Source organism: Salvelinus namaycush, chromosome 1 (genome assembly GCF_016432855.1).
Source record: "Salvelinus namaycush isolate Seneca chromosome 1, SaNama_1.0, whole genome shotgun sequence".
Taxonomy (NCBI): Eukaryota; Metazoa; Chordata; class Actinopteri; order Salmoniformes; family Salmonidae; genus Salvelinus; species Salvelinus namaycush.
In genome coordinates, this window is record NC_052307.1 from 57,597,504 (window position 1) to 57,741,682 (window position 144,179).

The 144,179-nt window shown below is 42.6% G+C and overlaps 1 protein-coding gene across 1 annotated transcript; it reads right to left on the reverse strand.

Moving 5' to 3' along the window:
* Positions 1 to 37,862: 37,862 nt before the first annotated feature.
* Positions 37,863 to 116,490, reverse strand: LOC120055959 (cadherin-8-like). Its single transcript, XM_039004039.1, has 11 exons — positions 116,236 to 116,490; positions 84,727 to 85,021; positions 70,494 to 70,613; positions 63,428 to 63,595; positions 63,038 to 63,225; positions 59,497 to 59,744; positions 44,960 to 45,096; positions 42,921 to 43,042; positions 42,181 to 42,298; positions 38,470 to 38,721; positions 37,863 to 38,350 (listed from the first exon to the last, which is right to left on the reverse strand). The coding sequence occupies exons 1-11, from the start codon at positions 116,488 to 116,490 to the stop codon at positions 37,863 to 37,865; spliced, it is 2,391 nt and encodes a 796-aa protein (XP_038859967.1).
* Between the last annotated feature and the right edge of the window lie 27,689 nt (positions 116,491 to 144,179).

Below are 144,179 nucleotides of genomic sequence, written 5' to 3' on the forward strand. Positions count from 1 at the left end.
CAAATAATGTGGCAAACACATCACTGAGTACCACTCTTAATATTTTCAAGCGTGGTGGAGGCTGCATCATGTTATGGATATGCTTGTCATCGGCAAGGACTAGGAAGTTTTTGATGATGAAAATAAACGGAATAGAGCTAAGCACACGCAAAATCCTAGAATAACCTGGTTCAGTCTGCTTTCCAACAAACACTGGGAGACCAATTCACCTTTCAGCAGGACAATAACCTAAATCACAAGGCCAAATATACACTGGAGTTGCTTACCAAGATGACATTGAATGTTCCTGAGTGGCCTAATTTCAGCTTTGACTTAAATCAGTTTGAAAATCTATTGTAAGACTTGAAAATGGCTGTCAACAACCAATTTGACAGAGCTGTGAAGAATAAAAAAATATATAATGTGCAAATATTGTACAATCCAGGAGTACAAAGCTGTAATCACAGCTGTAATCGCTTCCAAAGGTGATTCTAACATGTATGTAACTCTGGGGTTTGAACATCTATCTAATCAAGATATATTAGTGCTTTATTTTTCAAACTTTACGTTTTTTTTTGAAGTTTTCTTTCACTTAGACATTACAGAGTATTTTGTGTAGATTGTTGACAAAAAAAAAAATTACAATCAAATCCATTTTATTTGCACTTAGTAACACAGCAAATGTGGACAAAGTCAAGGGGTGTCAATACTTTCGAAGACACGGTATGTGCTTTTTACAGTGAGCTCTGTATTCCAGCACTTTGGATTTGAAATTATATAATGACTATGAGGTTAAAGAACAGAACAGACTGTCAGACTGTCAGAATTAATGTGGGGGTATTTTCATCCATTTCGGCTGAACCGCTTAGAAATTACAGCACTTCTTGTACATAGTCCCCAAATTTTAAGGGAAAAAAAGTATTTGAACAAATTCACTTATGAGGAATAGAAAACAAGCTAAATATTTGGTCCCATATTCATAGCATGCAATGACTACATCAACATTGTATACATTTTTGAGATGCATTTTCTGTTTGTTTTGGTTGTGTTTCAGATTTGTGCCCAATATAAATTAACGGTAGATAATGTATTGTGTCATTTCAGAGTCACTTTTATTGTCAATAATAATATGTTTTCAAACACTTCTACATGAATGTGGATGCTACCATGATTACGGATAATCCCGAATTAATCGTGAATAATGATGAGTGAGAAAGTTACAGATGCAGATGCACAAAAATGTTATTGTAATGGTGAGAGGTTAGCATGTCTTGGGGGTATGATATTTGTGCATCTGTAACTTTTCACTCATTATTCACGATTCATTCAGGATTATCAGTAATGGTCCCCCAAAATGGGAGGACTGTGTACAAAAAGTGCTGTAATTTCTAAACGGTTTACCGATATGGATGAAAACACCCTTTAAATTAAAGCTGACAGTCCGCACTTCAATTGTATCATTTCAAATCCAAAGTGATGGAGTACAGAGGCAAAACAACAACAAAAATTGTCACTGTCCCAATACTTTTTAAACTCACTGTACTGTATATCCGGAACACTCTATCACCGTACTTAGACTAGTGTCCCTAGTGTTACCTGGAATCCAATAAAAATGACATAATTCCGTGTCAATTGTGCATGATCTTTCTAGAGATAAAATTATTTAAGGTACAATGCAAAGAGAGTGTAGGATTCAATTGATGGAGTTGGATCAATGTCTCAATTTAATCACGGATGGTGTGAGGCATCTTATCTTCGTCAAGTTGTTAAAAAATAGTGATAGCAAGATGAACTAAGTTCTGTAAATAGAAAGTAGTTAAATGTTCTGTGGTTTGGGCCACGGACCCACCCTCAGTCATTTAAGGGGCTCTTGAACTGGAGTAAGTGCTGCGGTAGAAGGGCTCTGACCAGACACTATTGATTTCCAGCATACTGCTCTTGTAAAGTGGTCGAGCTATATATCTGACTTGCAGCAAGAACTGAGACTGCTTGCTTTATATCTCTCCCCATCTCTTGTGGATTCGATCAGTTCGTAGTTTTGTTAAGAACATTCCAATGTTTGAGCTAATGAGCTCTCCTTACCAATGACGATTTGGAATACGCTTCTTCCAATGTTCCCCATTATCCCAATTGTTATATACAGGATATACAATGAGTGTATAAAACATTAAGAACACCTTCCTAATATTGAGTTGCCCCCCCCCCCCTGTTTTACCCTCAGAAATGAGGCATGGACTCTACAAAGTGTCGAAAGAGTTTCTCAGGGACGCTGGCCCATGTTGACACAAATGCTTCCCACAGTTGTGTCAAGTTGGCTGGATGTCCTTTGGGTGGTGGACCATTCTTGATACACACGGGAAAATGTTGAGTGTGAAAAACCCAGCAGCGTTGCAGTTCTTGACACATTCAAACCGGTGCACCTGGCACCTACTACCATACCCCGTTCAAAGGCACTTAAGTAATTTGTCTTGCCCATTCACATTCTGAATGTCACACATACACAATCCATGTCTCAATTGTCTCAAGGATAAAAATAATTTTTTAACATGTCTCCTCCCCTTCATCTACATGGATTCAAGTCGATTTAACAAGTGACAATTTAACAGTCTATGTCATGGAAAGAGTAGGTGTTCCTAATGTTTTGTACACTCAGTGTGTGTTTAAACTGTACCAGTCAAAAGTTTGGACACGCCTACTCATTACAGGGGTTTTCTTTATTTTTACTATTTTCTACATTGTAGAATGATAGTGAAGACATCAAAACAATGAAATAACACATATGGAATCATGAGTAACCAAAAAAGTGTAAAACAAATCAAAATGTTTTTTATATTTGAGATTCTTCAAAGTAGCCACCCTTTGCCTTGATGACAGCTTTGCACACTCTTCGCATTTTCTCAACCAGCTTCATGAGGTAGTCACCTGGAATGCATTTCAATTAACAGGTGTGGCTTGTTAAAAGTTAATTTGTAGAATTTCTTTCCATCTTAATGCGTTTGAGCCAATCAGTTGTGTTGTGGCAAGGTAGGGGTGGTATACAGAAGATAGCCCTATTTGGTAAAAGACCAAGTCCATATTATGGCAAGAACAGCTCAAATAAGCAAAGAGAAACGACAGTCCATCATTACTTTAAGACATGAAGGTCAGTCAATCCGGAAAATGTCAAGAGTTTCTGCAATTGCAGTCACAAAAACCATCAAGGGCTATGATAAATGAGGACCACCACAGGAAAGGAAGACCCAGAGTTACCTCTGCTGCAGAGGATACGTTCATTAGAGTTACCTGCAGTGGTGGAAAAAGTACTTAATTGTTACTAAATACCTAACTAATCACACAGAATTACATATACACAGAATGAATCATACCTTGATTACAAATTATATCATAAAGGAAAACGCCCCTAGCGGACGGAACAGATATGACAGCTGGTTACACACAGAAAAGGGGGTTGGGTTTGAGTGAAAGAGCAGGAAGACTGAAGAACAAAGGGAGAAGTGATGTCTCTATTGGGCCGTAGGCAGCTACTCTATCGTAAATACAGAATCTTATGCATTCTAAATTACCACCCAATTGGAAAAGGAAAATGCAATAAATATTCACTCTGAGCTGCGCTTCAATAGGTTGGTGGTAGATGGAAGGCTGTGTTGCCCAACAGAGTTCTTTGTCCTTTGAAGAGTGTCTCTGGTGGTGAACGGGAAACGTTGTAGTGTCGTCGTTGTGTGGTAGACGGGATACTCTGTCTGTCCTCTCCTAGCCCACGTTTACAGCGGCCGCTGCTAACTCAACGGCTAGGAGGTATCACTTCTGTAGCGAATAAGAGTTCAAAGTTCATACCATTCACAACCAAAGCTCACGCTGAGGTTGGCTTTGTTCTGTAGTTATTATCTGAATCCTTCTGACATCGGACCGTCGTCCTAATGTCCCCGGAACAGGAGGTTACATTTTCATCAAGGGCTTATATAGTGGAGGGAGAGAAGGGTGTGCTTCATAGTTTATAACCCATGTCTCTTCACAGGGGCCACTGATTGAGCAGAGCTCTAATCTTATGAAAACCCAATTCTCTCATTTAATCTTTAATCTTTTCACAAATAGTTTCATTTAAATTGCATTTAAAATTGCACAACAATTCCATGTGACTCTGATAACTATAATGTGTAGACTTTTCCAGATACAGTTTATGTTGTCCTGTCATCAGTCATAATGTCTCAGATGATAACCGAACTGACATCATATTCATTAAGTACCAACGCATATTTTCAACTGGTTCTATTACCGAAATATGGTTCCTTTCCCTCCACTTGTTTGATGTTCCCAGACTCTCTATGTTTAACAAAGGCTATTCAAGAGTCCCTCAGTCGAGTCAAGAGAGAGGGAAGGGAGAAAGGTATTTATGGGGGGGGTCATAAACCTTACCCACAGGCCAACGTCATGACACATGGGTAGGATGGTCATCCGAATCATGGTTAGTTAGGCTGCTGGGGTGAAAGAGGAGTGATTACGATAGAAGAAACCAAGTCTAGATTTAACCTTATCCTGAAGCTTTGATATTTGCTAAGAGAAGGACAGTGCACCGTGTAGCCATACTCAAAAGTACTTGTATGAGGTGACTACCTCAAGCTCTAAACCCTCAGATGTAGTAATCACACCAGTGGGGAGAGGGGCATTCTTCTTACCAAACCACATGACTTTTGTTTTGGAGGTGTTCAGAACAAGGTTAAGGGCAGAGAAAGCTTGTTGGACACTAAGAAATCTTTGTTGTAGAGAGTTTAACACAAAATCTGGGAAAGGGCCAGCTGAGTATACGACTGCATCATCTGCATATAAATGGATGAGAGAGCTTCCTACTGCCTGAGCTATGTTGTTGAAATTGAGAAGAGCGTGGGGCCTAGGATCGAGCCTTGGGGTACTCCTTTGGTGACAGGCAGTGGCTGGGACAGCAGATGTTCTGACTTTATATACTGCACTCTGTGAGAGAGGTAGTTAGCAAACCAGGCCAAAGACCCCTTAGAGACACCAATACTCCTTAGCCGGCCCACAAGAATGGAATGGGGTACCGTATCAAAAGCTTTGGCCAAGTCAATAAAAATAGCAGCACAACATTGCTTAGAATCCAGGGCAATGGTGACATCTTTTAGGACCTTTAAGGTTGCAGTAACACATCCATAACCTGAGCGGAAACCAGATTGCATACCATAGAGAATATTATAGACATCAGGAAAGCCAGTCAGTTGATTATCAACACATTTTCCAACACAGTAAGGATCTGCTTGATCTCCCTCTTTAACCTGTTTGGGCTGCAGGGGCAGTATTGAGTAGCCAGATAAAAGGTGCCCATTTCAAACGGCCTCGTACTCAATTCTTGCTCGTACAATATGCATATTATTATTACTATTGGATAGAAAACACTCTCTAGTTTCTAAAACCGTTTGAATTATATCTGTGAGTCAAACAGAACTCATTTGGCACAAACTTCCTGACCAGGAAGTGGAAAGTCTGAAATCGAGGCTCTGTTCTACTTCCTGCCTATAAATGGGCATGATACGTATTAGTATACATGCATTTCATAGACCTTCCCCTGGATGTCAAGAGGCGGTGAGAGAAGAAATTGAGTGTTTATCTTGGTCTGAAGTGGAATACAAGCTCTTTGTATGACATGTCCCCCATTTCCTGTTTGCTGGAGAGCGCGAGGAGGTACCTGGATTTGCCTTCTGTTTAGCTGCCGTTATAGGCGACTACTATCTCCGGCTTTGATTTTATTTGATACATGTGACCATATCATCGTAAAGTATGTTTTTTCAATATAGTTTAATCAGATTATTGAAATTTTTTCGGGAGTTTTGCCGTGTTCCGTTCTCTGACTTTGTTGACGATGGAGAGATTCGCGCCACTTGGCTAGTGTGCTTGCTAAATCGAGAGGGAAAGTGGCCGTTCTAAATCCAAACAATGATTGTTCTTGACAAAGGACACCTTGTACAACATTCTGATGGAAGATCAGCAAAAGTAGGAAACATTTTATGATGCTATTTCATATATCTGTCGTACATGTGAACTAGTCGTCGGCGCCCAACTTTTGGGTACTCTAGCTATACCGAAGCTGGATGTCGTAATGAAGTTATTTTTTAGAATTCTAACACTGCGATTTCATTAAGAACTAATGGATCTATCATTTCCTATACAACATGTATTTTTTAGTTATGTTTATGAATAGCTATTTGGTCAGAATATGTGTGTCAGAAAAAGTGTCAGAAAAATATCCGGACGTTGTGGAAAAACTAGCTACGATAGCACAATGTATAACCACTGATTTCAGCTCTAAATATGCACATTTTCGAACATAACATAAGTGTATGTATAACCTGATGTTATAGGACTGTCATCTGATGAAGAATATCAAGGTTAGTCAAAAATTATATATCTTTTACTGGTTTGTTACGATCGCTAACTTTTACTGCTGGGAAATGGCTTGTGTTTCTGGCTATTGTGGTAAGCTAATATAACGCTATATTGTGTTTTCGCTGTAAAACACTTAAGAAATCGGAAATATTGGCTGGAATCACAAGATGCCTGTCTTTCATTTGCTGTACACTATGTATTTTTCAGAAATGTTTTATGATGAGTAATTAGGTATTTGACGTTGGTGTCTGTAATTATTCTGGCTGCTTTCGGTGCAATTTCTGATTGTAGCTGCAATGTAAACTATGATTTATACCTGAAATATGCACATTTTTCGAACAAAACATAGATTTATTGTATAACATGTTATAAGACTGTCATCTGATGAAGTTGTTTCTTGGTTAGTTTGGTTGGTTCTTGGTTAGTTAGGTTGGCTTTGTGCATGCTACCTGTGCTGTGAAAAATGTCTGTCCTTTTTTGTATTTGGTGGTGAGCTAACATAAATATACGTGCTGTTTTCGCTGTAAAACATTTTAAAAATCGGACATGTTGGCTGGATTCACAAGATGTGTACCTTTCATTTGCTGTATTGGACTTGTTAATGTGTGAAAGTTAAATATTTAAAAAATATATATTTTGAATTTCGCGCCCTGCACTTGAGCTGGCTGTTGTCATATTGTGGGCGGCCTCGGGCTGCAGCCATAAGAAGTTAAATAAAGGATGCACTGTGGCTGCCTTCCAAGCAATAGGGACCTCCCCAGAGAGGAGAGACAAGTTAAGGTCAGAGATAGGTTTGGTGATGATAGGGGCAGCAACCTTAAAACTTCTTAGGAATCGTTAACGGGATCGATTTGACAACATCCGGTGAAATGGCAGAGCGCCAAACTCAAATTAAATTATTAGAAATATTTAACTTTCATACAATCACAAGTGCAACACACCAAATTAAAGCTTTACTTCTTGTTAATCCAGCCACCGTGTCAGTTTTCAAAAAGGCTTTACAGCGAAAGCAAACCATGCTATTATCTGAGGACAGCACCCCATCAAACAAACACATGACAGTCATATTTCAACACGCCAGGCGCGACGCAAAACTCAGAAATAACGATATAATTCATGCCTTACCTTTGAAGAGCTTCTTCTGTTGGCACTCCAATATGTCCCATAAACATCACAAATGGTCCATTTTGTTCGATAAATTCCGTCGTTATATCTCCAAAATGTCCATTTATTTGCGCGTTTGATTCAGAAAAAGACCGGTTCCAACTCGCCCGACATGACTACACATTATCTAATAAGTTACCTGTAAACTTTGTCCAAACATTTCAATCAACTTTCCTAATCCAACTAGGTATTATTTTACGTAAATAATCGCTAAAATTTAAGACAGGAGTAAACTGCGTTCAATAGCGGATAAAATTAAAGTGGAGCGAGCTTCAGGTCGCGCGCCCCAACCACAACAGTACACTTGGCTATCCACCCAGATAGGAAATGGCTACTTCTTCATTACTCAAAGGAAAAACATCAACCAATTTCTAAAGACTGTTGACATCTAGTGGAAGCGATAGGAACTGCAAGCATATTTCTATTAAAACGGGCTTGCCATAGAAACCCAATAGAAAACAGATTGACCTGGATGGATTGGGCTCAGGGTTTCGACTGCCAAATCAGTTCTGTTATTACACAGACATTATTCAAACAGTTTTAGAAACTTCAGAGTGTTTTCTATCCAAATCTACTAATAATATGCATATCCTAGCTTCTGGGCCTGAGTAGCAGGCAGTTTACTTTGGGCACGCTTTTCATCCGGACGTGAAAATACCGCCCCCTAGCCCAAATAGGTTTTAAAGAAGAAACGGTCTAAACCATCTGACCCAGATGTTTTTTTGCGGGTCAAGTTAAGGAGCTCTTTTAGCACCTCGGACACAGTGACCGACTGCAGGGAGAAACTTTGTAGCGAGGCAGGGAAAAAGAGAGAGGAGCATCGGGGCTAGTCGCATTAGAAGGGGTGGGAGATGAGGAAATGTTGGATGGACAAGGAGGCATGGCTGAGTCAAATTGGAATCCTGACTTAATGAAGTGGTGATTAAAGAGCTCAGCCATATGCCTAATGGAATTCTTGAGGTGGAGTAACCCTGCCAGATCATGGTCGAACCAGGCATTGAACCCGTTTTTAATTGTAATTTTCTTTATGGGGGCGTGTTTGTTTAAAATACCACTGACAGAGGGGATCAAGCTGACTCTATACCAATTTACCGAGGCCAGGTCATGAAGGAAGGCTTGCTCATTAAAGTTTTTTAGCAAGCGTCTATGACAAATCAGGGCAGGTTGTTTCACTGAGGAGCCATTGCAAACACAGGTGGCAAAACAATGATCACTAAGGTCTCTACAGAAAACACCAGACTGATACCTATCAGGATTATCTGTGAGGATAACAAGAAGAGTAGCCTTTTCTGGGTGTTTGGAGTCATACTTTATGGGATTGGTAATAATCTGAGAAAGATGTAGGGAGTCCCATTTCTTTAGGACTTGGTCAGCTGGTTTAAGCATGTCCCAGTTTAGGTCACCAAGCAATTTGATCTAACTAAATCTACAGTACCAGTCAAAAGTTTAGACACACCTACTCATTCAAGGGTTTTTCTTTATTTGTACTATTTTCTACATTGTAGAATGATAGTGAAGACATGAAATAACACATATGGAATCATGTAGTAGCCAAAAATTTGCTAAACAAAGTAGCCACCCTTTAACTTGATGACAGCTTTGCACACTCTTGGCATTCTCTCAATGAGCTTCACCTGGAAAGCTTGTCCTACAGTCTAGAAAGAGTTCCTACATATGCTGAGCACTTGTTGGCTGCTTTTCCTTCACTCTGCGTCCAACTCATCCCAACCATCTCATTTGGGTTGAGGTCGGGTGATTGTGGAGGCCAGGTCATCTGATGCAGCACTCCATCACTTTCCTTCTTGGTCAAATAGCCCTTACACAGCCTGGAGGTGTGTTGGGTTATTGTCCTGTTAAAAAACAAATGAAAGTCTCACTAAGCACAAACCAGATGGGATGGCGTATCACTGCAGAATGCTGTGGTAGCCATGCTGGTTAAGTGTGCAATGAATTCGAAATAAATTCCTGACAGTGTCACAAGCAAAGCACCCCCACACATCACACCTCCTCCTCCATGCTTCAGGGTGGGAACCACACATATGGAGATCATCCGTTCACCTACTCTGCATCTCACAAAAACACGCCATTTGGAAGCAAAAATCTCATATTTGGACTCATCAGACCAAAGGACAGATTTCCACCGGTCAAATGTCCATTTCTCATGTTTCTTGGCCCAAGGAAGTCACTTCTTCTTATTGGTGTCCTTTAGTAGTGGTTTCTTTGCAGCAATTCTACCATGAAGGCCTGATTCATGCAGTCTCCTCTGAACAGTTGATGTTGAGATGTATCTGTTACTTGAAATCTGTGAAGCATTTATTTGGGCAATTCCATGCGAGAAATTGCCAAGAAACTGAAGATCTCGTACCACGCTGTATACTACTCCCTTCACAGAACAGCACAAACTGGCTCTAACCAGAATGGAAAGAGGAGTGGGAGGCCCTGGTGCACAACTGAGCAAGAGGACAAGTACATTAGTGTCTAGATTTAGATATGTTACTCCAAGTGTGGAAAGCTTAAATATCTTTATCATCACGTTCATCTGTTTCTCAAACTAGACACTCTAATGTACTTGTCCTCTTGCTCAGTTGTGCACTGGGGCCTCCCATTTCTCAGAACAAGAATAGACTGACGAGTTTCAGAAGAAAGCTCTTTGTTCTGGCCATTTTGAGCCTGTAATCGAACCAACAAATGCTGATGCTCCAGATACTCAGCTCGTCAAAAGAAGGACAGTTTTTTTGCTTCTTTCATCAGCACTACAGTTTTCAGCTGTGCGAACATAATTGCAAAAGGGTTTTCTAATGATCAATTAGCCTTTTAAAATGATAAACTTGGATTAGCTAACACAACGTGCCATTGGAACACAGGAGTGATGGTTGCTGATAATTGGCCTCTGTTTGCCTATGTAGATATTCCATTAAAAAATCAGCCATTTCCAGCTATAATAGTCATTTACAACATTAACAATGTCTACACTGTATTTCTGATATATATTATGTTGTTTAAATGGACAAAACAATGTGCTTTTCTTTCAAAAACAAGGACATTTCTAAGTGATCCCAAACTTTTTAACGGTGGTATATATATATATATATAAATACACGTGTCCCGTGTATATACTGTATATATTTACATCTTTTCTTCGCATATCTTTTTATATATTTTTTTAATAAAATCTCAACTTCAAAACACTCTCCTGCAACCTGCCTCACCAATTTAAAAAAAAGTATTATTCACCTCAAATCTGAAATCCACAACAGAAGCTAGCCAGAAGTTAGCCAGTTCACGTTAGTAGTCAGCTAACCACGGTTGGCGGTCATCAGCTATCCTTTAGCTCGAAAAGCTATCGGCAGTTTTGTACAACGCGACTCAGACCAGAGCATACCGGACTAATTTTCTCTCCATATCCCCTGATTTCTACCGCAAGCTCTGGACATTTACACCTGGATCTTGCAGCTAGCTAGCTGCTATCCGAGTGACTATTGGCTAACGTCGGTCCCGGAGCAAACATACATTTTCCGTAGCTAGCCAGCTGAAGAGTTCCATCAGCCACTCCTGGGCTACAATCACCTATCCGGACCCGTTTTTACTGCCGATAAGGAGCCCCACCGGACCTTCACAACTGGACTACCAACGTTATCTGCCCGAGGGAGTTATCCAACTGGCCCCTCCGTCGCGACGTAACCTGAACACCCATCTGCGGCCCGCTAATCGTTAGCTGTCTTATCGGCTGCTATCTGAATAGGTCTATCGGACAATTTTCTTGGGCCACTATAACTATATCTATTTTGCCAATTGGATTGGTCCCCTCTACCACACGAAACCCCCCTAATCTACCGACGGAAACGCACAAGGTGGCTAAAAACAGACCTCCATCCTCTGCCAGCTTGCTACCCATGGCCCGGCTAGCTGTCTGAATCGCCGTGACCCCAACCAACCTCACTACTCACTGGACCCTTATGATCACTCGGCTAAGCATGCCTCTCCTTAATGTCAATATGCCTTGTCCATTGCTGTTCTGGTTAGTGTTTATTGGCTTATTTCACTGTAGAGCCTCTAGCCCTGCTCATTATACCTTATCTTCTTATGGCTGCGGGGCAGTATTGAGTAGCTTGGATGAATAAGGTGCCCAGAGGTGCCCAGAGTAAACTGCCTGCTCCTCAGTCCCAGTTGCTAATATATGCACATTATTAGTATAGATAGAAAACGGATAGAAAACACTCAGAAGTTTCTAAAACTGTTTGAATGATGTCTGTGAGTATAACAGAACTCATATGGCAGGCAAAAACCTGAGAAAAAATCCAACCAGGAAATCTGAGGTTGGTCGATTTTCAACTGTGCCCCTATTGAAGATACAGTGGGATATTTGTCATGTTGCACTTCCTAAGGCTTCCACTAGATGTCAACCGTCTTTAGAAACTTGTTTGAGGCTTCTACTGTAAAGGGGGGCTGAATGAGAGGGGATTGAGTCAGAGGTCTGGCAGAGTGCCAGGAGCAGGTCACGCGCTTTCACATGAGAGGTAGCTCCCGTTCCATAGTTTTTTTCTGAAGACAAAGGAATTCTCCGGTTGGAACATTATTGAGGATTTATGTTAAAAACATCCATTCTATACATTGTTTGACATGTTTCTACGGACGGTAACGAAACTTTTTGACATTTCGTCTGCAACTAGTGAACGCGCTTCGTGAGTTTTGATTTGTTTACCAAACGCGCTAACAAAAGTAGCTATTTGGACATAAATGATGGACATTATCGAACAAATCAAACATTTATTGTGGAACTGGGATTCCTGGGAGTGCATTCTGATGAAGATCATCAAAGGTAAGTGAATATTTATAATGCTATTTCTAACTAACGTTGACTCCACAATATGGCGGATATCTTTTTGGCTTCTCTGGGTCTCTGAGCGCCGTACTCAGATTATTGCATGGTTTGATTTTTCCGTAAAGCTTTTTTAAAATCTGACACAGCGGTTGCATTAAGGAGAAGTTTATCTATATTTCCATGTATAAGACTTGTATTTTCATCAACATTTATAATGAGTATTTCTGTAAATTGATGTGGCTCTCTGCAAAATCACCAGATGTTTTTGGAACTATTGAACATAACGCACCAATGTATACTGAGATGTTTTGATATAAATATGAACTTTACCGAACAAAACATACATGTATTGTGTAACATAAAGTCCTATGAGTGTCATCTGATGAAGATCATCAAAGGTTAGTGGTTAATTTTATCTCTATTTCTGCTTTTTGTGACTCTGCTTTTTGCGCCCTGCACTTTCAGTTCGCAGCGGGATCGCAGCCATAAGAAGTTATCCAACCTTTCAGTTCCACCACCCACACATGCGATGACATCACCTGGTTTCAATGATGTTTCTAGAGACAATATCTCTCTCATCATCACTCAATGCCTAGGTTTACCTTCACTGTATTCACATCCTACCATACCTTTGTCTGTACATTATACTTTGAAGCTATTTTATCGCCCCCAGAAACCTGGTCCTTTTACTCTCTGTTACGAACGTCCTAGACGACCAATTCTCATAGCTTTTAGCCGTACCCTTATCCTACTCCTCCTCTGTTCCTCTGGTGATGTAGAGGTGAATCCAGGCCCTGCAGTGCCTAGCTCCACTTCTATTCCCCAAGCGCTCTCTTTTGATGAATTCTGAAACCGTAATAGGCTTGTTTTCATGCATGTTAACCGTAGAAACCTCCTCCCTAAGTTTGTTTTATTCACTGCTTTAGCACACTCTGCCAACCCGGATGTCCTAGCCGTGTCTGAATCCTGGCTTAGGAAGATCCTGGCTTAGGAAGACTCTGAAATCTCCATCCCTAACTACAACATTTTCAGACAAGATAGAACGGCCAAAGGGGGCGGTGTTGCAATCTACTGCAGAGATAGCCTGCAGAGGTCTGTCCTACTATCCAGGTCTGTACCCAAACAATTTGAACTTCTACTTTTAAAAATCCACCTCTCTAAAAACAAGTCTCTCACCGTTGTCGCCTGCTATAGACCACCCTCTGCCCCCAGCTGTGCTCTGGACACCATATGTGAACTGATTGCCCCCCATCTATCTTCAGAGCTCGTGCTGCTAGGTGACCTAAACTGGGACATGCTTAACACCCCAGCCATCCTACCATCTAAGCTTGATGCCCTCAATCTCACACAAATGATCAATGAAGCCGTAAACACGGGCACCCTCATAGATATCATCCTAACCAACTTGCCCTCTAAATACACCTCTGCTGTTTTCAACCAAGATCTCAGCGATCACTGCCTCATTGCCTGCATCCGTAATGGGTCAGCGGTCAAACGACCTCCACTCATCACTGTCAAACGCTCCCTGAAACACTTCAGCGAGCAGGCCTTTCTAATCGACCTGGCCCGGGTATCCTGGAAGGATATTAACCTCATCCCGTCAGTAGAGGATGCCTGGTTATTTTTTATAAATGTCTTCCTCACCATCTTAAATAAGCATGCCCCATTCAAGAAATGTAGAACCAGGAACAGATATAGCCCTTGGTTCTCTCCAGACCTGACTGCCCTTAACCAACACAAAAACATCCTATGGCGTTCTGCATTAGCATCGAACAGCCCCCGTGATATGTAACTTTTCAGGGAAGTTAGAAACCAATATACACAGGCAGTTAGAAAAGCCAAGGCTAGCTTTTTCAAGCAGAAATTTGCTTCCTGCAACACAAACTCAAAAAAGTTCTGGGACACTGTAAAGTCCATGGAGAAAAAGAACACCTCCTCCCAGCTGCCCACTGCATTGAGGATAGGAAACTGTCACCACCGATAAATCCACTATAATTGAGAATTTCAATAAGCATTTTTCTCCGGCTGGCCATGCTTTCCACCTGGCTACCCCTACCCCGGTCAACAGCACTGCACCCTCCACAGCAACTCGCCCAAGCCTTCCCCATTTCTCCTTCTCCCAAATCCAGTCAGCTGATGTTCTGAAAGAGCTGCAAAATCTGGACCCCTACAAATCAGCCGGGCTAGACAATCTGGACCCTTTCTCTCTAAAATGATCTGCCGAAATTGTTGCAACCCCTATTACTAGCCTGTTCAACCTTTCTTTCGTGTCGTCTGAGATTCCCAAAGATCGGAGAGCAGCTGCGGTTATCCCCCTCTTCAAAGTGGGGGGCACTCTTGACCCAAACTGCTACAGACCTATATCTATGTTACCCTGCCTTTCTAAGGTCTTCGAAAGCCAAGTCAACAAACAGATTACAGACCATTCCGAATCTCACCGCACCTTCTCCGCTATGCAATCTGGTTTCAGAGCTGGTCATGGGTCAAGGTCCTAAACGATATCTTAACCACCATCGATAAGAAACAATACTGTGCAGCCGTATTCATTGACCTGGCCAAGGCTTTCGACTCTGTCAATCACCACATCCTCATCGGCAGACTCGATAGCCTTGGCTTCTCAAATGATTGCCTCGCCTGGTTCACCAACTACTTCTCTGATAGAGTTCAGTGTGTCAAATCGGAGGGCCTGTTGTCCGGGCCTCTGGCAGTCTCTATGGGGGTGCCACAGGGTTCAATTCTTGGGCCGACTCTCTTCTCTGTATACATCAATGATGTCGCTCTTGCTGCTGGTGAGTCTCTGATCCACCTCTACGCAGACGACACCATTCTGTATACTTCTGGCCCTTGTTGGGCACTGTGTTAACAACCCTCCAGACGAGCTTCAATGCCATACAACTCTCCTTCCATGGCCTCCAACTGCTCTTAAATACAAGTAAAACTAAATGCATGCTCTTCAACCGATCGCTGCCTGCACCTGCCCGCCCGTCCAGCATCACTACTCTGGACGGTTCTGACTGAGAATATGTGGACAACTACAAATATCTAGGTGTCTGGTTAGACTGTAAACTCTCCTTCCAGACTCACATCGAACATCTCCATCTCCACCCTCGTAAAACTGACCATCCTACCGATCCTCGACTTCGGCAATGTCATTTACAAAATAGCCTCCAATACCCTACTCAATAAATTGATTGCAGTCTATCACAGTGCTATCCGTTTTGTCACTTAAGCCCCATATACTACCCACCACTGCGACCTGTACTCTCTCGTTGGCTGGCCCTCGCTTCATACTCGTCGCCAAACCCACTGGCTCCAGGTCATCTACAAGACCCTGCTAGGTAAAGTCCCCCCTTATCTCAGCTCGCTGGTCACCATAGCAGTACCCACCTGTAGCACGCACTCCAGCATGTATACCTCTCTGGTCACCCCCAAAGCCAATTCCACCTTTGGTCGCCTCTCCTTCCAGTTCTCTGCTGCCAATGACTGGAACGAACTACAAAAATCTCTGAAACTGGGAACACTTATCTCCCTCACTAGCTTTAAGCATCAGCTGTCAGAGCAGCTTACATATTACTGCACCTGTACATAGCCCATCTATAATTTAGCCCAAACAACCACCTCTTCCCCTACTGTATTTATATATTTTGCTCCTTTGCACCCCATTATTTCTATTTCTACTTTGCACATTCTTCCACTGCAAATCTACCATTCCATTGTTTTACTTGCTATATTGTATTTACTTCACCACCATGGCCTTTTTTGCCTTTACCTCCCTTATCTCACCTCATTTGCTCACATTGTATATATACTTATTTTTCTACTGTATTATTGACTGTATGTTTGTTTTACTCCATGTGTAACTCTGTGTTGTTGTATGTGTCGAACTGCTTTGCTTTATCTTTGTCAGAATCGTGTGTATAGGTGGCAGGGAAGTCAGGCGCAGGAGAGTCAAACGGAGTGTAAAATGGAGTCTTTTAATGAAAGTCCAAGTAACATGCTCCATAACACTAATAAGAAAAGAACATAAACAAATATGGGTACGAAGACCCGTCGCGCACCTATACACATAAACACAACACTGACAATAAACAATCTCTGACAAAGACATGAAGGGAAACAGAGGGTTAAATACACAACATGTAATGGATGGGATTGAAAACAGGTGTGTGGGAAGACAAGACAAAACCAATGGAAAATTAAAAATGGATCAATGATGGCTAGAAGACTGGTGACGTCGACCGCCGAGCACCGCCCGAACAAGGAGAGGCAACGACTTCGGTAGAAGTCGTGACAATCTTGGCCAGGTCGCAATTGTAAATGAGAACTTGTTCTCAACTTGCCTACCTGGTTAAATAAAGGTGAAATAAAAAATAAAATAAAATAAATAAATATTGGCTGTACCTTTTTACTGATCCAGTTGTGTGTGATAGAAAATAAATGTTAAGGCAATAAACCCAATATTGCCATTCTATCACCCCAAACGTCCTGACCTGGAACAGCCAGTTTGTTGTTCTCTAGTTCTCTAGTTTGTTGTTCTCCATTGGTACTGCTAGATACAAGGTCATGGATATTGCAAAGGTCTGCTGAAACAGTTTCCTTATGTTGTGCCAATATTATTAAATTATGGACAACTATGATGTTCCAGTATTAATTATTCCCTGGTCAGCTTCCAAGGTGGTAAAGTTTCGATACATATCCAATTTAGAGTATTTCTTGGGGAAATGCTGCCCAAGTAAATGGACAGTCTTAGAATTTGATTGTCCAGAACATGTATTACAGAAATTAAATGTTTAAATATCTTCAAGTTCAGCAAACTTCTTTGTACTCAAGTGCAAAGTGAACATTGACGAAAGGGCACAAAGAACAAAGAGGTTTGAAGAAACTGTGCTGCAAATGTTCATTTAAAATATTTACGGGTATCTTTTCAATTAAACCAGAAAGTGTGTGCACCTCAGATCCCATCATTCTTTCGGTCACTGATACTGGCTCTCGCAGAGAAAAGCCACTGCAGCCAATGTAGCCAGATAGTTTTCATGTGGCTCACTGTAGAAGTGACAGCAGTGCACAGTCCAAACTACAGGACATCCAGGTTCAGCCGTGATTTCCGCCAACAGAGGTGCTAATTAATGCTAATTACACGAGTGGGTCAATTACGCACTCCACAGTGCATGATCAGCACCACTGTGTTACGGCATTACCAATAACCACAACCCTGCTCTTAAAAATAGATTCAATCAAAACATTCAAATTAAATAATAAATTAAATTTGACCGTGGCGAAAGGTAAAATGCTCTTAATCAAATAATGAATGCTACAATTATAATGTGTTCAATTTAAACTTAGTCTTGGCATTTGAAGACGTAGCAACCACCTACTACAAACAGTATTTTTTGATGTTGTGAGACGTCTATATACTGTAAACACTAATTGGCTAACATGAAACCACATTACAGCACTGGCCTAGGTGTCTGCTGTGACTACACTGACTATGAATGAGCCTTTTCATATTTAGTAATAACATCCACCCTGTGATTGGATCTGTGCCCACATCCGGTGAAATCCGGTCACAGTAGGCAGGATCTAGTAATATCACCTTCCCGAGTTGGGCTATGAGGCATTCTGGTCATTATAATGCCAAGTGTAAAGAAACCGGGGATAAACAGAATGGTAGTGATGATAGTGATAATATCAGTATAAATGTGGTTTATGGACAGTCAGACAGAAGAGTCATGACAAAGGTCATGAAGACAGATAATGCAAAACAAAATGCAAAAACAGACTATATAATTTAAGCTGCAGACTAACATATTCTTACATTTGCATGTGTTGCAGGTTTTAATGATAGAAGGCAGCACTTTAGGCAACGTAATTACAGTTTCCCCACACCATCAGGAGCCACCAGACAGTTTTGAAACTCAGCAGAGAACATGTGCAAGGTTGTCACCAGAGGGGCACTTCCATTACGTGACAAAAGTGGGAAGATAATTAGATTTGCTGTTTAGTTAAGCAGCCTCTGTCAGACCTGCAGAAAAAAACTTGACTGTGACTGGAGGAACTGTGACTTCATGAACCGTGACTGCAAATGAGCCCGTTGGTCTGCCGGGGTCACACATGTTGGATTCACTTTTCTTACGGAGTATGTCAAAACTTTAAGAAATATGAATCAAGGATGCAAACCTCCTTTCTATATATACTGAACAAAAATATAAACACAGAATGCAACAATTTCAAATATTTTACTGAGTTACAGTTCATACAAGGGAATCAATCAGTCAATTGAAATAAATTCCTTAGGCCCTAATCTATGGATTTCACATGACTGGGCAGGGGCACAGCCATGGGTGAGCCTGGGAGGGCATTGGCCCACCCACTTGGGAGCCAGACCCACCCATTGGGGAGCCAGGATCTGCCAATCAAAATGAGTTTTTCCCAACAAAAAGGCTTTTTTAGACAGAAATACTCCTCAGTTTCATCAGCCAGTCTCAGACGATCACGCAGGTGAAGAAGCCGGATGTGGAGGTTCTGGGCTGGCAAGGTTACATGTGATCTGCGATTGTGAAACCGGTTGGACGTACTGCCAAATTCTCTAAAATGACGTTAGAAGCAGCTTATGGTCGAGAAATGAACATTGCATTTTCCGGCAAAAGCTCTGGTGGACATTCCTGCAGTCAGTGTTTTTGAGAGAAATAAGCTTTTTGTACATATGGAACATTTCTGTGATCTTTTATTTCAACTCATGAAACATGGGACCAACACTTTACATGTTGCGTTTATATTTTTGTTCAGTATAATTTCCAGTAAAGTATACTAGTATTGCAGTATTTAGTTGGGAAGAACACATGTAAAATAACACAATTTCATTGAGTGCACCCCACTACACATGTACTTTACGTATGTGGTGTTCGGGTCCACTGGACCTGAGGGTAATAAAAGTATGGAAAAGTGTGTGTGTAGGTGAAAACAAGTAAAAATGAAACAAAAGATTTGCTGCGTGCCTACTCTGTCTTCCTCCTCCCTGGGCTTGCTGTTTCAACATAGCACCAATAACCTGTCTGTCTCTCTGCCTGTCTGCCTGTCTCCCGCTTTTCTCGCAACTCTTTACCCTTTGTAGTGTGTGAAACTACACAATGTCTTGCGGATCCTGCACAATGTTATTACAATACATTACTTAGATACATTATTTCGATACATTGTTAAAAAAATGCTGTATTTTCCCACACTCTACCCCAGTCACGTGCAAATTGGGGGAGGGACACAATAAATAAATAGCTTTTGCATGTGTGGCTCCTTACCATAATCAATCAGTTTGGCAAAAATAATCTTTGCTCAGAGGGCGTTAGAACTATTTTCTGCCGAGAGAGAAGCTAGTGTGGATGGAGCGTCTTCCACTTTGAATTTTCCAAGTATGAGGATCATGTCTCTGTCAACTCGGAGTCTGACAGTGAGTTAGAAGAAGAAGATGAGATTGACCCTCAGCCAGCCCCAGGACCAGCCCGTCAACAACCAGCCCATCAGCAGCCTACAGGAGCAATATGGATGTCAAAAAAATGTGAAATTGAATGGTCTTCTTCCCCAAGGAATGAGCCGCCCCGCACGCATGGCTGCCAATGTGATAAGGATGCAACCAGGGCCGACGCGGATGGCGGTTAGTCATGTTAAGGACATAAAGTCTTCTTTTGAACTGTTCATCCCAGACACCATCCAGAAAATCATTCTGGACTGCACTAATTTGGTGGGAAGGCGTGTTTTTGGAGAGAGATGGAAGGAGATGGACCAAACTAATTTACATGCATACTTTGGGGTTCTTATCCTTGCTGTTTTTTTCAGATCCAATGGGGAATCCACATAATCCCTGTGGGATGCAGAAACAGGCAGAGAACTTTTCCATGCAACAATGTCTCTGAAAAACGTCCACATTATTTCCAGGATTATCCGCTTCGATAACCGAGACCCCAGACCAGATCGGCGGCAGAGAGACAAGCTAGCTGCAATCGGATCAGTGTTGTACAAGTGGGTGGACCACTTTTCCCTGTTTTACAACCCTGAGTCCAGCGTTACAGTTGATGAGCTGCTTATGACATTTAGGGGCCACTGCCCCTTCAGGCTGTACATACCGTCTTAACAAGCTAAATATAGAATCAAGATTTGGGCTGCCTGTGATGCTGCTTTATCATATACGTGGAACTTGCAAGTGAAAACAGGGAAGCCAGATGGAGGAGCCCCTGAGAAGAACCACGGGATGCGGGTTGTCCTGGATGTGACACAGGGACTCTGTGGCAACAACATCACATGCGATAACTTTTTTACTTCGCACAAGCTGGGACAGGAGCTCCTCAATAGGAAGCTGACGATAGTAGGAACAGTACGAAAAAACAAGCCAGAGTCCCACCTCAGCTGTTGAATACACGGAACAGGCCAATCAATTCCTCTAAGTTTGTGTTCACAGTAGACACGTCCCTAGTGTCCTACGTGCCAAAGAAAAGCAAAAATGTGGTACTCGTGAGTACTCTGTATAGGGATGGGAGAATCTGTGGCCAGGAACATCAAAAACCATAAATCATAATGGATTACAATGCCACAAAAGGAGGGGTGGACAATTTAGACAAGCTGGTGACTGGCTACAGCTGCAAAAGAAGAACCCTACGCTGGCCACTTGTGATATTCTTCAATATCTTGGGCATCTCGAAGTACAACACGTTTGTCATCTGGATGGCGTTGAACCCAGATTGGAACTGAGGGAAGCTCCAGAGGAGATGGCTCTTTCTCAAGGAGCTGGGCAAGGCATTGGTAAGACCTCAAATCTAGAGGAGGCAACATATCCCAAGGACTCCAGCTTCCGCAGCCATCGTGAGGAGGATTCAGGAGGAGGATGCTGGTGCCCCATCCGCCCGACCCACAGAACCAACAACTCCAACACCGGAAGTACGTGCGAGTTATTTTGTTGCATGCGTGTGTGTTCTAGGGCATGTTCTAGGGCTGTATGTAAAATGTGTCCTTCCAATTTGTTCAATTCAAAGCAATAAATATCAGTTGTGATGAAATCCTTGTTTAATTTATATTTGTTCAAGATAAACATGATTTATTCCACCCATGAATTGATTATAATGGATTTTTGTTTACAAAAATCACATTCTATCCAAAAATAGTAATAGCGCTTTTATTGATAAATGTGATCAAGCAGAGGCAAATGGCAAATATTAACAATGTATGCTGCCTATATTGCTTGTAATTGATATAAGTCAACATCTAAGTAAATTGGTATGGCTGTATTGTTTTAAAAACACAATAATGTTGTGGGTCCATCAGACCCGCGAACATTGGGTGAATAACAAAAACATGAACACCACACAAGTGTTAATGGTGAACTTCTACAGTATATCCACATTCCTAAATGAAGTATATGGGCTTCAAATAAACAAAGACAGAAATAAATGATCCCCCCACTCTCTTTCTGTGTAACAATATAGAAATGAATTCAAGCACAGTCAGTAATCGACAAGATCAAGGTATTGTCTTATTAATGAAGAGTCGTTACAATATCAGATAAGCTTGAACTCTAATCTTTCAGCAGGATTAACCACGAGAGAAGCTGATTCTCAAAATAAATCTATCTGTTTAAGAAGACGTGAGTAAAAAAGGGAAAATTGCAATGCCTCTAAGACTTTCTTTTGTTTGTTAACACAATGAGGGACAGACTAGTATTACTATATAACACACAGCTATACAATGGAATTCAATTTAATTAATATAATCAAGGCCTATTCATTCCATGAGAAACCTTTTTACATGAGTAGGTAACTTTCCCGAGACGGAACGTTGTTCGGTTCACTTTCTTTGAAGAGAAATGAGTGGTGAGAGGGTATTCATAAAGAACATCTGTTCAGTCTAATTGAAAAACATATTTGTTTAACAGACTTCACAATATTTACCTGCAGGTTGACAGGCTTCGGCAGATATCAAATTGAGGAATATGGTGTAATGGCCTTGCTTGTTCACCAAATAGCTTTTTGAGACAGTGATTTTCATTTAAAATACAAATGAATACATATTCAATTGACCCGAAATGAGACACATGAAGAGGGGCACTTACTCATAAAGGGAAATTAGTCCAATGACCATGAGATCTCACAGAGCAGACCTAAACTTTTCCCACCCTCTGTCGCTGATGGTAACAACCTTGCATACCTGCAAAGGCATGCCTTCATCAACACAGTACTTTTTAAAGAAAAACTACTAGGAGCAACAAATGATAAGCAGTTGACATTTCCTGTTTTTTCTGAATGCCTTTTTACATTTAGGTTCACAGTCAATAAGCTTGATTGTAAAATACTTTTTACTTTTCTGGCTCAAATGTCAATGTTTTTTTGCTTTCCATGTCAACAGCAAGGACAGAATTCTTGAGGAGATACAGTCAGGCCCATAATTATTGGCACCATTAATAAAGATAATCAAAAAAGACTGTATAAAATAAATAATACAAATACTGAGCTATATTTTATGCATTTTTGGGGGGTTGAATATTGTATCATTTTGTACTAGTACAATTGCTCAGAGAAACAGATTCTGTATGCACAGCCAAAAAGCTCAATTTTCATGTCATCCAACAAATGTAAATGCCTAGACATTGCTAAATGGCATTGGCACTTGGATTGGGAACCTGTGCTATGGTTAGATGACATGAAAATAGATATCCTTGGCCACGCACACCAGTGGTGGGTTTGGAAACGGAGGAAAGATCTATATGAAGAAAATAACCCCATGCTTACGGTATGGTGGTGGATCTTTGATGTTACAGGGCTATTTTGCATCCACTGCTCTTTGGGCCCTTGTTAAGGCCAACGGCATCATGAACTTTACACAGTACCCAGACATTTCAGTCAAAAACCTGGTTGCCTCTCCAGGATGCGGAAACTTGGCCGCAAGTGAATCTTCCAGCAAGACAATAACACTAAGCACACATCAAAATCCACAAAGAAATGGCTAATTGACCACAAAATCAACATTTTGCAATGGCCATCTCAGTATCCGGACCCAATTAAAAACCTGTGGCTGTCCATTCCATAAGCGTAGACAAAGGAAATCAAGGATCTGGGCAGATTCTGTGTAGAGGAATGTTCTAAGATCCCTCCCAATCTCATTAAACATGAAAACGCCTCAGTGGCAGTATCCTCACAAGGTGATTTAAAGGTAAAACTAAATCTCTTTCCCTGAGCAACTGTATAAAACATTTTGAGCATACAATATAGCTCAGTATTTCTATTATTTATTTTAAACAATCTTTTTTGCTAATCTACGGAAGCCCTGAAGCAAAATGTATATTTTTTAAAATGACTTAGTCATTCAAACGAGATACTAAGTAATTCGAGATACTAAGTTCATCCTTCCGAGGGTCGCATGTTCAATCAGTTTTCATTTTAACCCTATCCCATCCTTAACTCTTACTTTAATAATTCAGAATGAATGCCTAAACTTAATAGTATAGTTGTTTTTGTTTTAATCCTATCCAAAACTTTAAACCTTAACTTAAGCATTCAGAATTAATGAAAAATGATGCTGAGCAGGAGGAGCAACCCAGGGTGTCAAAAACACTTAGAAATGTGATGTTTGGAGCAACTTCAAAACGTTTGGAGAAAAGTGGATAAATGTCTGAATCTGAAGTCAAATTGGTAAAAACGTGAGATCTTGTTTCCCCACTTACAAGCTCTGGCATTCAAAAGCAACCCTATCAAAGAACTGTCAATGAATACTCATATCAATGGATGGAATCAGTAAATTAATGGCTGCAGCAAAGGTCTGACAAGCACAACTGGCACTGCAACAAACATGACCTGTTTCAGGAAACTAGGCGTGTGTCGCAAGTCATGACTTCATAGGAGTTAGTTATAGCCTAATGTTAGCTGGCTAACTAGCTAACATTGAACCTATTTGGTTAACTTTAGCTAGCTATGACAATCGGTTTGTATTGCTAGTACTCTATGGATTGGGATTATGGTTCATTGTTTAGCTAGCTAGCTAGCTAACTACATGTCTAAACAAAAGACCCCAAGTTAAAGCTTACTGTTAGTCAGCTAGCTGACGGCCCATCAAGTTAGCCAGGTGTGTCTGACGATGATTACGGCTATCTATTGAATAATAATGCTGAAATAATTGTATCTGGAATTTGTCTTTCAGCATCAGCAGAACACGCCTGACTCTCCTCCACCAGTCATACAAGTGTGACGACCCTCCCACACTGTCTGCTGAATTCTTTCTCTTTGGTCTTGTTTTCCTTAATAAGATGTTGGTGGGTGAAGCCAGGAGGGTCGTCTGCGAAATGGGACACACGTGGGCTCAGGTGTGTCCCAGGGATAAATACACCTTTCCCCCCATTCATTGAGGAGACTCTCTCCACGCAGACACATGGTATTCGTGACGCACCAGCTGGATTTGGTCTTATGTAGCAAAATTTGAATTTCTGTTTTTTACATTGGATCAAAGTAGAGACTCAGAGCTACACAATGGTATATCATACACTGCATTTGAGGAACAATGGGAAAGTTATTCTGTTTTGAAAGTTGATAAAATGGCATTTTAGTGTTTCGGTGAGAGAGCTCTTCTTAGTCTACACCCATTCAGCATTGTTCACACCCTCTTAAGCTTTAACCCCACCTATCTCCTATCTCACACTTGACGCTCTGACCGAGGATTTGCTTACATTTTTTACATTTACATTTTAGTCATTTAGCAGACGCTCTTATCCAGAGCGACTTACAGTAGAGGATAGGGTACCTCTGGATAACATGAAAACAGCCTAACCAGCTCTGCTGGCAACAATTTCATTGTGCTTTTTTGCAGACGTTTACTGACACTGGCCGTAGGTGCTTTGTTTGCATCTTTTGTTACAGCTTTTTTGAGTTGTGCTGTTTAGTAGGCCCAGTGATGGTTGCCTTTGTATGGTTGTTTGGTAAACTTGCCACAGCGGTGGATAGTTGGTTGTGTGCTGCATTGGAGAGAGTAACACTGGTTAGTTTCCAGGCCCCTGCCCAGCCTGGAGACTCTTGCTTTACTCGCTGTTGGGACATTGGTCCGAGGAGGTGAGTACAATCTGCTGTGTACATCAGTGGGAGATTTGGTTAGGGTAGTGCCATTTGCTACCCTGAGCTATAGCCTTTCTTTCCCCTGTTAGGCTTAGCGACGTGTTCCACTTTGGAATACGTTGGGCATGGTTCGTTAGTTTGTTTGTTATTTTTGTGTGGTGTGTGTGGACTGAGCAGTTGTCTCGGGGGCACATCCATGGCTTAGGGGGAATCCGCAAGCGTACTGGTGGGTTTTTCCATGCCAGCGGGCTACTGTGCGCAATTACCCACCGCGAATCCGCACGAAGACGACTATGGTTGAGTTATTGTAGGATTTGGGGAAACTCATTATATTCTTGTGACTATGACGTCTAATGTGTACTGGCGTCTAATGTACTGAAGAACAGCTGTTGAAGATTGCTGAACACTATCAGGTTGAAATTCGTGATAACTGTCCCAAAAATTATGTTAGGTTGATATTGAAGGCCAATCTGATGGAGAGTGGTATATTTGAATTTACCACTGGGGCAGACTCCGCCGAGGACTCGCCACCTCCCCAGCGGTCTCCCCGGTTCGCTACAATGGCTGCTCCGTCAGTTAGCCCTAGTAGTCTTCATTTTTAACAGCAGAAATAACTACTTCTGTTACAACTAGAGCATGAGCGGGTTCAGGAGTGGGCGTTGGAACAACCAAAACTGGAGCATTATCGTGTTAAGTATGAAAAGGAATTGGAATTTAAAGAAGATTTGGACCGTTCTACAATCAAGCTGCAACAAGAGCGGTTAAAATTGGTTAGGGAAGGAAAGCGCTCAGGGAGAGTTTGGTTTGGGAAGGTGACCCTGATTTACGTAGGGGTGGCTCCTCTCTCGGTCATGCCCCGAACACATTTTATATTGTTGGAAACTTACGGCTGTTGCCAATTTTTTAAATGAGACGTTCTTTTCATTGTTTGAGAGTGTTGCTGACGCTAGGAGTTGTCTGATTCTGATCGCACTTTAATGTTGCAGTGTGTTGACTGGTAAAGTCCAATTGACCCAGATTGTTTACCTTTCATTATGGAGGGTTTTGTGTCTCTGTTAGGAAGTAAGGACCTAGTGCCAGTGAAGATCCTGAGGGACACAGGTGCCTCTGAGTCATTTCTGTTAGTCTGTCTTACCCTTCTCGGCTGAGACTGATTCGGGGAATCGTGTTTTAATTAGGGGAATCGGTTTGAACACTGTCAGTTCCATTGCATAAACTGATGTTGGATTCTGAACTGGTGAAAGGCGAGGTAGTTGTAGGGGTGCGTCCTTTGTTGCCTATTGAGGGTATCAACGTGATCCTTGGTAATAACTTGGCTGGTGTGTTTGGCCTGTCGTGTCTCCATCTCTAGTGGTTTCCGCTAAGCCGTCATTTGTAGGGATTCCCGATGAGAGCACGCAGAGTTTCCCACAGGTGTTCTCTGCGTGCACGGTGACGTGTTCCATGAGCCGTGGCGACCTGGTCACTGCGCCGGCTAACGATAATGTTACAAAGAAATATGTCACTACTTTCCCAGTGATCCCGTTATCTGTGCCCCACTCCAATCTAATCAAGGAGCAATGGGCTGACCCCACATTAGAAGAGTTGCGTGACCAAATTGTCACTGTGGAACAGTAGGAAAATGTCGCGCATGGCTATTTTCTCCAGGATGATGTCCTGATGAGAAAGTGGGTGCCTCATCATAGTTGTTTTGTGGGGGAGGCTATTAGTCAGGTTTTTGTACCAGTTAAGTTTTGTGAATTTGTGTTACACTTCCCACGACAATGTTGCTGGACATCTGGGGGTGAGGAAAACCTACAATCGCATACTGAGACATTTCTTTTGGCCTAGGTTGAAGAGGGATGTTTCTGAGTTCATCAAAACCTGCCACACCTGTCAATTAATGGGTAAACCTAATCAAGCTATTAAGTCGGTACCGCTGTTTCCTATTCCCGTACTCAGCCAACCTTTTGAGTATCTGATTATTGACTGTGTTGGCCCTCTGCCTCGCTCTAAGAATGGTAGTATTTACTTGTTCACAGTGATGTGTCAGACCACTATTCTAGGTTTCCTGCTGCCTATCCTCTCCGGTCTATCACGACTAAGTCTGTGCAAAAAGCTTTGACTCAGTTTATCTCGCTGTTTGGAATCCCTGAGGTTATTCAGAGTGACCAAGGTTCAGTACTAATCTGAGTGACCAATTTCAGTTCTAATCTGTTTGGTCAGGTTTTCCAACAGCTCCATATCAAACATAATTTGGCTAGCGCCTATCACTTGCAGAGTCAAGGAGCGCTGGGAAGTTTCCATCAAACACCTAAGTCTTTGTTAAGAGCTTATTGTATGGAAATGGATAAGGATTGGGAGGAGGGGTTGCCTTGGTTACTGTTAGCCGCCAGGGACGTTTCAAAGGAGCGCACATGTTTCAGTCCAAATTACCTAGTGTTCTGACATAGTGTGCATGGACTTCTAGCGGTGCTCCAGGATGACTGGACGTCTCCTGAGCCACCTCAGTTCCTGTTATCTTATGTGTGAGATTTCTGGCAACACCTGTATGCCGCTGGTGAGATGGCTAAAGAGAAGCTAATATCTTCACAGGGGAGGATGAAAGGAATATTTGATCGGCGAGCTGAGACTCATCACTTTAGTCTAGGTGACCAGGTTCTTGCTCTGCTGCCAATTGTTGGTTCTCCTTTTCAAGCCAAGTTTCAAAGTCCATATATGGTTGTACGCCAGTGGACTGAGCAAAACTATCTAGTTGCCACTCCAGAACGGAGGAAAGTGCACCAACTGTATCATGTACATCTGCTAATACCCTATTACGACGGTTCCTCTGGGGCCGAAGTGTGGGAGTCCGCAGAGGTCAGTAAACCTGTCCTTTTGACTGGTACTGTTACAACGCTGGAATCTTTTTTTTATCATACTAGGTCCGTGCATGGTGAGGAGGATGTCCCTGGTCCCAATGATTGCATACTGCAGGGTAGATTGAAAATTGAAATTATTGAAAATTATTGAAAAATTGAAAATTGAGACACTGGATGTTTTGGATAGCCTTCTCGGTCATCTACCTGCTGATAGGTGAGACGAGTTGGTCGGTCGGATTCTGAGGTTTCCCATTTTGTTTTCTGATACACCTACACATGCAAACTTAATAGAACACATACTGACGTTGGGGATGTTGACCCGAACCATCAGCGGTTCTATAGAGTTTGTTCAGAGAAACGGCATTGTCTGGATGCTGAGATCAGGTATTTGCTGGAGAGTGATATTGCAGAGCCTTCTTTCTCCAGCTGGGCCTCTCCCTGTATCTTGGTCAGTAAACCGGATAATGTTGCTGACGCGCTCTCTCATAAGCACTGTTTCTGAACACGTCTGGTCCTATTGATCGGTGGACACGCGTTTTCTCATGCGCGATGTCCCCGAGTGTATGCGTGTTGTCCATGTGACTGACCACTGTTTATTTGTATTTTGTGTTTTCTGGTTGCTCCTATCATCTGTTCCCTGCTGTCCCCATTTTCTTCTTTCTTCTTGAGGTTTGCTTCCTGTGTGCAGGGGTTGCTGAGGTCTGGGGAGGACAAAGTTGGTTTGGGCAGGGGGATAGCGAAATGGGACACACCTGGGCTCAGGTGTGAGGGCGCACAATTCAAATAAATAATCATAAATATTATGGAATTTAAACATTTATGTACATATAAGTGTCTTATATCAGCTGAACGCTTAAATTATTGTTAATCTATCTGCACTGTCCGATTTACAGTAGCTATTAAAGTGAAAACATGCCATGCGATTGTTTGAGGACGGCGCCCCACTTCAAAATATTTTTCCATCGGTAGAGGTTTCATAAATTCCCATATAATGATACATTTTCACGTACTTTTTGAAAATCTTCCTCTGATTTGTCATCCAAAGGGTCCCAGCTATAACATGTAGTGTTGTTTTGTTAGATAAAGCGCCATTGATTTGAGTATACCACCGTTCAACTTGCAGAGAAAGGAATCTGAAAATGTACCCCTAAACTTTGTTTCAACAAGTCTAAATATGTTTCTATTAACTCCTCAGATACCCTAAAATGTAATCTAACTATAATATTTTTACCGGAAAGAAGTATGTTCAATAGGAAACCGATTTTAGCAGGTGCGTAATGTCTTCATGGCGCACGCAAACACGAATTTCCAAGACTGTGTTCTTCTGCTAAAACGAATATTTCTTATTAGTTTTTGAAGTTAACCTGTTTGGGCTGCAGGGGCAGTATTGAGTAGCCAGATAAAAGGTTCCCATTTCAAACGGCCTCGTACTCAATTCTTGCTCGTACAATATGCATATTATTATTACTATTGGATAGAAAACACTCTCTAGTTTCTAAAACCGTTTGAATTATATCTGTGAGTAAAACAGAACTCATTTGGCACAAACTTCCTGACCAGGAAGTGGAAAGTCTGAAAACTATGCTCTGTTCTAGGTCCTGCCTATAAATGGGCATGATACGTATTAGTATACATGCACGTCATACACCTTCCCCTAGATGTCAAGAGGCAGTGAGAGAAGAAATGGAGGGTTTATCTTGGTCTGAGTTGGAATAAATCCTCTTGGAATGACGTGTCACCCATTTCCTGTTTTCAGGAAGGCGCGAGAAGGAACCGGGGATTGCCTTCTGTACAGCTGTCGTTATAGGCGACTACTATCTCCGGCTTTGATTTTATTTGATACATGTGACAATATCATCGTAAAGTATGTTTTTTCAATATAGTTTTATTAGACTATTGAAATTTATTCGGGACGTTAGGCGTGTTGCGTTGTGTGCCTTTGTTCAGGAAGGAGAGCTTCGCGCCACTTGGCTAGTGCGCTTGCTAATTCAAGAGGGAAAAAGGACGTTCTAAATCCAAACAACAATTGTTCTTGACAAAGGACCTCTTGTACAACATTCTGATGAAAGATCAGCAAAAGTAGGACCCATTTTATGATGCTATTTCATATATCTGTCGAACTGTGTACTATTAGTTTTGCGCCCAGGTTTTGGGCACGCTCTCGCCATAACGTAAGCCTTATGTCGTAATGAAGTTATTTTTAGAATTCTAACACGGCGATTGCATTAAGAACTAGTGTATCTATCATTTCCTATACAACATGTATTTTTTAGTTATGTTTATGAATAGCTATTTGGTCAGAATATGTGTGTCAGAAAAAGTGTCAGAAAAATATCCGGACGTTGTGGGAAAAAGTAGCTACGTTAGCACAATGTATAACCACTGATTTCAGCTCTAAATATGCACATTTTCGAACAAAACATAAGTGTATGTATAACCTGATGTTATAGGACTGTCATCTGATGAAGCATATCAAGGTTAGTCAAAAATGATATATCTTTTGCTGGTTTGTTACGATCGCTAACTTTTGCTGCTGGGAAATGGCTTGTGTTTCTGGCTATTGTGGTAAGCTAATATAACGCTATATTGTGTTTTTGCTGTAAAACACTTAAGAAATCGGAAATATTGTCTGGAATCACAAGATGCCTGTCTTTCATTTGCTGTACACTATGTATTTTTCAGAAATGTTTTATGATGAGTATTTAGGTATTTGACGTTGGTGTCTGTAATTATTATGGCTGCTTTCGGTGCAATTTCTGATTGTAGCTGCAATGTAACCTATGATTTATACCTGAAATATGCACATTTTTCGAACAAAACATAGATTTATTGAATAACATGTTATAAGACTGTCATCTGATGAAGTTGTTTGTTGGTTAGTTTGGTTGGTTCTTGGTTAGTTAGGTTGGCTTTGTGCATGCTACCTGTGCTGTGAAAAATGTCTGTCCTTTTTTGTATTTGGTGGTGAGCTAACATAAATATACGTGCTGTTTTCGCTGTAAAACATTTTAAAAATCGGACATGTTGGCTGGATTCACAAGATGTGTACCTTTCATTTGCTGTATTGGACTTGTTAATGTGTGAAAGTTAAATATTTCAAAAATATATATTTTGAATTTCGCGCTCTGCCTTTTCAGTGGAATGTGGGAGGAGTTCCGCTGGCGGAACGCCAGAGCAGTACAGGTTAAAGTCTGTCGTCTGCCTGCATAGGTTAGGTTAGGTTCAATTCCTTCAGTTCTCCTTGTGGAAGAGTGTGTACAGGTGTCACAAGCACGCACACACACACACACACACACACACACACACACACACACACACACACACACACACACACACACACACACACACACACACACACACACACACACACACACACACACACACACACACACACACACACACACACACACACACACCTTCATGTTGAAGAATGAGGACTTGCAGCAAGTGGTTAACTTCTTATGGCTGCAAGCCCGAGGCCGCCCACAATATGACAACAGCCAGCTCAAGTGCAAGGCGCGAAATTCAAAATATATATTTTTTAAATATTTAACTTTCACACATTAACAAGTCCAATACAGCAAATGAAAGGTACACATCTTGTGAATCCAGCCAACATGTCCGACGTCATACAAAGAGCTTGTATTCCACTTCAGACCAAGATAAACACTAAATTTCTTCTCTCACCGCCTCTTGACATCCAGGGGAAGGTCTATGAAGTGCACGTATACTCTTACGTATCATGCCCATTTATAGGCAGGAAGTAGAACAGAGCCCCGATTTCAGACTTTCCACTTCCTGGTCAGGAAGTTTGTGCCAAATGAGTTCTGTTTGACTCACAGATATAATTCAAACGGTTTTAGAAACTAGAGAGTGTTTTCTATCCAATAGTAATAATAATATGCATATTGTACGAGCAAGAATTGAGTACGAGGCCGTTTGAAATGGGCACCTTTTATCTGGCTACTCAATGCTGCCCCTTCAGCCCAAACAGGTTAACTTCATCAACAACTATGCAGAGGATAATGAAATAGTATTACCAGGACGCCACCCAGGACAAAAACACTTTGGTGGAAAGCTGCTGCCATCCCATGTGACAAAATCAGCAGTGTGGTGCCTCTATATCACGCCCTGGCCTTAGTATTCTTTGTTTTCTTAATTATTTTAGTTAGGTCAGGGTGTGACATGGGGAATGTATGTGTTTTTGGATTGTCTAGGGGTTTGTATGTTAAATGGGTCAGTGTCTTGTCTAGGTGTTTGTATGTCTATGGCTGCCTAGATTGGTTCTCAATTAGAGGCAGCTGTGGTTCATTGTCTCTGATTGAGAGCCATATTTAAGGCAGCCATAAGCATTGGGTTTTGTGGGTAATTGTCTATGTAGAACGTTTGTAGCTTTTGTATTTGCACTTACGTTTGTAGCTTCACGGTCGTTTGTTGTTTTGTTTTGTTTAGTTTGGTTATAAGTGTTCGTTTCGTGTTTCACTCGTCTCTAATAAAAGAGATGTATTTTTCACACGCTGCGCCTTGGTCCACTCATTATCCTCAAGACGATCGAGACAGAATTACCCACCTGAACGGGACCAAGCAGCGTGTCAAGCGGCAGCAGGAACATACACAGGATTTATGGCAATGGGAGCAGGATCTGGACTATACTACGTGGGAGGAGATCGACAGGTGGGCGATCGACCCAGTGCGAATGCCGGAGCCCGCCTGGGATTCTCTGGAACAGTGCGAGGAGGGATACCGGCGAATGGAGGCAGCACGACGACGCGTTAGGAAGCCTGTGAGTCAGCCCCAAAAAATTATTGGGGGGAGGGTACAAGTGAGTGTGGCGAAGTCAGGTAGGAGACCTGCGCCAACTCCCCGAGCTTACCGTGGAGCGCGAAAGTACGGGCAGACACCATGTTATGCGGTAGAGCGCATGGTGTCTCCTGTACGTGTGCATAGCCCGGTGCGGGTTATTCCACCTCCCCGCACTGGCAGGGCTAGATTGAGTATCGAGCCGGATGTCATGAAGCCGGCCCAACGCATCTGGCCTCCAGTGCGTCTCCTCGGGCCGGCATACATGGCACCAGCCTTACGCATGGTGTCCCCGGTTCGCCTACACAGCCCAGTGCGGGTTATTCCACCTCCCCGCATTGGTCGGGCTACGGGGAGCATACAACCAGGTAAGGTTGGGCAGGCTCAGTGCTCAAGGGAGCCAGTACGCCTGCACGGGCCGGTATTTCCGGCGCCACCTCCCCGCCCCAGCCCAGTACCACCAGTGCCTACACCACGCACCAGGATTCCAGTGTGTCTCCAGAGCCCTGTTCCTCCTCCAAGCACTCGCCCTATGGTGAATGTCTCCAGCCCGGTACCACCAGTTCCGGCACCACGCACCAAGCCTCCTGTGCGTCTCCAGAGTCCTGTGCGTCCTGTTGCTGCTCCCCGCACTAGCCCTGAGATGCGTGTCCCCAGCCCGGTACCACCAGTGCCGGCACCACGCACTAGGCCTAATGTGCGTCTCCAGGGTCCAGTATGCCCTGTTCCTTCTCCCCGCACTAGCCTTCAGGTGCGTGTCCCCAGCCCGGTACCACCAGTTCCGGCACCATGCACCAAGCCTCCTGTGCGTCTCCAGAGCCCTGTACGCACTGATCCTTCTCCCCGCACTCGCCCTGAGGTGCGTGCCCTCAGCCCGGTACCACCAGTTCCGGTACCACGCACCAGGCCTATAGTGCGCCTCGAGAATTCAGTGTGCCCTGTTCCTGCTCCCCGCACTAGCCTTGAGGTGCGTGTCTCCAGTCCGGTACCACCAGTTCCGGCACCACGCACCAGGCCTACTGTGCGCCTCAGCAGGTCAGAGTTGGCCGTCTGCCCAACGCCGCCTGCACTGCTCGTCTGCCCAACGCCGCCTGCACTGCCCTCCTGCCCAGCGCCGTCCGAGCCATCCGTCTGCCCAGCGCCGTCCGAGCCATCCGTCTGCCCAGCGCCGTCTGAGCCATCCGTCTGCCCAGCGCCGTCTGAGCCATCCGTCTGCCCAGCGCCGTCTGAGCCATCCGTCTGCCCAACGCCGTCTGAGCCGCCCGCCTGTCCCGAGCCATCAGAGCCGTTCGTCAGTCAGGAGCTGCTAGAGCCGCCAGTCAGCCAGGATCCGCCAGAGCCGCCAACCAGCCAGGATCTGCCAGAGCCGCCAACCAGCCAGGATCTGCCAGAGCCGCCAGTCAGCCAGGATCTGCCAGAGCCGCCAGTCAGCCAGCCAGGATCTGCCAGAGCCGCCAGTCAGCCAGCCATGAGCAGCCAGAGTCGCCAGCCAGCCATGAGCAGCCAGAGTCGCCAGCCAGCCATGAGCAGCCAGAGTCGCCAGCCAGCCATGAGCAGCCAGAGTCGCCAGCCAGCCATGAGCAGCCAGAGTCGCCAGCCATGATCTGTCAGAGCCGCCAGCCAGCCAGGATCTTCCAGAGCCGCCAGTCAGCCAGGATCTACCAGAGACACCAAAGCTGGTATTGACAATGGTGGAGTGGGGGTCACGTCCCGCACCCGAGCCGCCGCCATAGGAAAGCCGCCGCCGCCAACCCTAACCCTAACCCTAACCCTAAAGCATAAACAACACATTTTGATTATTTATTTGACCTCCAACATGATTGGCACTACTTTTGTTGATGTCACATTATTTCTGTATTTTCCAGAGGTATGTGTAGTCGTGCTGTCTTCCTTCAGGAATCTGTGGGGAAAATTGCTGCCCCACATCTCAAGCACTAAGCCCAGGACAGACCTGTGCTAGCAGTGCCAGGAACAACTATCAGGTCTTCAGATCTGCCATTCTGCCAGAAGCTGTTAAGTCAGCCAAGCCGAAGAAGCAAGAGCAGCATCTCCTGCTTGTTCAGGGTGAGCGGTCTGTCTACCAGAAGATGGTTGCTGACTGCAAGACCACCTGTGAAGACCTGCAGTTGTCTCTGGGGGCCCCTACTGAACTAGCAAGCAAAGACATCAGGATGCATTATAGCTTTGATTTGGCTCAACAAGTGAGCAACATTTCCTCCTGTATACTGATTAAGGACATAGATTTTTTGAGTATATATCTATCACCGATATTGGTATTGTTCTTGTACATACTGTAAATTATTTTATTTATATTGACACAATCTATTTCTGATATAGCTACTATGCAAGTAACCATAGGGCTGTATCGTTTTCACCTTCTGTAGAGACCCATACACTTAGCAAGATGTGGCTGGGGGTTATAGAATGTCTTTCACACGACCCATCAATTTAGATAAGTGTGTCTGGGTAAGTGGCATCTAACATTTAAACAATATTTGTATCTGGACACTTTCTGTTCACCTGGATTTTTTGCTTATTGTAGGCTACTACTTTTACCACTTTTAGTCTTCATCTTTACTACACTACTCACTGTTTAGCACATGATCTTAGTTAGATGTGAATCCTTTAAGAGATGGATTGGGCTGGTTTAAGAGGGTGTGAACAATGCTGAATGGGTGTAGACAAATGAGAGCTCTCCAGTAGGTACAGTACCAAAACATTCAACGGCCATTTTCTGAAAAGTGAGTTTACAAGTTTATCAACTTTCAAAGCAGAATTACTCGCCCATTGTTCCTCAAATACAGTGTATGATATACCATTTTGTTGCTCTGAGTCTCTACTTTATCCAATATAAAAAAACACAATTTCAAATTTTGCAACATAAGACCGATTTGAGCCATCCAGTCACAAATGAGGCCTAATTAGACAATAACAATTGTCATTCCAATGAGATACTAACTTGCTTGAACAAGATACTAAGGGCTTCGGGGCTTCTGTACTCATCTTTATCAAGGGTTCCAATAATTTCCCTGACTGTAGGTTTCAAAACCAGTCATTGCATCAACTACAAAATAAATTATTTATAATTTTAAGATATGTGACATGTTGATATAGGTACTTACTGATGCACAATGATGGACATAGACAATTCAAGTAGGAACTATGAAAATCTCTCTTATTCCAAACATTTTAGCTGCTAAAGAAAGGCAAACTCATTCAGCAATATTTATAAAAATATATTTCACAAAGTAGGAAACAATACAGGGTATCTTAGATTACATTACAGGGAGTGAATAATTAAACATACACATTTATAAGCATTAAAGCACAGTAGAAAATATGATCTGCATGTAAGACTATTTCATATATATTGTTAAGTCTACTGAGAACTGCCATATACTGTATCAGTACAAATTGAGTATGCACGCAGCTGTAGTGCCATTTCAGATTCTCATGTGCAAGAGCTAACGTGCATAGACAAAACCTACCACCTCAATGAAAGCTACGGATATTATCAGTAACTCTATGTACATGTATTTTTTGTCTAATAATATACAGTGTAGCACAATATGCAAGAGTCTGTATTTTATTTTTATGGGTTTTGTTACCAGTGGTTCCTAAATGAAATTTAAAATTGAGGGGTCGAATATTCACATCAATTAAATTATCCCAGCTATTGTGCTTAAATGGTCACTGGTAACTCTGTATACAGAATAATGATAAACAGTATACATTAATTGTATGTGTAAAAGTTCCCTTTCCATCCAATCTTTTACTTTTCAGTAATTCCTGTTCTCTGTATACTTTATTAACAGCAATATCTAAACAACAAGTTCAGCTGTGATGAAATAGCTTCAGCGGTGGAAAGAACAGTTGAGAAAAGGGATCATTCTAAACTCTCACTCACTTATAACCTGTAGCACAGAAACAAACGCAAATAAGAACAGATATATAAAAAACTAATCATACAACGATAATGAGGAATCAAGACGATCATTTTCGAAAAACATTTGAATACAATTGCATTTAATGCTTGCTTCTGTAAAAAGAAGGCCTCAAAGTTTCTACATTTCTCTTTTTTTGTCTTTCGCTTTAGTCTTTTATAGGCTAATAATATTTGCAAACCACACTTGGAGCGTGTAATTACAAATAGTTGTATAAAGCAAACTGTCTGGCTCAAACAGTTTATAAATGTGGCCACCTGGTATCAAATGATATCTAAACAAATTCATTTTAAAGCCAATATTGTAGTGGTTCTCATTTTGCTTTTTCAAATCATACATACATTCAACATTGTATTGTAGACCAAATATTGCTTTTTCTTTTAGTTTCCTATTTTATCTCTGATTATCTGGGTGGTGGGTAGAGATCTGAGATGAGGGCCACTCAGTAGTACAATTGTTCTGTGGTTGAATCTCCATGTTGTCCATGAAGGCTGTAGAACGTCACACAATCCCTCTCTTCTTTCATCAGGCAACTACCAAGAATCCAGGTCTTTATGCTTCTGGCAGTCACAGCGAATGACAAATACCCAAAATACTGCTAGACACTCCACAACGGAATCTAAATTACACTCCACAAGAATCCTAGACCTCCTAATATATCGACATTGTTAAGTTTGGCTCAACAATACAAAGCGCTTAACGTGATAGATGATGAACGCTATACTTCACTCTAAGAGTACAAAAGGTGGCCCCCTTTTTTAAACAGCTGTTTCTATAAGCCGGCAAACCCTAGCATAATACACAAGTATGTGGACAAAATCAAAGGGTATCTGCTGATCAAAGGTCAAGTCTCCTTATCACTTTCACCCACTGAGTAGAGCTCCCCAAGTCTTCTGAAACGCGGACCCCACTCTCTGAGGTAGTCATAGTTCTGGTCTGAGTCTGAGGATGCAGTCTCGAGGGAGCTCAGGGACCCAGCAATGGAGCCCCGGCCCTCATAGCCATAGATCTGAATTGAGTCGTAGGGAGGGGCTGTGGGGTCGTTGTCCGCCTCGTGGAGTCTGACATTGATGAACTCATCCACATCCACACCGTTAGGACCACCACTCTGCCTTGGCATGAACTGCAGGTCTGGCTTGATATCCTTGCGGGGCAGGTAACCATTGATTCCATCAGGGTTCTGCAGTGTGGCAATGTCGAAGGCCTCGGTGTCTTCTTCTCCACCCCCCTCATCATCATACCGGATGATGTTCTCCCTCACATCTTCGTCATCTTTGATGATAAGTGGCTTGTTCTTGTGTCTTCTCAGCGTCACAAACAGCACCACTATAACTGCCGAATAAGAGGACATGTCAAAGTCATGTGCTCACAAAGACAATGTTTGTAGATTTTTGTTACATGACTATTTTTCAGATGTAATCAAATTGCATTAAGTATCAGTATTATCTTACCTAAAAGTAGTATTATGCAGGCGAGAATGGCAATCAAAGCTCCCATGCTGAGGCCAATGGGTAGGACATAGGCCTCCACGTTGCATGACTGGACTATTCCCTCCCTGCTGCATCCACACACCCGGATGGTCAATGTGTTAGTGCTGCTCATTGGAGGATTTCCATTGTCAGTCACAATTATGGGCAGGAAATACACCTCCTGTTTCTGGCGCCGGAAGGTGTCATGCTTGGCTAAAACACTGATGGAGTTGTCTGTGGGGAGAGAAAGTAGTTGTAAAAAAACATGTAGCAAACTAGCTTCTGCTGAGTAAGAGCGTGTTTTTTGTAGAGTGACAAACCAAAATGTTTTGCAATCCAGTAAAATAAAATACAAATTCAAATGAGGTTGAGGTGATGACACTAGAAAAACAGCAGTTGCATTGGCTGCCAAGTGGTTTGTGGTCTCACATTTATATTATGTTGATGGCTTTCAGTCACCTTCCTCCTCAACATATTCCAATCGCAGAACTCTGTAAGAGATTGAACCCTATTTTGTCATACCCTTACTAAAATGTGGAAATGAAGCGACGTGAGTGCGACACTGACTTAGAAGATGGTACAAGGCAACTCTGAGAGGTGCCAGGGGCTCTTTGATGACACTTCTGTGAGCTCTGTGTTCATTATCTAGCTAATCATATCCACTCACACACATATTGTCAAACACTTTTATTCCTGTTAGAGTCTACTCAAGCCGGTGTAGTAGAAAATATGTTTATTGTCACATGTTATCACATTAACTTCACATGAGATCACGTGATCACATGAAAACGTGTTTTTAGAACACTTCACATGGGAAATGAATAAGGTCAGTTCAATTGTCTACCCTCTGTCTGAGCATGCGTGGCAGAGAAATGTGAAACATTAGCAATAAAGCCTAAAGGAAACATGTTGTCCATCACATTGTAGCATCTTCATACCAAAAGTGTGAAATAAATTATAATATTGATTCAACATGTGCTGAACCCTATGTGGCTCTGGTCAACAGTAGTCCAGTATACAGAGATTGTACAAAACATTAAGAACACCTTCCTAATATTGAGTTGCACACCCTTTGCCCTCAGAACATCCTCAATTTGTCGGGGTATGGACTACAAGGTGTCAGAAGCATTCCACGGGGATGCTGGTCCATGTTGACTCCAATGCATCCCACAGTCGTGTCAAGTTGGCTGGATGTCCTTTGGGTGGTGGACCATTCTTGATACACACAGGAAACTATTGAGCATGAAAAACCCAGCAGCGTGGCAGTTCTTTACATACTCAAACCGGTGCAACTGGTATCTACTACCATACCCCATTCAAAGGCTCCTCAATCTTTTGTCTTCCCTGGGTTGTGCCGTGGCGGAGATCTTTGTGGGCTATACTCGGCCTTGTCTCAGGATGGTAAGTTGGTGGTTGAAGTTATCCCTCTAGTGGTGTGGGGGCTGTGCCTTGGCAAAGTGGGTGGGTATCATCGGATGGGGCCACAGTGTCTCCTGACCCCTCCTGTCTCAGCCTCCAGTATTTATGCTGCATTAGTTTATGTGTTGGGGGGGTAGGGTCAGTTTGTTATATCTGGAGTACTTCTGTCTTATCCGGTGTCCTGTGTGAATTTAAGTATGCTCTCTCTAATTCTCTCTTTCTCTCTCTCGGAGGACCTGAGCTATAGGACCATGCCTCAGGACGACCTGACCTGATGACTCCTTGCTGTCCCCAGTCCACCTGGCCGTGCTGCTGCTCCAGTTTCAACTGTTCTGCCTGCGGCTATGGAACCCTGACCTGTTCACCGGACGTGCTACCTGTCCCAGACCTGCTGTTTTCAACTCTCTAGAGACCGCAGGAGCGGTAGAGATACTCTTAATGATCGGCTATGAAAAGCCAACTGACATTTACTCCTGAGGTGCTGCACCCTCGACAACTACTGTGATTATTATTATTTGACCATGCTGGTCATTTATGAACATTTGAACATCTTGGCCATGTTCTGTTAAAATCTCCACCCGGCACAGCCAGAAGACGACTGGCCACCCCTCATAGCCTGGTTCCTCTCTAGGTTTCTTCCTAGGTTTTGGCCTTTCTAGGGAGTTGTTCCTAGCCACCGTGCTTCTACACCTGCATTGCTTGCTGTTTGGGGTTTTAGGCTGGGTTTCTGTACAGCACTTTGAGATATCAGCTGATGTACGAAGGGCTATATAAATAAATTTGATTTGATTTGATTCCCTATTCACCTTCTGAATGGCACACACACACAATCCACGTCTCATTTGTCTCAAGGCTAAAAAATCCTTATTTAACCTCTCTCTTTCCCCTTCATCTACACTGACTGAAGTGGATTTAACAGGTGACGTCAATAAGGGATCATAGCTTTCACCTGGTCAATCTGTCATATTTTGTAGACTCAGCGTATGTATGTTGGTAGAGCATTGCACTTACAATTCTAGGGTTGTGGGTTCAATTCCCATAGGAGACCAGTACAAAAAATATTATAATGTCGCTTTAGATAAGAGCATCTGGTAAAATGCTGGTTCCTATCGTGTCAATCTTTAGTGCAATCAATACAGCAGTATTACATTGATCACAATATATACCTGAAAGTTTCTCCGAGGTATTTTAACTTAAGACTATGAGGTTAAAGACTAAACAGCTTGTGTGCAGTAGGATATCCTAGCTGGCTGACCCTGTTCCCTGGCCCTGGCTAACCCTATCCTCTCCACAGCACATTCACTGCAATTAGAGTCATCATCACAAAACAAACCAGCACACACAAGTTCAGAAGGTCTGCTACTCTTCACTGGAATGGCTCTGCCTGCAGTATGCAGATGGAAATAGTCATACAAGTGCTGTGCTTATATTTCTCATGTAGAACACTGACACTTCATAACAGCTAGATGTAGACTTTAACAAGAACAATGATTTCTTCAACTATCCAATTTTTGCTGAGAAAATGTGAACATCAAAATGTAAAACCCTGTCTCTACTGTTAGCGATAGGTATATATTTGTATTAGTTTGTAGCAGTTTAATTAATATCTTAATGATATCTAGATGTGAAAATATTGCTTCAATGTTGCCTATGGTTTCTTCATTACAAATTCCTCTAGATTCAGGAACTTATCCTATTTGTCTCCTAATACACCTGTTTCCATGGTGGCAGGTTTCCATTTAGATAAAGAGGCTGGTGCATTTAATGTCCTGATTCTATATTTTCCTTTTACTAACAGCTAGACACAGCAGTTCCTCTTGCCTGCAGGCTTCGCATCAAAACAGACGGACAGAACCAGATGAAGATTCTTCGCCCCAAGCTCTTTGAAAACATTACGCAACAACATCAGGATGAGCGTGGGCTCTTCAGTGAGAGTAATGGAAAAGAGCAGGGGAGGGGGAGAAAGTAGACCAGAAAGCCTGCTAAACCAATCACCGTATTTAGCAAACAAATGTAGTGCCATCTGCCATGCGGCAACAGCTCTCAGGAAGTCACCCTACATTGAGCTGCAAGACTACCCGCAGACTATTTGGATTCAACTAATTTACTTTCTTTCAAAATCCACTGGGGAGTAAAGAGTAGCTGATGACCAGGCTATTGCGCATCTGCTAACTACTGGGTACGGTAATCCAACCAGATTTAATCTTCGATTGGACTAATATGCCGCAGGATAGAAGACATTTTTTGTCATTCTCTCTCACGTTCTGTCCTTACCTCCGTTGTTTTTTATCGTGAAATTAGGATTGTTTAGCATCTCTGGGATGAGGCGGTATTCAAAGTAGTGTCCCTGTATTGGGTCATCCTTGTCGACAGCACTGACCGTCTGTATCACCTGTGGAAACAGACAGAAAGAGAGGAGCCCAATGCCATTAGAGAGAGAGGTCATCCATTACTTTGTTTTTGCCCTCACAAAAAGCCTGACCGTGACATTGGCTCAGAGAAAATGAAATATATCCTCCATTCATTCCAGGAATTTGAAATTGTTATATGCGGTGCTGTCTCATCTGGCACACTTTTGGTTCCTGGGTTCATCTATTTATCTGCCATCATAGTTCTTATCAAGCTGTATGTCTGTGATTGATTAGAAATGAGAATTCAGCTATCTTGGTCATTGGTCTTTTTTTAATTTATTGTAGTTGTCTGAATGAATAGGATTGATGTGAAGGAGAATGCAAAGCACTTGTGCAGAATTTTGGCAAGAGATCCATTGTGCCATCTGGAGGAGGACATGAAAGACAACTCTGAATTATGATTCACTCTGATCAATGCTGACTGCTCTCATTTTCCCTCAGTCTCTGTGTGTTGTGTCAGGGGAGGAGTGTCTCGGAGAAAGGCCACACTCCTGCCTCTGTACTTTCCCATTGAAATAAATAGGCTATAATTCACCATGGGTGATCATTACTGAGGAGATGCAGGGGGAGACAACAATGACAGCCTTGATGAATGCCCCGTACCTGGCCAGGTTTGCCATTTTCACAGAGGAAAGCCTCGTATTCCGTCGCAAACTCTGGGGCGTTGTCATTTATGTCCAGCACTCGGATGGCCACGATAGCCCGTGATATCTGGCTGTGGTTTCCTGATAAACAAAACCCAACATCAGACAATGAATACAATAACATTGGATACTGTACATCGGGGAAATTAAATCCCAGGTAAATTCCATGACCCAGATACATTTTTTTCTGTTATTTTATTTAATTCCCTAGGCTGATAAAGACAGATGAGAAGCCACATCAATCTGAGTTTTAGCTGATATCAAGAATGCAAAACAGGAGTGGTAGTAAGAAAAAAAAATCACATTCAAAGTGCTTTTGAAATCCCCTGAACACGCTCATGTTTTATGCATGAGGGTTAAAAAATGCATATTAATGAATCAACGGCAGCAGAAGTCTAAAAAGATAATAAAGGGCCATTTAATTAGATTAGATTTTTATTGGGATTATTCATCGCCTGTAATTGACAGTCCCTTTTGAGATAAATGATTGTATTTAAGTGTTGCAACCACTAACATGTAGCTATTAATTTGGTCCATAGAGCAATAGATGTCGCTCTGGCTGTTGACACCTTTCCTTTGTATGTTTGTGAGACCATACAGATAGCTAACATTCAAAACAATGATGTACATGATGCATATTGTCACATGAAAAACAGAAAATGGTTTTGATATATGGTTGTGAGATACAAGGTTGTGATATAAGCACCCCTTAGCTCACTCACATAACACTGCAGCAAGTGGAGAATTTTACACTTAATTTTAAGAATGATTCAGGACAAAATGCCCAGAGGTGAGCATAAGAGAGGAGAAAAAGAGTGGGAAACAGAGGGAAACTAAAATAGACAGTTTGCTAGAAGGTGATAGATGTACAGAGTGGGAAAAAAAGAAGTGTCCACATTTTCCTTGTGCTCTGTTAATGTGACTTTCACTCCACCACAGCAAGAATTGCCATCTGATTAGTCAGATGTCAACTGGTGCAAGCAGCAGAACGACACACCGTTTGGGTGGCAAATGACAATGGAATTGGACTGGGAACACAATTCTTCCTCTTCACGCCAGAGAGGATTCCTGCTTGCCTCCAATCCACAAAGAATAGTAAACAGACATATTTATTTTGGTAAATTTCTATTAAGTGTGTTCAGTGATGCTGCTGTCTTGAGTCACAGTCAGTTTAGCAAAAGTCATGAAAGGCACAGTGAGATGTGTAACACCATACTTGACAAGGCTAGCATGAATATCAACAGAGACGCATTGCATTTACAATAACATGCCACGAACGTATGCTCTACAGCATATATTTTATTATGGTTGTGGCAATTAGTGTGTTTCACTTTGATTATGAAAGGTGAGGGAGACCAAGTTACAAGTATTGTCCATTTCTCATTCAATAGCTTCAAGGCGTACATTACATTTTATCGCAACATACAGTCCCCCTGAAACAATCTGTATGAAAATAAAGTTTTACACATGGTTTGAGTTGTTTGTAGTTCTACCTCAAATATGTTGTATAGTTAGTCAGTTTCCTGGATCACAGATGTTCCTGTATCTGTAATGGAAGCTGGCATTGGTGCATACAGCGTTGGTGTTTGTGTTTACAACTGTTTATTTGATACTTCTTAATGTACTCGCTCTTCCACAAATTGACTACTGACCTGTTTAATTCAATCAAAATTCTGCAGATGAACATATTTTCCGCCCCTGTGAATTCAACCTCTAATTATTTGTACCGCACTACGGCCATTAACATCAGATAGGTTACAATTGCGAGACTATTTTATAGAGGATTATGAAAGCCAGTCAATCCTTTGTTGGAGGCAGCAATGAAGTTGTTCAAACTGTGTTAGTAAACAGATCTGAATGTTCACAAGCAGCTGTCTTCCGCCTGAGTTTACACTTGTCCCTCATCATTGCATTGATTTGAAAAGGAAATTGCATTTAGTTAATCATGTAGTAGACCAGGAACAGCGTTCAAAATTGTCTATTGGAAATGTTACTTACTGATTTCAGTGGCTGTTACTGTGATGTTGTGCCACACATCTGTCTCTCGGTCCAGCGGTTTGGCCAACGTTATCTTCCCATCGTCTACGTTAATATTGAACTGCCTCTCCAGATCGGTGTGGCGATCAATAAAGTACCTACAGAAATAGAGAAAATCATTAGAAGTTCCAAATGCCGCACGTAACTAACTAACCGTTCTCGACAATCCCTTGGGTGCACTGACTAATGGAGACGTATCCATCAAGAGGTTCCTGTGGATGAATGTATGGGAAAAGCAGTAGGAAGTCAATTATCATATAAGGATTAATTACAGGCCTCAGATTAGCAGGAGAGGACATTAAAGCACAATACGGTTTAGGAGGCTCTTTAAAAACTAAAGTGGACGTGAGTCTGGTTTGGTCTCCAAACAGTGGCTCCTTAATGTTCCCCTCCCTACAAATAGGTCATTAGTGAAGTCTGCAGGGCCCAGCAGCATCAGCACCATCCTCCTTCTTCACATTCTCTCCTTTCCTTGTGACTTTACCTTGACCTCGTTTGAAAACGTCACAGGGATCAAACTAAGGAGGGGTGGGAAAGTCACAAGGTAGAAGGGATACAATGTAAAGTTGCATTTAAATTCAAATCCAAATCGACCATCCTCGTTCACTCTGATGTCCCTGTACTGTGGATTGAAGCAAGACGGAAGTAGCATTTCAAGGGCAACAACCTTATATATAATTCAACAACCTCACCAATAGCAACAACATGATGAAACATTGACCATTAAAAAAGCCTCAAGTTAATATTTATGTGGATTTCTAAAATCATTGTAACTTTAGAACTGGATTCGTCACAATGCATTGTGTGGTGCCAATTCCTCGAACGCTTTCAGAAAGGACACACGTGCACACTTGGCATGTGAAAAACATATTATTGATGTGAAAAGTGTTATTTTTGTATATTTATTTGAATGCATACATTCAATAATTAAATGCACTCAATGCCACACAACATGTTATCAACAAATATGAATTGCCCTTAATTAAGGCTGCCAGTCAGAAAAATCTAAGTTACCAAGAGCAACAAGGCCTTTAAAAGGTATTTTATATGTGATCCGATTCAGGAAACTAGGCGTATGTCGCAAGTCACGACTTCACAGGAGAGCCCTTTGAACAAAAAAAATATTATTTTCTCAAAATGCGTTTTTGGTCAGAAATGCCTTCTCGAATATGTGAACTTTCATGTGCCTTAATAACAAACTTGTATGCCATCTGTAAATACGGATAACATTGTTAAATTACGTGCCTTGTTGGTTAAGCCACAGAAAAAGTCAGCAACCTTCCCGCTAGCCATGATTGGCTGAGATAATGAGTAGGCTGGATATACCGAGAGAGGATTTTGGATTGGTCTGCCATATAGAAGGCTTCTGTCTATTTGAGCTGGTCAGTCTGTGTTGGTAATCCTGTCGAATGCAGCTTTTTTAAATGTTTTGTGTAGTGGATCTGCATAGCTATGTGTTGCTCTCCACTCTCTGGAGGATCAAGTTTTGAAATCAGTGGAATTAGACTATGATAGCTAAAGAGATGGAGAAAACACCTGTCTCCGGACTACATCTTCAAACTAAGGGCAACTGTGGTAGGGCAACTGTGGTAGGGCATCCATGACAGGGAGACTATCATGCATGATAGACCATCATGCATGATGATGTATACAGGTAAGATAGTGTAGCGTAAGCTAGCTACATTTTCAGATATTACACGTTTCTAATTTTGACAGAAAGTGGTTTCATTATAAGCTAAAGTGCACTGTCGGCTAGCTAGCTAATGTTAGCTGGCTTGCTCCCTAGCTGACGTTATTATTTGAATTCCACAGCTGTTTGCTTTACTAGTTAAAGCCTAATGTTAGCTAGCTAACATTGAACCTGGATGGTTAGCTCCCAGCATATTCATGAAGGGTAGTAACGACATGATTTGGCACTATGTTCATTGTTGTTTAACTAGCTAACGTTAGCTGGCTGGCTCGTTAGCTAACGCTACGTGACGTGTGTGATCTTACACGTTGTTTACCTAGCAAGGTTAATTGTTTACCTAGCTAGCTACAGTTGAAGTCGGAAGTTTACATACACTTAGGTTGGAGTCATTTTCAACCACTCCACAAATGTCTTGCTAACAAACCATAGTTTTGGCAAGTCGGTTAGGACATCTACTTTGTGCATGACACAAGTAATTTTTCCAACAATTGTTTACAGACAGATTATTTCACTTATAAATCACTGTATAACAATTCCAGTGGGTCAGAAGTTTACATACATTAAGTTGACTGTGCCTTTAAACAGCTTGGAAAATTCCAGAAAATGATGTCATGGCTTTAGAAGCTTCTGATAGGCTAATTGACATCATTTGAGTCATTTGGAGGTGTACCTGTGGATAGTTTTCAAGGCCTACCTTCATACTCAGTGCCTCTTTGCTTGACATCATGGGAAAATCAAAAGAAATAAGACAAGACCTCAGAAAAAATTGTCTGGTTCATCCTTGGGAGCAATTTCCAAATGCCTGAAGGTACCACGTTCATCTGTACAAACAATTGTACGCAAGTATAAACAACATGGGACCACGCAGCCGTCATATCTCTCAGGAAGGAGATGCGTTCTGTCTCCTAGAGATTAAAGTATGTTGGTGCGAAAAGTGCAAATCTATCCCAGAACAACAGCAAAGGACCTTGTGAAGATGCTGGAGGAAACGGGTACAAAAGTATCTATATCCACAGTAAAACGAGTCCTATATCGCCATAACCTGAAAGGCCGCTCAGCAAGGAAGAAGCCACTGCTCCAAACCCGCAATAAAAAAAGCCAGACTACGGTTTGCAACTGCACATGGGGACAAAGATCATACTTTAAAAAAAATGTCCTCTGGTCTGATGAAACAAAAATAGAACTGTTTGGCCATAATGAACATCATTATGTTTGGAGGAAAAAGGGGGAGGCTTGCAAGCCGAAGAACACCATCCCAACCGTGAAGTACAGGGTGGCAGCATCTTGTTGTGGGGGTGCTTTGCTGCAGGAGGGACTGGTGCTTTTCACAAAATAAATGGCATCATGAGGAGGGAGAATATGTCGATATATTGAAGCAACATCTCAAGACATCAGTCAGGAAGTTAAAGCTTGGTCGCAAATGTGTCTTCCAAATGGACAATGACCCCAAGCATACTTCCAAAGTTGTGGCAAAATGGCTTAAGGACAACAAAGTCGAGGTATTGTAGTGGCCATCACAAAGCCCTGACCTCAATCCTATTGAAAATGTGTGGGCAGAACTGAAAAAGCATGTGCGAGCAAGGAGGCCTACAAACCTGCCTCAGTTACACTAGCTCTGTCAGGAGGAATGGTCCAAAATTCACCCAACTTATTGTGGGAAGCTTCTGGAGGGCTTCCCGAAACATTTGACCCAAGTTACCCTGTTTGGGCTGCAGGGGCAGTATTGAGTAGCCAGATAAAAGGTGCCCATTTCAAACGGCCTCGTACTCAATTCTTGCTCGTACAATATGCATATTATTATTACTATTGGATAGAAAACACTCTCTAGTTTCTAAAACCGTTTGAATTATATCTGTGAGTAAAACAGAACTCATTTGGCACAAACTTCCTGACCAGGAAGTGGAAAGTCTAAAATTGAGGCTCTGTTCTAGGTCCTGCCTATAAATGGGCATGATACGTATTAGTATACATGCACGTCATACACCTTCCCCTGGATGTCAAGAGGCGGTGAGAGAAGAAATTGAGTGTTTATCTTGGTCTGAAGTGGAATAAAAGCTCTTGGAATGACGTGTCACCCATTTCCTGTTTTCAGGAAGGCGCGAGAAGGGACCGGGGATTGCCTTATGAAAAGCTTTCGTTATAGGCGACTACTATCTCCGGCTTTGATTTTATTTGATACATGTGACCATATCATCGTAAAGTATGTTTTTTCAATATAGTTTAATCAGATTATCGAAATTTTTTCGGGAGTTTTGCTGTGTTCCGTTCTCTTCCGTTTGTTGACATGGAGAGATTCGTGCCACTTGGCTAGTGTGCTTGCTAAATCGAGAGGGAAAGAGGCCGTTCTAAATCCAAACAACGATTGTTCTTGACAAAGGACCCCTTGTCCAACATTCTGATGAAAGATCAGCAAAAGTAGGAAACATTTTATGATGCTATTTCATATATCTGTCGTACATGTGAACTAGTCGTCGGCGCCCAGCTTTTGGGTACTCTCTAGCTATACTGAAGCTGTATGTCGTAATGAAGTTATTTTTAGAATTCTAACACGGCGATTTCATTAAGAACTAATGGATCTATCATTTCCTATACAACATGTATTTTTTAGTTATGTTTATGAATAGCTATTTGGTCAGAATATGTGTGTCAGAAAATGTGTCAGAAAAATATCCGGACGTTGTGTGAAAAAGTAGCTACGTTAGCACAATGTATAACCACTGATTTCAGCTCTAAATATGCACATTTTCGAACAAAACATAAGTGTATGTATAACCTGATGTTATAGGACTGTCATCTGATGAAGCATATCAAGGTTAGTCAAAAATTATATATATTTTGCTTGTTTGTTACGATCGCTAACTTTTGCTACTGGGAAATGGCTTGTGTTTCTGGCTATTGTGGTAAGCTAATATAACGCTATATTGTGTTTTCGCTGTAAAACACTTAATAAATCAGAAATATTGGCTGGAATCACAAGATGCCTGTCTTTCATTTGCTGTACACTATGTATTTTTCAGAAATGTTTTATGATGAGTAATTAGGTATTTGACGTTGGTGTCTGTAATTATTATGGCTGCTTTCGGTGCAATTTCTGATTGTAGCTGCAATGTAAACTATGATTTATACCTGAAATATGCACATTTTTCGAACAAAACATAGATTTATTGAATAACATGTTATAAGACTGTCATCTGATGAAGTTGTTTCTTGGTTAGTTTGGTTGGTTCTTGGTTAGTTAGGTTGGCTTTGTGCATGCTACCTGTGCTGTGAAAAATGTCTGTCCTTTTTTGTATTTGGTGGTGAGCTAACATAAATATACATGCTGTTTTCGCTGTAAAACATTTTAAAAATCGGACATGTTGGCTGGATTCACAAGATGTGTACCTTTCATTTGCTGTATTGGACTTGTTAATGTGTGAAAGTTAAATATTTCTAAAAAATATATTTTTTTGAATTTCGCGCCCTGCACTTGAAGTGGCTGTTGTCATATTGTGGGCGGCCTCGGGCTTGCAGCCAAAAGAAGTTAAACAATTTAATGGCAATGCTACCAAATACTAATTGAGTGTATGTAAACTTCTGACCCACTGGGAATGTGATGAAAGAAATAAAAGCTGAAATAAATCATTCTCTCTACTATTATTCTGACATTTCACATTCTTAAAATAAAGTGGTGATCCTAACTGACCTAAGACAGGGAATTTTTACTAGGATTAAATGTCAGGAATTGTGAAAAACTGAGTTTGAATGTATTTGGCTAAGGTTAATATAAACTTCCGACTTCAACTGTATATGTCTTAAGCTAAACTGTACATCACACTCGTTGAATATGGTCGGTGTCGGTAAACGTCTGCAAAGAAGCGTAATGCAATTGTTGCCAGCATAGCTGTTTTCATGTTATCCATAGGTAAACTAATCATCGGCCAGAGCATCAAGCGTGTGCTCTGCACACTCTGAGGGCGAAACAAGATGGGTGGGGCTAAAGCTTAAGAGGATGTGAACGATGCTGAATGGGTGTAGACAAATAGCTCTTCACTAGATACCAAAACATTCAAAGGCCATTTTCTGAAAAGTGAGTTAACAAGTTTATCAACTTTCAAAGCAGAATTACTGTCCCATTGTTCCTCAAAAATGCAGTATGATATACCATTTTGTAGCTCTGAGTCTCTACCTTTATCGAATGTAAAAAAACACAATTTGAAATGTTGCTATATAAGACAGAATCCAGGTGGTGAGTCACATATGCATGTGAATGCATGCATTCATTATTTGAATGCACTCAATGACACACAGAACATACATGTATATTCCTTTAAACTAAATGCCCCTCCCTGTAAACATAGCCTCTCTCAAAGCAAGTCAAAAGTTTGGCCAATGCTTTGCTTTTTCACTAATCTAATTCCCCAGTGTGCTTTGCAAACCTCCTCCAACCACCCTCCCAACCCCATCTCCCTTTACACATGACCTTGGGTCTCATCGTATTTCACTGTGGAACTGCTCATCCCTATCAGCACAGACCTGTTGACAGACCCATGTATTTTATGCATGAGAAAAAGGGGAGAAGAAAAACAACAATGACCAAATAATAATAATAATGAAAACAACGAGCTAACACGAAATGAAATAAATAAGCCATTGCCCTAGATTCCAACTGTGGGAGACGTATTGAGCCATGACATTTCAAAAAAAAAAAATGAAATGGTGTAAATCCTCAGACGACGGGCGGGAGGTCCATGAGGACTCCTCCACAGACGCAGAGCACTTTCAAGACAGGCAGACAGCCCAAACCACCTGGGAGAAGTCTCCAGGAGAAGGAGTGGATTCCAGGCAGGCTTTGACAGCTTCACGTGGAGGGAGACCGACCCTGAAATGTTCTGCCACGTGTCAATCAAACTGACAATGTGATGCGAAAAGAATTAAAGCAAATACATTTATCAGATGTTCCTTGCAAGAGATGGGTGCTGACTGTCAAAGGTGTGAGGATGTGTTTGGGAGCGGACCATTGGATGTGAATAATTCAATGCCGGGAAAGGACAATACAAATTAGCAACTGATACTTTCCACTCGTTCAATACCTGACTCAAATTACATTGGGCAGCCCTCCCCTAAACACATCTTTCTCATTCAATCATATGACATTTATAACTTTTACACACTGTCTTAATATTATTTTAGGTTCCAACACTTTGTAAGCTACATTTCCTAAGCTGTTATCTGGGTCACAAACAGGAATGTTATAAGTGATAGTTCAAATGTGCTGGTTATAAGCCATAAAGCCAGTCATATGTGTGAGTGTGAGACAGAGAACAAATGTATTCATGACATTTCTGTCTTATATAAGGTCAGTAATTCTAGGATCACAGATGTAGAACTAATTTCACTGTCCTCCGCATGCTAACCAGCTCTTTGTAAGGACACATGTATTCCTGTTTTCCCTGAACATGTCCTGAACTTGTTCTCGACAAGAAAGTCTACTTGACATTAAATTTACATTCATTTTACATAATCTCTTTTACATGACTCCTTGTATTAACATTTGCAACATGTCAGCTGTCAAGGTAAGTAAATGATGTAGTGGGGCCTGAAGAAAGGCAGACAAGCTTACACAGTCACCTGACAGACCTTGCTCTCATTACCCATAAACTTTTGTAGTCCTATGATCCTCTTCTAAACCCTCACCAGGTTCAGTGCTGTGTGCATGTCCCACTCAACTCCACCAATGTATAAACGTTTCTCTACATGGTGTTTTGAGCAACTACCTAGGTTAGCCATAATGTATTATTAAAAGGCATCATCAATACCAGATACTGTAATGAGACCCTTGATTGGCTCTTACTTTAGCCTTTAAAGCAATAGTGTCCATGTAACGCCCAAGGTCTTGAGCATAATGATCATTCAATAATAAAATCATATTCACAGAGTATGGGAGGACGCTGAAGGAATTGTGTTGCATTTTATGAAGTCCACCTGAACCTTGGTTGAATGCATAAAGTATAGCTTGAGGGTTGAGGTCTAAGTGAGGAACCAGCCCTTGAGTCATCCTGGTCAGACTGAGAGACTGTGAGTCATTTCGGTGTGAGAGTGTTTACTCACAACCTGGATTCAGGGGTAGACATAACATAGTAAATGTAAATCTGTCTCCCTCCATTCAGTATGATATGTTACATTTCATATGGTATACATTTGTGGATGTCCATCATCTATTTCGTATGATAGAATCCAAGTTACCGTATGATATGTTACGAATCGCAATTCGTACAATGTTAATATTTTGCAAAACTTTATGATATGTTACCAATACAAATTTGTTGTGGCTAACGTTTGCTTGGTGGCTAGGTTGTTAACGCTAACGTTAGCTTGGAGGATAATGTTAGCTAGGCTAGGGGTTGGTGTTGGGGTTAAGATTAGGGTTTAGGTTAGGAATTAGGTTAAAGGGTTAAGGTTATGATTATGGGAAGGGGAATGGTTAGCTAACATGCTCGTAGTTGCAAAGTAGCTAAAAAGTAGAAAGTAGTTGCAAAGTTGCTAATTAGCTAAAATGCTAAACTTGTCCGTGATGAGATTCAAACACGCAACCTTCAGGTTGCTAGACGTTCGCATCTACCTGGTTTTGTCTAGTCTATGAGATCAGGCTGTTACACAGCCTGCTAAGGCTAACAATGTTCAGCCTATTACCTCTACGATAGTCACAACACTGCTTATTATCACTCCATAGAGAGGCACTCTATCCAAAAGCATTGTATGTCAAGGATAACGTTTGTCTGGGCATCCTCTGCCTGGTGGTACCTTACAATGAGAATGTAACACTTTGTGGCAACCTAAAAAGACAATATGCTAATTACAACATGATAAAAACAGGATGAGACTTCCATTGGTTGAGAGACTACATACAGTACTATGATGACACATTACCACACATTCAAAATTACACATAAAATAATGTAAATAGATAACTTTAAAATGACAGAAACTCAAGGAGATAAAATAGAAGACTTTACAGAATAGAAGTGACATAAAAGCAATTTAATAAATGTAACTGTCAATGGCAATATTGTATGCCATGTTATGTGTGGTGAAAAGCACTTGACATACAGGTACATTATAGATCTGACACATCATGAAAACATACAGGGAAAATGTCTTGACTTAAAGACACAGTGCAGTTCCCACACTATGAGATCGAAATAAAACTGAAATTGTGAAAATGATGATAACGCCCTTTTAGTGCTCTTGAACAACAACAAAAACCTGCCTACAATTGTATTTGCATATGTTTCCTCGTACTTTGTATGTGGGGTAGGCTCTAGAGCAAGGATGGGCAATGTTGATGGGGGTTGGGGCACTAGTGTAAGAGCTGTTTGAAAAGACCGCCTGAAATTTCAATCTATTTTGGTCGGATTAAGTTTTGGCCTGCCTGGTGACATAAATCAGTTAATAGACCAATAAGAAAGAGAATTCAAAACCCCCCTGCCAATAAAAGCTAGTTTTCAGTTTTCCCCTCCTACTCAGACCACTCCTAGACAGTCCTTGAAAAATTATTTTTTGAGAAATTGCTATTTTTGACCAATTTAATTTAAAACAATCACAGTAAGGTGCTTAATTGTTACCAATAAATACTTTGATATTGAGATGAAAACTGCTGCATTGGACTTTAATAAGACCCTGACTGAATTCCTACAAATGGAAGGCAAGTTCCCCATCCCTGCTCTAGAGTCTAGACTCTAGATCATGGGTCTCCAACAGGTTGATGACGAGCTACCAGTATCTCTCAGCCCACCCATGAGTAGCTCGCCAAACAATTTTGAAAGTGCATGTATTTTTCAGGTGTTCCACCGCAAACTATCATAAACAAATCTCAGAAGCATCAGACACCTCAAGCTCCCGGCTAGAATCCAATTAAAGTGGATTAAATATATTTTTACACACACTACCCCATAATGACAAAGTTGAAACATGTTTTTAGAAATGTTTGCAAACTTATTGAAAATGAAATACAAAAATACCTAATTTACATAAGTATTCACACAATGTTAGAATCACCTTTGTCAGTGATTACAGCTGTGATGTTTCTGGGTAAGTCTAAGAGCTTTGCACACCTGGATCGTACATTATTATTTAAACAAATTCTTCAAGGTCTGTCAAGTTGGTTGTTGATCAGAGCTAGAAAGCCATTTTCAACTATTGTCATAGATTTTCAAGCTGATTTCAGTCAAAACTGTAACTAGGCCACTCAAGAACATTCATTGTCGTCCCTAGTCCTTGCCGATGACAAGCATACCCTTAACATGATGCAGCCACCACCACGCTTGAAAATATGAAGAGTGGTACTCATAATGCTTTGTACTCAAGATATAAAGTACATTTCTTTTCAATTTGTTTGCAGTTTTACTTTAGTGCAAACAGGATCTATGTTTTGGAATATTTGTATTCTGTACATGCTTCCTTCTTTTCACTCTGTAATTTAGGTAAGTTTTGTGGAGTAACTACAAAGTTGTTGATCCATCCTCAGTTATCTCAGCCATTAAACTCTGTAACAGTTTTAAAGTCACCTTAATCCCCGGCAACTGAGTTAGGAAGGGTGCCTGTATCTTTGTAGTGACTGGGTGTATTGAAACACCACCCAAAGTGTTATCAATAACTGTTCCATGCTCAAAGGGATATTCAATGTCTGTTTTTTTTACCCATCTACTAATAGGTACCCTTCTTTGCAAGGCATGTAAACCTCCCTGGTCTTTGTGGTTGAATCTGTGTTTGGAATTCACTGCTCAACTGAGGGACCTTACAGGTGTGTGTGGGGTACAGAGATGAGGTAGTCAATCAAAAATGAAATACAGAACTCATTCAAAAATGACTACTGCAGCTAGAGTGAGTCCATGCAACATATTATGTGAGTTGTTAATCCGATTTGTGACTCATTTCAGGAAACTAAACTAGGAGCGGCATTTGAACGTAAACATACATTTTTGATCAAAATGCATTTTTTGGCAGAAATGCCTTCTGGAACATGTGAACTTTGATGTGCCTTAATAACTAACTTGGATTCCATCCATAAATAGGAATACAATTGTTAAATTACGAGCCAAGTTGGTTTAGCCATGGAAAAAGACAGGAACCTTCCTGCTAGCCATGATTGGCTGAGATAATGGATGGGCTGGACATGCCGAGAGATGAGTTTGGATTGGTCTGCCATATAGCTGCTATAAAGTGAGCTGTTCAGTATGTGTTGACAGTCCTTTCTACCACACCGTTTTTGAAAGATAAAATGTTAGCCATCAAGAACTGCAAAAGTTTTGCTACTTTTCTCAACAAGATTGACGCCCTGAATTTAGCAGGTGCGATCGACAGATCAGTTGGAAAAAAGTGATGGGCAACTTTATGCACACGCCACGGTCAGTGTGACCCGGAGTGACTTGACACAACGCTGGCCAAACAAGATGTAGCTACAAACAAAACTTAGTTAAATGGTTCCCGTCTGCCGTGAAGCATTCATCTATGTATACGGGTCAGGGTCGAGCTACATTTTAAGATATAAGGTTCAAATTTAGTCAGAAAGTCGTTTTTATTGCAAGTTAAAGGGTACTGTTAGTTAGCTAGCAAACTTTAGCTTGCTGGCTTGCTTGCTACCGTTACATGTATGATCTGTGTAGAAATATTATTTGAATCAGAAATCAATGTGCATTGCTAATTATAGCCTAATGTTAGCTAGCTAACATTGAACCTAGTTTGTTAGCTTTAGCTACCTGCAGATTCATACTACAGCTATTAAAATATTTGTATTGGTAGTAGTATAAATTGGGATTATTTCGGTTCATTGTTTAGCTAGCTAGCTCGGTAGCTACATGTCTAAACAAAAGACCCCACTTCGGCCCGAGTATTACATGACCCATCAAATTAGCCAGGTGTGTCTGGGGGTGATTACGGCCATCTATTGTATTTCATGAACATGTGTACATGTCCAGACAATAGTGACCCATCCACTTAGCTAGATGTGGCTTGGGGGTGTTTATAGCATTTCCTTCACATGACCCATCAATTTAGACAATTGTGTCAGGAAAGTGTCATCTAACAATTACAAAATATTTATAAAATATTTTTTTTCTGGACACTTTCTGTTTTTGATATTGCTACTATGCAAGTAACCACTTCACTATACAGTTTACACCTTCTGTATCCTGTGCATGTGACAAATAAGCATAGATTTTATTTGACATAGAGTGTGTTTACCACATGGCCTCACATGTGAATCCTTAAAAATATGGGTGGGGCTAATGCTTAAGAGGGTGTGAACGATGCTGAATGGGTGTAGACAAAGAGGAGCTCTTCAGTAGGTGAACCAATTTCTCAAAAGTGGGTTTATCACCTTCAAAGCATAATTACTTTCCCATTGTTGCTTAACTGCTGTGTATGATATACTACTTGTATCCAATGTAAAAAATAAAGAATAAAAAATGTTGCTACATAAGACCAAATCGAGGCGGTCGGTCACATTTTTACTCCCGAACTTATTTAGGCTTGCTTATTGACTCAAGACATTTTAGCTTTTCATTTTTAATTAATTTGTTAACATTTCAAAAAACATAATTCCATTTTGACATTATGTATAATGTATGTATTAAATAGTGTGTGTAGGCCAGTGACACAAAATCTAAATTTAAATAATTTTACATTCGGCTGTACCACAACAAAATATCAAAAGTCAAGGGGCATGAATACTTTCTAAAGGCGCTGTAGCCACAATTGTCTTAAAAAGCCAAACGTAACACAATATCTGCCTATTTATATCCATTAATATTGCCCCTGTAAGTCTGTTAGCCAAAATGATATCTGTCTTCTGGGTAGACAAAAATAATTTCCCCAAAACCTTCTCAATAAAATGTTAACTACAAAGTAGTCTTACCTGGCAGAATTATATCATGATTATTTGTATCAATCGCATGTCATGACATAATGCAGCAGCAAAAACATCGCTAGACCAGCACATTCCTCTCTCTAAAGGGCTATTACACTCAAAAAGTATATTCTGATGTGATTTAAGCATTGACATGGACTCACAACATCCAATTCCATTGTTTCTCTATGAATAATAAAAAAATGTTGAGAGAAAAACTGAAAAAAATCCCAAACCAGCTAAATTAAAAGTGAGAAAATGTATGATTAGCTCGCGACATGTTTCATAATTTGAATGTAGCTCTCATGCTTGAAAAGGTTGGAGGCCCCTGGTCTAGGCGATCCTATCCGCCAATCAGGGCTGTGTATGTACATATATTAACATTTGTGTCAAGACGACATGATCAGACTGAGCATTTCAATGGCACACACAGTGATTTATTAGACATACAGTGATGAATAAAAACTTTTTTTAAAGACTGCAGGGAAATAAAGACTCAGGGAAATAAATGATAACAAATATTTTGGAAATTATTTTCATGAAATAAACACACGCAGTGATTTATTAGACATACAGTGATGAATAAAAAAAAATAAAAAAAGACTGCATGGGCCTAAAGGTACATTCCATCTTGCTGTGGAGCAAATGATCAGTATTGGGAAACAACACAAGATGGCAGGAACATCTCAAGCTGTGTAAGAGCCATTCCCTTCCTCTCCTCAACAGAATGGCTTTACTGTTGAATGCCTTCATTAACATTGGCAGACATGGGAAGCAATGTGACATTAACCACTTAAGTACAGAAAATCACTACTTTCTTCCGGCTCCAAACTCTTACAGCCTCTAAGTAGGTTCCGTAAAGCCTCCTCTAACTCTGATTGCTTGAAAGCTTTCGGACAGCCTTACAAACACTGGAATAACATCCTACAGCCTCAATTCATTTATCGAAATGTGTAATCTTATCCACAAAATAGTAAATGCATGAAGTGCTCTTTCATTCAAAACAGAAAACAAGGAATTAGAAATAAACATCAAAAAGTATATTTTCAATGAGAAAGTCCAGATTGAAAAAACAACCTAATACATCATTACACAGAAAAAATGGGATTCCTAATTGCCAGTCTGAGATGTCAGTATAGTACAATATAGTACATTTATGACAATTATTTCAATCACTTGGACAGACATGTTCACATACAAATTAAATAGGGCCGTGCTTATCACACATAGATCAGCAGAATAATATATACCACATATCTACACATTACACACATCAATAAATAGGCACGCGCAGCACAGTGATAATGATAACCTTTGTGAAAGTGCAACATAAAAGAACATTGGGGTCACAGAAGAAGAAAAAAAGAAGGAAAAGAAAAGAGACACCAAACATGAGAACAGGTTACATTATATTGGTATGCCTATTTTTTTTTAAATGATGAAGATGGAACCAGGTTGAATTCCCCTGCTTTGGCAATAGCCAATAAATGATTCCCAGCTCACACTCTGTTCACCATGAAATTACACAACCTGTTGAGTGTTGTCCGGGGAACGCGGCAAGTCACTGGAGAATTAATGAAATGACGTGGTGGATGGAGAGAAATTGCCTGTATAACCTATACAAGGTGCCCTTGTGAAATGTCTAAGAATAAGTCACACAACTGAAACGCAGCAGGCAAAGTCACCACTAAGAGAAGTCTACCTGTGCTGTGCTTTCAAGTTTACTACATTGTGGTCCTAAGGAAACAAGGGCAGCCATCGGCTCACATTTCACCTCCAAAGGAACATGCACAGTGGCAAGACTATGTTTTAAAAATATATATATGATTCCATGGCACACTGAACTCCTTATATGGGTGGGTAAACAATAAAGTAAACAAGTGTTTGGTGAAATGAGGATGTGAATAACATCTTGTTTCTTACCTGACTAGACTGCCAGTGACATCAGGATCGCGGGCTGTGACTGTTCCTATAACCGTGTTGATGGGGGCATTCTCATCCACCTGCAGGACAAATGTGGGCTTGGAGAAGACAGGGGGTTCATCTGAATCTTCCACTGCAATCTTCACCGTGGCTGTATCCTTGAAGGGGGCGCCACTGTTGGGATCAAATCGAATGTTGGCCGCCTCCACCTTCAGTGTATATGACTTTTTAGTCTCGAAGTTCAGGGGCTGTGGAAAATGACAGAAAACAAATATCTTTCACTGATGTCCAAAGCATCAAGAAAAAAATGCGCCTGATGTGGATTGAGAAGAACTTTCGGAGTTGAAATTGAATAGCGTGATCTCTGATCCTATCAAAAACATTTAAGGAAATAATCCAAGCACAGGGTGGAACAACATTTGTAATTATTAGCAATAACCACAATCTCACCTCAAGTAATCCATGTGTTACCAATTTGTTTTGTGACATCTGCTCTAGGATAGAATAAGGCTGTAAATAAGGTTAATCTAATCTGGTATCACACCAATCTGGTTAAAATGTGTTAGGAAATAATTAAAATAATGTTATTTTTAGGTTTGTGCTACCTGAAAATATAATTTTGTGGCTGTGCACTACCATGACGATAACACTGTTACAAAATCATTTGAAGGATAGCAATTATTGAGGCATTATCATCACATGAATAGAAGTGGATGTGTATTCAGGAATTCTAACACAATAATGACATTTCCTAGGGGGAATTGCATTCCTATGAGTACTTCTGTGGCAAGAAACATACCCTTGAAATTACAGTTAGTCTCATTCCTATTTCACAAGGACATTGAGAACCATTGTCCACTACTTTTTTACACATCATTGAATATTTGCAACATGTAAAAACACCACAATTTAACTCTCTGGTGTCTCAGCAACCATCCCAGACTGTCACAATTGTATTTTGAATCACCTCTGGCCGCTCTTATAATACTCAAATAATGGGATCAAGTCACTTCCACGCTCCAAAACCAGGATTTATAGGGAAATCAAAACTGGGCCTTGCCGCTTGAGGGGATCTGAGTTGGCTTTGGGAATGAGAGGGGTTAGCAGAGGGATCAAAACATGTATTCCAGCTTTTCACAAAGAAATTAAAAGAATCCAATGGTCCCCTAGGCTGGGTCGGGCCAGCGCTGGGGCAGTGCCGGCAGCAGGCCCAGCTGTGAGAGAAAAGCAGCTGGGGACGGGGACTGACAGGGGGCTTTGAAGTCCACACGTCTGGCGTCAGGGCACCCGTATGGAGAGGGCCTGCAGCCCAGTCTTCCGCAGTCTGAGAAGCTATTTGGAGCATTTTCATTATTAACCGCCCTTCCTCTCTCTTCTCTCCCCACCTTCTTCTCCTCCTCCTCTATGTTGAGAGGAGTGAACAGCTGGACCAAGAGCAAACATTGGTTTCAAAGGATTCCAGCCTAATACCAAGTATAAAGGAGCCCAGGGCTAGAAGTGTACAGGGATCAATTGTCAGAATGATTACACCGCAGTTAAAGAATGGAATACCACAATAGTTCAACTATTCAGCACTATTTCCTGATCACCACTATTCTGTTTTTGTATTCGATTTACAACAACAATTAACAAGTCAGACTCATTACTGCATTGCAGTTATATTTGTACTTTTCAAATGTTATGCATAATTGACCATACCTTATAACAACGCAGTATGTTCATTTTTTTGTCTCAACACTCTATGATCGTTTCAACAAGCGACTCTACCTCAACAGTTTTACCTCAGAATAGAACTTTGAAGATAGTATTCCTATTCTCATCCTCTCAAATGATCCTCAATGACATCTGACCTCTCCACTGAGTCAGCCATATTTGAATTGGCCCTCTATGCCACTCTGCCATTACTCATTGTTTTGGGGGAGGTCAATTCATGCAGCACTTGACTCTCTGTAATCCGGATAGCAGCGCTTTGGTTTTCATATTGATGGAACACGGTAGTGGAAGTGTTAGACCAGACCGGCTTGTGTTGCTACAGTATGTGCCCATGAAGATGGGGCAGCTTTTTCACTCCATTTTCCCCATGCTTGTCCCTTGTTGATGTCCCCACCTCAGAGCCCTCCTGTGCCATGCATCAAATTCCCATGAGCCTCGGGATAGGATCTGTATGTATACACACAGGCCATTTAGAGACATCAAAGTTCAGTGCTGGCTGGTGGAGGAAGCAGAACTTCCCACTAACATCCCCCGATAGGCCTGAGGGGTGGAAGATAAAAAGCTTAGACCCAAAACAACAAAGCCACTTCCTAGTTTGTGTTTCTGCAGTCATGTTTAGATCAATATTTTTTAACCTTGCCGCAAAGAATCTTTAATAATTTGCACTTGGTATTTGACAGCAGTTTATTGAGCTATTTTTGTTGTTGTGGGTGTGGTGGTGCTATTTGCTCCATTTAATCCTATGTTCTTCCACATTGGCTAAGAAAAACTCTACAAGCTGGTGCAACAGGGCTCTGAAACCAAGAATATGTTGTTCAGAGTGCGGAACGGAAGCAGAAATACCAGTTCTGCTAAAGTAATCTGAACTTCACCATCTGGAGATGTAGAGGTGAGAAGAGAGTAGGCAGTTGATTTCCTGTTTTTCACATGCAATCTCATCCATCATGCTATTAGCAATGCAGGCAACAGATTCCAGGCCAAGTATACGAGAATAAAGTGACGAGGCAGAGCCACAGCACTGCTGTCACTGTGAAATACTAGAGGGAAGTATCTCAAAGGTCTTATTGATCATGTCTAGTTAGTTCTCAAGCCGTCTGTTTTGTTTAGTAGAGTATAATCTATTCAAGGCAGATCATCAGAAAAAATATTATTTCATTTCATCCAATAGTTTGTTCATAGTTACAGGAAGACACAGTGGATGTCCTAATGTAATGTAATTTAGAATCCAAACGCAATGACATACTATCGCACTTGAATGATCTATAGCTCTAACTCTAGACATTAAACTAACTATGAGTCAAGACGTGAGCACACATCCATCACTCGTGTATACACTTGAATACTTCAGGCCTGAAGTAGCTCCTTCTTCTATCATCGCAGTTCCACCGACAAATTGTGATACTGTATATTGCTGTGTAACAGTAAACATTTAGATTGCTGGAGGCAAACATGACATATAATTAGTTTTCCCTTTCGTACATTTAATCATCTACCAAATCAACAGTGTAAATTTGGTAGCTGTTGTTGATATAGTCTTCTAGATCAATTCAATGGTGCATTAATGGGGGCCGCCATCTTTATGCATCTTCGCCATTGAAACTGCTTTGCATGATATATGTAGTACAATAGCATTTTTTTCCTCATGGTCAATTTTAATTAAATCATTCTAGATATACAGCTCTGACCTGTACCCTGTGTTAACGACCTTCATCCTTTGATACCCGTCTTGCAACCTACTATGTGGGCCTTGTTTAAGTTGAAGCTGTTAAAGATATGAAGTGGTTGTTGGTGGAACCCTAGGGCAAAGCAGTTTGCATCAGGTCCTTACCTTCTTCAGACGAAGGATCCCCTCTTGAGTCTGGGCATCTGTAATGATCTCGAAGACGTCCTTCTCATCACCGTCAATGATGCTGTACGTTGATTTGGCGTTCTCGCCAATGTCCCTATCATTTGCCTTTACCTTGCCACCAGGTTTACCAATGCCAAGCTCCTCTGGGATCACAAACTCGTACAGACCTGAAAAATAGGACACCATATTTATTTCAGCTTAACAGTAGATGTTTCCTTATCTATGCATCGTTATAACTAGTACAATTCTGATTATTGTGGAAATTCATGAAAAAACATAACGCAGCAAAACAACAACAAATACATTCAGATTTGCTGATAATGGGTTCTAACTATAGTGTATGGAGAGAGAATTGGACATTTTGTTTACTTTTTGAGAACTTTGGCGGGTTATCGTTGACATCTGTTAGTGTGACAGTAACTGTTGTTGTCCCTGACAACCCTCCCATATGACCACCCATGTCTTTTGCTTGAATGACGACCAGGTACTCCTCTCGCATCTCTCGATCCATCCCATGTAAAGCAATTTTAATAATCGCTGAAAGCAAAAAAAAATTAACATCAAATATGTTGTTATTGCAAAAAATCAACATACACAAAAATGAATAAAATGGGGTATACAAAGGCATTCATAACGCTTGACAAGTATCCTTCATAACAACCTTTAAACACTTATTTTATTAAACAGTAGTGGAATTTCTGACAGAACACCTGGAGAGAAGCTCTGATCCTGTGAATAGCATTGCAAATCAATGTGTTTGATTGCTGAAGTGTTGTACTGCTGTCTGCAAGTAATTTGTGTTCTGATTGAATGGAAATTACACTGTCCAGGTGCGTAATGCACCCTGAAAATCTGAAGGGACACCAAGTATGTGAGGATGGCTGAGGGGTGGAGAATTTAGCAGTTTTTGAACAGCTGAAACAGTTTTTACCTGCAATCTAGAGTCATCATTTTTATACTTAATTTTATGTAAAAAAAATGTTTTTTTCTGCACATCTAAGCATACCTCTTGAGCTGTCTGTATCCTCCTGACAGGTGGTTCTTTAAAAAAAAAAGCTAAATATGATTCTCTGCATCTCTGTAAAAGATTCAGTCTTATTCGGTGCATTTAGTATTTTGCTTGCTTTTCTAAAGTCTACCAACCTTGCCAGCAGGCATGCCAGCTAAGATAGTTAGACAAGCTAGCTGCTCTAACTTGATTGACAGCCTGGAATGTCTTCTTGGTAGCTAGTTATTGGGAACCTATCTGGCATAGCTAAAGCCAACATTATACAATTGCTAAGTGGCTAGTTTTATTACTGAGAATAAAAAATATACAGTACCAGTCAAAAGTTTGGACACACCTACTCATTCAAGGGTTTTCTTTATTTTTACTATTTTCTTGTAACGGCAGTCCTCCTCCTCTTCATCTGAAGAGGAGGAGTATTGAGGGAACCAAGGCGCAGCGTAGTGAAATGACATATTTTATTAACGAAAACACGAACTTGACTAAACTAACAAAAACAACAAACTGTGTAGACAGACCTAGACGACGAACTTACATAAAACAAGAAGAACGCACGAATAGGAAACATAGACTACACAAACCGAACAAACCGTAAACAGTCCCGCGTGGTGTACAGACACAGACACGGAAGACAATCACCCACAACGAACACTGTGACAACGCCTACCTAAATATGACTCTTAATTAGAGGAACGCCAAACACCTGCCTCTAATTAAGAGCCATACCAGGCAACCCAAAAACCAACACAGAAACAGAAAACATAGAATGCCCACCCAACCTCACGTCCTGACCAACTAACACACATAAACTAACAGAAATAGGTCAGGAACGTGACATAACCCCCCCCATAAGGTGCGAACACCGGGCGCACCAGCACAAAGTCTAGGGGAGGGTCTGGGTGGGCATCTGACCACGGTGGTGGCTCAGGCTCCGGGCGAGGTCCCCACCCCACCATAATCAAGCCTAGCCTCCATCTACCCCTAAAAATGTCCACCCATATCTTACCCCCACAAAATCCTCTTAGTAACATCCATGACAGGGACAGCACCGGGACAGATAGATAAATCAAGACAGAGGGATAGCACCAGACAGAGGGATAGATCAGAATATAGAGGTAGCTCAAGATAGAGAGGGAGATCAGGATAGAGGGGCAACTCCGGACTGAAGGGCAGCTCCGGACAGAGAGACAGCTCTGGACTGAGGGGCAGTTCTGGGTATATAGCCGTTTCTGGCTGAAGGGCAGCTCATGGCTGACTGACGAATCTGGACGCTCATGGCAGGCTGACGGCTCTCGACGCTCATGGCTGGCTGACGGCTCTCGACGCTCATGGCTGGCTGACGGCTCTCGACGCTCATGGCTGGCTGACGGCTCTCGACGCTCATGGCTGGCTGACGGCTCTCGACGCTCATGGCTGGCTGACGGCTCTCGACGCTCATGGCTGGCTGACGGCTCTCGACGCTCATGGCAGGCTGACGGCTCTCGACGCTCATGGCAGGCTGACGGCTCTCGACGCTCATGGCAGGCTGACGGCTCTCGACGCTCATGGCAGGCTGACGGCTCTCGACGCTCATGGCAGGCTGACGGCTCTCGACGCTCATGGCAGGCTGGCGGCTCTCGACGCTCATGGCAGGCTGGCGGCTCTGGCTGCTCATGGCTCGCTGGCGGCTCTGGCAGATCCTGTCTGGTTGGCGGCTCTGGCAGATCCTGACTGGTTGGCGGCTCTGGCAGATCCTGACTGGTTGGCGGCTCTGGCAGATCCTGACTGGTTGGCGGCTCTGGCAGATCCTGACTGGTTGGCGGCTCTGGCAGATCCTGACTGGTTGGCGGCTCTGGCGGATCCTGACTGGTTGGCGGCTCTAGCGGCTCCTGTCTGGCGGACGGCTCTAGCGGCTCCTGTCTGGCGGACGGCTCTGTAGGCTCATGGCAGACGGGCGGCTTTGCAGGCTCATGGCAGACGGGCGGCTTTGCAGGCTCATTGCAGACGGATGGCTCAGACGGCGCTGGGGAGACGGATGGCTCAGATGGCGCTGGGGAGACGGATGGCTCAGATGGCGCTGGGGAGACGGATGGCTCAGATGGCGCTGGGGAGACGGATGGCTCAGATGGCGCTGGGGAGACGGATGGCTCAGATGGCGCTGGGGAGACGGATGGCTCTGGCCGGATAAGGCGCACTGTAGACCTGGTGCGTAGTGCCGGAACTGGAGGCACCGGGCTAAGGACACGCACCTTCATACTAGTGCGGGGAGCAGGGACAGGGCACACTGGACTCTCAAAGCCCACTCTATACCTGGTGCGTGGTACCGGCACTGGTGGCACCGGGCTGAGGACAAGCACATCAGGATTAGTAGGGGGAGAAGAAACAGTGTGTACAGGGCTCTGGAGACGCACAGGAGGCTTAGTGCGTGGTGCCGGAACTGGAGGCACCGAACTGGATACACGCACTACAGGGAGAGTGCGTGGAGGAGGAACAGGGCTCAGGAGACGCACTGGTAGCCTAGTGCGTAGTGTAGGCACTGTAGGTACTAGGCTGGGGCGGGGAGGTGGCGCCGGAAATACCGGACCGTGCAGGCGTACTGGCTCTCTTGAGCATTGAGCCTGCCCAACCTTACCTGGTTGAATGCTCCCGGTTGCCCGACCAGTGCGGGGAGGTGGAATAACCCGCACCGGGCTATGTAGGCGAACCGGGGAAACCATGCGTAAGGCAGGTGCCATGTATGCCGGCCCGAGGAGACGCACTGGAGACCAGACGCGTTGAGCCGGCCTCATGACACCTGGCTCAATACCCAATCTAGCCCTACCAGTGCGGGGAGGTGGAATAACCCGCACTGGGCTATGCACTCGTACAGGAGACACCGTGCGCTCTACTGCGTAACACGGCGCCTGCCCGTACTCCCGCTCTCCACGGTAAGCCTGGGAAGTGGGCGCAGGTCTCCTACCTGCCCTTGGCCCACTACCTCTTAGCCCCCCCCCAAGAAATTTTTGGGTGTTACTCACGGGCTTTTTGGGCTTCCGTGCAAGACGCGTTCCCTCATAACTCCGGTTCCTCTCTCTCTTTTCCTCCACTCTCCGAGCTGCCTCCAGCTGTTCCCATGGACGGTGATTCACTTTAGCCCATGGTCCTTCTCCGTTAAATATTTGCTCCCAACTCCACAAGTCCTGTATACTTCCCCGTTGCTCCAAATTACGCTGCTTGGTTCTGGATTCTTGGTGGGTGATTCTGTAACGGCAGTCCTCCTCCTCTTCATCTGAAGAGGAGGAGTATTGAGGGAACCAAGGCGCAGCGTAGTGAAATGACATATTTTATTAACGAAAACACGAACTTGACTAAACTAACAAAAACAACAAACTGTGTAGACAGACCTAGACGACGAACTTACATAAAACAAGAAGAACGCACGAATAGGAAACATAGACTACACAAACCGAACAAACCGTAAACAGTCCCGCGTGGTGTACAGACACAGACACGGAAGACAATCACCCACAACGAACACTGTGACAACGCCTACCTAAATATGACTCTTAATTAGAGGAACGCCAAACACCTGCCTCTAATTAAGAGCCATACCAGGCAACCCAAAAACCAACACAGAAACAGAAAACATAGAATGCCCACCCAACCTCACGTCCTGACCAACTAACACACATAAACTAACAGAAATAGGTCAGGAACGTGACATTTCTACATTGTAGAATAATAGGGAAGAAATCAAAACTATGAAATAACACACAAGTGTTAAACAAATCAACATTTATTTTAGATTTTAGATTCTTCAAAGTAGCCACCCTTTGCCTTGATGACAGCTTTGCACACTCTTGGCATTCGCTCAACCAGCTTCACCTGGAATGCTTTTCCAACAGTCTTGAAATAGTTCCCACATATAATGAGCAATTGTTGGCTGCTTTTCCTTCACTCTGCGGTCCAACTCATCCCAAACCATCTCATTTGGGTTGAGGTCAGGTGATTGTGGAGGCCAGGTCATCTGATGCAGCACTCCATCACTCTCCTTCTTGGGTCAAATAGCCCTTACATAGCCTGGAGGTGTGTTTTGGGTCATTGTCCTGTTGAAAAACAAATGATAGTCCCACTAAGCGCAAACCAGATGGGATGGCGTATTGCTGCAGAATGATGTGGTAGCCATGCTGGTTAAATGTGCCTTAAATTCTAAATAAATAACAGACAGTGTCACCAGCAAAGCACCTCCACACAATCACAACTCCTCCTCCATGCTTCACGGTGGGAACCACACATGCGGAGATCATCTGTTCATTTACTCTGCGTCTCACGAAGACACGGCGGTTGGAACCAAAAATCTCACATTTGGACTCAACAGACCAAAGGACAGATTTCCACCGGTCTAATGTCCATTGCTCATGTTTCTTGGCCCAAGTGGTTTCTTTGCAGCAATTCGGCCATGTAGGCCTGATTCACGCAGTCTCCTCTGAACAGTTGATGTTGAGATGTGTCTGTTACTTGAACTCTGTGAACCATTTATTTTGGCTGCAATCTGAGGTGCAGTTCATTCTAATGAACATATCCTCTGCAGCAGAGGTAACTCTGGGTGTTCCTTTTCTGTGGCGGTCCTCATGACAGCCAGTTTCATCATAGCGCTTGATGGTTTTAGAGACTGCACTTGAAAAAAACTTTCAATGTTCTTGAAATTTTCTGCATTGACTGACCTTCATGTCCTAAATTATCGATGGACTGTCACTTCTCTTTACTTATTTGACTTGGTCTTTTACCAAATAGGGCTATATTTTGTATACCACCCCTACCTTGTCACAACACAACTGATTCTTTGAAGAATCTTAAACATAAAATATATTTTGATTTGCTTAACACTTTTTTGGTTACTACATGATTCCATATGTGTTATTTCATAGTGATGATGTTTTCACTATTATTCTACAATGTAGAAAAAAATTAAGAAAAACCCTGGAAGGAGTAGGTTTGTCCAAACTTGTGACTGGTACTGTATATATATAAAAAATGTTTATGCAGAATGGACCTTATTGACTGCAGTGGCAAAGGGCAGAATATGAACAGCTCAGGGCAAGGATAATCCGCCCAGAAAACAGAGGCCGGTACAATAATCGAATAAATAATCAACACTTAATAAAGGTCTGCTTTAGCCTGACACACTTGACATATTATGCCAGATGGGGGTGGAGGGGGGGGATTTAGACTCTATTATCAGAGTAATACGTTTTATGCTACACTGTCTTGAATAAAAGTTTTTACACTACGCAAATGACTTTGAAGCAGGTAAGAACAACTCTCCCTAAAAGAAGTGCTCAGACACACACAAACTCACACGTATGCACGCACCATACCCACACCCACAGACACACATGCACACACACTTCAGTTATCCTCTGTTACTCACTCTACTGTCATCTCTGTTGATCATCGTTAGCTATTCAAATTAATTCCTAATCACTGAGAAGGGTGGAAAGACAAACACTAATTTCCATAGATATTTTCTAGGATTTTTTCTACCGTCCATTAACCAAGTGATGGATTGGGGTATGATGTTTATTTATTTATCAAATGCATTTGATTTCCTTCATGGTGTTGGAAGTGTCAAATGGATTATAATGTTTGTTTTTCCCTTACCTTTTATTTGTCATTAACATTCATTAAAACATCTGGCTCACTTGAATGAGCCATCTGCATGTGCTCAGTAATCATGCAAAGCGTACACGCTGATCCTCAAATTGTCCTTTGATAGATAGATTCACGATGCCTTCTCCATTTTATTGTGGTAGAGGTGAGTGATTAAAATGCATAATATTGTTGAGGAGGAAACAGGGTTCCTACATGTATAAATATGTCTTCATATGTATTATGTACATACAGTTTTGACGTTCTTGGAGCTTGTTTATTGTATGTTGTTTTTCCAAATTGTGAGCAGCTGATTTCCATCTCATTGCTTATTAATGTAATTTCACCATTATTTAATCATGTTGCTTACAGACACACTGTTAACAAGTCGGCTGAAAATGCAATTAGGAAAACAACAAAGTCAAGGTTGAAGAATAAGCAGACGGCAGATGGAATTAAAAAAGATAGCACTGTCATTTAAATGTAACAGTCCTTGAATATCTTGTCGGGAGTTATATCCTCAAAACGCAAATATAATCTGTATGCTGAGTAATTGTCTATGTATGGATAATATGCATTCAATCTGTAAATGTAGCTGAAACAACACCTGTTTTGACTGCCATCGAATCATGAAAAAAGGAGTGTATCTGTTCAGGGTCAACAAGTTTACATGCCATGACCCTGAAAGTTACATTTATTTTGCACTGTTGAGGAAAGAGCTGCAAGTAAGCATTTCACTGTACAGTTTACACATGCTGGGTCAACGCATGTGACGAATAAACTTTGATTTGATTTAGTATTTCACCATGGCAATCCACTCACCAGTGTTGGGGTCTATGGAGAAGTAGGGCTGTCCTTCCAGTATGCTGTACACAAGTTTAGCACTGTTTCCATAGACTGGGTCATCTGCGTCTGTTGCCGTCACCCTAGTGACTGAGGTACCTGTATATGAGAAAGGGCACATTATTAAAAATAGAGTGGACTTCTGACACCCATAATCACTCCTTACAGCTAGCTTATCCCCCTGTAATCATCCTGGTTCCACTATAAAACCAGAGGTACTTATTGGTAAGGTTAAAGACAACATTATTGCCAGACACATGAATGACACAGCATACTGTGCTACAACGTCCCAACAGAGAACACTATCTTACAGTGAAGGCTTTGAAAAATGAACAATAAAGAGCAGGGCTGATGCTGATGCCCAACTCGTCATTAGTCTGTGGCTCGGGCGGGAAGAGAATAAAAGGAGGAAAGCTGTTCGTAGGAAGCAACTTGACAGTACAGATGGTATGGTAATTTATTTTGTAAAATATGTTCTCAGGTGTTCTGACAACATCGGTAAATGTTCATGGTTACAGAAGGCATCAGGCCTAGCCACAGGTATCCAGGCCTGTTGTCTGCAGGAGACAGAATGGGTCATAGTGGGGGACAACACTAGTTAAGGCCACCTCTGTGCCTGTCATTAGGCTATGCCATTAATCTGGCACAAACAAAGTAATAACACCAGGCCAGTTTAACATGGTGCTTCTCAGTTTTAATATAAGGATGCTGACTTTTTTCTATTCTAGTTGATTTCTCTGCTGATTGTTGTTAGGACCATTGAAAGAAAAGTTGTGGAGTACAGGTGGAGATGTTTCCCTCATGCAGCTGCTGGCAAGGAACACACAGTCTGTTGGCCTAAACTTCTCTGTTGTACCTTGTATCACCTGGCTTTGGGACTTGGCAAATGTTTTTGAGGCTGAGAGCATGAGTTGTGCCTTTGTAGATACAGACATTCTGCAGTTCAGAATATGTGGTGCTCATCATCTGTTTTACAGGTACACTGAATAATATTCTCATGAGCCTGTTCATATGACATGTTACAGAATAAAGACCCAATCCAGTAGAATTTCAAGACTGTTTCATGAGAGAGGGTCATTAAATATTGCACATGTGGGGAATGCATTTCCTGTTTATACAGCCAAAACATGTCAAGCAATGATTAATAGTAACCCTGTCCTCCCTTTTACAATAGCAAAACAAAGCATATAGACCATCATTGCACTTTGACTCAAAAACCTGCTTTGCTATTGCTACCCAATTATTTCACATAGAGAGCCTCAAGTGGCCCTTTGAGACATGTGTTTGTTAGTAATGTATGTGCTGTGATGACCCTTACTGTTGCCAGGGCTTACCTTTACATTTCATACTGCTTATTATTTCTGTGTGTGTGTGTGTGTGTGTGTGTGTGTGTGTGTGTGTGTGTGTGTGTGTGTGTGTGTGTGTGTGTGTGTGTGTGTGTGTGTGTGTGTGTGTGAGTGTGTGCGTGTACGTGTATTCGTGCTGGAGATGAGCTACGTAGTATCAGACCCTTTCATGACATTTTATGCAATATCATTCATATACACTGTTTTCCCTGTGGTCGAAAATCACAGAACAGCTTCAAATACTGTTACAATACCAGAACTGTAGTAAACCTAGATTCATTGAAGTGTCACAAAGTCTTTGTTTAGGGAATGGGCAGGGAATGTATGGAACTAACACAAATTAATTACAAATGAAGTACTATTGATGTATTCAACAATAAAAATGAGTCTATTCCTGCAAAGCTGGTTGAGAATAATGTATATTACATATGCTATAGGTATTTGCCAATTGTCAAATGAAATTAAGACAGGACAGGAAATTGCTCCACTTTTCAGAGATAATAAGTCTTATCTGCCTAAAAGGTAAATTGCTAATACTACAATGGCAGTGGGAAAATGGAGCCATATTTGCATTTAATTATGAAAGCACCTTCATACTTCTGATTGCTTGGAAGGTGTGTCTGCAGCAAATAGCAAATCCAAACTATGTGACAATACATAGGGATTGAAGTGTGGAACAAAACAGTGGAACTAGTGGGCCATGAAATAGCCCCCTCTACCTTTTTCCTTACAGAGGTGTACATTCTCCACTCCTCTGATAAAAAAAATATGAGGGATTAAAAAAGCTTCTGTTTGGCACGGTTTCAAATCAGTACAGATTAGCCTGTCCTTCCTGGATATTGTACCGAGAATTCGGGGACACTCATGACTGCAGAGTTGGATGCACCTCTGGGCCCTTGGTCGAGGAAACTCAATTGTGAGAATATTGTCTCTGGTTTGATTTGATGCCTGTAGCGCACCGGTGCAATTACAAAGATGTAATACCTATCAACTTTAGGAGATGAAAAATAACAATCGCTTATAAAAATGAAATTCCAAAGCTGATTTGGGTCTGTGACAAAACCTCTGCAGGTTAGAGGCCTAAATCGACTGACGTGTGCAGTCACACTACTGACGTTAAATTCTCAAACAAATGTCACTTACAGTATGTGGTAGTATCTGAACTACCTTTGAGATGATTGAATGAATCCATGCTATTCCCCTGTCTAAAGACATGTGTCATGGACTTTGTTTTCTTCCAGTAGCCCACAAACACCCAGAGATGCTACAGGTTGTGTTCTTGTGGTAAACCTAATGTAATCTCATTAATATTAACTAGAGTACTGAGGACTTATTGCTACACAAATTATGAAAACAAATGTTATGCCCCACAGGTTATGAAACTACTAAGCAATTAGGAGTTATGGTCATGGTCTTTATGATGTGAAAGCTAGCGTTTCAAGAGCAAAGATGTTGGGTTATATCCTTTTGTCTCATCAGATGAAAAACTAAGAGGGCACCTCCCATTTACTGTGTACACTGCTACAGTGATAGAAAATCAATAGGAATCTTCCTTGAAAACTGGAGAGGGGATAAATCCAGAGGTTTAGTGATGTCAGTTGTGGCACGGTGGCAGTGGGAGCTCTTGGTTAGTGCAATGGCTTTTGTTTCCCAGTGTCATAATTGTTTCAGTCTTGCCAGGGACCCATGAGGCTAACAGGACGTCAGACAGGCTATCCTGGTTGGCTCGCCACTGACAGTGAGGGAGAATGGGGCTCTGTGGCCACATGTACATCTATGCAGTCACTGAGACATAAGGAAAGTAGTATCCAACTCTAAAACCTTGGATACACCAGTGCTGTTATCTCACTGTGTCTGCACTGTGGGGTGCACATAGACTACGGTGTCTGTCTCCAAGAACACCATGCTCAGTGGTTAGAATGGCAGAATTATTCATGTCTAGCCTCATCAAAATTTACCATATTTTCTATCTGAGATTGCAAATAATATACAAATAAATATTATGAAAATAATGTCCTTGAAATAATTACTAATTCATATCTTCACATATTTATACTCAAACGTATTGAATAATACAGTATGTGAATTAAGTTTCAATGACTCATCAGGTTGATGAATGGATGTTCCCCAGGTCCATCATCTCCTCTGGTTTCTAGGTCAAATCAAATGAGTGCCAGTCCTCAACTGGCTGACCGGTAGTCAATGGTCTATGAATGCACTAGCCTTGTGACAAGAGAATGACCATGTATTGAATATCATCAGATAGATATTGGCGCTGTTATCTTTTGTGGCTATGCCACAATAAAAAAATAACTCATGGTCAGACTAAGAGACTCGTGTGGATTGGCTAGCTTGCTGTCCTGAATGCTGCTGCTGTATGACCCAGTTGATTGAAATGCATAGACTGGGAAACACATTAAGCACTGTCAGGCCTGTTGTCAAATGAAAATAGCAGGCCAAAGCTCTTGAATATAGAAATAGGATAAACAAGGTTCAGTAAACAACCATCTACTGTAGGTGCAATACCATATTTGGAATGCTACAATGTATTATCAGAGTTGTCAACCAGGTTCTATATGGGTTACACATTAACTTTGAGGCAGATGGATCTGATGGAAATTCTGAAACAAATCAGTATGGAAATGACTTGAAAGTGTCAACTTTGTCATCTGCCATTCAACATGGAAGTCCAATTTCCCACCCAATGTTCAATCCAGTATGATTTACAACTAGCACTGTCATTGAAAATGGTGTTACAGCACATGCCATATTGCTCATTAGGAGACATGAGCATGTGGTAAAAGTCTGACACGAAATAATAATCAGTCAGTAAAACGTTCTCTCCCTCAACAGATCACTCATCATAACCCTGGTCATGCATACTCATGCTTAACATTGTGTGCAAGTAGGGCTACTTTAATGGATACGAGGAAGAAATGAAAGACAGCACTGTCAGGGCAGTCTGAATCTATGATGATCAAAATCCATGTGTTTACATCAAAGAAGTGTTGAATATCAGAGAGATACTGTGTAGGCCGAGACAGGAAACTAGAGAATATCCACAAAAAATTGCTCCCCTGAGCCAGTGATGGATAGGGTACGCCATGCTTGTGAAGTGTAAGTGACTGTCACACATAACCACTTACATTGTCATTTTTGCAGAACAATTAATGGTATTTTTCTAAGACACAGAGGAAGTCTTCACTGAGAAACTAGAAAGGAATTTGTGTGTGTGTGTGTGTGTGTGTGTGTGTGTGTGTGTGTGTGTGTGTGTGTGTGTGTGTGTGTGTGTGTGTGTGTGTGTGTGTGTGTGTGTGTGTGTGTGTGTGTGTGTGTGTGTGTGTGTGCGTGCATGCGTGTGTGTTGTAGGGGGAGTGACAAGGAAACCTTACATAACAAGCAGGCTGTGGAGTGTGAGCTGTGACAAGCCGTTTACAGGAACCACAGGAACAAAACAATTAAGAGTGTCCTTTGTTCACCGCTGATGGCTGTGACATATGCCGCCATTTTAAAGTGTTGTGTCATTGATTCACTTTAATTAGTTCTTAGGAAATGTGTGCAACATGCAGATAGTTCAGGGAAGAAAGTTAGAGACGGAATGGGACACTTCACATATTTAATTGCTCCCAGGACAGTTATAATGGCTGGGCAATAACAAATGAAAAGTCATGGTATATGTTCTAATGAATATATTCATCCTGAGTAAGTGACCATAATGGTGTTCTTTCCAATACTCTAACAGCAAGGGGTGTAAATATTTAGTACAAATTATGTTTTCGAGAAACAAGTTACAATATGCTGTAGGAACAGTTCTGGAAAGTGATAGTGTGGTTAAGGTTTATTCAATAGACTGAAACTGGCCATGGTCAACAGAGACTTGAAACCAAGAATGACAGTGTTACAATAATGGCCAAAGCACTACACTGACGCAGACAAATACAGTGTAGCACATTGTTTTTGCATACCTAGATTTGCATTGTAAATTGTCTTTGTCTTGTAAAATGTATCCAAATGACCCCTACGTCGCACTACAACGCTGTAGTCAAAGGTCCCATAACCTGGGGGGCAGCAGCTGAGGGTGAGCCTAGGACTTTTGAATGGCACATAGGACCAACTACCACAGGTGTAACCTTTGACATGGGTCTGACACCTACTAGAGAACTGTATCAAAACATGCACCTTGTACTCGGAGGCAATGTGAGGGTAAGAGGGAACTCCGGAGAACTTATCGTTGAGTCAAAAGGGTTAACATGCTTCCCGGAGGAATCTGAGAGGTAAGACCAAAAGCACTGTACGTGACTTGTGACTCAATGCATCAGTCAGGCATATGGAGTATTTCTACTGCCTCCTGACGAGCAATCCATCATTGGGAACACACAGAAGCTTGTGGGCACTTACACTACGTTCCTATAAAATGCATACGCACGCACGCACGCACGCACACACACGCAAACACACACACACACACACACACACACACACACACACACACACACACACACACACACACACACACACACACACACACACACACACACACACACACACACACACACACACACACACACACACACACACACAACAGATGGATCTCACAAAGAAGAGAGCAAATACAATGGAAAGCGCCTCCAAACTCCAAGTCATCTCCTGCTTTGTTTACACTCCGTGAAGTGAGGTGAAATTTTAAAGGGCAGCCAATTACCCAGAAGCCCTTATGTGAGATAGTCATACCTGTTCACTGACTGGTGCTGGATTGACTACTGTGGACACCAGCCTATGACTGTGGAGAAACCACAGACTGGTTAAATCGATACTCCGGCGTAAGGAGCAATGCAACTGTCAATATTTTACTAACAGTGAAACTGGAATATGGCACTGTGCTGCAAAAAAAACAAGCCAAATACCAACAAGAGCAGGGAGGTGAAGAAAAAAAACACTCCTCATTGAATAATCATAATCTACACAACATATAACAGGCTGAGTGCTGTTTAAAGGTTTCCACACACAGGTTAGAGAAGTGGTGGAGAAAGCATGAGCAGAGGCAGTGTAACAGAACATTGGCTTTCGTTAATGGGACAGGCATCTGTGAGGATCACAAAGGCTCCACATACAGGAGATTTACCACTTGATCTCACGTTCTTATCTGTTTCTTTTTCAAATGACCTTGCTGCATAGACTTTTATGCCTTCCCTTTATTCTCTGCTGTGATTGGATGGGCCTCTTTGCTCAAGTCTCTGCCACCTTGATGAATGTGTTTCCCTCCCATTTATGTGTCTGTGTGGAATCCCCGCCACCAGCCATGCCACATGAATCTTCTGCTGGGCCCCTTCAGGAAGTGTTAGCAGAGGAGTGACACTCTCAACCACAAAAAAAAACCTCATACATGTGTGTTTATTGAAGTGATACTCAGAAAGCTCTTTACTTTTGTGTGTGTTCTCCACAAAGGAGATGCATACTTAAGTTACTGTGGGTAGAATCATGGACCTTGTTCTTCTCTAGTAAGTGTTTACTTTGTGTACTGCCTTTAGTAATAAAGCCTTTTAAAATGACTTTAAAGATAAAAAATTAAAAACATTCTCCACAGGATGCAATCAGTGCTTTTTAATTTGGGAGAGCACAGTTGGGCGCCTGTGGGGACCAAACAACTATGGTTTGTACCTCTGACAATTAATAATGCAGACAGAGAAAGATGGGAGGGCATAGGATCCTGCAGTCACTGCTGAGTACTCTACAATCACCAGGAGCAAGAAGAGCATGAGCCTAGACAACTGTTCCCCGAACGCATTCCTTCAAACACACACACACACATAGGAAAGAGTTTGGGGGTGAAAACAAGTGAAACACAGTGAGAGAGATAGTGGGGAAGAGAGGCAGGGAGTAAAAAGAGGTAGGCGTGCAGAGCAAGAGCGAGAGGGAGAGCTGTAGAGAAAAAGCCTCAACGCAACATTACATATCTGCAGCTCTCCTCCTGCATAATTAATGGGTGGAGCAATATTATGAACTGAAGAATGTCTGTGAGGAAGCAACCTGGCGTCCCAGCAGATATGAATAAGCATTGCCAATGCTGGGGTGCGAATTAGAACACTTTCGCATTCAGCAATCACTCCCCGCCTCACTCCCACCCATCATGCAGCCTTTGGGTTTCCCTGTTCACCTCTAGTCAATTCATAATAGGGTTGGGCGGTATCCAGATTTTCCTACCGTTTCTGCACTATACTGGGGTATACGCTATTACCTAATGTGCACAGAAGGGGCGCTCACTCTCTAGATCCCAATCCCCTGAATTCTGATCACCTGTTCACACACCTGTATGTCATTATCACACACTATTTAGTTCAGTTCTTTGCACCCCATCATAGTGAGGTATTGTTTGTTTAGTGACACACTTCTATGCGGAGCTCTGTTTTTGCCCCAGTATTTAATCCTCCTGTGTATGATAGTTTCGTTACTAGCCTTTTCCCTGCCTGTACTGTTGCCTTTTTGGACCCCTGTGTATGACCTTCTGCCTGCCCCTGGATCCAGCTACCTGCCTCTTCCTGTGGTCCTTAACCAATAAACCTGCTGCGCCCTGCACTTGAAACCAGCTCCCTGTCTCCAATTGTGTTCATTACAACATCAAAATATATATATATGTTAGGAAGGTGACATGAGCACCTCACTGTGTTTTTACATGTGAGAACTGGACTACGCTTGCCAGCTAAATTAAGTATGTAAAAAGCTAGGCAGCATAAATGTAATATCAATGTAAATCATATGACGGCAGCTACTGTATACACTGGGCCTTGATTAGGCCTGTAGTATCACATATAGCATGTTCCATTCTCAGCATGCTCTCCATTCCTCCCTTCTCCATCATGAGAGGGATAATGTCAGTGTCGAGCATCGTACTGATTACCTTGTCAAAGGGGATCAGTCGCATCACTCCAGCCGACACAATGCTGCCCAGACCCATTAGCACTGGCCTTGGGTGTTTATGTACCTTCCTCTCACCACAAGAGCTGCCCGGACAAAAACACACTTCAGCTCATTCATTTCCCTCTCTTTTATCACATGTTGTCTCTTATCTCTTCTTCGTTTTTTGGGGATTCATGGGTGACTTTTGAAAAGCGCCAGTCGGGGGTTTTGTCCTTCGTTTCATTGAGCTCTTTACCATTCATCCGCAGAGCCAATCTTATGCAGAACATATTGAAGGGCATCATTACCTGGGAGCCTGTAGTTTTTGTTCACTCACCAAGGAAGACCAAGCTGAGGTATTAGAGAGGGAGAGATCAGGCTCAACCACACAGGGGAGCAGGACAAATGACACGCAAACAACAGCAAGTTTGGAACTGCAGGGCACAGTTGTGTTAATGCAGTTGATGGTATGTTAGGTGTGCCACAGAGTGCATGCTACATAGAGAGCCTACATACCGTATCCTACAAAGAACAAATGCCTTAAGCTTTGAAAGACCAGAGACTCATCATATTACATGCATAATTCAGAGTTACGCTGGATAATAAATAACGTGATGAATAAGTCATGTGTGAGTCAGTGTGTGTGTGTGTGTGTGTGTGTGTGTGTGTGTGTGTGCGTGTGCGTGTGCGTGTGCGTGTGCGTGTGCGCGTGCGTGCGTGCGTGCGTGCGTGCGTGCGTGCGTGCGTGCGTGCGTGCGTGCGTGCGTCGGTGTGCTCTTTCATTATTTTGGTACAACCCGACAGATGCGTCAGCTAGGTGATTGATTCAATTGAATGATGGCAGAACCAGTCCAGACATGCCTGTTGTCTCTGCATATTCACACTGTTTGTCTGATAAAACAACATATTCCCAAAACTTGAAATTGTTTTCCATCATCCAACAAGCCATATCAAAAGGCTGTTTCAGAAGATGAATATAGATTTGTATATAAGCATAGGTAACCATATGGAGAGAGAGAGAGAGAGAGAGAGAGAGAGAGAGTGAGAGAGAGCAAGAGAGAGAGAGAGAGCGAGAGAGACAGAGAGAGAGCGAGAGAGTGAGAGAGAGAGAGCGAAAAAGAGTGAGGGAGAGAGAGAGAGAGAGAGAGGACACTCCAAATGCAGAATGAGGTGAAATAGAAGGAGCAAGTTATTTACAGCTAGGCCCAGCTTGTCTGTGAAGTCCCCTCTGCCTTGGACTCCTGTCCTATCCCTATTTAGCAGCATCGAATGGGCTGGCTGGGCTGAGAGAGTCACTCCAGGTTCACTGGCCTGACCCCTGCCTCAGCTGAGGCCATGGGCCTTCTACAGCACCGTGCCTGGCCTGCACGGCAGATGTGACTCTGCTATGGCCCAGCTGCACACGGTGTTAAAGGCCCACAACCCCCTGCCTCCCTGCCCATCTGCCAGAACCTAGAGTCCTGAATCAGAAAGGCGAGTCACACCAGACAGAAGCCCTGTACCAATGTTCTCCACCAAGTTGTTACAGTTGAAGACCATGGTCTAAAAATGTATGTTTTCAAAGATAAGACTATGACCCTCCAATTAAGCTACAATGTTCCATTGCCACTACTCCAAAGCCACGGTTTTGTTCAGAATTGACAGCAAGATCAGCGTTATACTACAAAGATCTGATCATATGTTTGATGAGATCAAGCAAGGAAAATGTAACACATCTGGCCTAAATGGAGCGTGCAATAGTATCAAAATAGCCTTGCTGTCCTAATATGAATCTGACACCTGTAATGTGTTGAAATATTGTGTGTAAGAACATCTCACAGTTGACTAATGTAACCCATATCTGAGTCTTCACCTATGTCCCTTTGCTTTTTTCACTTGTGATCGATGCCTCTCCTCACATGCTTTGATATAAAAACGTGTTATGTTTGTCACTCTGTATATGTTTCATTTATGAAGTTGTGTTAATATTAAAATGAGGTGTCTAATGTATGTATACTGTATGATAATGTGCCCAATGGAAGTCTGCATGTACCACTCATTTCCATACGTCTCTCCTTGATCAAGTCAAAATCAATGATGACAACTCTTTACTTATTTCCCAAGCTGCCATCATTGATCAATGCATAATCAGAAATATCATTAGAGCCACAGACCGTGCCTGTTAGTCCTGTTACCGATGTTCATAATAACTCTCAAAATGCAAATGAACTCCAGGTAATCTATTAATGTCACTTCAATTTCATGTCTGTGCTCCAATTTAGCAGATCCTGACACGTTTGCACGCCTGGTGCTTCTGTACACAGGCTCATTTTACAGGGGGTTGAGAGCGGCCGCGCTGCGAGGAGAGGAGGGCTGAGGAGCGACATGCCATCTGTCTCTCCACCAGTTTATTAATCGCCTTGATAATGAAGCAGGCACAGGCAAAGCTCCAGAGGCTTCACGTTGGAGTTTTAGGAGGCAAAACAACTTTCCAAGTTTATTTCTCTGTGTAGCAATTATTGTCCTTCACACCCTTTCTTTGGTAGAGAGGAGGGTCAGACGACCTGATTCTAATTACCTGAATCGTCACTTCAAGCAGACTCTGTAATTTAAACTACATCACAATCCCCTTGTTAGCTCCAGAAGGCAGGGAGCTCTATAATTCCAGCGTATGGTTGGAGGACCTAGTGGGGGAATTTGCTTGCTTGTCTTGGCCTTAAAGTCAAAGACCCCATTAACAAGAAAACAGATCCAATAATCCAATGAGATTTGTCCAATCCGTGCAAATGATGCATAATTCCCCTTGTGAGAAGACCTATACCAATAAGTAACAAACTCATTTAGAATTTAAGACAAATTGAAATATATAAATATCATGAATATAGATACAGCATTTTCACACTTCCAGTATCATAAAATGAATGGATGAGTATAGTGTGTTACATATTAATGTATAATAATATAAAACCTTTAACAGGATATTTGGTGCTTGTTCAAAAATGTATTTGCCCACACTCAAAGGTTGATAGGAAGATGTAATAAAAATGAATACGACAGACACCGCAATAACTTCCCGTTTGAGATAATGTTGAAGACATGCAGTCAGGTACATAATTCCCCCCCAAAAATGTTCTCTAATGTCCTCTTAGAATGAGATAATTAAGTGTTACTATCAGGGAACCAGATCAGAGTAAGATAACAGGAGAATATACTATAGGTTGAATGCCCACAAGTCAAATAAATGTCATGTACTCTGCACCCTTTTGTCTTTCAATGGAGAATGTTAGTACACCAATAACAAAACCAAAACTGTAAATGGTTTTATTTTATTTGTTACTCAATAAATTATATAATATGAAGTGAACAAAGCTACGATTCTTATCCAGCTCTCCTTCAGAAAGAACAAGGCATTCTCCTGCATGTTCTATTAACCTTTGTGTTCGCCTGCACACTGGAAACATGAAGACCTTACCAGCACACGTCACATATGTTTTCTGCTAGTGGTAACTGCCTGCCAAGGTTGTGATGACACGGGCATTGTATAGCCTATATTTGAATGTGTACTATTGAGAGGCTTGTCAGCCCAAACATTTTAAAAGCTAACCTTTATTTGATAAAGCTCCAAATAACAGCTTACGGTTTTGGAATTGACCTCAAGCTCTTTTTAATACTTTTGAGTTATATGTTTTTGTCAGAAATCCAACATTCTCTATGTTAATAAGAGTTTATTTTCCTCCGTTTCCGCAGTAGACTTTATTGGAATTTTAAAGCACAACATGAAAATAGAGCATCAGTGAGTTATATATAAAATCTCATTTTAGTGTGATAGAAATTAAACACAAAAGATTGATGAATATGAGACGGGAGAAGAAAAAAGACTGAATGTTTGTTTGTGTCTTTATGTCCAGAGCTTTTGATTCCTTCCATAACACCACAACACATAAAAACTTAACAAGACGGAAACAAGTCGTTTCAAAAAGCCTTTCAAGCTAACAAGAGAACATTGGTGAATGTTTAATTAATCAGCAGCGAACAAAAAAAAAGAAATAACAAAAGCCACCAACTTCCATTTTTATATTGCATTCCCATTGGCAAATTCCAGTCTCTGCAGTCAACTAGCACTTTGCTTTTCACCCCACTACTAGCAATTCCCCTCACTTCACTGTCAAAACTCATGGATAAATACAATGAGCATTTCAATTGAGAACAGCACACTACAGTTAATTCGGAAGCCATTCAGACACCATGACTTTTTCATATTTTGTTACATTACAGCCTTATTCTAAAAATGATTAAATATTTTTTTTCCATCATCAATCTACACACAATACCCCTATAATGACAAAGAGAAAACAGGTTTCTAGAATTTTTTGCAAATATATTAAAAACAGAAATAACGTATTTACATACGTTTTCAGACCCTTTGCTATGAGACTCGAAATTGAGCTCAGGTAAATCCTGTTTCCATTGATCATCCTTGAGATGTTTCGAGAACTTGATTTGAGTCCACCTGTGGTGAATTCAATTGATTGGACATGATTTGGAAAGGCACACACCTGTCTATTTAAGGTTCCACAGTTGACAGTGCATGTCAGAGCAAAAACCAAGCCATGAGGTCGATGGAATTGTCCATAGAGCTCCCAGACATGATTGTGTTGAGGCACAGATCAAAGGAAGGGTATTAAAAAAATAGCACAGTCGCCTCCATCATTCTTCAATGGAATAAGTTTGGAACCACCAAGACTCTTCCTAGAGCTGGCCGCCTGGCCAAATTGAGCAATCGGGGGAGAAGAGCCTTGGTTCGGAATGGTCACTCTGACAGAGCTCCAGAGTTCCTCTGTAGAGATGGGAGAACCTTCCAGAAGGACAACCATCTCTGCAGCACTCCACCAATCAGGCCTTTGGAAAATGACAGCCCATTTGGAGTTTTCCAAAAGGCACCTAAAGGATTCTCAGACCATGAGAAACAAGATTCTCTGGTCTGATGAAACCAAGATTGAACACTTTGACCTGAATGACAAGCGCCACGTCTGGAGGAAACCTGGCACCATCCCTATGTTGAAGCATGGTGGTGGCAGCATCATGCTGTGGGGATGTTTTTCAGAGGCAGAGACTGGGAGACTAGTCAGGATTGAAGGAAATATTAACCAAGCAAAGTACAGAAAGATTCTTCAGGAAAACCTGCTCCAGAGTGCTCAGGACCTCAGACTGGAGCGAAGGTTCACCTTCCAACAAGACAATGACCCTAAGCACACAGCCAGTTCAATGCAGGAGTGGCTTCGGGACAAATCTCTGAATGTCCTTGAGTGGCCCAGCCAGAGCCCGGACTTGAACCCGATCTAACATCTCTGGAGAGACCTGAAAAGAGCTGTGCAGCGATGCTCCCCATCTAACCTGACAGAGCTTGAGAGGATCTGCAGAGAAGAATGGGAGAAACTCCCCAAATACAGGTGTGCCAAGCTTGTAGCATCATAGCCAAGAAGACTTGAGGCTGTAATCGCTGCCAAAGGAGGTTCCACAAAGTACAGAATAAAGGGTCTGAATACCTATATAAATGTGATATTTCTGGGGGGTTATATTTATAAATTTGCTAAACTTTATAAAAACTTGTTTTTGCTTTGTCATTATAGGTTATTGTGTGTAGATTGACGAGGGGAAAACATCTATTTAATACAACTTTTGACTGGTACTCTATATGGTATCCCCTTGCAGGAATTGGTACTACTCAACGCTGAGGACCATATTTAATATGACAACATGGAATTCATGATGGTAAACCGTAATTGAAAAGTCAGGCAAAAATCTGTTCTATGTTTGTATTATAATGACGTCCAATGTTGTCATCACTATACATCCCCAAAAAATAGCTTATTAAATATCACAATAGTTACCTAAATACCCTACAATTACACATAAAGATTATATTCTCAAATGATGTAGAGATGAGTTTGTATGCCTGCAGAAAGAGAAGTGAAGGCCTTCACTTGACTTACCCACTTGAGACATCTCTGGGACAGAGGCCCGGTAGGGGCCTTCAACGAACTGTGGCGGATTGTCGTTGATATCCTGCACTTTTATGATGAACTCCGAGGGCGGTTCCAGGGGTTGATCGGTGTCTCTGTTAGTGACTTGTGCTGTAAGAGTGTACTCTGCCTTCTCCTCTCTGTCCAGTCTCTTCATGGCATGAATATCTCCCGTAATCTCATTGATGGCAAAGATGGTACCCGCCCCTTCGCCAGCCAGGACATACTTTATTGGTGTGCTGCCAACATCCAAATCTGTGTGTAGCTGAAAAAAAGGAATGAATTGTTAAGTTTCACAATGTATTCTTATATCATTGGCATAATCTTTAAGTTAACTGATAAGAGTTTTATGAATGTTGAAAACCAATGTTGGCGCAACTGGCGTAGTCATAAACATTTTTCTTTGTATATATTGATAACTGAGGCCCACTGAGAACAAAACCTATGGTCAACTGATACACAATAGAAAGTGGGTCATGTCTGCTTTATTATCTTATCATGAAGCACAGTATACAAATAGTAATGCCAGCACACATTAGTGTGAAAAATACTCTATGGCCAGAGGTTTTTGTTCTAACCAACATCAAACACTTTCATTGCCTATATGTACAGTGGTGTAAAGTACTTAAGTAAAAATACTTTAAAGTACTACTTAAGTCATTTTTGGGGGTATCTGTACTTCACCTTACTATTTATATTTTTGACAACTTTTACTAGTTTTACTAAATGTACTTTGTACTCCATACATTTTACCTGACCCCCAAAAGTACTATTTACATTTTGAATGCTTAGCAGGATAGGAAAATTGTCTAATTCACACACTTATCAAGAGAACATATCTGGCCATCCCTACTGCATCTGATCTGGAGGACTCACTAAACACAAATGCTTTGTTTGTAAATTATGTCTGAGTGTTGGAGTGTGCCCCTGGCTATCCATACATTAAAAAAAACAAGAAGATTGTGCATTCTGGTTTGATGTAAATTTTAGATATTACATTTACTTTTGATACTTACGTTTATTTAAAAAGTAAGACTTTTACTCAATATTTTACTGGGTGACATTCACTTTTACTTGAGTCATTTTCTATTAAAGTATCTTTACTTTTACTCAAGTATGAGATTTGGGTACTTTTTCTACCACTGCCTATGTATAGAGTCACCTGTCAAGGTCTTTGACACTGCCGTCTGGCAAGCGAGCACACATTGTGTGAACATTAGCGGATTCAAGTACAGACAACCCTTTTCATGTTTCAAACGACTAAAGAGATTTCATAAGGAATAAGATGATAACAGAAATGGAGCTCCAAGGTAAGAGACAGTTTTTTTTTCAAATGAGGAGCGGATATGGCTGGTTTTATTCTATCCTTATATTAGGAACTTGATCCCAAAGGTAAGTGACTAAGGATTGCAGGGGGGATGGGATCATAAAGTAGAACATTTGCAAATTGGACAATGTTCAGCATCGGTCTGAAACATGGCCAGAAGCGGTGCTCTTTCTAATTTGTATTTTTGTAAAGATCTTGCACCAGAACATCCTATTCAGCAACTTCCATTTCATTTTCTGCCCTGAAATTTGCCAGAGGTATTCCTTTGAGACCATGTTTGGGGACAGAGTAACACGGTAAAATGTGTGTACAAAAATCCAGACCTCTATAAAGCCTCCATGATTGTTTTATAAACCCGTTTTATGCATATACTGTCTCAAAGGTGCTGTTCACAGACACTGACAAAGCACATTCACTTAAATTGTCACACCTTGCACTTTTCTTTTCCTAATTGTGCCATCGTTTCACATGAAAGATGTGGCTCATTAACACAACAGCTTCACATCATTCCACACACTACAAAACCCTTAAATGAGCCCAAATGAATGTCTGTCAGTTTACTTGGAGGCTATCTCTATGTGTGTGTGTGTGTGTGTGTGTGTGTGTGTGTGTGTGTGTGTGTGTGTGTGTGTGTGTGTGTGTGTGTGTGTGTGTGTGTGTGTGTGTGTGTGTGTGTGCGTGCGTGCAAGTGTGTGTGCTTGTCTGTGTTAAAATACAAAGCTGGCAAAGAAAAATCATACACGGTATGAAGTCTTCCTTGCATAATTTGATCAATTATACTAATCATGGAACAAAAATAAATATCAGTCGCCCCCCCATCATATGAATACATGTATGTATAGTAAGCAGTGAGAAACCTACTCTCACCAGAATGTTTCTAGATACAGTGCAAACTGTCCAGTGTAAATGGTGCCTCTTTCCCTCTTGTAGATGATCTTTACACCACAATGCACAAGTGATCATCAGAGAGGAGAATTAAAGAAAAGGGGCTGACAAGGCTGTCTATCATTATCCAAGTTAGCAAGGCAACAAAACTGCACCGGCAAACAATGACATTCTGGGAACACTTAACCTTAACCGTTTTGTGTTCATTACAAACTGTTCTGTCCACGTTTGCAATTGCAACGATAACGTTATATGGTACAGACACTCAACCACTCAAACCCTCAAACTGCACTTAAGACCAAGTCTGCACTAAATAAGCATAAGTAGATTAACGAGTGGAAAATAACCCAATAGCAATGTTACAACCGCAGCCTTGCATGATAATGAAAACTGCTCACATATCCGGACTTCCCATCGCGCATCTATTTATCTATGTTTATTAGAAACCCCTCTGCATGTAAGAACTCAGACATCACGCTTATTGGCCTGCATTATAGTTCACTGCTTCATGAATCTCAATGCACAATGAGGGGAATCATACCCTCTTCCCACTGTACCCCCAATCACTGCCACATGGGGCTGCTTTTACTGTCAAGCTCAGGAGAAAATATGTCACTCCATACTCAAGATGAGCTTTTATAGCAATCGGAGGAACAATAGTGCATCCTAATGAGGAACATCTCATTCCCCTCGGCCTCAGGCTCCACACTTAAGTGTGGCGTTAAGCCCTACATGGCAAATTAATGATTTTGCTCCTTGTCAGGGCAAGTGGTGGAAAAGGCATGTACTGCTCCTCTCTGCAGGGAGAGGGAGTATGAGGGAGAGGGGGCCCTGTCACCCTGTAAGACTGGGTGTCAGCTGGCGTCTAGCATGTCAGAGCAGTTCCCCATCTGAATCTCATCGCAAGGCTCAATTAGGCAGGGTTTCTTTGTGCTGTTCGCCCCGGAAGCTTAAATCCTTATATGCTGATTTGTGTGGTGAAATTCATCCAAAAGTACTTGCTTTTTTTCCCTAAAAATGAGGATGTGGGCTATCTGTGTGTGGGTAGCCAACTGATACAGTTGAAGGTGGAAGTTTACATACACTTAGGATGGAGTCATTAAAATCCGTTTTTCAACCACTGCACAAATTTCTTGTTAACAAACTATAGTTTTGGCAAGTCGGTGAGGACATCTACTTTTCCAACAATTGTTTACAGACAGATTACTTCACTAATAATTCACTGTATCACAATTCCAGTTGGTCAGAAGTTTACATACACTAAGTTGACTGTGTCTTTAAACAGCTTGGAAAATGCCAGAAAAATTATGTCATGGCTTTAGAAGCTTCTGAGAGGCTAATTTACATTATTTGAGTCAATTGAAGGTGTACCTGTGGATGTATTTCAAGGCCTACCTTCAAACTCAGTGCCTCTTTGTTTTAACAAACGCATGAATGTACCACGTTCATCTGTACAAACAATAGTATGCAAGTATAAACACCATGGGACCACGCAGCCGGCATACCGCTCAGGAAGGAGACGCGTTCTGTCTCTTAGAGATGAACATACTTTGGTGCGAAAAGTGCAAATCAATCCCATAACAACAGCATAGGACCTTGTGAAGATGCTGGAGGAAACAGGTAAAAAAGTATCTATATCCACAGTAAAACAAGTCCTATATCGACATAACCTGAAAGGCCGCTCAGCAAGGAAGAAACCCCTACTCCAAAACCGCCTTAAAAAAAGCCAGACTACGGTTTTGCAACTGCACATGGGGACAAAGATCGTACTTTTTGGAGAAATGTCCTCTGGTCTGATGAAACAAAAATAGAACTGTTTGGCCATAATGACCATCGCTATGTTTGGAGGAAAAAGGTGGATGCATGCAGCCGAAGAACACCATCCCAACCGTGAAGCACGGGGCTGGCAGCATCATGTTGTTTTGCTGCTTTGCTGCAGGAGGGACGTGCATTTCACAAAATAGATGGCATCATGAGGATGGAAAATATGTGGATATATTGAAGCAACATCTCAAGACATCAATCAGGAAGTTAAATCTTGGTCGCAAATGGGTCTTCCAAATGGACAATGACCCCAAGCATACTTCCAAAGTTGTGGCAAAATGGCTTAAGGACAACAAAGTCAAGGTATTGGAGTGGCCATCACAAAACCCTGACCTCAATCCTCTAGAACATTTGTGGGCAGAACTGAAAAAGCGTGTGCGAGCAAGGAGGCCTACAAACCTGACTCAGTTACACCAGCTCTGTCAGGAGGAATGGGCCAAAATTCACCCAACTTTTTGTGGGAAGCTTGTGGAAGGCTACCCGAAATGTTTGAACAAAGTTAAACAATTTAAAGGCAATGCTACCAAATACTAATTGAGTGTATGTAAACGTCTGTGTCACGTTTGTCATAAGGAGTAGACCTAGATGCAGTGTGGTATGTTTCTATCCTTTATTTTGGAATAGAAAACTTTAAAGAACAAAACGAACAAACAAAACGTGAAGCTAGAAATAGTGCTCACAGGCAACTATACATAGACAAGATCCCACAAAGCACAAAGGGGAAATGGCTCCCTAAATATGATCCTGTTGTGGTTTCCAATCAGAGGCAGCTGTTTATCGTTGTCTCTGATTGGGATCCATAACAGGACAAAATAGACATATAAACACCTAGATGACCCACCCTAGTCACACCCCGACCTAACCAACATAGAGAATAAAAAGCTCTCTATGGTCAGGGCGTGACAGTCTGACCCCTTGGGAATGTGATAAAATAAATAAAAGCTGAAATAAATCATTCTCTCTACTATTATTCTGACATTTCACATTCTTAAAATAAAGTGGTGATCCTAACTGACCTAAGACAGGGAATTTTTACTAGGATTCAAGGTCAGGAGTTGTGAAAAACTGAGTTTAAATGTATTTGGCTAAGGTGTATGTAAACTTCCGACTACAACTGTATGCAACGCAACATGTGAGCAAGTGTGAACAGACTGAAACCCGGTTTACAGCTGGTATGATAATGAGAATTACTATTTCCTAGTTGAATTACTATTTACTAGTTCTCATATGATCGGATCATATGAGTACTGTGCAGCCGTCTTCATCAGCCTGGCCAAGGCTTTCGACTCTGTCAATCACCGCATTCTTATCGGCAGACTCAATAGCCTTGGCTTCTCAAATGACTGCCTCGCCTGGTTCACCAACTACTTCTCAGATAGAGTTCAGTGTGTCAAATCGGAGGGCCTGTTGTTTGGACCTCTGGCAGTCTCTATGGGGGTGCCACAGGGTTCAATTCTCGGGCCGACTCCTTTCTCTGTATATATCAATGATGTCGCTCTTGCTGCTGGTGATTCTCTGATCCACCTCTACGCAGACGACACCATTCTGTATACATCTGGCCCTTCTTTAGACACTGTGCTAACAAAGCTCCAAACGAGCTTCAACGTCATACAAAACTCCTTCTGTGGCCTCCAACTGCTTTTAAATGCTAGTAAAACTAAGTGCATGTTCTTAAACCGATTGCTGCCCGCACCCGCCCGCCAGACTAGCATCACTACTCTGGACGGTTCTGACCTAGAATATGTGGACAACTACAAATACCTAGGTGTCTGGTTAGACTGTTAACTCTCCTTCCAGACTCACATTAAGCATCTCCAATCCAAAATTAGATCTAGAATCGGCTTCCTATTTCGCGACAAAGCCTCCTTCACTCATACTGCCAAACATACCCTTGTAAAACTGACTATCCTACCGATCCTTGACTTCGGCGATGTCATTTACAAAATAGCCCCCAACACTCTACTCCACAAACTGGATGTAGTCTATCACAATGCCATCCATTTTGTCTCATATGATCGGATCACAATCAGATAAAGGGTCAGATACGATGTCCACATTGCTCATTGCATCATATGTATATAAAGTATATTCCACTTTACCTTAAGGCTACACTAAGGAATTACTTAATGTAGTTACTTGATTCTGAGCTAAAAGTCTAGCAATTTATATAGACACTTTTTCATTAGGAAGATTTCATTTGTTAATTACACCTACATGAATAATCTGTAATTCTAAATATTGCAATAACATTTGGAATTTAAGGAACAGATGGCTCGATGCATGATATATGATACACTTAGCTATTCTTGGGGACAATTTTCCCTGCAGTCTATCCCATGAAAGTACCATTTTAATCAAATCTGACAAAAATGTCCTCAGTGAGAACCACACTACTCCACCAATGAGAGGTACAATAATTAGTCAGATCCACTGTCTTGAATGGTGCAACCACTCAATGCAGAACCCTATGGAGGAAGAGAAGAGGAAGAAATGGCGGCCATTGTGTTATTGTTGAGCCAGACTATTGTTTCACAAGATTAATTCAAAGGCAAAAAGATCACAGAGCAAATGACTCGGCTACCTTTAGTCTAAGAGGCCAATGCAATTAGATGTGCTCATCCATGAAAATATGTTGTTTGTGAGTGAGTGTGTGTGTGTTTGTGTGTGTGTGTGTGTGTGCGCACGCGCGTGCGGGTGTGGTGTGTGAGGAGGGTGTAATGTGTATGTGTGTGTGTGTGCGTGCATGTGTGCGCGTGTGTGCGTGAGGAATTTGTAGTGTGTGTGTGTGTGTGTGTGTGTGTGTGTGTGTCCGTGCGTGCGTGTGTCCATGTGTGTGTGTTTGTGAGGAGGGTGTATTTCAGGCTGCCCGCCTGCTGAGAAAAAATGATTCTGGAGTACATTTAAAGGCCTTACCTGCTATAGTGAGGGAATAACCTTTGTTATGTAAGAAACTATCCCTATAGAGTCATTCCCACTGTTCATTTAATTTCTTACAATTTCCCACACTGAGCCAATCAATCTGCTACTGACGTCTTCACAAGTGTGCTATAAAAAATATTTAACTATAAAGTAAAGTCAAGGCACTTGACACAATAAGTATCTCTATCCATCGTATAGCCTATTCCATATGCATTCTCTGAGAATCTGTGTAAAAAGGTCTAAGCCCAAGCAGAAACCTCTGCATTATGTAGAGTGCAGAGACAAAGAAGCCATAGCAGTATAAATTCATTAGGAGATGGATGCCGTACGGTGTTCTAAACGGGGGTAGGTTTTAGCTTTAACCTCCTCCACAGTATGATTAGCCTACCTATGAGCCTAAATATATACACCAGAAGCCGGGGGAGAAGCCAGAACAAAACAACAATAATCAAGGAGCAAATTGTTTTATTTTTTCACGCAGCTGACCTACTCAAATCAGAATGAGATTGATTTCACAAGGTACAGATGGAACCTGTAGCAAGTCTAATTTGATGCATAATTTCGTTATGATAGATTGTTATTGCTGTCCAGATGGCGCTGCTTGGGTTTGTAATTCACATTTCAACATTCTTTTGTTTTTTAATTATTGAACAACTGAATGAATTAGCTAGAATATTGAAGATGGGCATCTCATTCTCCAGTACAACATGCAATGTGATATTGTTAATGACACCACAACAAGCAACACATTGTTACGTGGTAAGTGCTTATCGGAGTCCAAAAAACGTATACGCATCCACACACCAGTGTTTTTGAATATTGGACCATTAACTTTAATACTTTTCTAATTCTTGGCACGTCCCAAGCCATTTCTCTAACCATCACCACGTCGGTTAGGAATGTTGGGGAGGTGCGTGGTCGGGCTGTGCGTCCAGCGGACGGTGGTTGCAAAAGTCAGATGGATATGTCACAATGGACCACCGAGCTATCCGCAGCTTTGGACTCTGAATTGCGCCTTAGACATTTGAGCTGCTGTTCTTCATGTTGGACTGTTGAGATGGCCTACTCTAATTTACAGAGTATTATTATACCATCTATCTTCAGAGTTCGCACTGTTAGGTGACCTAAACTGGGACATGCTTAACACCCTGGCCATTCTACAATCTAAGCTAGATGCCCTCAATCTCACACAAATGATCAAGGAACCTACCAGGTACAACCCTAAATTCGTAACCATGGGCACACTCTTAGATATCATCCTGACCAACTTGCCCTCTAAATACACCTCTGCTGTCTTCAACCAGGATCTCAGCGATCACTGCCTCATTGCCTGCGTGCGTAATAGTTCCGCGGTCAAACGACCCCCCTCATCACTGTCAAACGCTCCCTAAAACAATTCAGAGAGCAGGCCTTTCTAATCGACCTGGCCTGGAAGGATATTGACCTCATCCCGTCAGCAGAGGATGCCTGGTTGCTCTTCAAAAGTGCTTTCCTCACCATCTTAAATAAGCATGCCCCATTCAAAAAACGTAGAACTAAGAAAAGATATAGCCCTTGGTTCACCCCAGACTTGACTGCCCTTGACCAGCACAAAAACATCCTGTGGCGTTCTACATTAGCATCGAATAGCCCCCGCGATATGCAACCTTTCAGGGAAGTCAGGAACCAATACACTCAGTCAGTTAGGAAAGTTAAGGCTAGCTTTTTCAAACAGAAATTTGCTTCCTGTAGCACTAATTCCAAAAAGTTTTGGGACACTGGAAAGTCCATGGAGAATAAGAGCACCTCCTCCAACCTGCCCACTGCACTGAGGATAGGAAACACTGTCACCACCGATATATCTACGATAATCGATAAATTCAATAAGCTTTTTTCTACGGCTGGCCATGCTTTCCACCTGGCTAACCCTACCCCGGCCAACATCTCAGCACCCCCTGCAGCAACTTGACCAAGCCCCCCCCCCCCCCCCCCCCCCCCCGCTTCTCCTTCAACCAAATCCAAAGAAAGAACTGTAAAATCTGGATCCCTACGAATAAGCTGGGCTAGACAATCTGGACCCTCTCTTTCTAAAATGATCTGCCGAAATTGTTGCAACCCCTATTACTAGCCTATTCAACCTTTCTTTCGTATCGTCTGAGATCCCCAAAGATTGGAAAGCTGCCGCGGTCATCCCCCTCTTCAAAGGGTAAGACACTCTAGACCCAAACTGTTATAGACCTATATCCCTCCTGCCCTGCCTTTCTAAAATATTCGAAAGCCAAGTTAACAAACAGATCACCGACCATTTTGAATCCCACCGTACCTTCTCCACTATGCAATCTGGTTTCCGAGCTGGACATGGGTGCACCTCAGCCAAGCTCGAGGTCCTAAACGATATCATAACCGCCATCGATAAAAGACAGTACTGTGCAGCCGTCTTCATCAATCTGGCCAAGGCTTTCGACTCTGTCAATCACCGCATTCTTATCGGCAGACTCAATAGCCTTGGCTTCTCAAATGACTGCCTCGCCTGGTTCACCAACTACTTCTCAGATAGAGTTCAGTATGTCAAATCGGAGGGCCTGTTGTCTGGACCTCTGGCAGTCTCTATGGGGGTGCCACAGGGTTCAATTCTCGGGCGGACTCCTTTCTCTGTATATATCAATGATGTCGCTCTTGCTGCTGGTGATTCTCTGATCCACCTCTACGCAGACGACACCATTCTGTATACATCTGGCCCTTCTTTAGACACTGTGCTAACAAAGCTGCAAACGAGCTTCAATGCCATACAACACTCCTTCTGTGGACTCCAACTGCTTTTAAATGCTAGTAAAACTAAGTGCATGTTCTTCAACCGATTGCTGCCCGCACCCGCCCGCCAGACTAGCATCACTACTCTGGACGGTTCTGACCTAGAATATGTGGACAATTACAAATACCTAGGTGTTTGGTTAGACTGTAAACTCTCCTTCCAGACTCACATTAAGCATCTCCAATCCCAAATTAGATCTAGAATCGGCTTCCTATTTCGCGACAAAGCCTCCTTCACTCATGCTGCCAAACATACCCTCGACTTTGGCGATGTCATTTACAAAATAGCCCCCAACACTCTACTCCACACACTGGATGTAGTCTATCACAGTGCCATCCATTTTGTCACCAAAGCCCCATATACTACCCACTACTGCGACCTGTATGCTCTCGTTGGCTGGCCCTCGTAACATATTCGTCACGCCAAACCCACTGGCTCCAGGTCATCTATAAGTCTTTGCTATGTAAAGCCCCGCCTTATCTCAGCTCACTGGTCACCATAGCAACACCCACCCGTAGCACGTGCTCCAGCAGGTACATTTCACTGATCATCCCCAAAGCCAACAGTTACTTTGGCCGCCTTTCCTTACAGTTCTCTGCTGCCAATGACTGGAATGAATTGCAAAAATCGCTGAAGCTGGAGTCTTATATCTCTCTCTCGAAATTTAAACATCAGCTGTCAGAGCAGCTTAGAGATCACTGTACCTGTACACAGCCAATCTGTAAATAGCACACCCAACTACTTCATCCCCATATTATTACTTACTCTCTTGCTCTTTTGCACCCCAGTATCTCTACTTGCACATCATCATCATCTGCACATCTATCACTCCAGTGTTAATGCAAATTGTAGTTATTTCACCTCTATGGCCTATTTATTGCCTATCTCCCTACTCTTCTACATTTGCACACACTGTACATAGATTTTTCAAAAAAAATTCTATTGGGTTATTGACTGTACGTTTGTTTATGTGTAACTCTGTGTTGTTGTTTTTGTCGCACTGCTTTGCTTTATCTTGCCCAGGTCACAGTTGTAAATGAGAACTTGTTCTCAACTAGCCTACCTGGTTAAATAAAGGTGAAATAAAATATAAAATATAAATATTTTTTTTGTTGTAACTTTTTCACAGAACATGGTCAACAATGAAACACACTATTATTAAGTCATATGTCTACTAAACACAAAAACGATGTTTTAAATGTTCTGCCAAGATTTTCCAGCACACAGCTTTGACCTACTACAGTAGCTACATATGTCGGTCTATTGTACTAAACAATGTGTAAGCAGGTTGCTTAGGATTCAAACCTTCTCAAACAGCCTATCGAACAGCCTATCAACCAATCAGCGTGACAATAGGCTAATGCATTTATACATTTATCATAATAATAATTCCAGTAAAATCATTGAATCTTATTCTACGATAAGTTTAACCAGTACACTTCTGGATGACTATACCCCCATGTTCTGTACAATGAGTCATGACATACATTACGAAGCACTAAGAGAGACATGCAATGCAACAACCTTTATAAAGTCAGACCATTGTGACTGCAGACGCCCACCTGTGCAACATCTCAATAACAAAAGAATAGACTCTGAGTGCTTGACCAAGCGTCATGGACAACTTCAGTTAGAGTTTTCTCTGTTGGAATACATTGTAAGTGTGTCCTACTGAATAATATGTCACAAGTGCACTAAAAACAAGAATCTGTACCCTGTGGCAAGCAGGAATATTAAACCAAGTAGACAATCCAGCAATAAACACACAGCAACAGCTGTATTTTCTATAGAAACATGGCTTGCATATCTCTCCATTGGGATATTTCATGTATAGGTATCAGAGAGAAATTTATCTGGAGGCATGTAATAAATCTACAAACATTGCTGTTATTGGTCAGATTTACATTTTTTCCCCCCTTAAGAAGCTTGGCTTTTCGATTGTCATTAGATATGCAAATAACAGCTCCATTTTATGTTCCTAGGTGAACAAAATAAAAGGATGCATTGCTGTAGCGGAAAACAATTAAGAAGTGCTCTTCACAGCAGCAGCTGGCAGCTCCCTTCAGATAGCTAGGGGAGAGAAAAGGTCCCTCACTTAGGCAGCACCGTCAACGCAGATAGTCTAGTTGAATGTGGAATTACACAAAGCTGTGTTTGAAGATGTCACATCACCTCCGAGTGGACTGTCTGTGTGAGTCACGCTTGTGTGTATGTGTTTCACACTGCTGAGAAAAAGGAACCATTGACTAGGGAAAGAGACATCACCATACCCCCCCCCCCCCCCCCCACACAGACAGCAGTGATGCTGTTTTTTCTTTCTTTAGAAACTCAGCCATCTAAAGTGCATTATCATTGTAGCTCTGAGACACAGTTCACAATGCTCTGTCACTTGAGACAAAATACGCAGGATTACATAACTTTATCCCATGGCAAAACGGCGGACCTTTTACATCACACTGCACCACTCAAAAGAATGTAGCAAAATAACAGACAAGGTCCTGAACATTCATATAAAGTGCTCCCATTTTAGGCCAAGACTTCACTCAAGATAAATTCAACTAAATATTGTTATATGCTACAGAAAGAGAGTAATTTATTTCTCCCTACGGTGCCAATGACACATGGAAACGGCTTCATGTAACTCATCCTAGCAACCTCACTTCATTTGAAAGTTTTCTATTTTTCTCTCCCCATCAAATCTGGAAAATATCTTAGTCTGTTTAAAGGTTACCCAAGAAAAAATAAGAAAACAGGATAGGTCTTTGTGGTATTGTAAATGTAAGAACGAGCAGTTAAATTAGTTATTTTTATAACTAGTTACTGTCAGGGATGGTATCCTTAGTGCTGAAAATACAGTTCCATAGTAGAAGAGACAGGAGTCAAAACTGACTTTTTGAATTGTTCATGTGTCTTTTTTCTCTCTCTGTCTGGAATTGCCTATGGGTAATGTCAACAGAGATTTCACGGCACACTGCTGGTACCGTACATCAGCCAGGCTCAGATTCCCCTTACCTGTGATTTACATCAGAGCTGAGCCACAAAGGGATTTTCCATGCCACTGACAGGGCTACACTCCAGGGCTCCGGAGATACGCACTCAAACAATGCTGCTCGGCCACACGGCATAGAGATGCTTTTATCTCCAAGAGAGAGACTCTGCATGACTGCATTTAGTCACTTTCCCTACTACAGTATTAAATAACTTAAATGTGATATGCTGAAAATACCCTATGAAACAGAGCTTGTCTTGTAGTGTTATCTTGGGATAAAGTACAGTACAGTACATTTCAGAATATACATGCATTACCTTATAACATATTCATGCAAATATACTACGTCACCAAAAGTATGTGGACACCCCTTCAAATGAGTGCATTCGGCTATTTCAGCCACACCCGTTGCTGACAGGTGTATACAATCGAGCACACAGCCATAGAAAAACATTGGCAGTAGAATGGCCCATACTGAAAAGGTCAGTGACTTTCAACGTGGCACCATCATAAGATGCCACCTTTCCAACAAGTCAAACGTCTAGGAGCAACAACGGCTCAGCCGCAAAGTGGTATTTCACACAAGCTCACAGAATGTGGTCGTCGAGTGCTGAAGCACGTAGCGCGTAAAAATCGTCTGTCCTCCGATGCATCACTCACTACCAAGTTCCAAACTACCTCTGGAAGCAATGTCAGCACAAGAACTGTTTGTCAGGAGCTTCATGAAATGAGTTTCCATGGCCGAGCAGCTGCATACAAGCCTGAGAACACCATGCACAATGCCAAGCGTCGGCTGGAGTGGTGTAAAGCTCGCTGCCATTGGACTCTGGAGCAGTAGAAACACGTTCTCTGGAGTGATGACTCACGCTTCATCATCTGGCAGTTCGACGGACGAATCTGGATTTGGCGGATGCCAGGAGAATGCTATCTGCCCAAATGGATAGTGCCAACTGTAATGTTTGGTGGAGGAGGAATAATGGTCTGGGGCTGTTTATCATGGTTCGGGCTCGGCCCCTTAGTTCCAGTGAAGGGGATTCTTAATGCTACAGCATGCAATGAAATTCTAGACAATTTTGTGCTTCCAACTTTGTAGCAACAGTTTGAGGAAGGCCCTTTCCTGTTTCAGCATGACAATGCCCCCGTGCACAAAGTGAGTTCCATACAGAATTGGTTTGTTGAGATCGGTGTGGAAGAATCTGACTGGCTTGCAAAGAGCCCTGACCTAAACCCCATCAATCATCTTTGGGACGGCGACTGCGAGCCAGGCCGAATCGCCCAACATCAGTGCCCGACCTCACTAATGCTCTTGTGGCTGAATGGAAGCAAGTCCCCGCAGCAATGTTCCAACACCTAGTGGAAAGCCTTCCCAGAAGAGTGGAAGCTGGTTTAGCAGCAAAGGGGGACCAACTTCATATTAATGCCCATGATTTTGCAATGAGATGTTCGACGAGGAGATGTTCACATACTTTGCCCATGTAGTGTATATTTTACTACACTATGGAATTAGTGTAGTTACTTGAAAGCTACAGTCTTGTGCAGAGCAAACGTGTCAGAAAAAATGCCATAAGTTGTCCTGATCATATAAGAGAGCAGACCAATAGCCTACTGGAAGATACTGAAGCAAATAGAGTCCTTCCTGGAATGGTGGCTATAACAGGAAGGGGGAGGGGGTCGTCCCTGTATGAGTGCCCCTCCCTATTACCCCTGACTGGGAGATGGATTCTGGCTGTCACACCTGCCTTACTCTGTTCCTGCCAGATGCGAAAGGGTCACAGGGAAAGCACCCAAACACTCATCAATCTCACCATTGTCCAATGCTCCTCTGGCTTCTATAACAGGTTCCAATATCCATTTAGTCGCTCCAGATGCTTACAAAAATGCTTACATACACAGAAATGGGGTGGTGAAATCTATTGACCTGAAATACCTGTGTGGGTAGATAAAAAAACACATATGGAGTTGTATATAGAGGGAGAGATAAGAATAGTTAAATGCCATATTTTGTTACATTTAGAGCAAATTAATGGAAATATAGAGATACTTCTTCCAAGACATTTTAAAGCCAGAAACGATCAATTCCAAGTATTTTAGGTCAAAAACTAGCTCTTATTTGGGGTCTGTTGTGGTCATAATAGAGGAAGAACAGCGTTTCTTTGAGCGGTGTATAATGTGTCTAACATTGTTCCTGCTGTAAAAATTCTCTCTCTGCAACAATAATGGTGTGAAAATATTGTATTTTTCCCTCTCCCCACCCTTTAGTTCCCTCTTTTCATTTTTAATTCTCTCAACTCCTTGCTCTCCAGGGGTTGAGAATAATGTACACAAGCACCACAGAAGAATTGAGAAGTGCTCGTGTTGTTTGTGCCTGGTGAAAGAAATCCTCACCGCATTTTTTTCCCTTTCCCCAAACAGACTTAATTGCAGAGAATCAGAAAGTTGGAGAATTCCCCCAGTATGCAGATCCACTTTGATTCTGTCACTCATACTGTGGAGCTTTTGATTAGCCATTGTTCAACACAGCCTTTTCATGACCATGAATGGTTACCAGGCGCCCGCCATTAAACTAACTTACAGTAACTTCATGCCCTTCTCTAACTGGGGCACCAGCTAGACCTCAAACAGCTTGTTATTGGAGGGATCACAACATAATACAACTTCTATTCAAGGGGACAAGCTGGTAGAAAGAAAACTAGCAAACAAACAGGGATAATTCAGTCACAAATTGGAAACCAATAGGTTTCTGGTACCTACATGAGGCATAGCTATAATACATGATATACAATAGATACAGTCAATTTAGTTGAAGTCACAATGGGGCAAATCTCATCATATCCTAATCAGATGATCAGAAGTCAATATATAAATTCCCCTGACAACAAATCAACAAATACACTCACAAAATCTGCAATGATTTGTTGAAAATTGATTGTTTTTTTCTGAGCTTGCTGTATATGGCAGATGGTGCTAGACTAACCTCGTCTTCATAGCCACTACTCTATGTACCAGTGTGTGTGTGTGTGTGTGTGTGTGTGTGTGTGTGTGTGTGTGTGTGTGTGTGTGTGTGTGTGTGTGTGTGTGTGTGTGTGTGTGTGTGTGTGTGTGTGTGTGTGTGTGAGAGAGCGAGAGTGTGTTTGTGAGAAAAATAGAGGAAAAGAGAGAGCCCATGAGACTTTCCCGCTAACACCTACTCCTCATGCTGTACAGAGGGAGTCCTTGCCTGAGGACAACTTTTACAGTGTCAGTGTCAGAGCAGACGGATGACTTGTTCTTCAGTGGCTTGCTAGTCCTCTCAGACAGTGAAGTCACACTGCCTGGCATTCCCAGAGCTGCTTGCCAGAGTGCCTGGCCCGACCTAGCTCCCTGATTTACACACATCAAAGGGCTAGGCCAGTTGGGATCGTCACTTTAACTGCCTGCAGAAGCCTTCTCCCAGGCTAAGTGACTAACTCCACAAGATTGGATTCATATGCTAAAGGTCAGGACAGTAGATCATATAGCCTACATGGTCTGAGCCGGAAATGAATCCCAAGGCATCAGTAGCAGGGTAATTCATCAGTAGCAGGGTATCCCGAAATGTGTTTTCCTCAACACTATTGTTAATTACTACCACAAAACAACAAGTGAATCGAGAAGGAAATAAACAAAAACTATTGACTAATTAATGTGTTTGGGGGATGGAACTTGTTTTTGCTAATTGGCATTCATATTTTAAAGGGACACTTTCTGCTCATGGTGACGAATGGCTCATAACACAATGCTTCCTTAGAGGATACTTTTATTATTTGACAGGTTTTATCTTCTATATTCTACCCATCCACAAATGCAGAGGCATTTCCGCTCCAATTAAATATGCAAAGAGCTGTAACTGTGCAAAGACACTATAATTAACATTAACATTAGCAATATTTGTTTTCAGATATACTTTTCTGGTCATTGAACACGAAGACAAAAACAATGATTTGTCCTGAGGCACTAATTGTATGCCTTCCATAACTTTCACCACTAGTCATTAATACAACAGTTGTAACCACAGTCAGCCAATGATGATAAGCAGCTCACTAGTGTTTGTGCATCGTAAGGATTGGGGTATAAACAAGAAAACTAAATCAGACATAAAACAAATTCTGCCCCAAGACAGAATGCAACAAACAGAATATTGTGACAAAATGGATGGGGATAAACATATCTTGCCTGGAGAATTTCAGATTTGCCAATATACAACAAGCACTCTATAAATCAAAGTTTTCCTCCAATTTGCACTTGTTCAGCTATCTGGGGGGACTGTGTTTGTTTATTTTCCCCTCAGAGTCTGGCAGTTAACCACTTTGAAATTAAGCCTGTGACAAAACATAGAGACGTATTGTATGGGAAAGCAGGCATGTCAGCTTTGGAGAACACGATTTATACTCATACATTATATTCTATTTACAAACCGCATTAACGCCCATGGCAAAATCCCCTCTCCCATAAATCTAGAGTATCCCTTCTTCTCCTAGCATCTGACTGGCCCACAGTTTTCAATTTCTGGAGCAAGAAAAGGACAGAGGTATAAAGCTCTTTCGACTGTTACATCTGTTCTACTTTATTACCAGTCTCTTGGGGAAATAGGAGGACAAGCTTTGCAGCCAGCTATCTGTTTACATTTTCTCTACACCACTATATTGGAATTATAATTGTGTTCTATGGTGCCTTCTTTTGGTGCATAGGTCTGTTTAAAGGTCCTGTGGTGCCAGAGAAATGAAGAAAAATGAAACCATTTTTGAGGGATTCGATTACTTGGTAGAAAGCTCAGCTGTACAGATTTTTCTTCTCTTTCTTTCCTCATGGTGCCACTCTCGCGGGAAGGATGATATTAAAGGGGGAATAGGGCTGATACAAACACATTGGAAATATTTTGCAATTAAGGCTGATGCAGACAAAGGAAATATTATTATTGATGGAGGATTATGAATGGGATAATTACAACGGATCTAATGTTCACAGTCACAATTCTAAGTGCCTGGCCAAAGCGATACTAATTGCTTATTGACCTATGTGACTCCCAATGTTCAAGGTCACAGGGGGTCATCGTGTTAAGGTTACATGGTGCATTTGGTTGGTTAGAGTTGCCTTGGAGTCCAGCCATCACCAGATTGGATATGTGAGCCTGGCAAACATGCCTTAGGACATTGGTGAATAAAACAAACATTATTTTGTGCACATTTTCTTCTCCCACATTTTCTTCTCAACTGTTCATAAAGATTGTATGCATGTTAGAAGGTGGACTATCTTCAGGATAAAAAATGTACTTTACTTTAGTGAAACAGTGTTACCAACCAACTTTGGCCTGCAGTTGAAGGTGGACGGGATGTTGATAATGATGATGAGTCTCAACACGAGGTGAATCTGAAGCAGCACAAAGTGAATTATTCAGTCTTGATTGGCAGTGCTCTCTCTCTCTCAACTCATGTCCACCTATTGATTAAGCAGAGGTTTTCAACTTGGCCCCGTTTCCACCTCATGTTATAATTTCCTCCAAAATATGAGTCTGTCAATAAGTAATTACTTGCTTGGCAATTTGCTATGCAAAATGTTCATCTGAGAGTGGAAGATCCATATCAATTGTTCATTTACATATGCAAATGAATCTAGCAGGAGGAAAACCAACATCAGTGCCATCAACATTTGAATGCGAGTGCTAAAAATCCAAGGTGCTACAACAGAGAAAAACAAAGGTCTACAGAGTGAATTTGGAGAAATGTCAAAAGCCTGAAACGTATGTTAGGGTGTAATTTATGTGGGGAACAAATGTGTCCAGATTTGATCACTCTTGTAAGCAGTTCCGTATGTGTGGCATACATTAGTGGGAGATGGACTCTTAGCTGCTCCATTAGTCTTCCCCAGATAATGCAACACATTTTAGCCCCCGTTTACTTAACATGCAGGATCCGGCCCCTCTATTTGCTCTAATCAACTGATAAGACGAAAGCCCTTTCTCCAACCCCTGGAGGGTGAAAACTGAACTCCTAATGGTCATTAGTAGTAATTATGTTCCGTAACTGGCACATCCAGCCCCTTTACTGTGTTGATCCCAGTCGGGCACAGGGGACCCAGATAGCTGATCCAAGGCACTTCTGGGCATGCCGTTATCTGCCAGGCCGACCACAGCTCGTAAGATAAAAGTCAAGTTAACTTTCCGGTGTGATGAGACATGCTGTGTTGGTTGGGCCAACGTGATTTGAGCAACACTGTTTCTTTTGTTTGGAAAAGTGTGCTGAGGTGTGTGTGGGTGTATGTGGATAGAGCAAAAAGAAAGATTTAGCACTGTATCACCATTGTATGAGCTAATTGTTGACAAAGGTATCCTGAGGACACAATAAGCTAGGCTAAGTCAAGGGCTGAGCATGTAACAATACCCTCAATCAGCTGACATAGCCTTTTTCAAAACGGTTTCAGTGGAGTTGTGATTTTATGCAATCCGTTTTCCTCTCCTTTCTCAGATCAAACGCCTCTGCCCTAATCCCAAGAGCCGAACCTGTGGAGCGTGATCCTTATCGACAAGTGCAAAGCTAGTGCAGACAGAGTGGGATTCAATTACATATGCACAGACCTTTTCGGAATGCAGCATCCTTGCTACTAGTGATGCAACAAAGGATGGAATCTCCTTGCTCTTGCATTGTAAATGTTTGATAATCCAATCCAAAAGACTCATCCCGATTCTTCAAAAGTCCGACCTTTCAGATGTGATGAGATGAAACTGTTCAGTCCGTTGATGAGCAGGCTACCTTGAAATTAGTATCTCTCACTAAGTACATTGCTGAAAAGGTTATTGAATTCATATTTTAATGTCTGAACATCATTGCCATGATTAAATGAAAAGAACAGAAATGAACATGAATAATACAACAGCCATTGTCAGCTAGTCATAATCTCCGTGTTAATTGGCTTTGCTTTTATCCTACTCGATATAAATCAGATGTAGTGCTAGAGCTGTATTATTGCAACGCACACATGTTCCATTTTGCCCTTATTAATGAAATAAGACGAAGATATGTAACTCAACAGCCTTAAAGTGAACCTAAATCTAGGCTGAATATGTCCCACTGAAGATGCATCTTTAAGCAATAGCTTAATCAAAAGCAATAGAAACTGTGTGAAGAGAGGACGGCATACGGGGAATCATCTTTGTATATACAAGACAACAGGAGTGAGTTTCCTACCCGCCGGCTGTGACGAGGCAGGCCATTGTCAGAAAACTAATAAAGAGGCTCCATGTGTTGTAGTGCAGTAATTACACAGCCTGGGATATCAGTACGCTATTTATGAAAACATTGTGCATCAACAAAAAGAAAAGGTCATCAACATGGAAACACCCCTAGCATTAGCATTTTCACAGCCCACACTGTGTACCTCTATAAATGGGAGATAAGAAAACATGACATTCTTTTTTTGCATGCAAGAAAACATTGATAAACATGGCACATTTTAGCAGTGGGGATACAGGCTACTGTGATTCAGCAAACATCACCAGGTAGGGGAATATACAAATAGTGAGAAATTCAGTGCTGTGTGGCAGCATCAATCCAGAGGTTGCACTTGGTTTTGTCACGTTCCTGACCTGTTTTCTGCTAGTTTTTGTATGTGTTAGTTGGTCAGGACGTGAATTTGGGTGGGCAGTCTATGTTTTCTGTTTCTATGTTGGTTAATGGGTACCTAATATGGCTCTCAATTAGAGGCAGGTGTTTTTCATTTCCTCTGATTGAGAGTCATATTAAGGTAGGTGTTTTCACACTGTTTGTTGTGGGTGGTTGTCTCCTGTGTCAGTATGTTACGCCACACGGGACTGTTCTCGGTATGTTTGTTCGGTTTTTGTGTAGTCAGTTTTCCTGTTATTGCGTTCTTCGTGTTTCATGTAAGTTCGTCGTCCAGGTCTGTCTACATCGTTTATTTGTTTTGTTAATTATTCAAGTGTAGTTCGTTTTTTCGTCTTGTTTAATAAATTATGTCATTTCACAACGCTGCGCCTTGGTTCAATCCATGCTCCTCCTCTTCGGATGAAGAGGAGGAGGAACACCGTTACAGAACCACCCACCGATCCAGAACCAAGCAGCTTGAGTTCGAGCAGTGGACATGGGAGGACGTGTTGAATGGAAAAGGTTGCTACACATGGGAGGAGATCCGAGCTGGAAGAGATCGCCTTCCATGGGAACAGCTGGAGGCGATTAGGAGAGCGGAGGCAACGGGAGAGAGAGACCGGATTTATGAAGGTACGCGGCTAGCACGGAAGCCCGTGAAGAAACCCCAAAAATTTATTGGGGGGGGGGGGCTAAGAGGTAGTGGGCCAAGGGCAGGTAGGAGACCTGCGCCCACTTCCCAGGCTAACCGTGGAGAGCGGGAGTACGGGCAGACGCCGTGTTACGCAGTAGAGCGCACGGTGTCTCCTGTACGTGTGCATAGCCCGGTGCGGGTTATTCCACCTCCCCGCACTGGTAGGGCTAGATTGGGCATTGAGCCAGGTGCCATGATGCCGGCTCAACGCGTCTGGTCTCCAGTGCGTCTCCTCGGGCCGGCATACATGGCACCAGCCTTACGCATGGTGTCCCCGGTTCGCCTACATAGCCCGGTGCGGGTTATTCCACCTCCCCGCACTGGTCGGGCGATGGGGAGCATTCAACCAGGTAAGGTTGGGCAGGCTCAATGCTCAAGGGAGCCAGTACGCTTGCACGGTCCGGTATTACCGGCGCTACCTCCCCGCCCCAGCCCAGTACCACCAGTGCCTACACTACGCACCAGGCTTCCAGTGCGTCTCCAGAGCCCTGTTCCTCCTCCACGCACTCTCCCTATGGTGCGTGTCTCCAGCCCAGTGCCTCCAGTTCCGGCACCACGCACTAAGCCTCCTGTGCGTCTCCAGAGCCCTGTACGCACTGTTCCTTCTCCCCGTACTCGTCCTGATGTGCGTGCACTCAGCCCGGTGCCACCAGTGCCGGCACCACGCACCAGGCCTATAGTGCGCTTCGAGAGGTCAGTGTGCCCTGTCCCTGCTCCCCGCACTAGGCTTGAAGTGCGTGTCTCCAGTCCGGTGCCTCCAGTTTCGGCACCACGCACCAGGCCTACAGTGCGTTTCAGCCGGCCAGAGTCTGCCGTCTGCCCAACGGCGCCTGAACTGTCCGTCTGCCAAGCGCCGCATGAACTGCCCGTCTGTATTGAGCCTGCAAAGCCGCCCGTCTGCCATGAGCCTACAGAGCCTTCCGCCAGACAGGAGCCGCTAGAGCCTTCCGCCAGACAGGAGCCGCTAGAGCCTTCCGCTAGACAGGAGCAGCCAAAGCCTTCCGCCAGACAGGATCAGTCTGAGCCATCCGTCTCTGCAGCGCCATCTGAGCCATCCGTCTCCGCAGCGCCATCTGAGCCATCCGTCTCCTCAGCGCCATCTGAGCCATCCGTCTCCCCAGCGCCGTCTGAGCCATCCGTCTCCCCAGCGCCGTCTGAGCCATCCGTCTGTCCCGAGCCATTAGAGCCGCCCGTCTGTCCCGAGCCGTCAGAGCCGTTAGTCAGTCAGGAGCCGCTAGAGCCATTCGTCAGTCAGGATCTGCCAGAGCCGCCAACCAGACAGGATCTGCCAGAGCCGCCAACCAGACAGGATCTGCCAGAGCCGCCAACCAGACAGGATCTGCCAGAGCCGCCAACCAGACAGGATCTGCCAGAGCCGCCAACCAGACAGGATCTGCCAGAGCCGCCAGTGAGCCATGAGCGTCCAGAGCCGCCAGTGAACCATGAGCGTCCAGAGCCGTCAGCCAGCCATGAGCGTCCAGAGCCGTCAGCCAGCCATGAGCGTCCAGAGCCGTCAGCCAGCCATGAGCGTCCAGAGCCGTCAGCCAGCCATGAGCGTCCAGAGCCGTCAGCCAGCCCGGAGCTGCCAGTAATCCAGAACTGCCCCTCAGTCCAGAGCTGTCTCTCTGTCCGGAGCTGCCTTTCAGTCCGGAGTTGCCCCTCTATCCTGAGCTACCTCTCTATCCTGAGCTACCTCTCTATCTCGACCTACCTCGCTGTCCTGAGCTACCTTGTCTTGGTGTTGCCCCTTATATTAGGTGGGTGGAGAAAGAGGGTGGTCATTCTAAGGGGGAGATGTAAGCTGGGATTGACTATGGTGGGGTGGGGATCTCGCCCTGAGCCTGAACCACCACCGTGGTCAGATGCCCACCCAGACCCTCCCCTAGACTTTGTGCTGGTGCGCCCGGAGTTCGCACCTTAAGGGGGGGGTTATGTCACGTTCCTGACCTGTTTTCTGTTAGTTTTTGTATGTGTTAGTTGGTCAGGACGTGAATTCGGGTGGGCAGTCTATGTTTTCTGTTTCTATGTTGGTTAATGGGTACCTAATATGGCTCTCAATTAGAGGCAGGTGTTTTTCATTTCCTCTGAGAGTCATATTAAGGTAGGTGTTTTCACACTGTTTGTTGTGGGTGGTTGTCTCCTGTGTCAGTGTCTGTATGTTACGCCACACGGGACTGTTCTCGGTATGTTTGTTCGTTCGGTTTTTGTGTAGTCAGTTTTCCTGTTATTGCGTTCTTCGTGTTTCATGTAAGTTCGTCGTCCAGGTCTGTCTACATCGTTTATTTGTTTTGTTAATTATTCAAGTGTAGTTCGTTTTTTCGTCTTGTTTAATAAATTATGTCATTTCACAACGCTGCGCCTTGGTTCAATCCATGCTCCTCCTCTTCGGATGAAGAGGAGGAGGAACACCGTTACAGGTTTGCTAGGTCATCCCCTATGAGTGAGTGATACATTTTAAGATCAATGAAGATATGAAGTGATGAAACTATCACAGCAACTGTAAATATAGGTACTGCTTCCCCAGGTACCTGTTCCTCATAGGTCAATGATCAATAAACATCATACATCTACAATGTGAGTAGTTCCCAAAATATGTATCTGTAATTGACATTGGTTGTGCTATTTAAATGATCATGCACATGAGGTAGTGCCATTTCTCACAAATGTGGTGGAGCAGGTGAACTCCTTGATGTTTGTTCTGAGTTCCAGGGTAACCAGATGAGCTCGGGATATGGGGCTCAAGTTAAACATCAGTCCACATGGACAGTAATGTCAAAAGACTTTAATTTTTTTTTTTTTACATTTGATCATTGGACCCTCTACTATTGATAACAAAACAAAAATATGCATATCGTAACTGTCCATTGTACGATAGAACGGTAGAGAGTGAGGAAAGATACAAACCGATTTTCAGACTTATCTTGTGAATCTCTATGAACACTATCATACATGTCCTTTTCAGTTGCATAACCAAACTGATGATATACCATTATAGCTACGCCCCAAGAATAACGCATTTCACTGTACTGCAAGTCATAGCTTTTCACACAATTGTTGGCTTACTCGTATTCCTCCCATCCCTCTTGCTTACTATCAGCCAAAGGCACATGTCTGAACAACACAATACAGCGAAGAGATGCTGTATAACGGCATGTGTGTGTCTAAAACAGAAGCCCATTACCAACACAATTGGCGGCTAACAAAGAAAGCCATCCCTCTTTGAGCACTATTCCAAAACCCTACATGTTCAGTCCTGATTTCCATTAAGCATTCATGACTGATCTGGATTTTATATTACAACGTTCTGAATTTTTCATGCACACACCCACCCCCCACCCGGTCATCCAAAAGAAAAGCGAGAAAGAACGGAAAAATCTGCAAATATTGTATATCCATGGGTTTCACACGTTTCACTGCATTGCCACTACTACCTGCCAGTAGATCCTTTCTATATGTTGGACTTTAAATCTTTATTTGTAAGGCTTTGCTGTTGATTCATGGACACCATGGAGATACAGCCAAACACATTTTCAGAGGATATGAGTTTGTACGTGCACTGGGTTGTTCAGAAAGTCTACTAGGTTGCCCTTTTTTAAGGTGTTTTATTCTTTCAGCAATTATTTCAGCTATTTCTTTCTTTTTGCAAAAAGGATCATTACACAGAAATAATTCATTTGTGATAAAGGTCAGAGGCACAGTCTGTTGGCTGAGGAAGTGTCACTGAGAAACGCCTGGGCCGTTGATTCTCCATGGATACGTTCTTTTACAAGTTTTCCCGCTCAACTCACCATAATAGCTACAAAACAGTGTCTAAGGTTAGCACCTTTTTTCCCCCTTTCACTCTGCTATGACAATCATCACCTTCGCTAGTGGAGATTGGTAAAGAAATGGGTCTTCAAACAAATGTCAGCGCCATTGTTGATTTCAGCTTTGTTGTTATTTTGGTCCACGAGGGTGACGTGCGAGGGGGAAGGGGGTGGATTCTGTCATCTTAGAAAATTCCAGAAATAGGCTTTCCTCCCACCCCTTCCCATTGTCTTCTTCCGGCAGCCCACATGTGCTCCTAGCTAACCATGAAGCCAAATGCACAATAACAACATCCATTCTTAACAAGATTACTTTGTAGTCCCAGTTTTGCTCCTGGGCTATGTATGGGGGTAGAGGCACAGGGATAAGCTGTGCTGCCTGCAGCTACTCATGCTGAGGATGCCATCCATAGGAGAGAGATGGAGAGCTGAGCCAAACATCTACTGGCTCAAAGGGTATCTTAGCTGCCCACGATCACTGCAAGAGGCCAATTAGAAGGTTTTAGATCATTATAATCGTAGATTTGAATAATCAGATTTGAATAATTTGTAACCTCAATTATGGCAAATTGATCCTGTCTGCCCAATGTTTAGTGCATGTCTTGAATGAATATGGGCCTACATTACATTCACCCATAGAGGGTGACATAAAGGTCACATCCCAACATGTCTCCATAATGAGCTCTCTATAGTGGTACACATACGGTGCATGTATAATATCCCCAGAATAATTGGGGTTAGTTAACTGGCATATCTAGAAGACAATGAATGATGGAATGTCAATAAAAGACTGTGAGACTGAAAGCATTAAGCCTGTTAGGATTAAACAAATGGCTTTTTGGGTTGGGGAAAAGCGAGCAACCCAAAAAAGAGATGATTTAGCCAAAGCAATGCACAAGCAAAGCATTAGAGGTGAACTGCTTAATTCCAATTATTAGTTTGAGCAGAGTTCACGGCACTTTGCCAGTCGACTCCGTTCAGCCGCTCAATGCACCAATACCACATCTACAGATCGAGCCGAGGCCAGGATGCAGGAAGCAGAGCCGGCAGTCGCTAGAGGAGAGGTTAATACCACATATCAGCTCGCTAACACTGACATGGGAGCGCTAATCACCGCAAGCCTTTCCAAGGTTATATCACAAAATACCCATTTATTATGAATCTGCACTAAACCCTGAAAATACCCATAAGTAGCTGTATGAATCTGATCATACACTCACTAACCCAGCACCTTGGTGTGAACAATGGCTACCTTGTCATATAGTCAGGGTTTCTGTGGCAACAGACTTGGACACTGTATGCATGTACTGTAATATTTGATGCATGTATAGGGAACAATTGTCTCACTCTATATAATATATGACCTTAAGAGTATATATCACTGTGTCTGAGGGATTTTGGCATCTCCTGCTTCCTACATCTTGCCTGACGATATATGCATGCTGTTCATTGTGCAATCTCACAGTCAGCCAAAAGGTAACAATGGGAGAGGAAATAGAGTATGTGTGTGTATGTGCACGTACTGTATGTGATTTACACAGGCACCATCTCAGTGTTATTGCCATGAAACAAGGTGTAGGTGTGCATGGTGGTGTATCTGAGAACGAGAGACAGAGAGAAAGAGAGAAAGAAAGAAAGAGCGAGCGAGAGACAGACAGAGAGAGAGAGAAAGAAAGAGAGAGAAAGAGAGAGAGAGAGAGAGAGAGAGAGAGAGAGAGAGAGAGAGAGAGAGAGAGAGAGAGAGAGAGACAGAGAGAGAGAACGAAACTTGTAAAATACCGTTATTTAGTTATAAGTTAGTTATAGTTTAATTTTTTAATTTTTTATTACAATGTATATTGTATACATTGTTGCTTTGGCAATATTGACACAATGTTTTTCATGCCAATAAAGCAGCTTGAATTTTGAATTTTAAGAGAGAGAGAGAGAGAGAGAGAGAGAGAGAGAGAGAGAGAGAGAGAAGAGAGAGAGAGAGAGAGAGAGAGAGAGAGAGAGAGAGAGAGAGAGAGAGAGAGAGAGAGAGAGAGAGAGAGAGAGAGAGAGAGAGAGAGAGAGAGAGAGAGAGAGAGAGAGAGAGAGAGAGAGAGAGAGAGAGAGAGAGAGAGAGAGAGAGAGAGAGAGAGAGAGAGAGAGAGAGAGAGAGAGAGAGACCAAGAGAAGGAGCATGAAGAGAAATAGAACGCAGGCATTTATTTAAATCCTGCATTGTATGCATTTTTAATGATACAACACCTGGTCAAAAGCAATTGCAATGGGACTTTTGCAATTGCACTCATATCATGACCGTGGTGTTTTAGATTATACTTCCTACTCATTTTTGGTTTTGTCCCTGTGCCCCTCCACACCACACACATACACCTTGTTAATGGGGAGCAAAACGACAACACAGAGCAATAGACAACCTGTCAGCCTCTTCCAAGGAAGCAATAATGTGATCCCACAGCTCAATCAGACTCAATGCTGGGGCCTGGTGTTTTATTACAGTCACTGTAGAAATGGAATGGGGGACTGGGCTCATGTTCCAATGATATAAAGGCCTCCATGATATATACTAGCAGTAACAGAGTAAGATAACCCACAGCAGAGAGACATACAAGGAGAAAATATTTGTTATAAACGTTATAGTTAGACTGATTCTGTAGCCAATACCTATCAATTCGGTCTCCACATTAGCGTTCATTAATGAGGAGTAATACTCGTGTTAACTCCCACTCCGAAGCCTTCAATCAAGGGCGAAGCTCGATATCCACTAGAATCTGCACTGACTCCGTCCTAACCTAAGCAAATGCAGGGAAACGCGTGAGATCTTCTCAGATCACAGTTTACTTTGGCAGGGCTAAATTTGATCTACTAAAAAACACTCGTCAGGAAGCTCTGAGGAGGAAGTTGTCTGTAGCAGCACCAACGCCCAGAGAGAGCTTGCCGCCACGCATTATTGAAGTCGAATACGACGAAACTTGAACACTGTCACCCCCCACTCCATCGCCCCTGAGGACAAGCTTTCCAGGACTCAAGAGTCCCTCTCACTTTACAAGCCCTATCATACAGAAGTAGAGAGCCAACTGACAGGTGAATAGGAGTATAACTTCAGTCAGCTCCTTGGTACTCTTATGGAATAAACAAACATCTTGGACTTGACTGGATACCTGATGAGTGTATTTTCACCTGTGAGGAGCAGTGCACTAAGAGTTATTGCCACTTAGTGAAATATTCTATGACAATATTTCGAAATTATAGTGATGGTGAGAAGCTGTGGATAAAACAGTTAGCATCAAAATATGGGTGATATTAATCAAATCAGTTGCTAAACAAAGAAAAGGTAGCAGGGATGTGAGATACGGGATCTATATCCAAGCCCACACTTTTGCAGGCCTTGCATGCTATCCATCTTATGGTTTCAGATATCTTGTTTTGCACAGCAAAAGGAAACATCTTCTTCCGAAAAAAAAATATATAAAATGTTAATTTTCTGCATTAATAATCAAACCCAATCTCTTTATTACTGTCAGTCCTCACAATCTTGTAGTTCAGTATGAATTGTTGAATATTAATGGCTTATTATCAATTCTCTTTGTGCAAAACACATACAATTGTATCAGAGATAAAAGCATCGGACAATAAGAAACAGGATCAGTCAGGATTTGTTTCATTTGGATACATCTGCACCACAATGGAGTCCATTCTTATCCATTCTTAAAAACATTCAAATACATGAGATCAAAAGAAAAGGAAAATGAAAGTTGCATCAGTGCTATGTGAGATACAGCACACTGTAACACAGACTATAATCAATTTGACACTTTACAAACAGAATCTAATTTAGCTCTCCTTTCAGTGTAATGTTTGGTTTGGTGGATTAAAATGAATGTGCAATTTGTAACATTAAACATTAAATGATTAAACTCACAGAGAGTTAAACTCACAGAGAGTTAAATCTAAGGATGAAAAGTAGAAAAAGTCATTATGAAAACGTACTATCCTGGCTTAGACTAGGATTTGTGAGAAGTTCAGACAGTAGTCTGAGAAAGATTTAGTAAAATTACAACAACAAAAAAAAAACGAAAACGTCATGCCAGAATATACACTTTATGGCGTTAATACGACGTTCTACAAATCAAATCTCCCACCTGCACTCACATTGCTCTTAATGAGTCGTTATTTTGGAGGCATTGCTCAGTCAGGGTTAATCTTAAAATCCCCCGCACACCACTTCTACATTGGAGCAACAAGCTTTTACAGCTGTCTCGTCAGCTTCAGTTTTACAGGTACTGCATTCCCTTCAAATGGGAGTGACACAGGGTAACGCAGATCCAGCTCAGTGAATCACAATGTCAGAATGGCGGTGCTGTAAAGAACAGCAAGGATGACGCTGTCACGCATTGTGACCATCTCACACTCCCACACCGCTCACTTTTACATTTATGCTAATAGTCTCCTTCCAATGCCAGCAGGAACTCAAGGGGATCTTGGTCGCTGAAAAGACAGGAGATCTATGTATAATTAAACATCAGAGTGCCGCACAATAAAATGTAAAGGATGGAATGAGTCTAATCTTGGCCTGGGGTTCCTCAATAATCAACCCACAACCACAGGCTGCACTGAAAAACTGAGATCTGAATCACACCTCCCACTTCCATTTGATTCATTTTTTAATTAAGCATGAGAAAGAGAGAGCCAGAGTAAGAGTGAGAGAGAGGGGAAGAGAGAGATATCATACAGGTGTAGGATCTTAATTTGACCAGTTTCTCACAGCAGGAAAATAATCCTGCAGCAACAGGTTTTAATGTGTGGATTAAAATTAATGGACATTTTTGTTGAGGTTGATACATTTTTCGTGAGGAAATCAAAAAATGTTATAAGCCTTTTAAACCTTGAATACACTACTGGTTAGCATTTCTTGCTATGCAGGACATTTCCTGCAACAACAGGGTGATCAAATTAAGATCCTACACCTGTATCTTACTGCAACATTGAATTTATCTTTGCTCTGCCAGCCATGCTCATGAGTACTTAACCTTGTGAATAATAATGCAACTCATCAACACTGTCTCTCAAATGCGAGACAAATCCATCCTCAACCAAACTAACTCCTACAATCCTTGCAATGTCCTTCAGCCTACACATGCTAATTATTTTGAGTGAGAACAGCTAAATATGCTTAAAACAATCCCCGACTAAGAACAGAGGCTTCATGCACACCTAAAACTAAACAGATTTGAGTGCTATCCTTATTTGCCGTGAACCCTCCTGGCAATTCTCTCCAGCAGTGTGACCAACTCTATATGCATGCCAAAAGCTGCATCAATCTAATTCAAAGATACACCTTGGAGATCATTACAGGGTTACGAAGAGCCATTAGAGGATCCGACAGAGGCTGTTTAATTGAAACTCGTGAAATATGAATGCTGCACTTATCTATATTTTTGTGTTTGTATGGTATTTGGAGCATGTGATTTATTGATATACCCATGTGACAATAATCCCCCAAAGAAATCAAGTTAGAGTGCTAAATTAGGTGACATCCTGCCAAACTTTAGGCTTTCAGACAGTACTGTAGGGCTTCATTTTCCACCTCATGAATATTTAGAGACTTCTACCTAACCATGAAGCCCTTGCTTTATAGTACCATTGTGCTATTAATTATGATCAGCATGAATTCCTTCTTTATCGCTGTTATGTTTGGCAATGATTGAACATGAAACTATGTGTTTTTCATATTGCAATGGTGGGATAGGGATTGAGATATAGGTGCAGCAATCATTCAAACAATATAATAGCTGCCTTGTCATTTCAGCATGCCCCCAACTACTAGTAGTAAATGTCATGAAAGCATTAAGGTACAAAATATACAGCAAGAAATAACCTCATCAATAAATCGATAAACAGCTGCAGTACGGTATGTGTAAGTCATGCTACTGTGGGGTCAAATATTATCCTTGATGGCATATTCTGTTGCATGTGCCAGAGTGGTTGGGTAATGGTCAGAGGTGGTAGCTGCCAGGTTGAGACTCCCCAGGTGCGTTCTTGCAATGAGCTGTGAACAAGCTGCTTTGGCCTGCCTCGTCAACAACCCTCACTGGGCCCTGGGCCCTGAGCCTTGGCCCTGCCACGTCTACACAGGCCAGGTACCAGGTGTCCCTCATCCTTTGGATTATAGGGCTCTTTCAAATGCTCAACAATGAAATGTTGCAAAAATTCCCCCTTTTTATCCTTGTGTTCCTATGACAAATACTTCAAAGGAAAACCACAACCAATACCCTGGCCAACAAAAGAACGATAAACCGAAAATAGAAAAGAAAAAGATAGAATAAAACAATGAAAAGATATTTCTACTGTACTGTAGGTCAATCCACTGCAATGTAACGCATCATTAGTTATTCATTTTCACTCTGTTATTCCATATTTCAGGGACACTACACAAAAATCCTCAGCGCAGAATTTGGTAGCTGTGGATTTATTTGTTCTCTCCAAAACCCTGCATGAGATCAGGCCAATGTCTGTCTCTCTCTCTCCAGCTCTAAAACTAGCCCACAAAAATGTTGAAAAAAAATTGTGGAGCATTTAAATGGCTGAATTAATGTTTCTACACGATAAGCAAGCTTAATATACAGCTGACAATTACAGTACTCACCCTGCCAACTAGAATTGGATCTGGTCCAGAGAACTCCTCCAACACAAACATTTGATTCCAAACCCATCCTCTCTTGGCTCGACTAAGTATTCTTTGTCCTTCGACGAGGCCACGTAGGATTGCAGTGGAACCAGTTTGTAAACTTTTGGACTGGCTGATGATGGGGGTCATGGATGTATAAGGAACACACGTAATCCACACAAGCAACAAGGAAGTCCACACGTCTGTCAGCATCTCCTCGGACCGTTTGGGCATTGTTATGACACTTGTTTTCCCAAGATCAACAGCTCTCCCTTAGATGATGAACAAATGTTACTTCTTCCTGCTTTGAGCGTCAGAGCTTGAATTCATTGTGCGATAAAGGTCACTCACATGGCTTCATTTGCCTCCATTGCAAATGGTGAGGGGATGTCCTACTCAATACACCATCCATTTGGTGTTCCAGCAGTGCGAACGATCTAAAAGGGAGAAAACAGAGGTGATCTCTTTTAATCGTATAAATTACAAGGCAACTTCAGTATTCAAAGGAAGGAACCTGAGAGAGCAAATCAAGGTCCTCACTTTAGATCAGTGGTACCTGACTTTTAAAGCAATATTTAATATTTAACTCATACAAACAATCACTAGAGTTAGTTTATGATAATCAATGGATGATAACAATGAAATCAACCATTTACTAATCAAAGAAAATGACAGGAGCAGGAAGAGCTGAAGAGTCAGTCCTCTTCATTACAAATGGTATAAAGCAGCAGCAAGCATTGCCCTGTGTGATCCTGTGCTCATATCAGACTGCTACAATGTAGGGTAAATTATTGTGTCTCTGGTCTTATACATCTGGTCTAGTCTGATACATGAGATTGCCTATCTTTAATCTGATGTTCTGGAGATTATCCTTGAAAGATTTTGAGCAATTACATGTTGGTTATGATAATTGTTTTCATATTACTTTGGATAAAAGGCATTTACTAATATGCTTTTCATCAAATACCTTAGCCATATGAATCAAATGTCCCACATATAACTGTAATTGAGGCTTGAAAAGATCAGAGCAGGTATTCTATTTCAGTAAGTACTTATATCCCTGATGAGATCATGCCTGGAGTAATATGATATAATCTTCCTTATCAACTCATCTACTACTTCTATACAAACAGTGATTGAATGAAAATCAACTATTATTTTGGCTGTAAGGAGAGAAATCAGTGTTAACATTGTGGTACATAAACTGTTTTACAAATATACCATTCATGGTACTTAAATCTAATATACAAGAAATGTCTACAGAACTTGATGTTAATTTACTAGAAAAAGTAAAAGAGTGGCATGTTGCAATGTGCATACAGATGCCAATTTGAGTCCTGCAATAATAGAATTCATAGGATTTTAAATAGCCTATACAGACCAATGAGGGAATCTTCCACATTATGTCAATTGAGATGAAACAATATGAAATGGGAAACGACCAATCATTCTCCTCATTAATAAAATAATTGTAAAATCCCACGGGCAAATGCACACACTCGAAAACGGTCTCTCTATCTATCAAAGTTGTTCAAGACAAGAGACAGCAGTGACAGCATTGGAGTTTATAAGGATTTCTTGATAAAGGCCTGTGTACGACATAGCTATTAGATATTACTCAAATAAACTGTGATAAACCAGTCAGGCATAAAAGCAAGGCTGAGGCAAACACCGACTTTTCACAGACAGTAGACAGACATAATCCCTCTATGAACTGGATGGATTTCAAATACCTACTGTTAGTGCCAAGCAAAACATGACAACATACTCCGTGCCAAATAATAATTGAAAATAGTCAACGTGATTATTACAGTTGAATGTGTGTATATATATATATATATATATATATATATATATATATATATATATATATATATATATATATATATATATATACACACATATATATATATATATACACACATATATATACATATATATATATATATATATAGCCATAGCATGTTTCAATGTGAACGACATGGCAAGTTTACATTGAAACATGCTATGGCTATGTTAATTATTCACCCCAGAAGCCTAACAATGCATCTGTATGACTGCTGCCTAATCACGTTCACTTGCTGTTATTGGAATAAAGGAATAAAGGAATAGAAACATCATAAACATCCAAACATTGAAATTATCCTTATTAATGATGACTGAAACCCTCATTGAATTACATGAAGACCGGTGCCGTATTAGCTCGTTGCCGGCCGGTTTCAGCACCACTCAGAGTGGATAGCGCCACATGAGGTAACGTGGGGCTACAACTACCGTTCTAGCCTACACGTAGCCTGCATCGTCGAGAAACAAAATAGACTACAACACGTAGGCAATAAGTAATTCAGAATAAATGTCCAGTGACAACATAACGCCTGGTCAACAATGTATGATTTTCTCATTCATTTGAAATGGTTGGCAACCACAAAAAAAACGAAGACAAGTTGCTAAGTTAAACTACTTACATACTATCGCTTCACTGCAAATGGACAGCACGTCGTCTCAACTGCACTGCCTGGAAGTTAAGCATTCAACAAATGTAGTTTCCTTTTCTATCCATCGAAGAGAGAGAAAAATACACGGAGCTGAAAATAGACTACGACATTGGAAAGCTGCACTTCCTAAATAGTTTTCACATAGATAGTTAGCCGGTCATTTGTCAACCTTTCTTTCGACTCATTGTGCTGTCCTCATCCACAAGCTAATCTCTGGGTGGTTTTGATATGCAGAACGATATGCAAACATGCAATAGAAGATCAAACAAAAGCCCCGTTCTTTCCCAAACATTTTCATGCACCTGTTAATATATTTTCCTTCTTACTTACTACAGTATCTCGCATCCTTGTGCTTGCACCATTTTACCGTTTCAAAAAATGGATTAAAAACATTGCAATTGCGTTTCTCTTTTCATTCGAGGAGAGACGTTTACAAATGAAAAAATATAACAAAAAGTGTGAAGACACGGTGGAAATCCTTACAGTTTAGTAACCCCGCAGTGGCACTACTTATTGTAGCTCCGACAGGCTTGCTTGCTGACTAGAAAAGTGAGGAGATGGAGGAGAAATGTTCGGTGTGAAGAGCCTCCCCTTTTGCCGCGCTCATTGGACTGATGAAGACAGGTCAACAGCCTCGGAAATTAATGCACGCGCTCAGACACTACACAACGTTTATGGTCGGGTCGGTGGTAGAGTATTGTTTCAAATATACAATACATGACCAAAAGTATGTGGACACCTGCTCGTCGAAAATCTCATTCCCAAAATCATAGAAATTAATTAGTTGGACCCCTTTGCTGCTATAACAGCCTCCACTCTTCTGGGAAGGCTTTCCACTAGATGTTGAAACATTGCTTTCTGGACTTGCTTCAAGAGCGTTAGTGAGGTGGGGCACTGATGTTGGGCGATTAGGCCTGTTTGGAAGCACCGAATCATCTAGAATGTCATTGTATGCTGTAGCGTTCTATTCACTGGAATTAAGGGGCCTGGCTAGAACTATGAAAAACAGCCCCAGAACATTAGTCATCCTCCACCAACCTTTACAGTTGGCACTATACAGTGGGGCAGGTAGCGTTCTCCTGGCATCCGCCAAACCCAGATTCGTCCGTCGGACTGCCAGACGGTAAAGCGTGATTCATCACTCCAGAGAACGTGTTTCCACTGCTCCAGAGTCCAATGAATGTCGGCGAGCTTTACACCACTCCAGCTGATGCTTGGCATTGTGCATGGTGATCTAAGGCTTGTGTGCGGCTGCTCGGCCATGGAAACCCATTTCACGAAGCTCCCTACAAACAGTTATTGTCCTGACGTTGCTTCCTGAGGCAGTTTGGAACTTGGTAGTGAGTGTTGCAACCGAGGACAGACAATTTTTAGGAGCTACGCACTTCAGCACTCGGCTTCCCATACTGTGAGCTTGTGTGGCCTACCACATTTCCACTTCACAATAACAGCACTTACAGTTGCCCGGGGCAGCTCTAGCAGGGCAGAAATTTGACTAACTGAATTATTGGAATGGTGGCATCCTATGATGGTGCCAAGTTGAAAGTCACTGAGCCCTTCAGTAAGGCCATTCTACTGCCAGTTTGTCTATGGAGATTGCATGGTTGTGTGCTCGTTTTTATACACCTGTCAGCAATGGGTATGGTGGAAATAGGAAAATCCACAAATTTGAAGGGGTGTCCACATACTTGTGTGTATATAGTGTATCTGTATCATACACTGTCTTCAGTCGAACAAAGCAATAGAAACAAATGGACTTCAATTAGTTGCTTCAATCCAGTTATATGAGCTCACAAAGCATTTGTTGTTGGGTTTTCCTCCCCCCATCCATTCCAATAGTGAAATTAAATATATCAATTAACCCGCTATTCATTTAGGCAGGCCTGCACGGTCATCTGATACCCAAACACATAAGTCGCGAGAAGCTGTGAGAAATGTACTTTGTAAATTTGCAGCATGTATGGTGAAAATGCATTTAGCCAAATACTTATACTTTTTAATTTAATGGAAACCATGTCCAGGGACACATTTGTATTTTCGATAATGTGGGCTTACTGCCGTGTTTTGCCTCAGTTATAGCTGATCATGTAGAAATGTGTTTATACAGACAATTTCCTTAAAATGCTTATTCATGTCTAAGCAACACTTTCCTTTGACTAAAAGCACTGTTTGCTTCAGAAGAAAGGTTACTCACTCTCAATTATTTGCAGCCAGAGGTGCTGAAATGATGGAGAGAAAACAAGATTTCTTGTATTGTGTTGCTTGAAGTCCTTCATCAAAATAACATAAACAATTATTATCAAAAGAAAAATGGTCTTCTTTGAAAAACCTAGATGTGGGTAATATGAGCAGGCTACAACAAAAGGTGTATGCATAATTATATTGTCATAGAGTATGTTTTCACTGAAAGGGCACTCTATTTGCTTGACTAAGGATGAAATAGCCGCTGTACTCATACAATGCAACACACAAGGGATAGTATTGCATTCTTGCTTCATGCAAAGCTATTGTCGCATGGAAACAGTAGCTGAAGGGTAAAACAACAGATAAACTACTGCCACTGCTAACTTAACCACAACTTCCATTGTTACTGGTAACGCTGTAGATTATGATATAGAGCGCTCCATGTTTAATGTGAGATATAGGCCTGTGCACTAGCAGAATAGGTCTGCAGTGTAGTGTCTCAGTGAAACAGAGTAACAGTGAGAGCCCTCTAGTGTTCAGAAGCCTATTAAGCTGCAGCCTTGACAGAGAGAGACACAGACTGGTCAGGCCTTCAGGCCTTCAGGGAATGGGCTTTATTAGTCAGAGTGGACGGTCAGGTTCAATAAACACTCAGGGACACGTCTGTGTTTTTCAATTGTTAGACCTCCTTATTAAACATCTGTGCTGCACATAATGCATTAATGCTCATAGGCCCTACTGTTCCTCTGATATTCGTGTCAGGACTGGGATTACATTGACACAATTTCCCAGTCTAATTCAATATAATTTATCAATATTATTGGTTCATACTTAATAGTAATAGTAGTTGTAATAGTAGCAGTAATAGTGGTAGAAGTCAATCTATCTTTTACCAGACATTAATTTCTGGGAAACTCAAAATGTTTTACACTACATGATTTCTCTTTATCCGCTAAAAATGTTTCCCCTGACTCACTACTTAGGGCCTTTGACCGAGATGCCATAGATCCCAATTAGCAAAGATATCAACTCTACTATTATTTTTTATGAGCCATTTAATTTCCCGCCCACTCACACTTTGATGTTGCAGCATATTTCAGATGGGAATTCAAAAGAGATATTTTTAAGAGCCTCTGCTATGTAGGAATGTTTTCCTTATTTTATGCCCAAATCCATTTGCATTTGCTTATGCTACAGTATGTCATTTAACATTGGAGCATCTATTTAAAATTAAGAGTAACACATCTTTATGCTTATGTTATGCTTTATGGAATCTCATCTGTATTATCTTACTTAGCAGAACTTTAGACTGATGTAACTTACTTGGGACCAGTGAGAGGATGACGTTTTCGTGTTTACACTCCGTCTTCTTAAATAATCTTGATAAGGATTTTTGTGCATATACCAGTGGTGGGAAAAGTACCCAATTGTCATACTTGAGTAAAAGTAAAGATACCTTAATAGACAATGACTACAGTAAAAGTGAAAGTCACCAGTAAAATTCCATTTCAGTAAATGTCTAAAAGTATTTGGTTTTAAATATACTTACGTAAGTATCAAAAGTATAAATAAAGAAAAAAAATCCTCGCACTCGCCCTGAGGTGCGTGCCCTCAGCCCGGTACCTCCAATGCCGGTACCACGCACCAGGCCTATAGTGCGCATCGAGAGTCCAGTGTGCCCTGTTCCTGCTCCCTGCACTAGCCTTGAGGTGCGTGTCTCCAGTCCGGTACCACCAGTTCCGGCACCACGCACCAGGCCTATTGTGCGCCTCAGCAGGTCAGAGTCGGCCGTCTGCCCAGCGCCGTCTGAGCTGCCTGCACTGCTCGTCTGCCCAGCGCCGTCTGAGCTGCCTGCACTGCTCGTCTGCCCAGCACCGTCTGAGCTGCCTGTCTGCCCAGCGCCGTCTGAGCCATCTGTCTGCCCAGCGCCGTCTGAGCCATCTGTCTGCCCAGCGCCATCTGAGCCATCTGTCTGCCCAGCGCCATCTGAGCCATCCGTCTGCCACGAGCCATTAGAGCCGCCCGTCTGTCCCGAGCCATTAGAGCCGTCCGTCAGTCAGGAGCCGCTAGAGCCGTCCGTCAGTCAGGAGCCGCCAGAGCCGCCAGCCAGTCAGGAGCCGCCAGAGCCGCCAGCCAGTCAGGAGCCGCCAGAGCCGCCAGCCAGTCAGGAGCCGCCAGAGCCGCCAGCCAGTCAGGAGCCGCCAGAGCCGCCAGCCAGTCAGGAGCTGCCAGAGCTGCCCTACAGTCATGAGCTGCCCTCCAGTCATGAGCTGCCCTCCAGTCATGAGCTGCCCTCCAGTCATAAGCTGCCCTCCAGTCATGAGCTGCCCTCCAGTCATGAGCTGCCCTCCAGTCATGAGCTGCCACTCAGTCATGAGCTGCCACTCAGTCATGAGCTGCCACTCAGTCATGAGCTGCCACTCAGTCCGGAGCTGCCACTAAGTCCGGAGCTGCCACCCAGTCCGGAGCTGCCACCCAGTCCGGAGCTGCCACTCAGTCCGGAGCTGCCATTAGTCCAGAGTTGTCCCTCTGTCCTGAGCTACCTCTCTGTCCTGAGCTACCTCTCTGTCCTGAGCTACCTCTCTGTCCTGAGCTACCTCTCTGTCCTGAGCTACCTCTCTGTCCTGAGCTACCTCTCTGTCCTGAGCTACCTCTCGGTCCTGAGTTGTCTCCTCTATTTAGGAGGGGCCTTGGTGAAGGTTCCTGGACCATGGTCGGGGGCGAGGGTCGCCACTCAAAGGACGCTAAGGAGGGGGACAAAGACAGTGGTGGAGTGGTGTCCTCGTCCACCGCCGGAGCCGCCACCGCGGACAGATGCCCACCCAGACCCTCCCCTTGAGTTTTAGGGGTGCGCCCGGAGTTCGCACCTTGAGGGGGGGGGGTTCTGTCACGTTCCTGACCTGTTTTCTGTTGTTTTGTATGTGTTTAGTTGGTCAGGGCGTGAGTTGGGGTGGGTATTCTATGTTGTGTGTCTAGTTCGTCTGTTTCTATGTTCAGCCTGATATGGTTCTCAATCAGAGACAGCTGTCAATCGTTGTCCCTGATTGAGAATCATATATAGGTGGCTTGTTTTGTGTTGGGGATTGTGGGTGGTTATTTCCTGTCTCTGTGTTTGTGTTCTGCACCAGCTAGGACTGTGACGGTATGTTCTTTTGTTATTTTGTATAGTGTATTGTTTTGTGTTGATTAAATTCATTATGGAAAATTACCACGCTGCGTATTGGTCCTCTGATCCTTCTCGCCTCTCCTCGTCTGAGGAGGAGGACGACTTAGACTGCCGTTACAGAACCACCCACCAAACAAGGATCAAGCAGCGTGGCAACGGGCAGCAGCGACAGCAGCAGCGGTACCAGGAGGAATGGTCATGGGAGCAAATATTTAACGGAGAAGGACCCTGGGCTAAGGTTGGAGAATATCGCCGCTCTCGGGAAGAGATGGAGGCAGCTAAAGCCCAGGAGCGGTGGTCTGAGGAGGCAGCACGGAAGCGGGGCTGGAAGCCAGTGAAGAAACCCCAAAAATTTCTTGGGGGGGGGGCTAAAGGGTAGTGTGGCGAGGGCAGGTAGGAAACCTGCGCCCACTTCCCATGCTTACCGTGGAGAGCAGGAGTACGGGCAGACACCGTGTTATGTGGAAGAGCGCACGGTGTCTCCTGTACGGGTGCATAGCCCGGTGCGGGTTATTCCACCTCCCCGCACTGGGCGGGCTAGAGTGAGCATTGAGCCAAGTGCCATGAAGCCGGCTCTACATATCTGGCCTTCAGTACGTCTCCTCTTGCCGGTGTACATGGCACCAGCCTTACGCATGGTGTGCCCGGTTCGCCAACACAGCCCAGTGCGGGTTATTCCACCTCCCCGCACTGGACGGGCTACGGGGAGCATGCAACCAGGTAAGGTTGGGCAGGCTCAGTGCTAAAGGGAGCCAGTACGCCTGCACGGTCCGGTATATCCGGCGCTACCTTCCCGCTCCAGCCCAGTACCACCAGTGCCTACACCACGCACCAGGCTTCCAGTGCGTCTCCAGAGCCCTGGTCCTCCTCCACGCACTCTCCCTGTGGTGCGTGTCTCTAGCTCGGTACCACCAGTTCCGGCACCACGCACCAGGCCTATAGTGCACCTCGAGAGTCCAGTGTGCCCTGTTCCTGCTCCCCGCACTCGCCCTGAGGTGCGTGCCCTCAGCCCGGTACCTCCAATTCCGGTACCACGCACCAGGCCTATAGTGCGCATCGAGAGTCCAGTGTGCCCTGTTCCTGCTCCCTGCACTAGCCTTGAGGTGCGTGTCTCCAGTCCGGTACCACCAGTTCCGGCACCACGCACCAGGCCTATTGTGCGCCTCAGCAGGTCAGAGTCGGCCGTCTGCCCAGCGCCGTCTGAGCTGCCTGCACTGCTCGTCTGCCCAGCGCCGTCTGAGCTGCCTGCACTGCTCGTCTGCCCAGCACCGTCTGAGCTGCCTGTCTGCCCAGCGCCGTCTGAGCCATCTGTCTGCCCAGCGCCGTCTGAGCCATCTGTCTGCCCAGCGCCATCTGAGCCATCTGTCTGCCCAGCGCCATCTGAGCCATCCGTCTGCCACGAGCCATTAGAGCCGCCCGTCTGTCCCGAGCCATTAGAGCCGTCCGTCAGTCAGGAGCCGCTAGAGCCGTCCGTCAGTCAGGAGCCGCCAGAGCCGCCAGCCAGTCAGGAGCCGCCAGAGCCGCCAGCCAGTCAGGAGCCGCCAGAGCCGCCAGCCAGTCAGGAGCCGCCAGAGCCGCCAGCCAGTCAGGAGCCGCCAGAGCCGCCAGCCAGTCAGGAGCCGCCAGAGCCGCCAGCCAGTCAGGAGCCGCCAGAGCCGCCAGCCAGTCAGGAGCCGTCAGAGGCGCCAGCCAGTCAGGAGCTGCCAGAGCCGCCAGCCAGTCAGGAGCTGCCAGAGCTGCCCTACAGTCATGAGCTGCCCTCCAGTCATGAGCTGCCCTCCAGTCATGAGCTGCCCTCCAGTCATGAGCTGCCCTCCAGTCATGAGCTGCCACTCAGTCATGAGCTGCCACTCAGTCATGAGCTGCCACTCAGTCATGAGCTGCCACTCAGTCCGGAGCTGCCACTCAGTCCGGAGCTGCCACCCAGTCCGGAGCTGCCACCCAGTCCGGAGCTGCCACTCAGTCCGGAGCTGCCATTAGTCCAGAGTTGTCCCTCTGTCCTGAGCTACCTCTCTGTCCTGAGCTACCTCTCTGTCCTGAGCTACCTCTCTGTCCTGAGCTACCTCTCTGTCCTGAGCTACCTCTCTGTCCTGAGCTACCTCTCTGTCCTGAGCTACCTCTCGGTCCTGAGTTGTCTCCTCTATTTAGGAGGGGCCTTGGTGAAGGTTCCTGGACCATGGTCGGGGGCGAGGGTCGCCACTCAAAGGACGCTAAGGAGGGGGACAAAGACAGTGGTGGAGTGGTGTCCTCGTCCACCGCCGGAGCCGCCACCGCGGACAGATGCCCACCCAGACCCTCCCCTTGAGTTTTAGGGGTGCGCCCGGAGTTCGCACCTTGAGGGGGGGGGTTCTGTCACGTTCCTGACCTGTTTTCTGTTGTTTTGTATGTGTTTAGTTGGTCAGGGCGTGAGTTGGGGTGGGTATTCTATGTTGTGTGTGTAGTTCGTCTGTTTCTATGTTCAGCCTGATATGGTTCTCAATCAGAGACAGCTGTCAATCGTTGTCCCTGATTGAGAATCATATATAGGTGGCTTGTTTTGTGTTGGGGATTGTGGGTGGTTATTTCCTGTCTCTGTGTTTGTGTTCTGCACCAGCTAGGACTGTGACGGTATGTTCTTTTGTTATTTTGTATAGTGTATTGTTTTGTGTTGATTAAATTCATTATGGAAAATTACCACGCTGCGTATTGGTCCTCTGATCCTTCTCGCCTCTCCTCGTCTGAGGAGGAGGACGACTTAGACTGCCGTTACAATTAAGCAAACCAGACGGCACTATTTTCTTGTTTTTTATTTTATTTGCGGATAACCAGGGGCACATTCCAACACTCAGACATCATTTACAAATGAAGCATGTGTATTTAGTGAGTCTGCCAGATCAGAGACATTAGGGATGACCAGGGATGTTCAAATCAATAGTCAGGGTAGTCAGGGTAGCCATTTGATTTGCTGTTCAGGAGTCTTAAGCCCTGGGGGTAGAATCTATTTAAGAGCCTCTTGGACCTAGACTTGGCGCTCTGGTACCGCTTGCCGTGCGCTAGCAGAGAGAACAGTCTATGACTAGGGTGGCTGGAGTCTCTGACAATTTTTAGGGCCTTCCTCTGATGTTCTCTTGATAAGCGTGTGAATTGGACCATTTTCCTGTCCTGCTAAGCATTTAAAATGTAACAAATAATTTTGGGTGTTGGGGTACATGTATGGAGTAAAAAGTACATTATTTTCTTCAGGAATGTAGTGAAGTAAAAGTAAAAATATAAATAGTAAAGTAAAGTACAGATACTCCAAAAAACGACTTAAGTAGAATTTCAAAGTGTTTTTACTTAAGTACTTTACACCACTGGCATGTAACCAATATTTTTCTACACACTGAGTGAAGGTCATGATGGTTTTAAATAAGATTAACATCCTACACTTTTTTCCAGAAAAAATTAAATATAATGAAATAAGTGAACATCATCTTAGAAATCACTAAACACTGTATACTATCTAAATGAGGACAGGCTATTGCTTAGATTTAAATATGTGATTAATTGTACTGACATGGCCCTAACTGGTGATCAAAATATCAGATGACTTTGAAAAAGGCAAAGTAAGTGAAGGGGAAATGGTCTTTAGGGCCTGGGCATCTTCAATCAATCATTAGTTACTGCTTTGTCAGAGGAATTAATCACAGAGCCATTGCTGTGTGTACAACTGGCATCCTAGACTGGGACTTCAGCATGTCACAACTGCAGGCCTAAATTAGGGGGCTCCATTAGCACACAGGAAACAAACCATTCTTTGGTTATCAAATCAAATCAAATTTTATTTGTTACATGTAAACAACAGGTGTAGACTAACAGTGAAATGCTTGCTTACGGGGCCCCTCCCAACAATGCAGAGAGAAAGAAATAGAGAAATAATAGAAAAGTAAAACACATAATAAAAGTAATAATAAATACACAATAAGTAATAATAACTTGCCTATATACACGTGACACCAGTATCAAGTTGATGTGCAGAGGTACGAGGTAATTGATGTAGATATGTACAGTTGAAGTCGGAAATGTACATACACCTTAGCCAAATACATTTAAACTCAGTTTCTCACAATTCCTAACATTTAATCCAAGTAAAAATTCCCTGTTTTAGGTCAGTTAGGATCGCCACTTTATTTTAAGAATGTGAAATGTCAGAATAATAGTAGAGAGAATTATTTATTTCAGATTTTATTTCTTTCATCACATTCCCAGTGGGTTAGAAGTTTACATACACTCAATTAGTATTTGGTAGCATTGCCTTTAAATTGTTTAACTTGGGTCAAATGTTTTGGGTAGCCTTCCACAAGCTTCCCACAATAAATTGGGTGAATTTTGGCCCATTCCTCCTGACAGAGCTGGTGTAACTGAGTCAGGTTTGTAGGCCTCCTTGCTCACACACGCTTTTTCAGTTCTGCCCACAAATGTTCTAGAGGATTGAGGTCAGGGCTTTGTGATGGCCACTCCAATACCTTGACTTTGTTGTCCTTAAGCCATTTTGCCACAACTTTGGAAGTATGCTTGGGGTCATTGTCCATTTGGAAGACCAATTTGCGACCAAGCTTTAACTTCCTGACTGATGTCTTGAGATATTGCTTCAATATAACCACATAATTTTCTCTCCTCATGATGCCATCTATTTTGTGAATTGCACCAGTCCCTCCTGCAGCAAAGCACCCCCACAACATGATGCTGCCACTCCTGTGCTTCACGGTTGGGATGGTGTTCTTCGACTTGGAAGCCTCGCCCTTCTTCCTCCAAACATTACGATGGTCATTATGGCCAAACAGTTCTATTTTTGATTCATCAGAGCAGAGGACATTTCTCAAAAAGTATGATCTTTGTCCCCATGTGCAGTTGCAAACCGTAGTCTAGCTTTTTTAAGGCGGTTTTGGAGCAGTGGCTTCTTCTTTGCTGAACGGCCTTTCAGGTTATGTCGATATAGGACTCGTTTTACTGTGGATAAAGACACTTTTGTACCTGTTTCCTCCAGCATCTTCACAAGGTCCAATGCTGTTGTTCTGGGATTGAATTGCACTTTTCGCACCAAAGTACGTTCATCTCTAGGAGACAGAATGCGTCTCCTTCCTGAGCGGTATGACGGCTGTGTGGTCCCATGGTGTTTATACTTGCTTACTATTGTTTGCACAGATGAACGTGGTACCTTCAGGCATTTGAACATTTCTTCCAAGGATGAACCAGACTTGTGGAGGTCTACCATTTTTTCTGAGTTCTTGGCTGATTTCTTTTGATTTTCCCATGATGTCAAGCAAAGAGGCACTGAGTTTGAAGCTTGGCCTTGAAATACATCCACAGGCACACCTCCAATTGACTCAAATTATGTCAATTAGCCTATCAGAAGCTTCTAAAGCATGACATAATTTTCTAGAATTATCCAAGCTGTTTAAAGGCACAGTCAACTTAGTGTATGTAAACTTCTGACCCACTGGAATTGTGATACAGTGAATTCTAAGTGAAATTATCTGTCTGTAGACAATTGTTGGAAAAATTACTTGTTTCATGCATAAAGTAGAAGTCCTAACCGACTTGCCAAAACTATAGTTTGTTAACAAGAAATTTGTGGAGTGGTTGAAAAACGAGTTTTAAGGTCTCCAACCTAAGTGTATGTAAACTTCTGACTTCAACTGTATATACAGTGTAACTAGGAATAGAGTGTCTAGGCAACAGGTTAGATAATAAACAGAAACAGCAGCCTATGTGATGAGTCAAAAAAGTTAGTGCAAAAAGAGTCAATACAGATAGCCCGAGTAGCTATTTTGTTAACTACAGTATTTAACTAACTATTTAGCAATCTTATGGCTTGGAGTAGAAGCTGTTCAGGTTTCTGTTGGTTCAAGACTTGGTGCATTGGTACCGCTTGCCATGTGGTAGCAGAGAGAAGTGTCTACGACTTGGGTGGCTGGAGTGTTTTAACAACTTTTAGGACTTTCCTCTGACCACCAGGTATAGAGGTTATGGATGTCAGGGAGCTGGGCCCCAGAGATGTACTGGGCCGTACGCACTACCCTCTATAGCGTCTTGAGGTCATATGCCATGCAGTTGCCATACCAAGTGGTGACGCGGCCAGCCAAGATGCTCTCAATGATGCAACTGTAGAACTTTTTTAGGATCTGAGGGCCCATGCTAAGTCTTTTCAGCCCCCTGAGGGGGAAGAAGCATTGTTGTGCCCTCTTTGTGACTGTGTTGGTGTGAGGGGACCATGATAGATCCTTAGTGATGTGGACACCGAGGAACTTGAAGCTCTCGACCCGCTTCACTACAGCCCCATCAATTTGACTGGGGGCAAGCTCGGCCCTCCATTTCATGTAGTCCACAATTAGATTTGTTGTCTTGCTGACATTGAGGGACTGGTTGTTTTCTTGGCACCACACTGCCAAGTATCTGATCTCCTCCCTATATGTTGTCTCATCATCATTGGTGATCAGGCCTACCAGCGTCGTGTCGTCAGCAAACTTAATGATGGTGTTGGAGTTGGAGTTCTGGGCGGCCACGCAGTCGTGAGTGAACAGGGAATACAGGAGGGACTAAGCATTCACCCCTAAGTGGACCCCCTGTTTAGGGTCAGCATGGCGGATGTGTTGTTGCCTACCCTCACTACCTGTGGCCGGCCAGTCAGGTAGTCCAGGATCAAGTTGCAGAGGGACGTGGTTAGTCCCAGGGTTCTTAGCTTAGTGATGAGCTTGGAGGGCACTCTGGTGTTGAACACTGAGCAGAATTCAATGAACAGCATTCTCCTGGGATTTGATCTTATTCCTGTTTTGATGCTTTGCCTGTTTGATGGCTCTAGGTGACTTGAGGTTGTAGAGGGATTTCTTATGAACATCCGGATTAGTGTCCTGCTCAGTGCGAATGTTGACTGTAATCCATGGCTTCTGGTTGAGATATGTGCATACGGTCACTATAGGGAAGACATCATCAATACACTTCCAGTATTAATGAAGCCAGTGACTGATGTGGTATACTCCTCAATGCCATCGGATGAATCCCAGAACATATTCCATCTGCTTCATTGTACCACTTCCGTATTGAGTGTGTAAGCAGGAATCAGGAGGATAGAGTCCTGGTCTGATTTGCCAAATGGAGGGCGAGTGAGAGCTTTGTATGTGTTTCTCTGTGTGGAGTAAAGGTGATCTAGAGTTTTGTCTCCTCTAGTTCCACAGGTGACATGATGGTAGAAGTTGGGTAAGACGGATTTCAGTTTCCCAGCATTAAAATCATTGGCCACTAGGAGAAACGCCTCTGGATGAGCATTTTATTGTTTGCTTATGGCCCTATACAGCTCGTTGAGTGCAATCTTAGCGACATTATCTGTTTGTGTTGGTAAAAAAAATATATAGATGAAAACTCTCTTAGTAAATATTATGGTCTGCAGCTTATCATTAAGTATTGTAACTCAGGCGAGCAGAACTTTTAGACTTCATTAATATTAGAGATAGTAGCTGTTGTTAATAAAGAGACACACACCTCCCCCTTTGAGCTTACCTACTCGATACTGCCATTCAATCCTGCTGTTGCATAGAAAAACCAGCTAGATGTACAGTATATTACTCATGTCCCTTTTCAGCCTCAACTCCGAGAAACATCTTCATGCTTGTCCTTCAGGTCCTGTTGATAGGATAGTCTTGAAAGGGGCTCGTCCAATTTGTTCTCCAGTGATTGTACATTCGCCAATAGAACAGAGGGTAGAGGCAGATATTTATTAGCCAACATAATTTTGTCAGGATGCCCGCATGTCGGCCTTTCTTACTCCTTCTTTTCATTTTCTGGGATTAGTCCCTGGTCTGGAGTGAGCAGTATGTCCTGGGCCACTGACTCGTTTAAATAGAAAGTCACCCAGTAAAATACTACTTGTGTAAAAGTCTAAATGTAATAACTCAAATACACTTAAAGGGTAAATCTCAACCCCAATTTCAGCCTTCGGCCAATTCCTTCAAATATATATTTTTAAATTCATTAAGGTGAGAAGTTGTGGATCGGGGAATTGCTCATCAATTTTCAATTTGTGGGTGGGTAAACCTAGTTGTACCTGATCCCATACATTCTCTCTAAAGCATACTTGCAAGAAGTTCACTGGCACGCTCCTATAATAAAATGATGTGCACAGCAAGCAAGTACAGCTCTGGACAGTTCGCTCACAGTGGTAAAACGCCAACTTCCTGACATCTATTGCCTCTTACGTTGTTCAAATCCCCCATCGGGCGCCCAAAAATTCTTTGAAATGTGGACTCATATTTATTGAGGTATCGTGTTGGGAAGAAAAGTAAAATCATCCCCTTGAAACTGAAGATTAGGGGCTCAATTCAACCCAACCCGCAATGCAAAATTTACGCAGTATCTCTTTTTCCAATCATCAAATTAACTCACAGATTGGACTTTGTCTATGAACCTACAACTACTACCAGGGTGACCCCTATCACAGGTAAGCTTTCACATTTCAGAATTAGAAGTGTGTGGGTGAATATTGTAAATAAAGGATTTGAAGAAAAATAACACATCCGCCCCATGTGGGATTAGAATTCGCAACCATTGAACTTTGAGCCAGGGTCAATAGTGTGCAACTGCAAATCAAATCAATTTCTATTTTGTCTATCACATCCGCCGAATACAACAGGTGTAGACCTTACCGTGAAATGCTTACTTACAAGCCTTTAACCAACAACGCAGTTTTAAGAAAAATAAGACTTAAGAAAATATTTATTAAATTAACTAAAGTAAAAAAAAAAAAAAAGAGTAACAATAAAATAACAATAACGAGGCAATATACAGGGGGTACTGGTACCGAGTCAATGTGCGGGGGTACAGGTTAGTCGAGGTCATTGAGGTAATATGTACATGTAGGTAGGGGTAAAGTGACTATGCATACTGTAGATAATAAACAGCGTGTAGCAGCAGCGTAAAAAAAGGGGACGGGGGGGTCAACGTAAATTGTCCGGGTAGCCATTCGATTTAGCTGTTCGGCAGTCTTATGGCTTGGGGGTAGAAGCTGTTAAGAAGCCTTTTGGTCCTAGATATGGTGCTCTGGTACCGCTTGCCTGCAATTCGAGGCGTTCCTGCATGTGGGCATTCCTGCATCTGCAGGAACGACCCCCCTCGTGCATCCCATTGGTTCCTTCATGAACACCCCCCTCAATTATCCCATTTGTTCCTGCATGAATGCCCCCCCTCGAGCACCCCATTGGTTCCTGCATGAACGCACAACATCTTCATGCTTGTTTGAATGTGGGTCAAAAGGGAAATAAATTATTATCAGAGTTCTTTTTCCCCCCCACTTCCCAGAGTCCTCCTTGCTATCTAGCGGGAGCGACACCGGTAGACAGTGTCATTCGCTCCCGCCTGGAAGAGCACCTGCTCTCACCATCGTTAACAGAAATGCAGGAAAACAATGCCCAACAGGGGGGGAGAAGGACATTGTCTACCGGTCATCCCAGCAGGTGGGAGGCTGTGGTGACAACCTGTGCCAGCTAACTAGCTAGCTTGTTAGTGACACCATGTGCTAGCTTGCTAGTTAGCTAGCACCTGGTGTCACTCCGGCCTGCTGTGAACCAAAGAAAACCGTGGTCGACAGGCGGGTGCGAAGGACACTGTCTACCGGTCGCCCCCACCTCCAGCTAGCACAGCAGGTTGGAGGCTAGGGCGACACTGTGTGTTAGCTAACAAGCTAGTTTGCTAGTTAGGGACACTATGTGCTAGCTATCTAGCATGCTAGTTAGCTAGCAGACAGTGTCTTCCCCGCCGGCTGTGTACCGGACTAGCTGGTTAAGCTAGCACACAGTGTCCTTCGCTCCCGCCTTTCGAAAACCTTCCCTCTCCATGTTTAACATAACTGTGGGAAAACAGCGCCTAACAGGCAGGGACGAAGGACACTGTCTACCGGTGTATGGGTAGCTAGCTACCGCTGTCGCCCTCGCCCCTTCTTCTGCGTGGTTCATCGGTGGCTGGCATCCAACGTTATTGTGCATTAACGCCACCTACTGTACTGGAGCGTCCCCGCCTCCTAGCATAAAAATGGACCAATTGAAGTATAAAGAGGGGTTCCTGCAGATGCAGGAATGCCCACATACAGCAATGCTCCAAATTGCAGGCGGCAATTGCACCCTTCTCGACTCCGCTATCAATGACTCATAGCGGTTAGGAAAAAAATACAGAGTTGACATGACCACCATTGTCATCGATTTCTTGTTCTGGTGGATGTAGCTACAGATATGAGCAAATAATCCTCATAATGTACATGGTTTTTTTTCTCCGTAAAAGCACACAGATTTGTATGAAACGATGTGTATGAAACGATCAAAACAATGAAACAATGTGTATGAAATGATCAAAAACGCTGAATTTGGTCATTTGTGGAAATGTACCGTATTGCCTTGCCTTTTGAATTTTGTATATTGTTAGTAATCAAGGAAGCGTCATGCAAAATATATTGGTACACTCCACTTACCAAGACCATTGCCAAATAAGGCGTGCTGTCACCTGCTTTTATAGTAAGCCTTGAGGTGGTACCACCCAGCACATATGACTGTATGTCATACCGAACCCCTCCCTTGAGATGACGTAGAGGTACCTCTACATCACGATTTCAATGGTAGAGTTGAACCACTAGGGCCAAAAAGAGATTTACTACTAAAATACACTGAGTGTACAGAACATTAGGAACAGCTGCTCTTTCCATTACATAGACTGACCAGGCAAATCCAGGTGAAAGCTATGATCAGTAATTGATGTCACTTGTTAAATCCACTTAAATCAGTGTCTAATGAAGGGAAGGAGACAGGTTAACCTGTTTGGGCTGCAAGGGGCAGTATTGAGTAGCCAGATAAAAGGTGTCCATTTCAAACGGCCTCGTACTCAATTCTTGCTCGTACAATATGCATATTATTATTACTATTGGATAGAAAACACTATCTAGTTTCTAAAACCGTTTGAATTATTTCTCTGAGTGAAACAGAACTCATTCTGCAGCACATTTCCTGACCAGGAAGTGAAAAGTCTGAAATCGATGCTCTGTTCTTCTTCCTGCCTATAAATGGGCACAAGACCTATTAGTATACATGCACGTCATACACCTTCCTCTGGGTGTCAAGAGGCTGTGAGAGAAGAAATGAGGTGATTATCTTGGTCTGAGATGGAACACATCATCTTGGAATGACGTGTCCCCCATTTTCGGTACTCTGAAGAGCGCGAGCTGGACAGTGGGGTTGCCTTTTGTTTAGCTGCCGTTATAGGCGACTACAATCTCCGGCTTTGATTTTATTTGATACATGTCACCATATCATCGTAAAGTATGTTTTTTCAATATAGTTTCATCAGATTATTGAAATTTTTTCGGGAGTTTTGCCGTGTTCCGTTCTCTTCCGTTTGTTGACATGGAGAGTGTCGTGCCACCCGGCTAGCGCGCTTGCTAAATGAAGAGGGAAAGTTGCCGTTCTGAATCCAAACAACGACTGTTCTGGACAAAGGACACCTTGTCCAACATTCTGATGAAAGATCAGCAAAAGTAAGACCCATTTTATGATGTTATTTCATATATCTGTCGTAGTCGCCGGCGCCCAAGTGTTTCTGGCTATTGTGCTAAGCTAATATAACGCTACATTTTTTTTCCGCTGTAAAACACTTAATAAATCGGAAATATTGGCTGGAATCACAAGATGCCTGTCTTTCATTGCTGTACACTATGTATTTTTCAGAAATGTTTTATGATGAGTAATTAGGTATTTGACGTTGGTGCCTGTAATTATTATGGCTGCTTTCGGTGCAATTTCTGACTGTAGCTGCAATGTAAACTATGATTTATACCTGAAATATGCACATTTTTCTAACAAAACATATGCTATACAATAAATATGTTATCAGACTGTCATCTGATGAAGTTGTTTCTTGGTTAGTGGCTATTTATATCTTTATTTGGTCGAATTTGTGATAGCTACTGATGGAGTAAAAAACTGATGGAGTAAAAAAAGTGGTGTCTTTTGCTAACGTGGTTAGCTAATAGATTTACATATTGTGTCTTCCCTGTAAAACATTTTAAAAATCGGACATGTTGGCTGGATTCACAAGATGTGTACCTTTCATATGCTGTATTGGACTTGTTAATGTGTGAAAGTTAAATATTTAAAAAATATATATATTTTGAATTTCGCGCCCTGCACTTGAGCTGGCTGTTGTCATAAGTGTACCGACGTCGGGCTTGCAGCCAGAAGAAGTTAAAGAAGGATTTTTAAGCCTTGAGACAATTGAGACATGGATTGTGTATGTGTCCCAGTCACAGGGTGAATAGTTTTGTGCATTTGATAGGGGTATGGTAGTAGGTGCCAGGTGCACCTGTTTGAGTGGGTTAAGAACTGTAACGCTGCTGGGTTTTTCACTCTCAACAGTTTCCTGTGTGTATAAAGAATGGTCCACCCCCCAGGATATCCAGCCAACTTGACACAACTGTGGGAAGCATTGGAGTTAACATGGGCCAGCATTCCTTTGGTCCCGTGTGGCTCAGTTGGTAGAAGAGAGATTAAAGTAGATGTCACACGTCAAAATTTGATGGATGACCCTATGTGAACCTATGTGACCGCTATGTGAACCTAAGGGGCTGCCTGTCAGGACATCCTGATGGTTAGGTGGGGGTCTTTGGGTAAGGGTCCAGTTGTCAGGTCAACCGGTAATGATTTATGACCCAAGCCTGATTTATGACCCTATGTAATGATTTATGACCCTATGTCCTGTTGTAGCAGGCATGCCCATATTTGGGCTTCCGGTCAGGACATCCTGGCCTGGGGTGGGGGTCTTTGGGGTAAGTGTCAAGCTGTCAATGTCGTAAATCAAAAAAAAGATCATGATTTATGACCCTATGTAGTGATTGATGCCCCAATGGTTTGTAGAATGGGGGGGCATGCCCATATTTGGGCTTCCGGTCAGGACATCCTGATGGTTAGGGGTGCTTTTTGGGTAAGTAAGTGACCAGGTGTCATGTCAAACTGTTCCTGGATGTCTAGTGTTGGGGGTTGTTAATGAACATTTCAAAGAGGCTGGCTTTGCAGAAGCCTTATAAAGCCCCAGAACAATTCCTGTTTAAGACTGTACAAGATCTTAAGAATAACCATGGAATTTGGGATCGGTGACAAAGCAGTGATGACTGTAACAACTGAAGCGGGTCCTCGGTTGGTCCATAGAGCACGGGCCAAGTATCAACCCGCAATATATGATGCTCCAAAAAAAACGTTTTTTAAATGTTTATAGAACCCAAATACCTCCATCAAATGCGCTGAAAGATCAAGTGTTGATGTCTAATGGACAGCTGTGGGGGTATCGGTTTGATTACGTGGCCTGTAGAGTGACCCTCTATACGGTAGCTGAAGGAGAAGAATATACAGACCAGACTGTAGGCTTGGAATATGGTGTTGAAGACTGGTCGGTTTTTCGCAAGGTTGTGTGTCCTGAACTGCGCCTTATCACCAAGGGGTATAGTGTGTTCACGGGCCACGAGACCCGTTGGGAAGGTACCCCTGACTCCTCAGGACGAATATTTCACAGGGTGAAAATACAAAGACAGAATGGACGTCCCTGCGGCTGCGTGGAGTTCTATATCGGCACCCAGGAAATCCGAAACCAAAACCTCAGGGAGGGGGGCCATACTGGGGATTCCAGACTGCGTCTGCTTATTCCTTTTAAAAGTTGGGATGTACTGGAATTGAACATGTTGCAGGCGTTGGATGATCTCTTTGTACAGAGCCAACAGAGGCAGAGCCTTGTGCATTTAAAGAAGTGCATAATATATACGAATCGTGAAGATTACGTTTCAAAAGAGCCTCAAGAAGATACAACTTCAGAAGAAAACTAAGTACGGGGAGTCTTTAACCACGCCCAGATACCCAAAGGCGGGGTTCTACAATAAAAGCAAAAGCAGCCGGTTCTTCATTTCATCATAGACCATGGATATCCCTACCTTCTACGAGGACTCCGCTACGTCATGGGGCCCCGAAACTAAGGACTCAATGCCTCGCAGCCCTACACTCTACTCACCCCTGGCAAGACCCTCGACACCCCCTACATGTACCCAGCCTGAGGATGTGTTTGATGGGGTGGTCAGTACTATTTTTGTGGATACCATCAAGGCCTCTGTAGCTACACTTTTAGACTTGGTGATTGGCGACTATATAAGAGAAAAATGCATCGGCTGTGAGATCAATCACCCCAGCCAGCGTCGTCATCCTTGCCTATACGACCCTCCGAGATACTACTTTTTCAATCATTTTGAGGAGCTGGTGAAAAGACTGTGGTCCCGCAGGTTTATACCCTCGCTGGTCAGCGCCCTGGAGTCTATGGGTCTTGTGCCGTCTATCCCTAGAGTTTACGGGGTAACCGAGGCCTTCCTACATGAACTGAAGGAGGCAATTTTCATCCACGAGAAACTCAAAGAAATCCGACACACCCTGGTGGCCGACAACAAATACCGGGAAGCTGTGGTTGCTGATGTGGTGCTTTTCTGGCTCAATAAATCCCAAGAGACCGAGTGACATTTTGTTATTTAGACGTAAAAGCTATGGGTAACTATGTGTCTACGATGTTGGAGCGAATAAATACATTTTTTCTTTTGAGAGACCTTACAAATGTTATGCATCAGATTATTGAAAATAAAGTGAATAATGTATCGTTCTACACGACACACAATACCTGGGCTAATGTAGAGCGTTTGCTGAAAATGGAACAAATCATGAATCATGTACGACATACGGGTGGGAGTTTGCAATGGACACAAATGGTATCAAGAATTGTTGATGAGTCTGAAGAGCTAGAAGTAACTTTGGCTAAGATTTTGCATTATTTGTTTGAACCCCCATTTAATGTGAACGTGTATCATATTTGTTGTTTATATACTTATATATCCGACGTGTGTGTTTTAAAAATTCAGCGACACAAACCTGTAAATCTAAACCATATATACAGGGTGTTGCATGATGTGATTGTTGAGAAAACTGGGACTTGTATCTTGCAACAAATCCTGAATTGGTTGTATACGTAATACTTGGTGTTAAAAAAATAAAAATTCTCAAACTTAAATGTTGTCGTTATTTGAAAGTGGCTCATTAACGTTATTGTCCCTCAGAGAGGCAAGAAGGATGGCTGAACAGCTGTTGAAAAACATTTATTATAATCCCGCTAACCCCGGGTCTTATGGTGGTAAAGAGCGTTTACAGAGAGCAATAGCCGAAGAAACAGGTAGCCTGTTAAGCGATGCTAAAGTGAGTGAGTGGTTATCAGAGCAGGATGCCTATACTCTCCATAAATCTGTAAGAAAACAATTTCCAAGAAATAGAGTTTTTTCTACGCATCCCTTATCCCAATTTCAGGCGGATCTATGCGACATGCAGGCCCTTGCCGATAAAAATGATGGAAATCGCTACATGCTAACGGTTATAGATATTTTCTCTAAAGTAGCCTTTGTAAGGGTTTTAAAAAATAAGAGCGGGGCCGAGGTAACCCGGGCCTTTGACTCGATCTTGAAGGCAGGAGGAGCACCCAATAAAGTGCAGACTGATGGCGGAAAAGAATTCTTCAATAAAACATTTCAGAAGCTGATGAATAAGTATAAAATAATACATTTTGCTACAGGCTCTGATTTGAAAGCTTCGGTTGTGGAACGCTTTAATAGGACTTTGAAAGAGCGGATGTGGCGATATTTTACAGCTCACAACACCCACAGATATACAGACATAGTTCAGGATTTAGTAAACGGGTACAACCACAGCTTCCATAAGAGTATACGTATGAAGCCCTCTGAGGTCTCTTCGGAAAACTCTTTTCAAGTCTTTAAAAATATGTATGGTTTGTTCCCACTTCGCCGTAAGAAAAAAATGACTTTTAAATTCCTAGTGGGTGACTTGGTTCGTATATCAAAGTTGAGGGGTGTTTTCGACAAAAAATACGAACAAGGCTTTAGCTCGGAGTTGTTTACCGTTACAGAATGTCTGCCACGCATTCCCCCGGTCTACAAATTAAAAGATTATGACGGGGATCTTATAGAGGGATCTTTTTATGAAAAGGAATTACAGAAGGTCCAGTTGGGTAAAGACAAAGTCTTTCACGTGGAGGAGATTCTAGATCAGAAGAGAGAAAAGGGTAAAAAATGGTTGCTGGTCCGCTGGAAAAACTGGCCTCAAAAGTTCAACAGTTGGGTATTGGAGCATGATGTGGTGGAGGCAACGGGGATTAATTTAAACCCCTAGTCATGATAACTAGCGCATCAGTCGCGTGTACACAGTTGGGCATCATGGAACACAGCGGCTTCTACCTGACTCTCCCCAGTAATGCGTCGGCACAGATATATCGTAATAATCAGAGTTCGAATTATACAACCAATTTTCCAAAGCCTATAGAGTTATCAGAGGCTTGGGAAGTAGGTCTCAGCGAGATTACATACCCCCATAGTTGGTATAATATCAAAGCTAAGGACCGTGATTTTTATTGCAAAAGGTTATCGGAACCTGCAAAACTTATTAAGCTTAAAAAAGGTTTCTATAGAACCGTCGACAGGATCGTCTCAGAGTTGAATGAACACCTAACCCTGAACAAGATGGAAATATTCCTATTCTACAATCCAATCCATAAAAGGATACAAATCTCAGGGCCTGCTAACGGAGGTATAAAGACCAGCGGTAATTTAGCCTACATGTTGGGGATGGGTCCTAATAAATGGACGTATGTGAACGATAAATTATTCCCATTCCCTGCGGATATACATGCAGGATTTTACAACATATTTGTGTATACCGACATCATAACCTATCAAAGGGTCGGAGACACCTGTGTGCCCCTCCTGCGAACAGTTCATATAGACGGAAAGGATGGGGACATCGTCACTGTCAATTATGACAAGCCGCACTACGTACATGTCAGCAAGAACTATATTGAAAACATTCTGGTTGAGCTTAAAACGGATCAGAAAGAAAACATTGAATTTACTTATGGTAAAACGATTGTAAAACTCCACTTTAGACCCACCAAAACCTCTCTACATATATAATATCTGTATTATATTTATAAACATAATACAAATAAAAGAGTTATGGAGCACCATCAGCTCGACCCTAACCGTTATGTTTCATACTATGTGGATCAAGTTGGTAATGGACTACCAGGATATCATGGAGCACCTACAATGTATGGTGCGGGGATAGGCGGTATATTCCGTAACCTCTTTAGGATGGTTTTACCGTTTATGAAGAGGGGCTTCAGCATAGCCAAACCACATTTAAAATCCGCGGCTAAAAATATAGTAAGTGAGGTTGTAGCCAATGCTATGACCCGAAGGGCGTCACCAGATGTGGAGCATCAAGAAGGCTCGGGGCTTATGATATTGTCTCGAAGACCAAAAAAGAGACCCCCAGGTTTAAGACGCAGGCCGGCACCTAAAAAGCGGCGGTTAACTGTTAAAAGAACCTCAGTAAGTCAAAGACGTGGTAAAGTGAGGAGGTCTGAACCAAAACAGGCTAAAAGAATACTAGGAAGTATTTTCTAAAAGAATAAGTGACATGGCTCTTTTACATCGAATGTCCTCTGAAGCTATAAAGACAGAACTCGATCTTTTCACGGCCCCTTTAACGCAGCATTCAATAGATAGATCCAGTTATGTGGAGATAGCCCCTCTCTCTGCTATTACCGATAACGGGCCTATCGAATTTTTCATACCAGGCCACGGTGACAACTATCTGGACCTCAACAACACCTTGGTGCATTTACGTCTAAAAGTGACCAAAAGAGATGGGTCTAATATTGCAGGCGATGCCAAAGTGAGTCTCATTAATTACCCCTTGGCCACCATTTTCTCCCAAGTTGATGTGACTTTGGGTGAACGCCTGATCAGTCAAAGCAGCGCCACATACCCATATAGAGCCATCATGGAGTGTTTACTAAACTACTCCGAAGACACTCTCAAAACACAATTTAGCGCCGGGCTGTTTAGCAAGGATACTGCAGGAGCCTCTATGGAATCGACAGACCCTTCCACCGGTGCAAACAAAGGACTAGCGGCACGAGCTCGCTACTGCGCCGAATCTCGAGAGTTTCATTTGCTAGGCCCTATACACTCTGACATTTTCTTTCAAGAACGGTTACTCTTAAATTCGGTTGATTTAAGATTAAAATTAACCAGGGCCAAGGATGATTTTTGCCTGATGTCTCCCCAAGACGGGGATTTTAGTTTGAAAGTGTTGGGGGCCACCCTTTTTATTAAAAAAGTGTCTGTATCTCCGGCCGTACGCCTGGGTCACTCACATGCTTTGATGAAAGGAAATGCCCTTTACCCTCTCCAAAGAATTACCATGAAAACCTTTAGCATACCTGTGGGCAGTAGAATCTGCAGTCAAGAAAACCTATTTCTAGGCCCTTTACCTAGATATGTGGTTATAGGTCTGGTTGATCACGCCTCTAATACGGGGAGTTTAGATAAAAACCCCTTTAATTTTCAACACTTCAATGCAGAGTATGTAGCTCTCTGTCAGGACGGACGTCAGGTTCCTGCTAAGGCTTTCCAACCCCAATTTAACAACAACATATCTGTGCGAGAATTTTACAATCTATTCCTGGCTACAGGGAGGCATCTAAAAGATCTCTCTTTACCTATTGACAGAAATGATTTTGCAGAGGGTTACACGTTGTATGCTTTCAATTTATCCCCTGATGATGACACCTCAGGAAATCTGTCTGTGGTGTCCCAAGGTAACCTCAGGCTGGAAATGCGTTTCCGTACACCTTTAGCCTGTACAGTTAGCATGATTGTTTACGCATGCTCTGATTCAATCTTGGAAGTGAATGCCCGAAGACAGGTCTTAGTGGATTATTATTAAGGACCTTTGAGCAAAGACATGAATACCCAAGAGTTGGAAGGGCTCATGAGCCGCTTGATTGGAAAACAATTTTGTGGAGTGATGGCTTGTGATGAATTACCTATTGAGATATGGCCTGAGAGGCCTGCAATGTTTATTGTCAATACCCATCCTAAACACATGCCTGGTGAACATTGGCTAGCTATGACATTAGAACAGGAAGGTGGAAGAAAAATCTCAACTTTTTTTGATTCCTATGGCTTTCCCCCCGGTTTTTCACATTTCCCTAAATCTATTAAAGATTTTTTGACCCTAAACGGTTCAAAGATCTACTACAGCATCAAACAAGTGCAAGATAACCTTTCCACTACATGCGGTCACCACTGTGTATTTTACCTGTGCCAAAGAGCCCGGGGAGTTTCTTTTGAAGATGTTATGTTTCTTTATAAGGATGATTTAAGAAGTAATGATAACTTTGTATCTTGTTTTGTTAGAAAATATCAAAAGTGTTCAAATGTGTGTCGTTTAAGAACGCGTAATCAAGGCGTATGCTCACGTCATATGTTTCAAGAATGCCACAAATGTTAAATTGCTTATTTTTCAAATAAAACATTTTATTGAATTTAATCATAGTCATTCAAAAGTCATTTTCAAAAGTCTAACCACGCCGAGAGATCGGGATTAGGAAAAGGTCCTGAGACGTTCATGGGAGTAAATGAGTTAGCATCATCGCTTTCATAGGGGGGCGGTGTCGTTGGGGCATCTTTAGGGGTGCTGTATCTCGTTGAAGGCTTTTGTTTTAAAGCTTGAATCTGTTGACGAAGCTTATGGTTGGGTACACCCGAGAGGGGAATGTTCAGGATTGCCAGGGCCTTAAGAAACTGACGCCAGCCGGGAGGCCTTCGGTCATCAGCAACCTTGTGGGCAGCCGTGGTACTTTTAAGTAAGTCCACCATATGGGACCCCCTAACAACAGCGCCCTGAAGTATAAACTCTCCAGAATCGTTCCAAGCAGCTAACCCCTTTGAGTCTTTTATCTTGTTCATAATGTATTTAACATTCTTCCTGTTACGTAAAGGCACATGTGTCAGTAGGTCATGCATAACTTTATCTTCAAAAGGCATTTGAGCTTCACCAGACATAGGATCTTCACTAGGTAAGATCGCCGGTACAGGCCTTACCGGGGCCTGGCTATCGTTAGGTTCGACATCTGTTAAAGGGTCCGGTAGGGAA

Bases quoted from the DNA above. Each gene is read 5' to 3' on its own strand.
- LOC120055959 (XM_039004039.1), bottom strand. From the start codon at position 116,490: ATGCCCAAACGGTCCGAGGAGATGCTGACAGACGTGTGGACTTCCTTG. The intron at 59,745-63,037 runs GTAAGGACCTGA...CATTTTCCACAG, and splicing joins GGATCCTTCGTCTGAAGAAG to CCCCTGAACTTCGAGACTAA. The intron at 38,722-42,180 runs GTAAGGACAGAA...CTCTCCCCACAG, and splicing joins CACGATAAAAAACAACGGAG to ACAACTCCATCAGTGTTTTA.